At 34.8% G+C, this 141,425-nt stretch overlaps 19 protein-coding genes and 2 long non-coding RNA genes across 35 annotated transcripts; 7 read left to right on the plus strand and 14 right to left on the minus strand.

Annotated features, from left to right (window-relative positions):
• Nucleotides 1-414: 414 nt before the first annotated feature.
• Nucleotides 415-6,296, minus strand: LOC108202090 (sucrose synthase 2). The gene is made up of 15 exons (XM_017370472.2): nt 5,998-6,296; nt 5,711-5,846; nt 4,952-5,103; nt 4,609-4,801; nt 4,204-4,322; nt 3,917-4,133; nt 3,665-3,760; nt 3,030-3,203; nt 2,807-2,923; nt 2,550-2,716; nt 2,009-2,233; nt 1,488-1,809; nt 1,157-1,401; nt 925-1,063; nt 415-720 (listed from the first exon to the last, which is right to left on the minus strand). The coding sequence occupies exons 1-15, from the start codon at nt 6,093-6,095 to the stop codon at nt 667-669; spliced, it is 2,454 nt and encodes an 817-aa protein (XP_017225961.1). The 5' UTR covers nt 6,096-6,296; the 3' UTR covers nt 415-666.
• A 636-nt stretch (nt 6,297-6,932) lies between these two features.
• Nucleotides 6,933-22,002, minus strand: LOC108222408 (sucrose synthase 2). Its single transcript, XM_017396328.2, has 15 exons — nt 21,835-22,002; nt 21,186-21,318; nt 20,897-21,048; nt 20,607-20,799; nt 20,251-20,369; nt 19,958-20,174; nt 19,656-19,751; nt 19,300-19,473; nt 9,789-9,905; nt 9,527-9,693; nt 8,461-8,685; nt 7,911-8,232; nt 7,573-7,817; nt 7,357-7,495; nt 6,933-7,230 (listed from the first exon to the last, which is right to left on the minus strand). Exons 1-15 carry the CDS (start codon nt 21,921-21,923, stop codon nt 7,198-7,200), a joined length of 2,421 nt encoding a protein of 806 aa, XP_017251817.1. The 5' UTR covers nt 21,924-22,002; the 3' UTR covers nt 6,933-7,197.
• A 395-nt stretch (nt 22,003-22,397) lies between these two features.
• Nucleotides 22,398-23,652, minus strand: LOC108200540 (protein SEED AND ROOT HAIR PROTECTIVE PROTEIN). Its single transcript, XM_017368737.2, has 2 exons — nt 23,400-23,652; nt 22,398-22,938 (listed from the first exon to the last, which is right to left on the minus strand). Exons 1-2 carry the CDS (start codon nt 23,584-23,586, stop codon nt 22,592-22,594), a joined length of 534 nt encoding a protein of 177 aa, XP_017224226.1. The 5' UTR covers nt 23,587-23,652; the 3' UTR covers nt 22,398-22,591.
• Nucleotides 23,653-25,078: 1,426 nt separating this feature from the next.
• On the minus strand, nt 25,079-26,156 carry LOC108200382 (protein SEED AND ROOT HAIR PROTECTIVE PROTEIN). The gene is made up of 2 exons (XM_017368510.2): nt 25,875-26,156; nt 25,079-25,633 (listed from the first exon to the last, which is right to left on the minus strand). Exons 1-2 carry the CDS (start codon nt 26,077-26,079, stop codon nt 25,332-25,334), a joined length of 507 nt encoding a protein of 168 aa, XP_017223999.1. The 5' UTR covers nt 26,080-26,156; the 3' UTR covers nt 25,079-25,331.
• Nucleotides 26,157-28,053: 1,897 nt separating this feature from the next.
• Nucleotides 28,054-30,601, plus strand: LOC108213371 (subtilisin-like protease SBT1.5). The gene has a single exon (XM_017385163.2). It carries the CDS (start codon nt 28,147-28,149, stop codon nt 30,484-30,486), a length of 2,340 nt encoding a protein of 779 aa, XP_017240652.1. The 5' UTR covers nt 28,054-28,146; the 3' UTR covers nt 30,487-30,601.
• Nucleotides 30,602-32,420: 1,819 nt separating this feature from the next.
• On the plus strand, nt 32,421-34,941 carry LOC108212891 (large ribosomal subunit protein eL19x). Its single transcript, XM_017384638.2, has 5 exons — nt 32,421-32,706; nt 33,489-33,611; nt 34,129-34,442; nt 34,575-34,633; nt 34,733-34,941. Exons 1-5 carry the CDS (start codon nt 32,595-32,597, stop codon nt 34,755-34,757), a joined length of 633 nt encoding a protein of 210 aa, XP_017240127.1. The 5' UTR covers nt 32,421-32,594; the 3' UTR covers nt 34,758-34,941.
• A 946-nt stretch (nt 34,942-35,887) lies between these two features.
• On the minus strand, nt 35,888-42,588 carry LOC108204341 (ethylene response sensor 1). 3 transcript variants are annotated; one of them, XM_017373723.2, is made up of 6 exons: nt 42,291-42,588; nt 39,802-40,730; nt 37,507-37,875; nt 37,155-37,421; nt 36,754-36,881; nt 35,888-36,363 (listed from the first exon to the last, which is right to left on the minus strand). In XM_017373723.2, exons 2-6 carry the CDS (start codon nt 40,705-40,707, stop codon nt 36,126-36,128), a joined length of 1,908 nt encoding a protein of 635 aa, XP_017229212.1. In that variant the 5' UTR covers nt 40,708-40,730; nt 42,291-42,588; the 3' UTR covers nt 35,888-36,125. The 3 variants fall into 3 exon arrangements, with proteins under 3 accessions (XP_017229212.1, XP_017229213.1, XP_017229211.1); XM_017373724.2 differs by lacking the exon at nt 42,291-42,588 and adding an exon at nt 41,888-42,008; XM_017373722.2 differs by lacking the exon at nt 42,291-42,588 and adding an exon at nt 41,683-41,892.
• A 2,368-nt stretch (nt 42,589-44,956) lies between these two features.
• LOC108204633 (fumarate hydratase 1, mitochondrial) lies at nt 44,957-51,625 on the minus strand. The gene is made up of 18 exons (XM_017374171.2): nt 51,488-51,625; nt 51,237-51,397; nt 50,298-50,415; nt 49,891-50,040; nt 49,643-49,753; nt 49,453-49,536; nt 48,633-48,731; nt 48,487-48,537; nt 48,340-48,389; nt 48,152-48,233; nt 47,928-48,022; nt 47,782-47,848; nt 47,642-47,692; nt 47,370-47,465; nt 45,743-45,841; nt 45,604-45,633; nt 45,455-45,520; nt 44,957-45,328 (listed from the first exon to the last, which is right to left on the minus strand). The coding sequence occupies exons 2-18, from the start codon at nt 51,377-51,379 to the stop codon at nt 45,242-45,244; spliced, it is 1,479 nt and encodes a 492-aa protein (XP_017229660.1). The 5' UTR covers nt 51,380-51,397; nt 51,488-51,625; the 3' UTR covers nt 44,957-45,241.
• Nucleotides 51,626-54,473: 2,848 nt separating this feature from the next.
• Nucleotides 54,474-55,358, plus strand: LOC135150218 (uncharacterized). The gene is made up of 2 exons (XM_064086359.1): nt 54,474-54,814; nt 54,935-55,358. The coding sequence occupies exons 1-2, from the start codon at nt 54,474-54,476 to the stop codon at nt 55,356-55,358; spliced, it is 765 nt and encodes a 254-aa protein (XP_063942429.1).
• A 524-nt stretch (nt 55,359-55,882) lies between these two features.
• On the minus strand, nt 55,883-56,976 carry LOC135148369 (uncharacterized). The gene is made up of 2 exons (XR_010286506.1): nt 56,746-56,976; nt 55,883-56,556 (listed from the first exon to the last, which is right to left on the minus strand). It is a non-coding gene; the product is annotated as an uncharacterized LOC135148369 (long non-coding RNA).
• A 5,505-nt stretch (nt 56,977-62,481) lies between these two features.
• LOC108212924 (probable polygalacturonase) lies at nt 62,482-66,043 on the plus strand. The gene is made up of 6 exons (XM_017384639.2): nt 62,482-62,636; nt 63,809-64,126; nt 64,370-64,490; nt 64,593-64,767; nt 64,851-64,921; nt 65,034-66,043. The coding sequence occupies exons 1-6, from the start codon at nt 62,601-62,603 to the stop codon at nt 65,705-65,707; spliced, it is 1,395 nt and encodes a 464-aa protein (XP_017240128.1). The 5' UTR covers nt 62,482-62,600; the 3' UTR covers nt 65,708-66,043.
• Nucleotides 66,044-68,497: 2,454 nt separating this feature from the next.
• Nucleotides 68,498-75,813, minus strand: LOC108205297 (kinesin-like protein KIN-14I). 3 transcript variants are annotated; one of them, XM_064083337.1, is made up of 20 exons: nt 75,665-75,813; nt 75,401-75,565; nt 74,952-75,118; nt 74,711-74,854; nt 74,302-74,538; nt 74,141-74,209; nt 73,758-73,826; nt 73,494-73,577; nt 73,230-73,361; nt 73,055-73,136; nt 72,843-72,938; nt 72,589-72,762; nt 71,783-71,889; nt 71,521-71,701; nt 71,249-71,408; nt 70,920-71,173; nt 70,662-70,825; nt 70,373-70,549; nt 68,967-69,454; nt 68,498-68,880 (listed from the first exon to the last, which is right to left on the minus strand). In XM_064083337.1, the coding sequence occupies exons 2-20, from the start codon at nt 75,519-75,521 to the stop codon at nt 68,745-68,747; spliced, it is 3,042 nt and encodes a 1,013-aa protein (XP_063939407.1). In that variant the 5' UTR covers nt 75,522-75,565; nt 75,665-75,813; the 3' UTR covers nt 68,498-68,744. The 3 variants fall into 3 exon arrangements, with proteins under 3 accessions (XP_063939407.1, XP_063939411.1, XP_063939405.1); XM_064083341.1 differs by having other exon boundaries at nt 75,678-75,796; XM_064083335.1 differs by having other exon boundaries at nt 75,401-75,801.
• A 9,392-nt stretch (nt 75,814-85,205) lies between these two features.
• Nucleotides 85,206-91,630, minus strand: LOC108205413 (uncharacterized). 11 transcript variants are annotated; one of them, XR_001803966.2, is made up of 6 exons: nt 87,910-91,594; nt 86,597-87,056; nt 86,314-86,429; nt 86,154-86,204; nt 85,971-86,066; nt 85,206-85,401 (listed from the first exon to the last, which is right to left on the minus strand). It is a non-coding gene; the product is annotated as an uncharacterized LOC108205413 (long non-coding RNA). The 11 variants fall into 11 exon arrangements; XR_001803972.2 differs by lacking the exon at nt 85,206-85,401 and having other exon boundaries at nt 85,856-86,066; nt 87,910-88,360; nt 91,488-91,630; XR_001803974.2 differs by lacking the exon at nt 85,206-85,401 and having other exon boundaries at nt 85,856-86,066; nt 87,910-88,360; nt 90,886-91,594.
• Nucleotides 91,631-92,001: 371 nt separating this feature from the next.
• LOC108207401 (uncharacterized) lies at nt 92,002-98,976 on the plus strand. Its single transcript, XM_017377855.2, has 6 exons — nt 92,002-92,502; nt 92,745-92,956; nt 97,374-97,659; nt 97,748-97,833; nt 97,969-98,054; nt 98,143-98,976. Exons 1-6 carry the CDS (start codon nt 92,176-92,178, stop codon nt 98,403-98,405), a joined length of 1,260 nt encoding a protein of 419 aa, XP_017233344.1. The 5' UTR covers nt 92,002-92,175; the 3' UTR covers nt 98,406-98,976.
• A 10,660-nt stretch (nt 98,977-109,636) lies between these two features.
• On the minus strand, nt 109,637-110,460 carry LOC108194240 (uncharacterized). The gene has a single exon (XM_017361177.2). It carries the CDS (start codon nt 110,194-110,196, stop codon nt 109,747-109,749), a length of 450 nt encoding a protein of 149 aa, XP_017216666.1. The 5' UTR covers nt 110,197-110,460; the 3' UTR covers nt 109,637-109,746.
• A 7,205-nt stretch (nt 110,461-117,665) lies between these two features.
• LOC108196521 (uncharacterized) lies at nt 117,666-118,681 on the minus strand. Its single transcript, XM_017363844.2, has one exon. It carries the CDS (start codon nt 118,607-118,609, stop codon nt 117,884-117,886), a length of 726 nt encoding a protein of 241 aa, XP_017219333.1. The 5' UTR covers nt 118,610-118,681; the 3' UTR covers nt 117,666-117,883.
• A 626-nt stretch (nt 118,682-119,307) lies between these two features.
• On the minus strand, nt 119,308-124,527 carry LOC108205020 (importin subunit alpha). The gene is made up of 11 exons (XM_017374765.2): nt 124,150-124,527; nt 123,321-123,417; nt 123,143-123,234; nt 122,903-123,034; nt 122,506-122,691; nt 122,009-122,172; nt 121,832-121,910; nt 121,224-121,352; nt 120,963-121,090; nt 120,488-120,862; nt 119,308-119,545 (listed from the first exon to the last, which is right to left on the minus strand). Exons 1-10 carry the CDS (start codon nt 124,351-124,353, stop codon nt 120,490-120,492), a joined length of 1,584 nt encoding a protein of 527 aa, XP_017230254.1. The 5' UTR covers nt 124,354-124,527; the 3' UTR covers nt 119,308-119,545; nt 120,488-120,489.
• Nucleotides 124,528-127,241: 2,714 nt separating this feature from the next.
• On the minus strand, nt 127,242-132,334 carry LOC108222422 (uncharacterized). The gene is made up of 7 exons (XM_064083386.1): nt 132,226-132,334; nt 132,004-132,143; nt 131,844-131,879; nt 130,088-130,152; nt 128,318-128,879; nt 128,004-128,229; nt 127,242-127,905 (listed from the first exon to the last, which is right to left on the minus strand). The coding sequence occupies exons 5-7, from the start codon at nt 128,867-128,869 to the stop codon at nt 127,361-127,363; spliced, it is 1,323 nt and encodes a 440-aa protein (XP_063939456.1). The 5' UTR covers nt 128,870-128,879; nt 130,088-130,152; nt 131,844-131,879; nt 132,004-132,143; nt 132,226-132,334; the 3' UTR covers nt 127,242-127,360.
• LOC108222434 (uncharacterized protein At2g29880) lies at nt 130,570-132,010 on the minus strand. The gene is made up of 2 exons (XM_017396357.2): nt 131,363-132,010; nt 130,570-131,281 (listed from the first exon to the last, which is right to left on the minus strand). Exons 1-2 carry the CDS (start codon nt 131,714-131,716, stop codon nt 130,715-130,717), a joined length of 921 nt encoding a protein of 306 aa, XP_017251846.1. The 5' UTR covers nt 131,717-132,010; the 3' UTR covers nt 130,570-130,714.
• A 4,269-nt stretch (nt 132,335-136,603) lies between the features above and the next one.
• Nucleotides 136,604-137,101, plus strand: LOC108199290 (zinc finger protein 6). Its single transcript, XM_017367056.2, has one exon. The coding sequence runs from the start codon at nt 136,604-136,606 to the stop codon at nt 137,099-137,101; it is 498 nt and encodes a 165-aa protein (XP_017222545.2).
• Nucleotides 137,102-140,711: 3,610 nt separating this feature from the next.
• LOC108222445 (uncharacterized) lies at nt 140,712-141,032 on the plus strand. The gene has a single exon (XM_017396368.1). It carries the CDS (start codon nt 140,712-140,714, stop codon nt 141,030-141,032), a length of 321 nt encoding a protein of 106 aa, XP_017251857.1.
• Nucleotides 141,033-141,425: the final 393 nt, after the last annotated feature.

Genomic DNA, 141,425 nt, shown 5'->3' on the forward strand with positions numbered 1-141,425 from the left:
CCATTCCCACAAGTTACAAGCAAGCATGGTTGTAAGTTTGAAATCAAAACTAATAGGTTTCTTTATTGATTCAGAATTTATCGAAAATTTATTGGACATTTTATCGAGAAATGAGGGAAATTTAGTTAAATCAAGTGTAATCAATGAATTTAAGAATTAATCGGGAATTTTCGGAACATTAACTACAAGTAACACCCCCAGTCAATAAGATTCCTAAACTGAAGAAATATTGCTGGTGATTGCTTCAAGGGGCTGGTTTAAAAAGTAGACATTTCCCATCATATTTGAACAATCTAGTAAGGGATACAGTAACTTTTTTATTTGACCCCACGGATAGCAATTTACCCTACCCCTGTTTACCACAACAAACAGGTAAAAAGTGAAAAGGTAAATGAAATTGGCAAAAAGAAAAAGGAAACTAAAAAGGTACCGAACCATGCATTCCAATGTTAGAACTTATGAGTGATGACATACACCAGTAACAACAAAAGACCAAGGATTTCACCATGTGTACAAGATAATACCAACCTACTAAATTTACGTTTATTTCTTCAATACACACTGTAGAGATCATATTCAGCGTTCAAAGTATCGCCAGACTCTATTCTTAACAATAACAAGAAACTGATCACTTAAACATACTCACATTACTTCCGCACCAGTATATTAATGCTTACCGTCGGTAGCCTCCTCATCGATTGCCAGCGGAACAGACTTGACCTAACAGAATGAAGTGCAGCGATAATTAGAATAATCGCCAAAACATCATTTATCCAGAGTTAATAAAATGTTGACATGTAAACATATTTAGAGCAGCAGTAGTTCTTTAGACAATATTGCTCTTACACTTTATCCATAATTTGTGACACTACAATATCAAATGCATTGAAAACTCTAAGTTGGTAAGATAGACGAAGAGCTTACCAATTCTCGGAACTTTAGAATGTAAAACATCTCAAGATATCGTCTCGTTTCACGCCTCTCAAGTTTAGAAACATACTTCCAGAAACTGTAAACTCCAGCCAGTGTCATGAGCCTTTCAGAGTAGATCTTCCACGTATACCTGCAATTATATAAGCACATTGATTTGCCATTATCGTGTAAATGTAATGAGACTATAATAAAACACAAAATGAAATTATCATAAAACACAAACCTCTCATATATTCTCTGAAGACCCCCTTCAGATATTTTCTCCCAGTAGGCAGGATCCTTGGTGCACTTCTGAAAAAATTCTGCCATAAGATCAGCAGCCTTATCAGGGTGATATGGATCAATATGGAATCCTGAAACACCGTCCTCTATGATTTCCCTGGGACCACCATGGCGAGTAGCAAATGTTGGCAGGCCACAAGTCATGGCTTCCACTACTGTTAGTCCAAAGGCTTCATAAAATGCAGGCTGAAATAAAATATAGAAAGAAAATAGGAAATTTACATAGGGATTGAATTCCATTCCAATGAAAGCTTAGCACAAACAGATTATACCTGTACGAAGATACCCCTCTTGTCAGCTATGTATCGATAAAGCTCCCCATTGCGTGCTCTATTTGTTTGGCTTGATATCCATCGCAACTGGCCATCCAAGCTGTATTGCTTAATCAGATCATGCATCTTCTGAATTTCTACAACTTCTTCTCTGTCATTGGACTTCTTAACATCATTGTAACCAGCAACAATAACAAGGTTTGCCAGTTCCCTCAACTTAGTATTTTTTGCATAGCACTCTACTAGCCCTGTAATGTTTTTGACCCTATCAAGCCTAGCCATTGAAAAAATCATCGGTTTCGAGTGATCACTCAGCGAACCCCTGCATTGCAAACATATCATATTCATCATAATCTGAATAATTTCACATGCCAAATCAATTGCCTCTATCTATGTTGCTTTATCTATGCATCTTCCAACACTTATATTAGAAAACAGAGTCCAGACCCTAAGCTCAGAATAATACAAACAAGCAAAAGAATTGTTGAAAAGGCCGAAATAGACACTAAGAAGTAACTCACACATGCTCCTCATTCTGCTCTGGATCATATAGCAACTTCTCAATTGAACCATGTAGGGACGTAAGTCTTTTTTCCTTCTCGGAGTATGGGAAGTATATGCACATATCGGCCCCAGGGGAAACAATATTGAATTTGGGATCAAAAACATCTATGCCGTGGACAACTCTATACAGGCCTGGGAGAGTGAAAGATGAATGGCTCTCATACTGACCAACAGTATCCTTCCTGAAAATAGCAGATTGAAAAATTGTGATCTCTGCTAACAACCATGCAAATCAAAAAAGAGAAATGCTAGGAGACTAATAAAAGGACACATGCACTGCTTGGACGTAGAATCAAGCAGCGACATTTAGTGACGCATGCATGGAAGTAGAACCAGAGGTTAGATGCTGTTTACTATAATGTGTATGCTGAGTTGTTATCATCTAGTAGGGGATTATACACCATGAGCCCATACAGCCCAAAAGGGAATATTGTCTTGTTTTGAATTTTCATATTAAATCATACATCCAATAATAAATTACAGTGGATAAAGACTTACGTTCCAGCGATCTCCTGATATGTGCTTGTGATGATGAAATCAGCATTATTCATGGCTATTAGATCAGCAGTAAATTGACATGAGAAATGATATTTTTCATCAAATTTCTTCCAATATATGTCCGAATCAGGGTATTTCGTCTTTTCCAGTGCATGAGCGATGGTACACTGCAATGTTCGAAGCAATGAAATAATCTACACCAGTTTATTGCAAATTAATGAAATTGTAAGAACCAGATACCTTGACATTATTATTACCTGTGTAACTCCCATCTTATAAGATAACAGAGACGCAACAAGATTGCCATCACTGTAGTTGCCAATGATGAGGTCTGGATTGCCTTGTAATTCAGCACAAATTTCACTTGCCGCATCCTGATACATAACCAAGAGCAAACATATAGACATGTGGAATATTGACTCCTAAGTACACTTTTAAAAAGAGAAACAACTGGTTCAAAAGAAAATTTCTAATACTCGCCTCAGTAAAATTCTCCAGATAGGGCCATACATCAAACCTTGAGATCCACTTACGAAGGACTCCATGCTCTGTTCTAAATGGAACACGCAAAATATGTGTGTGATCAGTCCCACTAACTCTCTCCAGTCGCTGGTTGCATGTGGTACCCTTTGCATCAGGTATAAGTCGGGTGACCTTAAACAAAGATTTAGATGTATGTTAGATACATAAAAATGTATATAAAGCAAACATTTTATCACATATGATACCTAATACGAACAGGCAAACATGTATAAATGTAGATAATAAGAGCGTCAGCATATAAGCGACACTGTTGATTTAAAAATGTTTTGACCTATTAAAGTAACGGAGTAATGGGTTGCTAGATGCCTAGATCCACTAGATTTCCTAAATTAAAAGTCTCCCATAATCCTTTTTTAGTATGTTGAATAGTTGAATTACATACAAAATATACATTTTCTTAAAAAAAAAATGCCTTTTGCAAAAGTTAGCTGTAAGTAGCTCGCCAATAACTGTAAATGTTGTAGCGAGAGAACAATTGTTTCGCACGTTCCACACTTTCTGTATTTGCACTAATACAAAAAGTGCAGAATAATTGTTCTCTTTTAGTGCAAGCCTGAGATTATAACGCTTACAATTAGAATTCTGGGAGTAATATTCAGTCCTTGCTGCTTCAACTTGAGAAGCATTTCATTCTCCAAAGCCCGTACTTGATCAAGTATGTAAACAATCTGAACAGAAAACAATTTATTAACACTTTTACTACAAGCATCATTCACCTCTCCGCTGAGCCCTCAGAACTAGTCAGAAGCCCAACTAGAGGCTTTTGGCACACAAAATACTTTTAATTTGATTTTTGCAGTATTAAAAAACATGAAGACCACTACCTGACCACCAGTGTCGGGCAAACCCAGAACATTTGCCTGGCCAAAGAATCCATGTACAGATAAAATGACAACATTAAATACCATAGGAATTCTACCCAGGAATGTCTCTAAGCTGGCAGGATCAGGAGCTTGAAGGATGTCAGAAAGAAGATGCATCATTTCCAAAACACGTTCAGCAGTATCACCCCAGCCTTTCTCAAACCCCATTCCTTGCAAACTACAACATCGATAATTAATACCATATAACAAGAGTACGAACATTATGAGCATGGAAGAAAGAAGATTACTCGTATTCAAACTGGGAAAATGGTGCATCTGGTAGTTGCTTAGAAAGATAATCTTCTGCCTTTGTTAAAGCAGACTCAAGTCTCGATATGGAGCGTATCCGATCATTAATCATCATCACCTACAAAGGATACTGAAGGCTTTCATCCGGTATTTTTCCATTTTAAGAAAGTGCATATTAATTGGAGATTTCTACCTAGATGATTATTACAGAGATAAATTGGTAAGTACTTAAGCTACTGCTAAGAAAACAATAATAATTTGGACACACATATAACTTAATGAGCCACGCATCAATTTGTCGTGATTTAAAAATAAGAAGTCACATGCTGTAAGAATGGGACACACAGTTAGAGACTTAACATGGTGATCGCACAAGTAAACATAGGTTATAAGAACAAACTTACATGACCTTTATAATTGTGTGCTTGAAGAAAATTAAGCAAGGGCTCCAAACAATCTTTGTTGCGGAACATAATTGAAGAGAGGTGACGGTTGAGAAACTGAACCCCATTGCCAATGGATGAGGATCGAGTGGGGCGTGGGACAGTTGCATTAAATGGCTCAAAATCAAGCTCAAGCATGAACTTGTCATCAATCCTAGCACATTGTTAGCGGGCCAACTGTATAAGTATATGTGAAAACTCTATTTTTTCGAATCCAAAATACAGGAATAAAAAGTAGTCACGTATATAAAAACATAGCAAAGCAAGAGATGAGCGGAAGCAAGAAGTTGCTTAATATGCTTACTGCCCGTTAACAAGTTCTTCCTTGAAGTGAAGATATTGAGAGACGTCTAACTGCTCCACACTGAGCTCATACACATTTAAGCGCACATATTCCCAAACACCAGGCCTTGGTCGAACTGCTATTGCTACAAACGGGGGCAGAATTATTGCTTCCTGTCACCATAAAGAAAGAAAAGTAAGAAAGAACAGGGTTAAGAAATAGGAAACCTACATAAAAAGCGGATCGGAAAGCAGTATAGGTGATGATGATTCCAGAAACCTGCAATAGAATAGGAGATTCAATACCTATGTGCGTATGCAGAGGTTTAGTTAAATAGCTTCATATGTAATGTTTCAAATAAGATCCTTTTTGTTTATATGATTTTCTGTTGGTCTATTTAAGCATGAGAGAGGCTTTCTAATCTATATATAAGATCCAACCATCATTCCCACAGTTAACACCGTGTCGACTTTCACCAAATTATTTAAAATAGCAACAAAACGAAGATATTTCACGCTGATCTTTCTACTCCTTTCTTCTTTCTTCCTACTTTCCAAAGTTATTTACCATCAACCGCTTATTAAGAATTACGCAGAGGGTGAGCAAGTTCTATTCCATCAACATATATTCACTTCACTCAACAGATTCCAGCTTAGTAGTATATTACCAATCTCTCCATAAATTATCTAGTCATATTATCATATACATATACTACCGTAAAATAATTAAACTAGCAGGTGCTGATTGCATGGCGTGAATAATCAGAATCAAAACCCGAACCTGAGTGGATTGAAGGATTTGGCCAAAAAGACCATCTCTGAGGTGATGTTTTCCGGAATCTTCATCACCTATGCTGCTTTCCAACTCATCTATCAAATGATGTGGTTGCAATATCCCCTTCCCTTGTGCCACATATCTTCATTCCATAACACACATAAAAACATAAAGTCACTTAAACAAATCTTCATTTCAAAACACATAAACAGCCACTAAAATACACCAAACTTTTAAAAAATAAAACATCAAACTTATATTATTCATAAATATAAAAAACCCGAAGATTATACCTGGAGAGAAGAGAGACAAGTTCATTGCGGTGAGCAGAGAGGGTGTCTTCTACCCTATCTCTAATACTTGGTAATTTTTTTAGTTCACGAGTTGCCATTTATTTTGCTTTTTTTTTTTCCAAAGTTATATAAAGTTGTGATGGTTGTACAGAAGAGCTGCAAGTGCCACATAAAATAATTAATATGGATGGATTGTGACAGACTTATCTTCTAGAATGAAACCACGATAGAGATGAAAACCATGATAGAGATGAAAATAAGAAAGACAAATACAAATGAAAAAGCTTCACTTTCTTCTTGTTTCGCTGTCACTCTGTCAATACAATTTGTATACGTGTTAGTCTCTCTGTATCGCTTGTCCATGCATTTTGTATACGTGTTACTTGATATTTTTATTTCACTTATTTTCAAATGAAAATGAAATTAAAGGGGAAGTTCTTATAATTAAAATTTTGAGAAGTGAGCTAAAAATTATCAATATCGGGGTTAATATACACAAGGCTATTAATATGAAAACAAATCATAATTAAAATACTGAAGTATTTAATAATTTAATATTATCAATTTTAAAATCAAAATGTTGACAAAATTTACATGTTTTACTATCAATTTCACCAAATGTTGGTTAACTAAATTATATTATAATAAAATAATATATGGTGGGAGAAATTATTTTGCTTTTAGTATATTAGTTATTTTGAATAAAGACTTTGATATAAAGATAAAATTAATTTAGTCCATGATCGTGTTTTAAATATCTTGTTTTATTATAAGTATTATAATCAGATACTCCATGCCCTCGTTCAAACCATAACAAAATACACATGGACAATCTTAAATTCTGAATTCATAACTTTAATCATTTAACTTATTGTAATTTTTTAAATTAATGGGAGAAAATGTAAAGAAGGGGTATTATACCCAACCAAAACACAAAAGGCAACCATGTTCCTACATTAATAAGAGTGAACAATAAAAGAATGTGTTCTGTGTCTGACAAAAATAAATATGTGTTCATAGGCAAGTAAAGCCCAAGTAGTATTTGATCCACATCTGTGACATCTCCCACTGTGAGGCACACCTTTTGCATGCTCATATGTTTCTTGCTACAAATTTTTATTCTACACATATTGATCCAACTCTGTTTAAGTTAATCACATCAGAGTTATAAAAGAAAACGTTTCTCCAGCTCTGGCAAGGCTAACTGTCAGTTGACAAAGGGACGGACTTTACCTGATTCATCAAGATATAACAAGCTTAGAAAAGGTTTCGGAAATATTTGGTAACACGCAAGTTGCCCATTACGAGTGTATGGTACCAAGTTTAGTAGCATTTAACTCAAATAACTCAAGAGCTCACCAGATCACGAAACTTGAGAATGTAAAACATTTCAAGATATCGTCTTGTTTCACGCCTTTCTAGTTTCGAAACATACTTCCAGAAGCTGTAAACTCCGGCTAGTGTCATTAGCCTCTCAGAGTATATCTTCCATGTATACCTACAAAGTAGCCATAAGCATTTGAATTAGCCAAAATCATGTTTGAACATCAAACAAGTACTGTGAGAAAGTCATACTTTTCGTATATCCTTTGAAGCCCTCCATTCGAAATTTTACTCCAGTATTTTGAATCCTCTTTGCACCGCTGAAAAAATCCTACCATTATGTCAGCCGCTTTTTCAGGGTGATATGGATCAATATGGAATCCCGAAACACCATCTTCAATGATTTCCATAGGGCCACCGTGACAAGTGGCAAATGTGGGGAGTCCACAAGTCATTGCCTCCACCACTGTTAGCCCAAACGCTTCGTAAAATGCCGGCTGAAGTAAGATAATACGTGGATGGAAATTATAAACTTTGACATAATGAATAGTTAACAAAACGGGAACTACTTTGGAGCAAACCCTCTATACCTGTACGAAGATGCCCTTTCTGTCAGCTATGTAGCGATAGAGCTCGCCGTTGCGTGCTCTATTGGTTTGGCTTGATATCCAACGCAAGTTACCATTCAAGTTGTATTGCTTGATGAGTTCATGCATCTTCTGTATTTCTACAATCTCTTCTCTGTCATTGGACTTCTTTACATCATTGTAACCAGCTATTAGAACAAGGTTTGCCATTTCCCTTAATTTTTTATTTTTACTATAGCACTCTACCAGCCCTGTGATGTTTTTGACCTTGTCAAGCCTTGCCATTGAAAAAATTATAGGCTTTGATTTGTCGCTTAGCGAACCACTGCACAATATCAAAAGAAACATAAAAACTTATCTGCATTAACTAGAAACGTTAACAACAATTGACAGCTGACACCTGCTCACAAAATTTACGCATGCCGTGTGTATTATGACAATTTTATGATGAAAGTTTCACTTAGAATTAGGCACAATTTTCTTTTAAGTTTTGTGCAAGTTCTTTAAAACTACGGCCTACAGAAATATATAAAATGGCAAGGTACTAACTCACATATGGTCATCATTTTGAGCGGGATCATATAGCAACTCTTCAATCACAGAGTGTAAAGACGTTAGCCTCCTGTCCTTATCAGAGTATGTAAAGTAAATGCCCATGTCTGCTCCAGGGGAAACAATATTGAACTTGGGGTCAAAAACATCAATCCCATGAACAACTCGATACAGGCCTGGAAGAGTGAAAGCTGTATGGCTCTCATACTGACCAACAGTATTCTTCCTGAGAATAGTAAATATGTATGTTATCCTTGCATTACTGTTGTGCCGAAGTTAAAAAGTAGCCAATATTTAGTAACAGCAATAATTTAGTTATGTAATAGTATTCTTAAAAATCTAAGCAGTGAATGGCCTTCTTAAGAGTACAGGAAAGCAATATTAAAAGTAGAGAGAGACCCTTTCTTATTTCTGAAATTTCCATTGAGCTCTTAATAATTACTAATTACTGACGAAATTCTTCTGATATGGATCCAAGGGCAATGCCTCAGGCCCTCGGCACAGGTTTAGATTGCTAATCTGATCAGAGTAGGTTGCGAGGTTCATAAAACTTCTATGTATGGAAGCTTAGATGACTGAAGTTCTCATTTGTTGCTATGTCCATTTCAACTGTACATTTCAGCTTTATAGGTTGAACTTTCAAATTATCTTCTTAAGATTAGGTAACTTAATGATGAGTTTATTTGTTTCTTTTTGGAGCCTTGCACTAGCAGCTATATTTAATATGTATTAGTCCCTCGGACTCTTAATTGTCCAAAAAAAATTAATAATCTAGAACTCCACTAAAGCATATCAATATAGCTTTATTAGCTAATTTAAGTTTGACTAATACTATTAGGAGGCAGAACAAGGATGTGGAGTCCTCCACTGAGCAGAAACAATCATTTCAGTCTACCATTTTTTCTAATTTTACCTTATGTTTCTAAATCAATAAATCATTCACCAATTGGTAAGTTAAATGCAACATTCCAATTTTCAGGTCAGTAGTTGCAATGAAGAGATTATGTTATCTATCAACAATTATCATGGGCTGTTCCATAAGAATCAAAAGAGCACAAGAGACTTACGTTCCGGCAATCTCCTGATACGTACTAGTGATAATGAAATCTGCAGCATTCATGGCTAGCAGGTCAGCGGTAAATTGGCATGAGAAATGATATTTTTCATCAAACTTTTTCCAAAATATGTCTGACTCTGGATATTTTGTTTTCTCCAAGGCATGAGCAATTGTACACTTCAAAATTGATTGAAAGGTATAAGATACACGAACATTAACTCATATTGAAACAGTGGATATGTATGATAAGGAGATGTTGAGATCTTTACTACCTGCGTAACTCCTAATTTAGCAGCTAACAAAGTTGCGACAAGATTCCCATCACTGTAATTGCCAATTATAAGATCTGGATTGCCTTGTAACTCAGCAGAAATTTCACTTGCTGCATCCTGATAGATATCCACGAGCAAACAGAATGTTCACGGAAAATCTAATAGGGTCACTGACACTGAACCTAAAGTAATATCATTATTCTGATATGCTACATGAGCTCTTTTAAAACAGAAAACAAAACAGAGGCCCTCCAAGCACTCTAAGACAGATATATACTTGTAGCAGGAGCTTATTGTTTCAATTAACTAACAATCGTATACTTGTCACAGTATATTAATTTTATTTCAAAAAAAATGTAATAATGTATTTATGTAGTTATAGTTGCCTAATTAATTGCTAGCTTAGATAAATAAGTCTTTGTCACTTGTAAAACAATCAAAACCTATAAATTAACCATGTATATAGTGGTAATATTATTAAGTACTGTTGATAGAGGAATTTGGTAATCAACAAAGATGAGGTTCATGGCCGGAATCAAGATCTGTGACGGTGGTTTTGGTCGCCGGAGAGTGGTGGTTGTTTGTTTTAGGGGGTGGCTGAGATTAGGGTTTTGAGTTGGTCTCACGTGCTCTCAACTCATGATCCCCCAATGTGCCTACGTACCCCTATTTATAGGGGATCAAGCCATACGTAGTTCTATTGGACCAAGAGTCCTAGTTTGATCAGGACTAGGCCTCTTGGTGATAAGGCCGGAGATAGGCCGAAGGCCCATCTTGGAGAATCCTACTCCTGTTAGAATTAGTCTTGAGTATGACCACCTCAGACTCCTAATCCAAATTGATCACGGATTCAACGATATCTCCACTACGAGAGATAGCATCTACCACGATTCTTATGGAGAAGTTATCTGGGAGAGCCATGACTAACCCCTCGAGGTGCAGGGACATGTCCTCACCTCTCGGTGAGGTCTTCATCTTCAAACAAAGTAGACAAGGAGCCAAATTACACGATCGTCTCAATCCCCCGATGAGGGCTAACTCACCAGAATACAGGATCTAGACATATGATCGGCCTTCATATTACCCCGGAGGGCCTTCAAGAATCATGATCACCTCAAGCCCCCACACAAGGGTTAACTAGGCAGATTACAGGATTGAGGATTATAGATCATGCCCGGATGAGCCCGGGAACTATCAGATGAGCCTGACAACTACCAAATGAGCTTGGTAACTACCAAATGAGCTTGGTAACTAGTCTTCATATCCCCCGGAAGGGTCGTCACGGAGACTCACTCATCCTCCCTCGCACATCATTTATTCACATCGGTAGCTTTTCTAAGTCAGAGGACGCGTCCTGATAGAGAGGACACGCCCTCTCTCTCCTCGATCTTTTTCACCTTCATGTCGACGTCTTGGGACAGGAGGCCGCGTCTCCCGGAATATCTCCGGGAAGGGCGCGCCCTGCCCTTTATCTTCTCATCCAAAAACCAGCATAACAAGTACTCCCCAGATTCGATTGTCATTGAAGATGTCAAGGGAATCTTCATTCACTCCCTTCATCAAAGATGTCTTCTTTAATCTATGTCTTGAGTCGTCCTGCTTCCTAGATATCCGATCAGGCGCGCCTTCTCCCACAGGTGCGTCCTTTCTTGTTCAAGATTACCGGGTCCTGTCCTTTGCGATGACGCGGCAATTCAAATTTAAACTTAAAATCGAAATAGGCCGTTCATGAGAGGACAGCTGTCAGCGATCCACCCTCCTTGCTATAAATATCTCTCACCTTTTCTTCTTCACTTCATCTTTTCCCATCTTGCGTTTTTTTTTTCTCTTACCAGCAGGAACTTTTCCGACCACGATTGCCGGCGTATCACTGTTTCTGAGTACAAACTGACCGGGGAGGCCATTCACCACGTTCCTAGGTACGTTTCCCCATCCTTTTTATCGATTTTCACCGATTGCATTGTTAGATTTGTTCAAATGACCCCTTTACTTTCTTGCTCACTGCTTGTTATGTTCTTGACTGTTTGTGTATATACATATATGTGTATCTATACTCGTAAAACCTCACCGTACCTCCCTTTGATTCCCCAACTTCGCAAGACGTACCATCTGAACCTGTTTATGCGCTGTCAACCAAACAACCCTCTCCTTCCCTAAGCGCGCCCATTAGGAAGGACGCGTCCTTCCGAACGTCACCTGTCCTTCCCTTCCTCTTATCACCACCAGGGCGCGCCTTCATCTTAAGGCCCTTGTCCCTTTACAAAAATAACTCTTCATAAGGTAGACACATCCACACTGATATCTTTCATTTGTAGCACACGCATCTGCCCATATTTATGCTTTTCTCAAAGGGCGCGCCCTCACCACCTCTTTGTTTACAGCTGGCAGACGGGGGCGCGTTCTTTGCTTTCCACCCGTTCAGAGACTTCCTTGCCCTCCTGCTGAGATGAAATCTTCTTACTTAGCTGCTCCCCGGGCTACCAATCAGATTATTCACCCAATCGAAATCACTAGCTCTCCTGCTACTGGCGACCAGTCGATGGACTATGACACCCCATTCGAAGAATGGACTGATACCTCTGAGGGCGCGCCTGCTCGCAGAGGTAAAGGAAAGATATACCAACTGATCTCCTCTTCATCGGACCACAATGTGCCTTCTCCCCCAAGTGACAAAGACTCCGACTACGAGCCCCCGAAAGGCGCGTCGTTTCGTGAAGATGCCACAGAAGAGAATTTTTCTCAAGGCGCGCCCGTAGGGCGAACACCCACCATTCCACCTTCACCTGAATCCTCTCCTGAACCCTACGTCCATCCTCATATAGAAGAATGGGAAGAAGACGTGGACTGGTCCGACTATGGTGACATGGAGCTTTCTTCCACGATGGTCGAGGAGATAAAAAAAGAATAGGGGCAAGTTAAACTGTGTAGACCAACCCTCCACGCTTTCCTGGGAAGAACTGGAGTGGACGATGGATTACTACGAGCAGAAGGGAACAGCCGTGGTCCCTCTTGAAGAGATGAGGGCACATCGTTTCGACATAGGGAACTGCAGGATCCCTCGCATGGTTTTGACCCCCAGGCACGTAAGCCTTGGAGTGGGCGCGCCCCTCCATCCTTATTTTGAACAGATCTTAGAGTGGTTCGACATTGCTCCTATCCAGTTGTCGCCCAATTCATACAAACTAGCGGCAGGGCTATTCATCTTGTATAAGGAGGAAGGATATGGCGCGCCCTCTATGGAGGAACTGAGTTATTTCTTTAGACTTACTAAGAACTCCCCTGGCTACTTTTTTCTTACCATACGACCTCAGCACCGTCTCAAAGGTTTCGGCGAAGGGCGCGCCTTCCATGTGAAAAAGTGGAGAGAACCCTTTTTTTATGTTTACAACACCAAAAGAATGAGGACGCAATTTAACATCTCCCCTGGTAAGAATATTCTTTTCAAGGCGCACCCTTATTTATCCTTCCTTAACTAATTCGTTCCTCATCTTATTAGTGGAACGTGGCATGTCGTCTCTTGATAACGAAGCTCTCGAGAGAGCACAGCTCATCCTTCACTTACCTTCTCGAAGGAAGAATATAACCAACTTGGTGACCACCTCTGCTTTAATCGAGGCCGGGTTCCTTTCTCCCATGATTGGTACCAAAGTGGGTCCGATCATCTTTAGGAATGGAAGACCTCTTAAAAATAAAGGAAGCAGGGTTCTCAAGGCAGAACCTGAGGAGTACACGTCTGATACAGCTCCCCCGAGGGGAGGATGTGGGCGCGCCCAGACGACGCACCTTGAAGGCGCGCCCCTTTTTTCATATGTGCATTGTTCATTATTTGCATGCGTATACATCCCTCTTTCATAGCTATCTCTGTTGTACCCAGGATAACACATTCTTTACTATGTGCAGGTATGGCCGAGGTTCCTTCATTCTTCTCAAGGAAGAAGCCAAATCTGGGGGAGGACGCGTCTCTCTCACCCGGCTTGTCAAAGCGGGGCGCGTCTAACCGTGTTTTCCAGAAACCACCCTCCAAACTGGATACCGTTTCTATGGGGACACCGCGCTCCAAGAAGCCTCGAGTCAGCAAGAAACACAACCCTGCTCAACCTTCGAGCCTGGCTTCAAGGGTCCTAGGCGATATCGGCGACACCGTCCTCTCTGATAATGAGGTGCAGGCGTGGCGCGCCAAGTTAGACTCCGAGAAAGATGATTGGATTCTTAAGGCAAGCTGTGAGATGCTGATCCACAATATGGATCGTGATGATGCTAAAGCTGCCCAGGAGGCGCGCCTTTCTAACCTTGAGAAGGAAAACTCCCAACTCAAAAGGGAGGCTAAGCAGCATGACAAAGCTCTCAAGAAGGTCGAGGACGGCAAGTTAGCCGTCGAGAAGGAACTCGACATTGAAAAGGCGCGCTTTGAGAAAGAGGCGGCTAATCTCAAACTGGAGAATTCCTCTTTGGCTGATGACAACAAACAACTCTTGGAGGATAAGGAGAAGGCGGTCGAGACATCGTTCACAGAGGGACTATTCAGCTATGTTGCTACCTTCCTCTCCGGGGAACCGAACTACAATTGGCTCCCGAACTTTGGGAAGGCTGCGGCTGATTTCATGGCTGAATTTCCTTCTAAGAATCCAGAGTTGATGGCCGCCAAGAAGGCAGAGTTAGCTGAGACGCTGGCCAAAGAGGCCACAGCCGAGGGGGCGCGCCCAGGGGGCGACACTCAGGCTGGGGACATGTCCAAGGACGCGCCTTGAGTCTATTCCCTTGTCACGCTTAACTTTAATCTTTTGACGGTGCAGGCCCGTTCTAAGCCTTGCAAGTTGTATTATAAACTAATTTTCTGGATTCGTGACTGCATGCTCAACTTTAATCTTTTGTCAGCGCGCCTATGCTCTTTCGCATTTCTTAATTAATGGGGGAGTGCGCGCCCTTATGAACATTATGCTTTATTTTCAGTATCGCCGTCCCATCTTGCATTATTTACACGTATCTTTCATTATGCTGTCAGTTAGTATTACTAACACATGGCGCGCCTTGAGAGGGTCATGCCTCCCTTTTATTAATACTGGGGCGCGCCTTTTCATAATATACAAAAGTGAAGCCGTGTCTTGACTCTTTTCAAAAATCACATATGCAAAGGGCGCGGTCTCTCCTGAAATTCTTCTCTCTTTCGAAAGATAGCATAGGTAACGGGCGCGACTCTCGGCGCCCTGCCCTTTTTTCGTTTTAATTATTCAGTTAGTTATAACGATCCAGAGGTCACTCCCCAGTCTGTTCATCATCCTATACAGGGCATCACGTATAAACGTGGCATTACACAACTATGGCCGCTAAGGTCGCGTCCTGTCTCAGACATGGAGTTCAGTCTTCCTTCCTTTATCCGTCGAGAGTCGTACCTCTTGAGGGCGCGTCCTCTTCAGTGACTTCACTTCCACGACATGGGTGGACGGAGGGTCGGTTACGTCTCTCCATCAACATCCTCAAGAGTCGCGTCCCTCCTCGTGACTCGGAGGACACGTCTTCTCCACGCGACATCGGCGGATTAGTCACGCCACGGAGAGCTGCGCCCATTCCGTTCAGACTAGTCTCTTCAAGGGTCGGTCGCGTCCTCCCTTTATAAGCAGGGGGACGCGTCCTGATACTTCCTGATACTTCATATAGGATTCTTAGCCCAATTCATGTCTCACTTAGTTAAACTAAGTACCTACTCGGCCCAACATAGACCTAGCCAAATTTGGCTATAACAAGTAGTACTCCCCAAATTTTCTTGATATTGGAGATATCAGGGGAATTTTTACTCCATACCACACATCCTCTTCCGAGAGCGCGTCCACGCATAGAGGCGCGACGTAAGCCACTTCTATTCCTCGACATTCCAAGATGCAGGCTGTGCACAAGCCTTGCATGTACATAATGTCGGTGCCTTTGATCATTTAGCAAAGTTGCTAAGCATGAGGCTGTCGCGTCTTCTTGATGTGTTCGTAAGTAAAAAGCAATCTTTATGTAAAAGAAAACAGGGGGCGCGGCCTATCTGTCGTTGACAGTGGCGCAGCTTCGCTTATTCCTTCCAAAGGACACATTCAACCATAACATTTGCGCCAATGAACTTTAACAAAAGAAAGGCGCGCCTTCGCGATGCGAAGGTTGGTGGCTGTTTTTTAGTCTTAGTGTGTCCATGGTACCTGGGAATAGTAAATATAAGGCGCGACTTACAGAGTGGCGCTGCCTTGTTATAACATGACCCCTTTTAATTCTTTTTGTTAAAGAATTGCCTAAGCAGAGGGCGCGGCTGATGGCACTGCCTTGCAATATTTCTTTTCTTTCAAGGACTGTATAAGCAGAGAGCGCAGCCTTACTTGTAATGTGGGCTCTTTTGATCTTTTCCAAGGATTAAGTAGAGGGCGCGGCCTTTGGCGCATCTTTACTTTTTCACGCGTGAATCACTTGCTTAAGAAAATCAAGAGGACCACTCCCCAGTTCATACATCTTCTCATATGGGGCATCACGAATCTTATCGTGGTTTACATAACTCCGGTGCATCGCACAGGTCCCAGAGCTCATAGCTCAATGGGGAATGAATAGTGTAAAATGTTATCCAGAGCATATCATGGATATGTAAGATCCAGAGCGTATCATGGATGCGCAACTACAGTATCCAGAGCGTATCATGGATATGTAAATAATTATAGCATCCAGAGTAGATCGTGGATGACATCCAGAGCGTATCATGGATGGTTAAAATTCATAGTACCCAGAGTTGGTCATGGATAATTTGGTAACCTTTGAAAGGCCTTAAGTGTACCTTGATCAAAGACCTTGCAGGTATCATGCTACGTTCCTGTAGAACGGAGGGCGCGCCCTCATCAAGATGGACAGCTCCTTTAGCATGTTGGACTTGACCTGCACTTTATCATGTATACGACTTAATACTGATGGTCAGTGTTACCTCACGACGCGCCCTATTAGGGGAAGACGCGTCCTCCCAAATTATCAACCCTGGAAACATGACCTTGGAACTCGGGGTGCGTCCAACTAGGAGGAGGCGCGTATTTGAAGCATCTCCCTTCTCAACCTTATTATCCTGGGGGGGCGCCCTCATGTGCTTCCTCAAGTGATGAGTACTTCCGAGAGGACGCGCCCTAGGGAGGGACGTGACCTCTTCAAGACTAGTGAGCTCCTTCCTGACTATGTTTGTCTTCACAAAATATCATATGAAGCAATTAATGCATCAGACATACCAGAGGGCGCGCCCTGTCAGAGGGAGGCGCGCAATTCGTTCTCTGATAGAATACTGGTTGGATATGGCGTACCCCTTTAGGAGGGCGCGCCTTGTTGGAGGAAAGTGCGACTACTCCTCACGGCGAAGAGGTGTATTCCTCATAAAGGTAACACCATATTACCTGTGAATTTACACATGTAGTAGTCTTAGGGAACCAAATGCTGGGGGAGTTTAGTATTTACCTGAGGGCGCGCCCGGTCAGGGGAAGGCGCGCACCCTTACGAGTTTTCGAGCTAGGTTCCATCTCAATAGCTCGCCCTTCGTAACTTTCCCGTTCATATCATCACATGTGGTCAGGCCTTCAACATGCGCCTCTCGCGGACCTCAAATTACTTGCTCTGGGGAGGGCGCGCCCCTTCAGAAAACCGTTGAGGCTTCCAGGGAGGCGATCTGCTTCTCGTAAAGACTCAAACCACAACAGACTTGTTAGCAATAACATGCGAAAGCATTGTGAGAATCTTACCCGGAGGTGCGCCTTCTTCGGAGGTGTTAGGGAATTTGTTCCTCACGGTGGTAGTCGAGCACCACATCACTTGGAGGCGTACCCTGTCCAGGGGAGGTGTACTCTATCCGAGGGAGGTGTACTCTGTCCGGGGGAGGTGTACTCTGTCCGGGGGAGGCGTACCCTCTTCGTAGGTGTCAAGGGATGCATTCCTCACGGTGGTCGTCGGACATCACATCACCTGGAGGCGTACCCTGTCGGGGGGAGGTGTACCCTGTCCGGGGGGAGGCGTCAGGTCTCCGAAAATCGCATCCTTCGCTGACTCCCCGGTCCAGAAAACCCTGATCGCAAATTAGGTTACCTCCTAGAATTTCGTTGATGATCGTCCTCCTTCAAACTCCCGATGGAGATATCATCCTTTTCTGGAGAAGTAGATGAACGTCTCCTCTCCTTTTGTGCTCTAGCCATCGCCTTGCCGAAAGACGCTCCTCCTCTCCGTGCGAATCTCCGTCGTGTGACATCTCTTCCTCTTAAGATGAAGATCTTGAATAGCCCCTCCTTCTAGCGCCAATTTGTTGATAGAGGAATTTGGTAATCAACAAAGATGAGGTTCATGGCCGGAATCAAGATCTGTGACGGTGGTTTTGGTCGCCGGAGAGTGGTGGTTGTTTGTTTTAGGGGGTGGCTGAGATTAGGGTTTTGAGTTGGTCTCACGTGCTCTCAACTCATGATCCCCCAATGTGCCTACGTACCCCTATTTATAGGGGATCAAGCCATACGTAGTTCTATTGGACCAAGAGTCCTAGTTTGATCAGGACTAGGCCTCTTGGTGATAAGGCCGGAGATAGGCCGAAGGCCCATCTTGGAGAATCCTACTCCTGTTAGAATTAGTCTTGAGTATGACCACCTCAGACTCCTAATCCAAATTGATCACGGATTCAACGATATCTCCACTACGAGAGATAGCATCTACCACGATTCTTATGGAGAAGTTATCTGGGAGAGCCATGACTAACCCCTCGAGGTGCAGGGACATGTCCTCACCTCTCGGTGAGGTCTTCATCTTCAAACAAAGTAGACAAGGAGCCAAATTACACGATCGTCTCAATCCCCCGATGAGGGCTAACTCACCAGAATACAGGATCCAGACATATGATCGGCCTTCATATTACCCCGGAGGGCCTTCAAGAATCATGATCACCTCAAGCCCCCACACAAGGGTTAACTAGGCAGATTACAGGATTGAGGATTATAGATCATGCCCGGATGAGCCCGGGAACTATCAGATGAGCCTGACAACTACCAAATGAGCTTGGTAACTACCAAATGAGCTTGGTAACTAGTCTTCATATCCCCCGGAAGGGTCGTCACGAAGACTCACTCATCCTCCCTCGCACATCATTTATTCACATCGGTAGCTTTTCTAAGTCAGAGGACGCGTCCTGATAGAGAGGACACGCCCTCTCTCTCCTCGATCTTTTTCACCTTCATGTCGACGTCTTGGGACAGGAGGCCGCGTCTCCCGGAATATCTCCGGGAAGGGCGCGCCCTGCCCTTTATCTTCTCATCCAAAAACCAGCATAACAAGTACCATCGGGGATGGCTTTCTAACTTATAGACATAAGTTTGTGTCACCTGTATACTCAATATCAAAAACAATCAAACCCTATAAGGCTATAACTCGACCATGTATATTAGGGAAATTATTATTAAGTACCACTAGAAGCTAGTTATACTAACTTGGCTTTCATCAGAACACTTAAGTTTCTGTCTTTATTTTTAATTATTGACAGTACCTCGGTAAATTTCTCCAGATACGGCCATACATCAAACCTTGAGATCCATTTACGAAGAATACCATGCTCAGTTCTGAAAGGAACGCGTAATATATTTGTGTGTTCTGTTCCGCTAACTTTTTCTAGCCTTTGGTTGCATGTGGTACCTTTTGCATCTGGTAATAACCGGGTGACCTTACACAATGAGTTAGATGTATAGTAAGAAATATATCTAGAATAAACGAAATGAGGTGAATATAAAAAGCAGATGCTTGATTAGAACCGGTGTGTGACAATTTTCACGTTCTATATACATAAAACATTTGTTTTGTGTTGTGCATCCGTATAATTATATGCACAGCCTATGTAATACTTACAATTAGAATCTTGGGAGATATATCTAGTCCTTGTTGCTTTAGTTTCTGAAGCATTTCATTCTCTAGGGCACGCACTTGATCAAGTATGTAAACAATCTGTACATCAAAATTAATACCATACACTTTAGAGCAGTGTAATAACTACTAACAAGCATATCCCCACCTAAGGACAGATTTTTCATGAGAAAATATTATTACGTAATATACTGTCACCATATGCAAAGCAGCGGAGGGACACAAGCTCGAATGGAAAAGGTACCTTCAGTTTGAAATTTGTGGTAAAAAATAGGCATAATCAATACCTGGCCACCAGTGTCGGGCATGCCTAATACATTTGCTTGGCCAAAGTATCCATGCGGGGATAAAATGACAACATTGAATATCATTGGAATTCTACCAAGAAATGTCTCTAGGCTTGAGGGATCAGGAGCTTGAAGGATTTCAGAGAGAAGCTGCATCATCTCTAGAACACGTTCTGCAGTATCTCCCCAACCCTTTTCAAATCCCATTCCTTGCAAACTACAATATTGGCATATATAATATAGTAATAGTAAAAAAGAATTAGTAATCATGAAGCTTAAGATTAGAAGCTCACTCGTATTCAAACTCAGAAAAGGGTGCGTCTGACAGCAGCTTAGAAAGGTAATCTTCTGCTTTCGCCAGGGCAGACTCGAGTCTGGATACAGTTCGTATCCGATCATTCAACATCATAACCTACATAAAATTACAGATTAATTATTCTTTCTTCAGCAGCAAACTATATTCAGAAATGACATTAAAATTGCTAAATTTCATCTCAATTGGGGTGAATTATTTGTCAAAGCATATCCTGGGAGTAGATAATACTTTTCAAGCGTCTCCAGAAGAAATTTTAAGTACAATGCCTACTGAGCCAAACATAACCACATATACCATAGTAATCACTTGAGATGGCTACAAAGACAAACTCACATGGCCTCTATATTTGTGTCGTCGGAGGAAATCAAGTAATGGCTCTAAAGAATCTTTGTTGCGGAACATGATTGAAGAAAGGTGACGGTTGAGAAACTGAACCCCACAGCCAATGGATGAGGACCGGGTTGCACGTGGTAATGAAGCATTGAATGGCTCAAGATCAAGCTCAAGCATGTACGGAGTGTTGACCCTAACAATTTAATTAACATCTGATAAGAATCAGCAACTACAAAAGAAAATGCAATCTTAATGCATAGACTTATTAACACTTTTAGCAAGTTACATACTCCCCACTAGCGAGTTCCTCCTTAAAACGAAGATATTCAGCAACAGTTAATTGTTCGATGCTTAGTTCAGATACATTAACCCGAACGTATTCCCAAACGCCAGGCCTTGGCCGAACTGCCATTGCTACAAATGGAGGCAGAACTATAGCTTCCTAATACCAAATGAAAAAGGCACAAATGCTCAACTTCAATTAGGCTAAGGTAGCAGAGTTATCATACACATGCAACCAAACATCTAAAGCTTTGATAATTACAAAGAAATGATTAAAACAAATAATTAAGAATGCACCTGTGTGGATTTAATTACTTGACCAAAGGGTCCATCTCTCAGCTTGTGACATCCATTTTCATCACATACAACACCCTCCAACTCGCCGATCAGCTTGTGGGGTTGCATAATTCTATTCCCTTGAGCGACATACCTTTTTAACACAAAAACGCACATTAAAATTCACTAGACTAGATCACTGCCAAATTTTTTTAATACCGTCAATTTAAGTCCCACATCATTAAAAAAAAAAAAAAAAGTCTTGTCAAACAACTCCATTAGAAAGAGATTTTTTGGGAGTAACTAAAAATAAATCCTTGCGAATTTAATCATGGCCCAGTGGACATAATTAATCAAAAAACTTCATTAGCGCATGACGCTTTTTAGGAGAAGTGTAAAACCAAATTCGGGCGGGTTTGATCACCATCCAAAACAGACAATATCATGTTAATGTGGGTTAACTTGCACGGTTCAACAATTTTTTGTAAATTTTTTCTGTGTTGTTTTCATGTAAATTTTGTTAAAAACAGTTCTCGTGATTTTTTAGTTCTCTTTTGCACCTGATCTTATACATGTGATCATGCATGCATATGTATAATGAAAGTCACCCTTAAAATTGTTGCCTACAGACAAAAATTATTAGAAAACTAATTGACATATTAGAATAGACCTGGAGAGGAGAGAAACGAGTTGATTGCGATGAGCAGCAAGAGTGTCTTCCACCCTTTCACGAACACTGAGAGATCTTTCATTCGACATAGATTATTTACAAACTTTGTTGTATGTCGTTGTAAAGTATGAAGAAATATTCAGAAATGTAAAAAAAACTGAAAAGTATGAAACAGTGGAGTAAAAAGAGATCCACTCTATGTATTCGTGTCACGTTCTCCTTGTTTGTCGCCAATGTTGTGACTGTTTTGTCTAGGCCCCATACCCACACACATTTTAGCCTTGCTTTTTCCTTTTTTTTCTTTTGTGATTGAAAATTGCAACGTGACGTAGGTATTGTTAATGCAAAATGTAAGCTACTTAAAAATTTTATTCATTGATATAATAATTATAGAAAGAATTATTTTGGACGAGATTACAGATGTTTTTAAAATTATGACAAAAAAGTTGATATAATTATAGAGAAATTATATTTAATCAACAAATGTAATTATTTTTTATTTTCAAAAAAAACAAATATAATTATTTAATTAACAATTTTCTGCAATGCCATGAAATTAGAAATTATACCATTAAATAAGAAAAATTTTATATTAATACGCGGACGAAACATCAAATTGCTCATGATGAGCAGCATAACATAAATAAAATTACAGATTATAACATTCGAAACTCAGGAAAAAGGGACTGATTCAGAAGAAAAAACTCCATTGAAAAAAATGAATGATTGGTGAAGAAAAAAGTGCAGACCCATATCTCTAGTAGCCACGAGGAACAGGTGGGATGGCAGCAACAGCTGGAGCATCAGAAGTGTAAACGAAAGCTGGAATGGAGTACAAGTTCATTGTCTTAAGTAGCCTGGGAGAAGAAAGAGTTGCACCAGTCTTCCCATGGTTCACATCAGTTGGAACGTTGCAGCTCTTTAATGGCGATTTCTCGAGAAAAACCTTGCATTGCGTCAGCCTCCATCCTTTTTCAAGCTCTGCAGGTGACAATTTGGCGAAGTAGTAGCCTTTTGCATCAGCTGGCTTGCTCAATATGGAGAAAGGAGCTGTTTCGTATCCTTTTTTGTCCACTGCTAGACACGTTATTCTCGCTATGGCATCTGCAATGTCATATGATCAAAATTAGCATTGTTTTTTATATTTCAAATGTTAACGCTGCTCGCCTAATTGTCAAAAAAAATAATAGAGTATTTTATAAAAAAATTTATTGGCCAGTTGGAGATTCAAGTAAGGGCTTACGAGGATCATATTATATTCTAACATTCATGTCTCTCGAATATCAATCGAGAGTGGATCACGAGCATCCATCTTGTCTGAGCTCTGATATCATATTAAGTGATCAATTCTCTCAAAATCTCAAGGTATAGGTGGAGAGCTTACCAGGATCATATTATATTCTAACAAAAAAAAATCATTAATTTGAAGAGTGATTTTGATTTATTTTTTTTGGCCAGACGAACACTAATGTTCATAGTTACAAATAATGGGCAATAATAAGATCTAAGGCATTAGGCAAATGTGCTAGGACGAATAAGAATAAGATGAGGTGCAGAAACAGTACCTTTGATCGGGACTAGTTGAGAGGCTGTTTTACAATAAATAATCCCCTGAATGCCTATAACCTTTGTTAAAATCTCTTCGGAGCTTGATTTTTGGGAACTATACTCATTACCAGTAGCCGAGACGAGCACCATTGAGACGAGAAACACGGAAAATGCAAGTGACAAACTCCTGCTGGATGCACCCATTCTGAATTGTTAGACTTACTAGAATGTGTCTGGTGTTTTTGCTTTGAAATAAGTTGTGAGTTTCAGGCATGTTCAAGGACCTCTTTATAAGGAAATTCTTAAACCAAATGCAATGCTTTGAGGTATGTCTGTATTGGCGTTCGTATCTGGTACTGGTAATGGTTTGCCACTAATCAGATATCGGAGATTATGTGTGTGCATTACTTGTTTCCACGATGTGTATTGTACTATAGCAGATTAGCATCTTATAATATAAAATATCCATGAAATCATTTATTAAATGAGCTTAAACTCTGTCAACAAAAAAAATTGAGTTAAAAGCCTAAAATACATATTTTACTTTTTTAAATATGCTCTTTTTGTTTTGACTTATAGTATAAACATGTCAGAAATAAGTTTTGAATTTGAAGGTAACGCACTAGTGGTATCAAAAAACGCATCTTTAATACATTGGCTGTCTCTTAAATTTGGGGGTGGCGAACCCGACCCGACCCGAATCCGCAACCTGATTTACTGAGACAAAATCTGAAAGTGATTCGAAAATCACCCGATTGACATGAAATTAGAATTTCGTTTCTAATAATTTCAATTTTAAATTTTATTTTATTTTAAGTGATTTTGGTTTGATCCGAAATCGACCCGATTGCTGACACGAACACGACCCGTTACCCGAAATTGCCACCCCTACTCTTAATAGTGTTAAAAAAAATTATTTTACAAAAAATTAATTAATTTTAGAAAAGGACTTCCTCTTTTAAGAACGAAAATACATTTTTTTAAAATTATTTGTTTATCACTATTTCCATAATTTTTTTGGTGAAAAAATATAACAGGATTCTATTTGAGAAATTTTCGCGAAAATTGCTTTGATAACCGGGAAAGTGTTTTTTTCAGAGGAAATGTTTCACTAACTTTTTATATCATATAAATTCGTCTAGAAAAGCCTTTTGAGGAAAATTCCAAACATAAAAGTAACATCAAAGAAATTTTTCTAAAGAAAACTTTTCCCGGAAAAATTTCAAAAATAATCTTATGTAAATATTTTCCTCAAATTTTTCTCGAGAAAACTTAATATTATTTAAAAGTTATTTTATAATATATCATAGATTTAAGTTTATTAAAGTAATTACATAGAATTGCATGTCGTAAAAATGTTACCCATTATATGTATAGCAAATATATCATTAACAAAACAAATTTTTATGTATATTTAAATTATCACATAAAATATTATATATATTTTTTGTTTAATTAAATTTATTTTAAAATTTTATTATTAACTGACTTTTGACTAGTTTTATTAATTGATTGTTTGACCGATATTTCGAACTTTTTTTTAACTCATCAATATTTAATCAAGTTAAAATCCATTTGAACTCATCTAAATTCCTTCATTCCGATTAATCATCGATTATAATTAATTCCGAATAGAACATCATTCCATTGAAGCATGTTGTTATTGGACTGATAATTACAACTAGTGCACATGCACTAAGAAAGAACGAAACTAAAATATTAAAACAGCCAGCGCCCCCACAACAGACAACAGTGGACAAAAAAAGGCTCTCGGAAAATGATAATAATAAAGCCGGTGTTACAATGATGTTTAACAACATAAACCATGCGAACAACGAAATCAACCACAAATAAACTCAAAAGGAATCAGACAAAACCAAACAAAAAAAATGTTGCTCGATCGTGAGCTCAACATATATAACTAGTTACCAACGATTGGGTAGATTTGATTAGTGCATGGTGTAAAAGAAAGGGGCAACTGAATATAAGTTGATGCTCTTGAGGAGCCTAGGAGCCCGAAGAAGAGCACCGCTTGTTCCATTGTTGATGTTAGTAGGGACTTTGCATGTCTCCATTGAAGATTTTTCAAGAAATGCCTTGCACTCTTTTATCCTCTTTCCGTCCTTAACCAGTTTTGACAAGGTTATGAAAAAATAGCCCTTTGCATCTGTGGGACTACTTGAGATGGAGACTGGAGCTGCTTCGTATCCATTCGGTCTGGTTGTAAGACATGTAACTCTAGCCACGGCTCCTGCATTCAAATCAAAATAATATTAATTAAGCTTATGTAAAAATGTATAAGGTGTGAGAAGATTTTAGCCAACAGCTCCATGAGCGGGAGTCAGCTCCAACCTGATTCCGCCACTGTGTATGTGTGCGCGAGGGATGAGGGATCATATATATTCAAGCAATGTATGAAGTAAAAATGATTGCTAGAATATCCCCACATAATAAGAAAGGAAGAAGATGAAAGACAAGCTAGTAATCAATACCTTTGAGTGGAATGAGTTTAGAACCTGATTTACAATAAACAAGACCTTGAACAGCTACAAACCCCGGCAAAAACTTATGGGAGAAGTGGTTTTCCGGAAATGGCATAGGCTTAACACCATTATATTCATAACCAGTGGCTGAAACAACAATTGTAGATATTAAGAACACAAAAACTGCTAGTGCAAATTTGGTATAAACAGCCATTATACACTTGTTTGTGTGTTGTTGGTTTTGATTAGGAAGAGGTGAGTGTAAAATGTGGTTTTAACGTTTTGAATGTGTTGAAAGTCCTACAATTCTAAATCTATTTATAAGACCATTATATTAATTTTATATTGTGTTAGACTATTGTTTTATATGCGGTTGTCGCCACTAATTATATACCCATGACTTAAGAATCAAGTATATTTGTTGCACCTAATAATGTCAACTCTGTGTCTGTGAATTGTGAATAGAAGGTTACTTGTTTGCACGATTTTTATTAAGGGAGCAAGACTGGAAGAGCATCTCCTGCTCTCTAAAATCTTTAATTAAAAATACATAAATAATATTATAAATAAAAATTAAGAGAATAAAATTATTTGAAAATGTCTCAAATAAAACATTCAACATTCAATTCATAACTTATTTTTGATTCCATGATTTTTATGTTGTAAATTTTCTTTCATTTCAATGTGCTACTAAATTTTATCTTATAAAGTTTGATAGTTGTGTGCATAATTTTAATAATTTTATATTAATTATATATTAAAGTTAATACACCACCGTATACAACTATACAAGTGTGTGTATAAAGTTATATATATATATATATATATAAAGAAAATAATAAAAATTATTATCATAAAATGAGCACCGTCCAATGATAATAAAATAAATGGTGGGCTCCAATATTCCAATAAAAATATAAATTCCAATAAATTTGATTCTATAAATATGTATACGAATTTTGATTATCAAATTTTAGCGGGAAAGATAGTTGTTATGACGAATGGCAATGTTAATTACTCCAAATTATGTTTTTAAAAAACGTAAATAAGTGATGTGTCAATTTGGGATGATTATAGTGGTTTGAATGTGTGATTGATATAATTAGAGGGTCCATGTCTATTTAATAATTTTTTATCCAATAAAAGAATGACACATAAAATTTGAGAAACTTTTGTAAGAATAATTTAGGGTGCCTAACATTTTCTATGCCGAAACATTTAATAAACAATATAGTAAAATAGAAATAAATAAGATTATGATAATTAAATTTTGAGAAAGTGAACTTCACTTTTACTAAAAAAGAGTATAGACTATCCAATTAATTATTCAAAATATAAATCAAGATAAAACGTAATTATCATTGATAAAAATGAATATTGAACATAAAGCTTCTCCTACTAATCAATGAGATCAAGTCTACAGCAAACGTGAGCATTGAACGCAACAACCGTTACTTTGACGAAACTGCAGCAAAAATCCAAGAATTAAACAGCAGACATGATCTAAAAATAGGATGCATGTCATGATCCTCCAAGAAGCCAACTCAACTATGACTGGACACAACTGCTGTTGCACAATTCACAATTTTAAGGTCACACATATTCACAGTTTCACACACACAAGTTGTGTTGCTACCTAAGATTTCACTAAATTTGGCTTCTTTGGCCCCTTAGATTCCGAGAAATATTGCAGACCATGATGAACCATCAACGTGAAATTTGCACCTCCACTGCAATAAAATAAAATAAATAATATATATGCAATGTCATGTACATGCTGCCAAAGTTCAATCCCGAACTAATTCACACATAATTTCTCGAAAAATGCTACATATTCTAAAAAAATTCGATAAAATTTTTCGAATTGTCAGTATATAGATGGTAAATTTTTTAAAAATAGTACGAGATCCTGTGTGCATACATATACGTCCCAAATTAAAATTTGTCATGTATTATGTATGTATTTATATTACATCACTTGATAATAAGTGATAATTTAAGGGTACCGCATAAAACATGTTATACTAGAGAAAACCAGCTTTGAGTCCATCTTCCGTGAAATGAGTCGCCTCTTGCACGTACACAAAATACAATAGCCTCCAAGTTTTACCCTTCTGTTAGACTCATATAAGCCTCATTACTTTTGCCGTTTTCTTATGTACTCTCTGCATCCCAGTTGTCTTGCCATTTTGTCCTCTTCTTACAGAAATCACCACACAATCCATTATAAATCTTCCATCCTTCTCTGTTCTCAAAATCATCAGAAGAAGAAACACATAAAATGAGTCATTTCCTATGGTTTCTTCTCTCACTCTTCCTCCAACTCCCATCCTTTTTTGCTCAATCTCAAACTTACATAATCAGAGTCCAAAACGACTTAAAGCCCTCTGTGTTTTCTAATGTTGAGAATTGGTATAAATCCACTCTTCAAACTCTTGACACCTCTCAACTAATGAAGGACTCTGAAGAGCTTTCCAATACTCAAGAGTTTCTCCACATATATAAAACAATTTTCCATGGCTTTTCCACTACACTTACCTCCCAACAAGCTGAGCAGCTCAAAAACCAGCCTGGAATCCTCGCTGTCATGCCTGACCAACTCCGCCAAATCCAAACAACTCGCACTCCAATATTTCTTGGACTCGAAGGGAAAAATCCTTCGAGTTTAATCACTGAATCTGACTCCGGTTCAGACGCCATAATTGGGATCTTCGACACGGGTATCTCGCCAGAATGCCGTAGCTTCCATGACCAAGGCCTTCCTCCAATTCCCACACGTTGGAAAGGCGAGTGCGTTGAAGGGGGAAATTTTAAAAAATCACACTGTAACAAAAAATTAATCGGAGCAAAATATTTCAGAGCGGCTTATGAAGCGAGCATGAAAATGAAAGATGTGAATATTAGCGCGGAACTTAAGTCCCCTAGAGACACGCATGGTCATGGTACTCACACGGCCTCTACTGCAGCTGGCCGAAAAGTTAGTAACGCATCGCTGCTCACTCTCGCAGCTGGTGTAGCCATCGGTGTAGCACCGAAAGCCCGAATTGCAGCGTACAAAATATGCTGGAAAAAAGGCTGTTCTGACGCTGATATTCTCGCGGCGTTTGATGCAGCTGTTGAAGATGGTGTGGATGTGATTTCGTTGTCAGTAGGTGGGGGAACGCTCCCATACCATCTTGACCCGATTGCTATAGGATCGTACGGAGCAATGGAGAAAGGAATTATTGTATCTGCTTCTGCGGGTAACGAAGGCCCTGTTGCACAGTCGGTTGCAAATGTTGCCCCGTGGATCACAACTGTTGGAGCTGGCACGATTGATAGGAGATTTCCAGCTGATTTGAAGCTGGAGAACGATAAAATTATTACTGGCGCCGCGATTTATTCAGGTCAGGATGTGCCTTATACACCGATTGTTTATGCAGGGCATGCTTTTATTCGTGAACAAGGGTTTAGTAATTTTTCTGGAGGAGCTTGTATGCCGAAATCTTTAGATAGTGATTTGGTTAAGGGGAAAATCGTGATATGTGATAGAGGAGGAACGTCTCGTGCCACGAAAGGGGAGACTGTGAAAATTGCTGGTGGGATTGGAGTTGTGGTTGCGAATTTAGCAACAACCGGAGAAGGATTAGTCGCTGATGCTCATGTAATTCCTGGTTTATCCGTTACTGCATCGGCTGGTAAAAAGCTTCGAGCTTATGTTAAATTAAATAAAAATCCGAGGGCTAGTATCGTTTTTCGTGGTACTCAAGTGGGAGTGAAGCCAGCACCCGTGGTGGCGTCGTTTTCAGCTAGAGGGCCTAATGCTGAATCAATTTATGTTCTAAAACCTGATATAATCGCGCCAGGTGTTGACATCCTTGCAGCATGGCCTAATGAAGCACCGCCGACTGAATTAGCCATGGACACGAGACGCACTGATTTTAACATACTGTCAGGGACATCGATGTCGTGCCCTCACGTATCAGGCCTTGTCGCGTTACTCAAAGGAGCCCATCCTGATTGGTCACCAGCAATGGTGAAATCAGCGCTCATGACCACGGCCTACACAATGGACACTGAGGGCAGGCCTATTCGCGATGAGAAAGCATATAATGATTCAACAATATGGGACATGGGATCGGGACATGTGGATCCTGACAAGGCGGTTGATCCAGGATTAGTTTACGACTTGACAAGTATTGACTATTTAAATTTCTTATGCTCGTCAAATTACAGTCGCCAAGATATCCGATTAATTGCTAGACGGTCACTAAGGTGTAACAAAACGAAACAGAGGCCTTGGGATCTGAATTACCCAGCAATTGTAGTGGCTTTCGAAGAATCTGAAGCGTCAAGGTTTGAAGTTATTGTGAGAAGAACAGTGACACATGTTAGCGAGAATGCGTCTAGTTACACAGCAGAAGTTATTAGTCCGAAACATGTGAGTGTGAGTGTTGATCCGCCAAGGATGAGGTTTACTAAGAAAGGTGAGAAACAAAGTTATACGGTTCGGATTTCGGGCAAGAAGATGGGAGTGTCTGCCGGGAGTATGTTGTCTGAAGAGGGGAAATTGATATGGAGAGATGAGCATCATGTGGTGAATACACCTCTTGTTGTGGTTTATCAGAAGCCTTTGTTTTAGATTCTGTTGTAATGTTTGATCTAGTATATGTAGAAATCTATGACAAACTTTGACTTGTTCAAGTTTTTGGTGTAATGTTAGTTCATGTCTGAATGTAAGAGTTGCTTAACTGGAACCTAATACTGACGACTACCAGTTTGCTACATTACAGCGCTGAGGCATGACTTGAAACTCGATCCAACCCGCAATCCTATTTATCAAGATAAAATTCGAAAGTGATCTGAAAATCATCCCTTTGATCCGAAATGACCCGAAATTAGAATTTTATTTTTAATAACTTCAATTTTCAATTTTATTCAATTTTAAGTGATTTTATCTTTACCCGAAATTAACTCGCGGGCCCGTTATTTGACATTATCACCCCTGCATTCAGTTGAGTCATATATATTGAGATGTTTGCCTTCTCAGGCTCGAACTTATCAAGCTGAATTAAAATCGAATAATTTATTGACAAACAAATTTAAGTAAATATGGGTTATGCATTTGAGTAACAGTATGTTGAAGTAGTGATTCATGGGAGTAATGTTGACACTTGACAGTAACACGTGTTTTTGGCATGTTTGCAGTTCCATTTTTTTTAAACATCGAAAATATTTTCACAAAAACAAAATTCATTTCTCTTATTTCCTTCATTTTGAGACCTATCTTAAATTTCCTAAAAAATATAGTTTCATGCTTGTTTTTCAATTTTTTCCCTAGAATAAAATTTAATAAATGCCTGTTAAAAGTAAATTATGACTAGTTTACCATTTTCGCCCAGTATGTTTTTGAACTAAACTCACGAATTTAAAATTTGAAATCTTTTTTTTGAAACAAAAATTGAACTTTTAGGAATTTTTTAAAAAATCAGACTATAACAATTGTCGGAAATCGCAAAGAGGATGTTTTTATTCAGCCACTTGGGCTACTAGTAAATAATACTCCTGTAATTAGGGGTGAGCATAAAAATCCGAAATCCGGATTATCCGATTTTCCGGTCCGGTATCCGATTGAAAAAATCCGGAAATTTGGATATCCGGTCCGAATAATCCGGACCGGATATCCGATCCGGTTTTTTTCTATAAATTCGGATACGGATCCGGATTACATATATATAAGAAATCGGATATCCGGATCCGATCCGGTTTTATTATTTTTGATAAAATATTTTTTTATAAATAATATATTAATAATTTTTAGTTTTGTAAAGAATCTACATCTTGTAAATTTCACGTCATTTAAGCATGAGTACGTGATTTTTTTAGAAGCAGCCAATGTAATACTCCTATAACACATCACAATATCAATACACCCCACGCGGTATACCGATCACAGTTAAAAGAGTTAAAAGAGTTGAGTCTGATGCTTACATGTATTTAGCTAATATCGACCTCCAATTCTTGCTTTGATATGTCAGTGCTTTTTTATTTCAGTCTCGTTGCCAAGCAAATATGGAATACACACTTTATATTTTTAAGTATGGTACATGTATTTTTATAACTTTTTTGTGGACTTCCAAATTCAATCATCATTTACACATTTATTGCTCATGTTATGCTAGTTTATTATTATTATTATTATTATTATTATTATTATTATTATTATTATTATTATTATTATTAGCATATATTCACTTAGATCAGATGATACTTATTGCATTTTATTTATTATTTCACTTATCAAATATTAATATGAATCTATTTACGATTTTATAGGCAAAAGGTATCACATAGTAGGCTATAAAAGTGTTTTTTTTAATATTATTTGTCAAAAAAATAATAAGAAATGAGTATATATCAATCGGATCCGGATAATCCGGTTTCCGATCCGATTTAAGAGGATATCCGAATATTCGGATATCCGGTTAAACCGGAACCGGAATAAAATTTTAGTGATCCGAAAAACCGGATATCCGGTTTATATTTTATAACCGGACCGGATATCCGGTTATGCTCACCCCTACCTGTAATAGCCTCGCATTCGGGCTCGAGGACGTTACAAGAAACTAAAGCCCAAAACGAGATACTAAACCCTAGGCCCAGAGAACAATAAGAGGCGAAATATAAAAGTGAAACCCTAGCCTCTCGTTCATCTTGTTCAGTTTGTGAGCGCAGCTGCGGAGAAAAAAGATGGTGTCGCTCAAGTTGCAGAAGCGTCTGGCCTCCAGCGTCCTCAAGTGCGGAAAGGGAAAGGTGTGGCTTGATCCAAATGAAAGCAATGAGATCTCCATGGCCAATTCTCGTATGCCCCTCTCTCTCTCTCTCTCTCTCTCTCTCTATCTCTCTTTCTCCCTCCCTCTCCCTCTCCCTGACCCACTCCGTCTCTCTCTCTCTCTCTCTCTCTCTCTCTCTGTCTCCCCCTCTCTCCCTCACCCTCTCCGTCTCTCTCTCTCCCCCCTCACTCTCTTCGTTTCTCTCCCTCACTCTCTCTCTCTCTCTCTCTAACTCTGTACTATAATATTCTATTGTTGTAATTTGGTTGCGTTTCATTCGTTCCTGTAGTGTTGTAATGGTTAATTTGATTTGTATATGTCATTTCTGGTGCATATGTATTATATACTTTTATTAGCAAGATCTGTACATGGTTTGGGATTTGGTTTATTGGTGATGCAATGATTGTAATACGCTGTCCACTTTCTACTGGCTATACTACTGCGTTGGTATTGTAACTATTCATGTTATTGGTAGAAAGATAAATTGCTCCTTCGGTTGATTATTTTGTTGTTAGAATATACAAAATGAAGCATCTTCCTAGCTCTATGATGGTAGCAATAGTACAGTCTATTATGCTGCCTCTTTTGCCATTAATTATGATGATGGACGTGTGTCAGAAGTTGAATCAGAGTTTATGTTGTTGAATAAGTGTTACTCTTAAGTATGAAAATGGAAGCTGGCAACTTCGTTCTTGTTTAGGATGTCTTTGTTTGAATTATTGTTTCAGTCATTAGTTTTATCATCTGATGTGATGAAATGCTGGAGTTGATTTAGAATATTCTTTGATTGTTTTTACTTTCTGGTGAGCAGGTCAGAACATCCGCAAGCTAGTGAAGGATGGGTTTATCATTAGGAAGCCAACCAAGATTCACTCCCGTTCCCGTGCACGCAGGATGAAGGAAGCAAAGAGGAAGGGTCGTCATGCTGGATATGGTAAGGTTTTACTAATATGGGATACCTGGAATACACGTTCTCTGAAAATTATATGGAGTATAAAATTACAAATTAAATTGAATTACTGTAATAGTTTAATATTGTGCGTAGGCAACAATATAAGTCATATAATAAATTATAGTTTACATTCTAGCATTATTTTGGCATGATAGGATTTCTGCTTAATAATAATATTAGCGATTAGGTTATACAAAATACACAAGTTAAAGATAGTTGTCTTATGCATCTTATGTCAGATTCTGTTATCTCAAAGTCTTTTATCTACTTAAAGGAATTAGATGCAAAATCAAAGTCCATCACTAGCTAAACAAGAAAATATTGGGTATTCTGTGCACAAGTACCTTGGTTTTAGGAATGTCAGCATTCTCCATCAGTTTTTTTTCTTTTGTCAATGCATGTCAACATCTTAGGCAGATATGAAAATTGGGAAACTCTTCAGATTTTTTTGTTGATTTCTTTGCCCACTAATTGGTGAATGATCTTACACTGAATACAGGTAAGCGAAGGGGAACCAGGGAGGCTAGGTTGCCCACAAAAGTTCTATGGATGCGCAGGATGAGAGTGCTCAGGCGCCTTCTCCGCAAATACCGTGAAGCAAAGAAGATTGATAAGCACATGTACCATGATATGTACATGAAAGTGAAAGGTAATGTCTACAAGAATAAGAGAGTACTCATGGAGAGTATCCACAAATCCAAGGCTGAAAAGGCTCGTGAGAAGACCCTCTCTGACCAGTTTGAGGCTAAGAGAGCAAAGAATAAGGCAAGCAGGGAAAGGAAACATGCTAGGAGGGAGGAACGTCTTGCTCAGGTAAACTTCTTACTTAAGCAATTTTATGTAATTATTCACTGGATTTCTTTTATGCATACTGCATTACAGATAGAGATTTTCTGTACATTAATGAGATTCTGATCAAGTTTGTTCCTTGTTTGATATGTACAGGGACCTGGAGAGAAAGCACCACAAGAGCCTGCCGCAGCAGCTGCTCCAGCTCAATCTCAGTAAGTTTTATATTGAATTTTATACTGTTGGAAGGGTACTAATTTGGTGTTTCAAAGATCAAAAAAGGTATATGTAAACCAATTTTTGTTTGGGTGTAGGCCATCGAAGAAATCAAAGAAGTGAGGAACTTCCTGTTGCTGCTTGAAGGGGAATTCTGTATCAGTACTTGTTTAGCACTAGTGTTTTTGACCAGCATGGTTCTATGCTTTTGTTTACTGTTTAAAATGTTTGTTATTAAGAGATGGAATCTGAATTATAATCTTAATACTCTGTTTGAGACTCTTTCTATAGATTGTTTTATCTGCTATTCCTGCACATCTAGTTATGCTTGCTGTTAATTGTTCTTATACTGTTGAAAAATGGAAGCATAGATATTGAAAATGCATTTATATTTGCATTTGTTGAGAGTACAATGTTTAATTTTTTTGATTTCCTTGGCGGTATTTTGATTTACTGCATCTAGCACTTCTCAGCTCTGCCTGGGTGAATAGTTGTCCTCTTGTAGATGATGCTACAAGCTGCTTGCAAAATAGTCTGAAGCGGGGATACGTATAAACATTCATGATATGTAGTTGCCTATGGTAAATGATGAACCAATTTTATGAGCGTATGAGTGAACTGGCTACTGGCTTAAAAGCGTATGTCTGATTCAGTATGTTTTAAAAAGTACTCACTCCGTCCCAAAATATATGTCACTTTGATTTTTTGCACGTAATTTGAAAAATAATATATAGATATATGTTTTATTTGCACCTCAAATTACGTGAAAAAAGTCAAAGTGACATGTATTATGGGACGGGGGGAGTAATTCTATTTTGTGTTTGGATAATATTTTTGATATTCATAAATTTTCAGATATAAAAATTACTAATGTGATAATAAAATATTATAAATTATCTCATAAAGTGATCCTTTACATTTTGGTAAAATCAAATTTCAAACTTCTGCTCATAGGCGCAGCAACTCGGCTCACCTTAATATACAACTGAATAAATATTTATTGAAATCATATGTTGATATTCTTTGTTATGGCCGGAAGGTGAAGACGGTGTCAGAGAAATACTTTATTCAATTTTTGATATTGTATTTTTGGCGCAAGATGATTGCCAAATCACCAGGTCTAGTTCTGCGAGGTGAATCGGTTGTCAAAAACCCGTGCATCAGAGTCATTTTTCGACCCTTTCTGAGCATAGAACATGATCAATTTCAAATTTAGTGGATAAAAGAGCAGAAAATATTGCTACGCAACTGTGGAAATCAAATGAAGCAAATCCAAACTAATTGGTGTAAAACCAGAACTGGTGAAAGTGTCTCCGCAGGGTACACTGCATATTATTGTACAATTTAGTCAGTGATTTGAAGTTGTAATAACCCGCGACCTTAGAACAACAGCATGACTGCTAAATCCAATAATAATCGTTACCTAATAGAGAAAAGTGAGCCTGAAAACTTAAACCTACATAATCTTTTTCCTCGGAGCACCAGTTGCGACTAAAAACTTCTCTGATTACGTGGAATGTAAGTAGCTATATAATCGTCTCTTGAAAAAAGTCTGTGTCCAATGAGATCGCCGCTACCTCTGTGAGCTCTCCCTTGCATCACTGTTTGTTGTATTGTTGGCTCACTTGCGTTGTTACATAGTCCAAGTCTCACGATAAATGCAACTTTGCTGCCTTTGCCTGGGCCCTCACTCTCGATCCAAATATGACCTCCCATGAGATTCAAGAACCTAAAAATATACCAAGCCAGATTGAGAGGAAAGGATAGACAACTATTGAAGCAATTGTATATGAAGAAGAGGTTGGGCATTGCATTCTAATAAAATAAATCCTTTTGTGATACCAGTCAACCCTAAGTCTACATTTGATTTAATCTGAGGGATATTTGAGGACTGAACTATAATCATTTTATAATTTTAGACATCTGTTTTATACAAATCTACATAGGAATATAGTCCAGGAATTAGAAAGTGTAGAAATATGTTCTACAGGAGATTAGATGGTCTACCCGGCATGTTTAACAAAACAAACATGGGATTAGTATTTTAAAGACTATTGATCCAGTGATAAACTACAAAGTATGGATTATAATCTCTCCAAACAAAATAGCCTACTCCTACCTTCTGCAAATGGCAAGTCCAAGTCCAGTGCCAGAATTGCTTCGAGAAGAGGCATTTCCAGACTCTAAAAATTTGGTGAAAAGAAGTGGAAGATCTTGAGGACTAATTCCACAACCAGAATCCTTCACCTGCAGATAGAGAGAAAAATAAATTATTTAGTCAAATAATATGAAGCATCTTTGAGGGAAAACTAAATTTGATTATGTAAAATACCCAAAGGAGTAACAAAAAATCAAAACTTGCTACAACTATTGTTTTCAAGCCTCTCCTGATTTTTGCTCTTTCTTTTCTACCAGGGTGAGCTGGTGAGATGAAGAGGGGCGTTTGTCATTGAATAAACTATCGGTCCACTACTGAAGATCTCAACAAAGTAATCTACTAAAAAATTAAAAATCTCTGACCTGCACTAGTAAATAGAAGTGATTATCACTTGACATGGGAACGAATTCCGGATTCCCCAAGTATTTATAATACTCTGGTTTTGCTACTGAAGCTTCCACTGAAATATAACCTTCCTTTGTGAACTTTACAGCATTTCCCACAACATTTAAAATAGTTTGCATAAGCCATTTACCATCACCAACAGCATGGACCGGTAGATCAATACCCAGTGTCAAGTTTGTTGACAAGTTCTTTACAGAGGCAACAGGATTTATAAGGTTCATGCTCTGCACACAAATGAAATATAATAATTGTATCGTGAAGACATAGTACTAATATATATTAAGACTAAATAGCAGTTTTGAGTTTTACCTCTCTAAATACGTCATGAAGGTTAAAGATTTTATTATCTAATTCTAGGCTACCATCTTCAAGTCTAGAAAGATCTAGAACATCATTTATGAGTGCTGCCAGAAGATTCCCACTCTTAAGTACGGTCTCTATCATCATTCTCTGATCTGGGGTTAATTCTGTTTCTAGTAGAAGTGAAGATAAGGTGATAACTGCATGCATAGGTGTCCCCATCTCATGGTTCATCACGGCTAGAAAATCATTGCGAGCACGAATAGCCATCTCTGCCTCTTGTCGTGCTAAATCCAGAGCAACATTCTGCTCCATGAGCTGATCACGTGCCCGCATAGATTCTTCCAGAATTGCAGCATGTGAAAGAGCGACAGCGACCTGTAAAAACAATATGGCAGACTGAGCACGAGGGAGTTGCATAGAATCGTTGTTGTTTTCTGTGGATAACCTTTTGTCTTTATTTTTAACTTTTATGATCATCCCACTGGGAGGGGGAAATTCCATAAGATGTGAAAGACATAGCTTGGTCAAATTTAGTAAGCTCTAGAAACCAGATAAATCGACAATGTTTATCCAAGTCATAAAGGAACAAAATGGATTGTTTTGAAACAAAAATGAGGAAAAACTTGCATTATCATATTATGTATAGCTAACTTTGGAAATGTAATAGGATTTTCCTCATCCTTCCGAAAGGTCGAGGGTTCGAACTCAGCGGAGGCAATATGTGTGTCTGTATATTAATTTCCTTGTGATTGACCTACCCACATTAATAAAAAATTATTTTGCTTTCAGTGAGGAATATATCTGTTTACGAGCTGCTTCTTTTTTAAGCAAAAGTAGAAGGGACAATTTTATGGTTATGTTTCAATTATATGGTTATCTTTCTTAAAATCAGACAGAAATAATCCTAGTGGACGTTATATGCTTTCCAGGTTGTTTGGATCCTCTATTATTTCACCTGAGATATGGTTTTCTGTACTAATCCAAAAGACAGTGGATTTAAAAAAACACAAAAAGAAAATGTATGAATAACTAAAGAAAAAAAGATTGGAACTCGTAAAACTAAGTTCAGCTACTTGTGCCACAAAGAGCATAGCTTTCACTTGGAAATGCTACTTACCGCACCACCCAAAACTAGCGGTCATATTCTAACTTCAACATATTATTAGCACTTTAAGTTCTCCAAGTCCTTTGTAGAGTTTTTCTTGTTTATTCTGTTCTCCTTTACTTCAACACCATCCAAAACTTTCCTACTCCTCCATGAGAGAACCCAGGAAAAAATATGTATAAAATTTGACATCATAAGAAACTAAATCAATTCTTTTAAAACGAACAATAAGTATTATGTATATATGTTGACCTTACTTTATTTTCTTAATATATCTAACTATTTGGTAATTTGTATAACCAAGACAACTGCTTTCTTTCTGGATACTTTTAGTTAATATAAATTCTAAGTTATTGCCAATTGCTCTTGGTCGAAAGTGATTCTCCTGAATGAGTAGCTTTAGGTTCGATATGTATGGTCTTGTGTTCATATACAAACTAATCTAGCCTATACAAGCTGGTGAATAATATATATGTTAATTACAAAACTATATTTTATAATTTACACATGGCAAATCATAACGTACATTTTTAGTCAATTATCGAGGTGTTATCCTAACCCTAAACATTTATATAGTGCGTATACAACTTCTCCTTGGAATTAATAGGATTTTTCTTGAAATTCTATAAGAAGACTAGTTGCTGTTTGGTAAACAAACTTATTTAGTCTGTTTATCAAATAAAACTTACGACTTGCACCGACTTAAGCTGAATTTGGATAAAGTAAAAAAGGGTTTCTTATTTTATTATTATTATTTACTCATTTTGAGTTGTATATCTATGACTTAACAAAATCAATATTACCCTCAAGACATGTAACTTCTATCACTCTGCTGTTATTATCTGTAATTTTAAATTTTATAAGATAAGCATTATCAATTGAATTATAAAATTCACAAGATTTTAGTAAAAGAATTAGACTTTAAGTAATTAGTAGCTTTAAGCCAACAAGACCTGTGAAGAAGTATAATGATTATTGACTACAAGTTGTTTTCTCTTGTGTTGTAGAAATAAAGACTAGAAAAAACAGAACAATGTTCACAAGTCAAGTTCTACTTGAGATGTTGAGCAAAAAAGAACAAATTGATAGCTGAGATTAGTTGCTTTAAAGGAATAATCTTGAAACATAGTTTAGGTGATATGAAGAAGACATGTAAATCTAGCTGCAGTAAACAAAATAAAGTAGACAACACATACCTGATCAGCGACTACTTCAACCAGTTCCAATTCATGGTCACGCCACTTTCTTACTCCATTCAGAGGAAGAATCAAGACCATCACAGCATAACGTTTTGCAGGAATTTCTGGCCACTCATTTACTTCAAAATCTGAAAGATGTAAAAGAGGTACACGAACAGCAACAACCTCAGGAGGAACATATGTTCCGACATGTGTTTTAATTCCCACCAGTGGGCATGTATGTGGGATTCGTATTGCATCAGCACTATTGAAAACTTCATTTACTATAGGAAGATTAATTGGTAGAGTTGAGCCAAAGGGAATCAGATTGTTAAGAGAGTAAGAAAGTTGTAAACTGGAACCCCTTTGTGATGGCATCCACAGTGCACATTCCTCAAGATCTAGAGTCCTACCCAGCTCGACAAGGGTGGTCTTTAGTATAGTGTTTCTGTCAAGAGTGCTTCTGATCTCATGAGTTAGCATTCTGACATGTCTTCCAGTTTCTTCTTGCTTAATGATTAGGCCCCTCTCCCAGTCAAGCGCTTCAGCCTTCTTCCTCAAAAACATTTCACGCTTTTTGACACTCAACAAATCAGGAATAATGTGCACAAGAGTTAAAGCTGTTACACACGACACAAAAGCGGTGGACATTTTTGCAACAGTCATCACTATTACTACAGTTTTAGAATGCACTGAATATGTCCACAAACTTATAAAATGGGTTGCTCCACACAAAACAATGAATGCACCAAACAGCACTAGAACCCATCTATAAGGAAAGAATGCTGCTTTCTGGACGAAGTAAATGAGCTCCAAGGGGATAGAAAAATATGCAAAGGAAATAAAGAAGTCTGAAATATACTGATATTTCACTAGAAGGTCATCTGGAGGCCAGTGAGTCTCAAAACAATCGCAAGACTCCATTTCCCAGCAACAGCCAAATGAAGCTGCATAAAATACATGTCAGTGGTGTATAATCCTAACTTTTGCAATTTATGAAGAAGATAATCCTCTTCTTTGTCCAATTAAATAAACGCATCTGACATTTTTAATCAACGTAATTACTACTTCATTTATTTGGGTAGTGGGCAGTGGTTAACAGAAGTGATTAATTAAGAAATCAGTAGAAACTGCTTCAAGTAAAAACAAGCAAAACAAAAGATCATGACAGCAAATATTCTGGAAGAGGCAGAGTTCAACATTCCCTGGAGTCCCCCAAGAACTTGTTAACCTGATTGTATGATGTCATACGTTAAAAGATTGTAAACATTGCTCTAAGGGTTGAATATATAGGATCCACATGGATATTAGGTCATGCCTAATTATTTAGATAGATAAACACCACAAGTCTAAACAACATACTATCTTGTGAAAATGCCTACCCTGAACTTTAGCACCCTCTGACAAATTTGAAAGCTTCTAAAACTAAATTATAAGGTATTTATGTGATAGTGTAAGATTATAGACATGTCTAGATGAGCAATATGACACAGCCAAAGCAATTCGATTGTACTGGGAAATAGTACTCAAGGAAAACCACTTATGCATACAAAGTTCCTATAAGTCTATAACTATCTCAGAGTTATTCAGACTAAAAAGAACAAAAGATAGCAATCACCCAGCATGAAATCACTATTATTTCAACATATATGATGAGAACATATCAGAGTTTGATCTCAAGGAAATTCTTTCCCTTTTGTGACAACAATCTCATTGTGCCAATTTCCACAAAAAATCAGATTAAGAAATTTCCCCTTCCTTAACTAAAAAATATAGTGCAAAGCAATAACTCTTTTGATTTAATATGTCTAAAAATACTAGAGCTAATAATATTCAACCAGGCGAAAAAACTTTACAAATCAGCCCAAAGTCAAGATGCATATTACTAAATTTTCATACTTCTGATTTCTTCAAAATAAAATCCCAAGATTTTGTCTAAGATTAAGATCAAAGAATTCATCCAAGAATAGAGATTAATTGAACTCTTTTGACTTGATGCACAACTGAAAAGACATTACCCATCACTAGTGAGTAGTGAATACTATAGTAAGTGTGTGTGTGTGTGTGTGTGTGTGTGTGTGTGTGTGTTTTATATCCAACATACCTTAACTAATCACATTACTGCCCATAATATAAGTTATCCCCACAAAGTTTGACAACAGCATCACTAAATCTTCCCCCACATACTGCAGATGTCATATTCTCAACAAGCTCCTTGTCTATTCTTTATGCATCAAGAGTTCAAGACACCATTTTTTTTCATAGGATGGCAATTTCAGCAAAACTCAATTAAATTGCAAAGAAAACTTCAAACAATAAAAAAGTTGAAATCTTGCAACTAGGAGCTTGAAAAAGAAACAAACAAGAAGCACCCATTTTAATTTTCTGGTAGTTTGTTAGCCAAATTTTGGTGGGGGGTTGGCAATTAAACTGAAATGGTGATTAGAATAATAAGAATAATGCATATTTGAAGAAATAAGACAAAAGAGAGAAGGATTTGCACTTACCTCAATAAGAAATGATGCTTGATGTGAAATGATTTTGTTGCATTTGTTTAAGTGTAAATCTCTCTCTCCAAGTGTAAATCTCTCTCTCCCTACGTGTGTAATATCGAGAGTGATACTTCGAGAGAGAATAAAAGGAGAGAGGGGTGGGTATACACAATGGAGTAAAGTGGAGGGAAGCAAATTGAAGAAAATAAAAGGAAAAGTGGAGAGGGGCTGAGGCTCACGGACAAAAAAGGAAAAACTCGCACGTGTGATGTAAAGCTAAGTAAAGTCTGCTTCGGATCTACTAACGGATCTTGTCCCAACGCTCTCTCTATGTTTTACACTCCCTTTTAATGTGGTTTTTTTCTTTTAAAGAAGAAAAAATTAATAAATATCATGAAATTTCTAAAATACACAATAAAGAAAACAAACAACTGTACAAGCAGCCCATGATTTTTATTAAGCACTTTTGCGGTGTGCAAGATAAATTAGAAATCAGACCTAATCGATTAAGTTATCGATCTAGAATTAATCAAAAATTGGAGATTAATGAAAGGATTAATCAGAGTAGAATTCATTTAAATTATAATAATATAATATTATTTGCTATTTATTTATTGTTATATTAGTTATATATTAATAAATATATATTTACTATATCATAAGCTCTACAATCATTTATATCTAAAATAATATAATATTTTAATTTTAATAAATTATTTTAAATAATTCGATTAAAAAAATTATCAGAATTAATTGGATTTTAAAAACGAATGGTCGGTGAGTTAAAAAAATTTAGAACATTACTGCGGATTCAGGTGAATACAGTGAGCAGCAGTAGTTGCATACTCATTGTTCTAAAAAAAAGCTGTGGAGTTCGGAAAAAAAAAAGCTGTGGAGTAATAAAAATGTTGCGAAAAGGCCGAGTAGTTGAGGATTTTCGGTGGTCATCGGTGGCCAACAGTTTTGCTGCGTGGGTTGGTCTGTGCAAGAATGTGATCCGACTTATCTCTTGAAATAAATAATTTGTACATACAACTACAACTGTAGTTGCCAAAGATTAATCAAATCATGATACACAGATGGCAACTTTTTATTTCTCCAACTTTCTTATGTAGTTAGCTTCATCTGCCCTGAACATGTCACTGTCTCCGAGTCGCAAACATGAGTGAGTAAGCAGCAATTACCTCTTTCCTAGCCTGCTTTTTTTCACCTAACTAATCAATAAGTGTGTTTTCTATTTACTTTCCATTAATTTCTTAACTGGTTTGAATTATTAAACAGCAATTACCTCTTTCATTGGCCGCAATTATGTGTTTTGTATTTACTTTACATCATCAAAAAATTAAAATTATATATCTATAAACACATTCTTGAAAACATAATTTAGTGTTTTGGTAACAGATTTGTAATGTAAGACTTTATATTTGTCATTGAAAACTATCAATGAGATACTATTTTTTCAATGATGAGTAAATCCTTTGTCCATCAAATCCTGGATCCGCACTGATCTCACGTGACTGTTTAAACACAATTTTGTTTATTAGTAAAAAAAAAAAAGGATATGTTATATTTAAATATTTCCATAACATGATTGTCGCAAGACTGTAAGAAAATAATTTCATGAGTGCAGCTTTGACGAGTACGAGTAAAAAATATGAATGAAAATATTACTATATGCTAATGGAAATTTCAAAGTTGGTGTCTTCTATATAAGAATGTGATTCGTGGGATCAGAAAAACAAAAGCATGCCAACCAAAAGGCATTGAACAAGAGAAGACAGGTGCAACGAACTACGACCCAGCAATAAGACTACCTTCATAACATCACTTTATCGTCCCTACTGTTTTTCCATCCATTACCCCTAGTCCCGTCTCCCCCAACCCCATCACAATCATTCATATATATATAAACGGTCTTTCTAATGTGTGCCCAAGGGCACACAATAAGCACCAACTTTCATGAAAATAGCTTGTTTTAATTGATGGAATTGATGTGAATGCAGAGGGGCCGTTTACATTTATTATCCATCCACCAATCAAAAACTAGAATTATCATGAGAGTTAGTGACTATTGTGTGCCCTTGGGCACACCATAGAAAATTCGATATATAAAAAGCAACTAACTTTCTTATCTTTGTTGTTATCACTAAACAAATTATTTTATGTCAATGGGACTGGAGGCTAACGACTAATCAATCTTCATATTATAAAAGCTACGATACAGCGACATAACTTGTCTAGGCGCTGATAATGTGATGACAGTGATGGTATTCAAGCAGAATCAGATGCTAAATACGGGTGTTCTATACAATACAGCGACATGACTTGTCTAAGAGCAGATCATTAGATGACAGCATCCTAGTTGCTGAGCTAGATCAGATGCATCCATACAACAAATAATGTGAGCTACAACATTATCTATTCAACAGCAAAACTTTAATCATTCTGTCTACAAATATATAAACCTAGATATTACTATATAAATAACTAGCATCCACTTTGGTAATCAATATGCTCTATTATTTTCGGAGTCTGCAGTCCACTGTCCGACCACCAGCAATGTCCAAGAAATTTGACTGATTAGACACGCGGTGCTTTTCTGGTTGTTATATTACTATAATGAAAGACATGGGTATATGCATAGCATGGTACATGTAAACTGTATGTTAAGACCAGATGTGACCAAAAGTAAAATTAGCAAAAAAAACTTGGTTTGATCATCCGTTAATCATTCTCTATAAACTGCGTTTATCCGTAAACTGTTATGTTGCATTACGCAAAAAAATGCGGAGGTTCCCCCATTTCAAGTGTCACATCTGGAATCTCCAGAAAAAACAAAAATGAATTCTACACAGGAGAGAACCTCAAGAATAATATTGTTCCAGTAAAGGATAATCACATTTTGGATTTTATTTCTATGCTGTGTTGTGGGTGCGAATTCTTGAAACTTTTACACTCACTATGAATCAATCTGAGGGACCAATCATTTTTTCAGGCACTACAAGTTCGTCAAACTCCTCACTGGTGAGCACTTTTAAGTTTAAAGCAGCTTCCTGCAGTAGGAACTACCAGATTAGATGCCAAAACACTTCATTTTAAGGATACATTTTTGCTGAAAGGCTTAAACATGCAAGTTTGTGATATGTATAATCAGAAATGAATATAAATGTGAATGTGACCTTTAAAGTAGTTCCCTCCTTGTGAGCTTTCTTTGCAACTGCTGCGGCATTGTCATAGCCAATTTTCTAAAAAAGATGGCATATATACATTAACAATACAGAAAGCAACCAGGAATTTTGAAAATATAAAATCAACAGCAAAAACTTACAGGGTTCAAGGAGGTGACGAGCATGAGTGACTGCAAGAAAAGGATAATTTCTTAATTATAGAATAGAAAGGAACTAACAAATTATGCATCAAGCAATATATTGTAAAATATATATGTTTTCTTTTCCGCATCAGTCTACCTCGTGTAGCAATTTTGAGATTCTTCCCCTGTTGGCCTCAATTCCCCTCACACAATTCTTTTCAAAAGAAGCAGAAGCATCTGCTAGCAATCTCACGGACTGATCAATGTTCAAAACCATAAGATAAGATAAAAGCAACATTTTCTGCAAGCTCAAATGAGGATTCTATTTCATCTGAAAATTTTCATATAAATAGAGAATATTGAAAGAAGTCTATAACATGGTTATTAGGAATGGCATCGATACCAAAGTGTCTGCTGGGCAACACTCCACACAACACAAAACAAAAAAATGCAAGTAATAATATCCACAAAATTATGTGATATTCTTGAAACACCAGCCACTCTTTTTGCAACATTACTTCACGTATCTATTATACGACAGACTACAATTTAAGTTGGACACGCCTCTGTCTGATATTAATGCAATAACAAACATCAGCTCCAAAACCTATAGGATAAGGCAACCCTAACAGTCACCCTTGAAACTTATGGATGGTTCCCCTTCGATCTGGCAGGTATTCATCGCAGGAGAAGAAACCAGAGGATAAAGTGATAAACTACAAGAAAGGTTTATATGACACATCAAGCTAGGGGTGTCAAAATTTGACACGACCTAAAACCCGACACGAACTCGACTCGAAGTTTTTATATTTCAGGTTGGGGTCGGGTTGGGTAATTTTTTACCCGAATTACTTGGGTATACCCGACCCCGGCCCAGAATATTTTTATATACCGGGCTGACCCGGAATATTTTTATATATAATATAAATTATTATTAGACAATTACATACATTTGTCATATATTTATATATTATTTAAACATCTTTATCCACTTAAATTATTATTTATATTTTTTAAAAATATTATAATAAAATATAATTTTATATAATAAAAAGAATAATTTTAATTAAATTTCAGGTCAATTCAGGCCATTTTCGGATTGATCGGGTACTGAAACATGTCGGGCTCGGGCTCGGGCTGAATTTTCCAACCCTTTCAGGTTCAGGTTGACCCAAAAACTGGATCAGGTAAGACAACCGGACCCCTTAACCGAAATTGCCACCCTTGCATCAAGCACCTCTGTAGTTTAAAGTTCAAATCTGGTCTCAAAGTGATCCAGTAAAGGTTTGTATATCATTACCAGATTCCTAAGAAATCCCTAGGAAGATCTGGGATGTGAGGGTACCTTCTTGTGATTAACTGGCAATAACAGGATTAGTTAAGATACTAATCGAATGCTTTTCGATATTATTATTTATTTGGAAATTATATTATTACCACTTCCGCGTAGGCCTAGGCCAAAATTTTTCCCAACTAAACCAATTTTTGCTTGATTTTTTCCTGCATCCATATTTTCCCCAACCTTTTGGGGGAAACACCTAATGTTACTGCAGAAAATTGGGTATAATTAACTCCACTCCTAGCAACTAGGTGGCCCACCTGAACCAATAGTTAGACGCTTTTCCCAATATAAGCCCTCCTGACACGACTATGCCAGCATTTAGTGAAAGGATATACTCAAGGGGCTGAATCACAGCCCTTCTAGGTACATATATAAATGGAGACGCATATAAAGAAAAGAAAAGAGCACTTTCATTATTTAAACATAATGTCCAGCAACTTACATGTAGGAGACTACTAGCGATCATTGGCTTGTAAACATTGAGCTCAAAATGTCCATTTGCACCACCCACAGTAATTCCCACGTGATTTCCCATGACCTGCCAGTCAAATTATTAAGCCAATTAAATGACTTCAGAAAAGGGCATTTATTGAGCCAGGATAAGTTACAGGATTCACATACGGTTTCCATATAGTTTCGATTCTTTCCTGTATATGATTCTGATGTGGTTTATATGATTCAATTATGACTAAATTATAATGGACTGAATCTTACCTGAGCACAGACCATCGTGAGAGCCTCGCATTGAGTAGGATTTACCTTCCCCTGAAATGGAATAAGCTCTTGAGAACAAGATTTTAAAAGAAGAATAACTTTTGGCAATTTAAAGAGCTGAAATGACAGCAAGAATTTACAGGCATAATACTGCTGCCTGGTTCATTCTCAGGTAGTATAAGTTCACCAAGACCGCACCGTGGCCCACTGGAAAGTGAACATATATTAGCATCTAGGACAAAGGAGAGTACAAAAATACCGCAACAGCAAATTGTTCCACATATACCTTCCCAATAGCCGTATGTCATTTCCAATCTTCATAAGAGATGCAGCAACTGTATTTAAAGCCCCACTAGTTTCAACAAAAGCGTCATGAGCAGCCTAAGAGAAACAGACAACCATATAAATTTGCACAAAAAGCAGTACATTTAATTGTCAGAGTAAGCAAAGATCTCTTTGAGAAGCTTTGTAATCAAAAGAAACCAAATTATATAAAATTAAAAAAGCTACCAGCGCTTCAAACTTGTTTTCCGCTGTTATGAATGGTAGCTTAGTCTCCTCAGCTACTGCTGCAGCAATTTTAACATCAAACCTAAACAAGAAAATTATTTAATAAATGGACCTAAGAAAAGTAAAGTAAGGAAAATAAAGTTGTATATAGGCAATTTACTTCATATTAGACAAATAGAAAGGAGTACCCTTTCTTTGTGTTCAATCCAGTTCCCACAGCAGTGCCGCCCTGTGCAAGCTACAAGCAGGATTTAACCGGTTAGACCTATACAAAAAGGAGAAACAATATGGGGAAGAAGGGAAGTTTTAGGAATCATTTTTTTGTTTAAACATACCTGATACATGCGAGGGAGAGTGCACATCACTCTATCAATTCCATACTTCACCTGTAAGCATAGTTATTCACATGTTCATCCACATACTTTTTATAGGTATTAACCAAAAACAACTTATCATTATGATAGCAGTACGATGAGCTTACTTGGGTTGTATAACCACTGAACTCTTGCCCTAGTGTCAAAGGTGTTGCATCTTGTGTGTGAGTTCGTCCTATCTTAACAATATCTTTAAACTCAACCGACTGGCAAGCAACAAAACAAAATAGTATTAGAAAGATGGCAACTCCTTTATGTTTATAAGTAACCACAACTTAGTAAAAGCATATATGATGTTGGAAATATGTTACGAGAACCAATTGATTTGAAAAAACAATTAAAAAAAACTAAAATATAACAGTTTGGTAATTGATATGTCTTCATATAATAGATTACCGCACATGATGAAGGGAACACAACCTGTCAAAATATATATATGCTTAAGAGCTTGGTGGAAGTCTACAAGCTAGCCACAACAAAACTCAAGATATTCTAACCATAAAACTAAGCAACAGAGCACGGTTTCAAGAATAGACTACTAGTTAACTTTTAAACCCTGAACCGGTACGATATAGTGGCTTGGCCACCTGACTTCGGAGCAAAATATCATTCTTATATTATATGGGGCAGCATTCCCAAGCTCTATTTCTGAGTAACATGATTAATTTGAAGTTTATGATACAAGTATACTATTGCTTTTATTAAATTTTGAACACAGAATATATCCACGCACATACACACACAAAAATAACCCTACACAGTTGTGTGTGTTGGCATATAAAATTACAAGTTTAATGACTTTACATTAACAGTAAGGTGGAAAGTGTTAGAATTAGTTGAATTATAGAACTCATTAACAGCATGAAGATTAGCCATTAGCTGCGACTAATAACTCAAGTTAACATGAGCTAGAGTACAACACCAAACCTTCGAGTTTAGAGTAGTATGCAACTGTTTCAACTTCGGTATAAATCGTGAATTGATTTCCATTGCAGCTGCAATGTGCATTACCTAATAAAGGACGACAGAACCCATATAAGTTATAACTGACAGGAAGTTGATAATCAAAATTTCAAAATGACGACCTAATATAATGACACTTTTTATTAAGGCTTACAGTTGGAAATGTATCATTAGAAGATTGGGATCTGTTCACATGATCATTTGGGTGCACAAACTTTTCACCTCTTTGGTGACCAAGAATTTCTGCAGCTCTATTTGCAATTACCTGAGAAGTTTTATGAGAAGAACTAATATTATACTAAAGGGTTATGAAAACACACCACATATTACAGAATATGGAATTGCACGGGGGGGGTCAAAGTGAAGGTATTAACATATTATAACAAGTAACTTCTAAAGCACCTCATTGGCGTTCATGTTGCTTTGAGTTCCGCTGCCAGTCTGCCATATCACCAGGGGGAAGTGATCATTCAATTTCCCTTCAGCCACTTCCTGAGCAGCTTGCATTATTGCTTTACCTATGGATGGGTCAAGCCCATACTCAATGTTAACCTACAATATAAGCATGTCCCATATTAGCCAATAACACGCATCAGCTAAAAAAGACTTGAAAACATTTTGATGCATGCCTGTTCATTAACAAAATTAAAATGTATCACATACATCTAGGAAAGTGACATAAGTATTGAAGTAGTTGATATATTAGTAAATCAATCTCTACACTTTAATCGGTAGTAGCTGCCCTATAATAGGACAATATCAAAACAAAAACTAATATAGATTATAATATGAATGCACTGGCAAGGCACCTTGGCAGCACATTTTTTAAGGATGCCAAAAGCACGAACAATGGGCTCGGGCATTCTCTCACGCTCACCACCAATTTCAAAATTTTGTAGTGATCTTTGGGTTTGGGCACCCCATAACCTGCAAAATGGCAGTAACGGCATTAGCATAAATCGTGCATCAAATGAAGATTCGGAATATCACTACACTAATGTACTGTAATAAAAAGAACTAGGAATTCTGAACTCAAATACTGCCACATTCCCATAAATTCATAATTAAGTGGATCATAATAATATAAAACTTTATATAGTAAATGACTTTGTCATTTACAGAAAAGTTATATTACATGATTCTGTAGATGACAAAGAAATATATTGTTAAGGCGTATATCCATGCTGTCTACCAGAGGGATACATAACAACTTGTACTGATCTTGTGTCTTTGCTTGGCTATTTTCGAACATTTTCACAAGGGGTTAAACACTTAAACAACGAAGCCGGCTTAGGCAACAATCTGGCTACATCTAAACATCTTAGAATTGTTCGTCTAGTAACTTAATAATACAACCAAAACAATTCAAAAAGCAAAAACAGTTGCCTACACTCCTAAATGTAGCATGAAGTAGTTATGCTCTCGACATGTGTGCCCCTCCTGTAAATCAACTTATATATGCATTTTATTAATTTTATAAAAAAAATAAGATCAACTTCTCTAAACAGACGAGCATTCCAATTAAATTAGCAACAAAAATTAAACAAAACAATTAACAGCAAAAAATACACACACACAAACAGAGAGAGTAGGGAGAGGGAGAGGAAGAGAGAGAGAGAGGGAGAGGGAGAGGGAGAGAGAGAGGGAGGGAGGGAGAGAGAGAGAGAGAGAGAGAGAGAGAGAGAGAGAGAGAGAGAGAGAGAGAGAGAGAGAGAGAGAGAGAGAGAGAGAGAGAGAGAGAGAGAGACTTGTCAGAAGGAACTTGAATTGGACCAAAAGTATCTCGTTCCTCTCGAAAAGAAGAGAAAAATCTGAGAGTACTGGCGTTTGCAAGACCAGACGACGTGGATCCGCAGCTAGTTAATCGCCGATACGCTACAGAAATCGACATGTTGCGAGACTTCAACTCCTGCACTCACACTCAAAAAGATCAAAATCAAATTTGTACGAACGATCAAATGCGAGAAAATGGAAAGATCTAGAAAGTAAGGTAGCGTACCTCAAAGCCGCCAGGAATTGCCAAAAATGAGTACCGGGAAGTGTGTTTAGTTTCCGGTGGATTGGCTCCAATTTTGTTGGGCTGTCCAATAACATTATAATACTGTTAAAAGCCCATACTGTTGTTGACCCACTTTATATCTCTAGCACACCACTCGATGTTGCTAAATCCCCCTTCCAAAAATCCAAAATATGGTCATTCTTTTCTCTTTTCTTGAAAGTAGATTTTTTTTTTTTTTGCTTTTTATCACATTCGAATTTGATTTAATATTTGAGAGATGAAAATGGGTTCAATACTCCTTCAAGCTCGCCCTGTTTCTGAAAAAAAAATTAATAATACATCGATATTTCTCCTCCACTTGTTTGCACTCGGCATGGATACTTTTGATATAACCAATATATCATCAATTATTTTCTATTTGAAGTATCGTTTCTTTGTCTGACCCACGAAATTATTAGTTGTGCTATGACAAGATATTATGCACTTTAAGTCTTTAATGGATCAGCAAGCGTCGAAAACATCCGTCTGATGTTAACATGCATGATGTTTTGGAGGTGAAGAATGTTGTAGGTTTTTTTTTACAAAATGTTGCAGGGTATTTAATCGTTTTGTTCTGCACGTAGCAGTAGAATAGTTGGTATAAACCAAATTTTTATATGATTAAAGTCAAAAAATATTAATTTCTTATATGATTAAAGTCAAAAAATATTAATTGATCACTCGATTTCAAGTTAATTTACGAATAAACTCTGATTATTTTAATTAAAATATGTTATTAATTTTAGCAGAGAACATCCCTCCCTTAACCCTAATTCTCTCTAGCCTCTCTCTTGTCGTGGCCGCATGGCTTCCATCATATTTTCGACAAAAAAATATTTGTAGTTAGATTTTAAATAGAAAAATTACTCAAGACCTTTTCTATATATCTAAACTAGTCACAGTTTATTCCAGTCATATATTCTTTTATGCACTACACATAATTTATTTTCAATCATATATTTTTTTATACTAAAACGAGTTCTAGAACATAATTATTGAAGTGATAAGAAAGGTGTGCTTTTTTATAAATGAAAAAAATATGAAATAATTGTTTTGAAATGTGAAGGTCGATAATTTTTGGTTCTTAGACGACTTTTGGCTCTTGATTTTTCCTCACGATAAGATTTTTGACTTTTCACTTGATAGCCTGTAAAAAGTCACTAAGCTTGTAAAAGAGATGATATAAATAAGATAATAATATCTATTTTTTTTTCTCTGTTATCGGGTTCCTCTCAATTTCCTTTCTACCTATTTTATTACATAACAGAAATATACACATGCATTCACAAGGTACAAGAGTAGTAGTCGTATGGTTGATAGAGAAAATTAAGAATCTAGCACAAGTTTTTAACTCTTGAAAATCAAAATTCATGGACAATTAGCAGGCAAAATCAGTGGGAGGACCGGGTTGGAGCCAACCCTGGCCTAAACTTGGAGGATCCTCCCGTGGCCGGAGGACTTGGAGGATGGCTGACAACACTTCAAATGACAGATTTGAAATGATTTTTAATTTTATATAATAATAAGTTGATTTGTTTAATAAGTTAGTTAGCAATGTAAAATTAAAAAACAGCATAAAAATAGATGTTAGTTGGGTGTTTTAAAAAAAAACAAATTTGTTGTTATACATGTAATTTAAATTATTGTACATAATTTACAATAATTTATATATTAAATCATCTAAATAAATTATAATTTAAATTATTTACTTTTAGCGTATAGTATTAAGTTATTTTAAATTATACTTTTTATTTTAAACTCAACTAAAAACATTTTACTCATCATATTCTCTTCGCAGATGACTGTTATGTTTTCTGCAAAGCTAGTATTGAAAGCGCCAACCAAGTCATGACAATGCTTCAAGTCTTTGACCAGGCTTCGGGACAAAAGGTCAATGTTGACAAGTCATCGGTCTTTTTCAGTAGAAACACTGGTTCTGATCTCAAGCTGGAAATATGTAACAAGCTCCATTTCAACGAAGCGGACGAAAACAGCTCATACCTTGGTCTCCCAAGTCTAATCACAAGAAGCAAATCTGCAGTTTTTGGGTATGTCAAAGAAAAACTACAGGACAGAGTCCATAGTTGGGACAAAAAACAGATATCGAGAGGAGGGAAAGAAATTTTGATCAAATCTGTTGGTCAAACTCTCCCGAATTATACCATGAGTGTTTTCCTTTTGCCAGTAGAAACGTGCAAAGACTTAGAGCGAACTATGAGCAAATACTGGTGGAAATCTGATGGCAAGAAAGAGAAAGGCATACACTGGTTTTCTTGGGATAAAATGTGTTTGAGAAAAGCTAATGGAGGAATGGGATTTAGCAATGTAAGGGACTTTAATATAGCTCTTCTCGGAAAGCAGGCATGGAGAATCATTCAGTTCCCAGAAAAACTAGTAAGCCAAGTTTTCAAAGCTCGATATTTCCCAAATGGATCTTATCTGGAAACCCAACTCGGAAGCAACCCCAGCTACATATGGCGTAGCATTCTGGCAGCACAAGATATGATTAAACAAGGAGTCTCATGTCGGGTTGGATCTGGTAAAACTATAAGCATCTTAAACTCTCCTTGGTTACCATCAGAAACTGATCCATACATCCATACTCAGAGTCAGTCAATTGTAAATCAAAAGGTTGCAGCTCTAATGGTTAATGGCGAAAGAAAATGGGATGAAGAAGTGATTCCTGACATATTCTCTCAAAGAGATGCAGAGATGATTCTCAGCATTCCTCTTGAACATGACAATGTGGACAACTGGTATTGGAGACGTGACAAAATTCGGAATGTACACAGTTAAAGGAGGTTATCTCTTCCTTCAGGAGTTGAAGCAAGGTGCTCATCGAGATAATAATTCAGGGTTTTGGCGAAGTTTGTGGAACTTAAAAATTCCACCAAAAGTGAAAAACTTTTTATGGAGAGCTTCAAGTAACTGTTTGCCAACTAAAGACATGCTGCGTATCAAAAGAGTCCCAGTTGATAGTTGGTGTCCCACATGCAACGCATTTCCTGAAACCACAGTGCACTCTTTGCTTACTTGTTCTTTTGCACTTCAATGCTGGAATTTGACAGATTTCTCGACTACTTTAGACACTTTTGGTTCCTTTCAAGAATGGCTTCAAGCAATCTTTGATCAGAAAAGGAAATCGGACGTGGAGATCATAGCAATGATTAGTTGGATGCTCTGGAAAAACAGAAATGATGTGGTCTGGAAGCAAAAATGTATGGACGTTTCAAGTATTGTAACAGCGGCGTTATCTGTCCTTAATCAATGGAAATTTGTTCAAGACAGGTCCTTCAACATTTCATTGGGTTACATGACTTGAGACGATGGCTCAGAACAATGGTGTGCCCCTACAGTTGATAGAATTAAGGTTAACTCCGATGCAGCAATCTTTGAAAATCCAAACAGGTACAGCTATGCTTTCGTTGCCAGAAATCATAATGGTACTCTTATAGAAGCAAAATCCAGGTGTGCCCAAGGATCTATATCTCCTGTTTTGGCAGAAGCGATGGGAATTTGGGAAGCTCTTAGCTGGATAAAAACCAGGAAGCTGTCAAATGTGGACGTTGAAGCTGACAGCCTAGAACTAGTTCAGTGGATACGTAGCTCTTACACAAGTTTATCCTATGTTGGCCGCATGGTAGATAAGTGTAAAAACCTCTTGGCAGGAATGAGCAGTCAAAACGTGATGTTAAGATTTGTTAAACGATCTGCAAATAGAGTAGCTCACTATTTAGCGAGATACAGCTATTTACCAGCTGATCGTAGTTGGAGGGTGGAGAATGTTCACCCGGAATTTGATTATGTTTTATGTAATGATTTGAGGAAATAAAATCTTCATTTTCCGGCAAAAAAAAAAAACATTTTACTCATGAAAAGTTATTAGAAAAGTCACGGGAGAATGTGAAAAGTTAAAAAGAAATCTAGAACTATAACTACTTGTTTGCTGTTTCTGGGCTCGAATTTTGCTGGGCTCTCTACACCAGTTATAAGTAAATTAGTCGGCCCATATACTATTGGCCTTTTAATATATTTCTTTTAATGTTAAACGAGTAGGAATTTATTATCTAGATGATATGATTTTACATCAAAATAATATATTTTTTAAAATATTCTGGTGATATGAATTGTAATGATAGTGATCGCATTCTTTATTCTCATCGAGTCTACTTCTCATATATTATTTTTCAAATATTTATAAGATATTAAAACTAAAAATAAAATGCTTACGTTTTTCTTTTACACTTCTTTTACATTTAAAATACTATTAACACACCCCGTAAAGTGACATGTAGGGCTGAGCATTCGGTCGGTTCGGTTCGGTTCGCTTAGTTCGGTTCAAAACCGAACCGAAATAATCGAAAACCAAATTAGCCTCTTTTTTTTAAATCGAACCGAACCGAACCGAATTAGTAATCTGGACCGAACCGACCGAATTATTTCGATTCGGTTTTGGTTTCAAAAAACCGAAATTTTTAAACAACCTGCTTATTTCCTTGTACATTACAATTAATAATTAAAAATGTCATTCAACCAAACTTCCCTACACAACTTAAAACAGCAAATTAAAGTCTGGAAACTTAGGTTGTGTTCACTTGGAGTGAATAGAATGGAGGGAGAATGGAATGAATTTTGTACTTAAAAAGAGTGTTGATAAAAAAAAATGTATACAATTTTCATTCCTTCAATCATTCCATTCATATTATTTTAACTAGAATTCTATCCCACATGTTTTGGAAGGAATGCTCATTCCATCTCTACATCATATTTCTTTACAATCTTTAACACAAATAAATTGAACTCATTCATATTTAGTCACTATTAACTCATACTTTCTTCTTTCTCCATAAAAATTCTATATAGTTTTTCATTCCATTCTCCCCTCGTTCCATTCCATCCAAGTAAACACAGCATTGTTTACATCAAAACAAATTCAGAATGACTGATTCCTGCAGGCTGCATCTTTTCTTGTTTGAACTCAGATTAATAAATTAATAACAATCAGCAAGTAAAACACTATGATTCTCGACCTAAAAATCAAACCCAATATATTAGATTCGAAATCAAAATCTAAGATTCTCTACCTAAAGATCAAATTAAGAAAAACATTAAAGAGGTAATCATATAATCTCAAATCTTAATCCAAATTAGGTAAAATATTAGCTGAAATCGTAAGCTAATTATAGAAATAGAAGCTCGCCAAAGATGAGGAATATAACCTGGAATTGAAGATGACGACTCGTGTAATCGTGTTGCTGATGCTGGAGATAAAGATTAGAAGATGAGGAGGTGATTCGTGTTTGATAATCGGAGAGCCCGGTGAGAGCCTGAGAGGAGTGTCGCGCCGCTTCGTGTAATCGTGTCAGCCAGGAGGTGATTTGAACTTAAGATTCCAGGTTATCTACTTATCTGTGTTGTATGTATTATATAACTAGCTTATAACCCGCGTAACTAGCTTATAACCCGCGTAAGGCACAGGATCTTTTTAATTATTTATAAACTTTTTAAATATATTATAAATAGTGTGAAAAAATTTAATTTATAAATAATAAATTAAAATTGTATGTATCATGTCAAAGTATTAAATTCTTATCAATTTTTAAATTATTTTAAGTAAAATATGTGACACCAACTCTTATTAGATTATATTTATAAATGTATTTTATATTAGAATTATTATAATGTGGTTAAAATATTTTTTTAAAAATTTTTTATGGTTCGAGATTAAAATTGGTAAACACAATTTGTTTTGAATTAAGACGATGAATCATAAACATGCAATAAGATGGTAGAATTTGTTTTGGATTAAGAAAAAGTTTTTGCATTCGTTCCTCACATAAATCGGGCTTATTAATTTTATAATATATTAGATAAAAATAATTTTGTGACGGCGTGATTTATATGATTCTACAAATAAAATTGGTAGAAAATATTTAATTTCGATTTAAATAAATCATAAATAGGTGAAATATAGAATTTGTTTTGGATTCAGAAAAAGAATTATAAACATGCAAGTAGATATCAGTTGTTTTATGGAACGGAAGTTAATTTTGTTTTAATCTAACGGTGCTTATTTGTTCAATATACGATCCGATGGATAAATCTAATTTTGTGACGGTGCAATTTATACGATTCTATAACTAAAATTTGTAGGAAATATTTTTTTTGGATTAAAAAAAACCAAAAACACATGAAAGACATAATTTGTTTTGAATTCAGAAAAGGAATTATAAACATGCAGGTAGATGTCAGTTTCCTTATAGAACAGAATTTAATTTTGTTCTAATCTAACGGTGCTTATTTGTTCAATATACGATCCAACGGATGATAAGGTTTTGGACCATAAGACCATGCGACCAAATTATCTCCCTTATGCTTATTATATATACTAGCTTATAGCCCGCGCAAGGCGCGGGAGCTTTTGAATTATTTATAAATTTTTTAAATATATTGTAAGTGGTGTGAAAAAATTTGATTTATATTAAAATTTTTAAATAAAATATTTCAATAAAATAAAATTCGAAATTATGATTTGTTTGTAAATTAGAACTTTGGTAAATACATCATCACAGTCATTAATAGTTTCAAATAAATTATTTTAATCAAGCAATTGCTTTTCTCGTATGTATCATGCCAAAGTATTACTCCCTCCGTCCCTTTGAATTCTATACACTTTCCTTTTCGGGATATCCCATTCAATTCTATACACTTCAAAACTTCCCCAAAATAGTAAACTTTTATAATATAAAAATCCCATCCACCCACTAACTTCATCTACTTTTCTCAATCTATCACTTAAATATTAATAGGTCCCGCCACTTTATCTACTTTTCTTTCTCTTTCTTATTACTTTACATTACCTTATACACTTTTCTTAGTCTCCGTATCCAATACAAATGTATACATCTCAAAGGGACGGAGGGAGTAAATTTTATCTATTAAATTTTAATATATTTTGAGTGGAATACGTTATGCCAACTCCTATTAGATTATATTAATAAATTTATTTTATATTAAAATTATTATAATGTGATTTAAATATTTTTCAAAAAATTTATATGGTTCTAAATTAAAATTGATAAACATAATTTGTTTTGAATTAAGAAAAGGAATCATAAATATGCAATAAGAAGGTAGAATCTATTTTGGATTAAGAAAAAGTTTTTGTATCTGTTCCGCACATAAATCCGGCTTATTAATTTTAAAATATATTATAAAAAAATTGTGACGGTGAGATTTATATGATTCTACGAATAAAACTGGTAGGAAATATTTATTTAGGATTAAAAAAAATCATATACATGTGAAAGACAGAATTTGTTTTGGATTCAGAAAAGGAATTATAAACATGCAAGTAGATATCAGTTGCCTTCTAGAACAGAATTTAATTTTGTTCCAATCTAACGGTGCTTATTTGTTCAATATAAGATCCAACGGATGATAAGCTTTTGGACCAGAGGACCATGCGACCAAATTATCTCCCTTACGCTTATTATATATAAGTATATAATTCCTTATAGAACATGATTTAATTTTGTTCTAATCTAACAGTGCTTATTTGTTCAATATACGATCCAACGGATGATAAGCTTTTGGACCATAGGACTATGCGACCAAATTATCTCCCTTACGCTTATTATATATAAGTATATAACTAGCTTATAGCCCGTGCAAGGCACGGGAGCTTTTTAATTATTTATAAACTTTTTAAATATATTTTAAATGGTGTGAAAAAATTTAATTTATAAATAATAAATTAAAATTTTCAATAAAATAAAATTCGAAATTATGATTTGTTTGTAAGTTAGAACTTTGGTAAATACATCATCACAGCCATTAATAGTTTCAAATAAATTATTTTAATCAAGCAATTCCTTTTCTCGTATGTATCATGCCAAAGTATTAAATTCTATCTATCAAATTTTAATATATTTTGAGTGGAATACGTTATGCCAACTCCTATTAGATTATATTAATAAATGTATTTTATATTAAAATTATTATAATGTGATTTAAATATTTTTCAAAAAATTTATATGGTTTTAAATTAAAATTGATAAACATAATTTGTTTTGAATTAAGAAAAGGAATCATAAATATGCAATAAGAAAGTAGAATCTATTTTGGATTAAGAAAAAGTTTTTGTATTTGTTCCTCACATAAATCCGGCTTATTAATTTTAAAATATATTATAAAAAAATTGTGACGGTGAGATTTATATGATTCTACGAATAAAACTGGTAGGAAATATTTATTTAGGATTAGAAAAAATCATATACATGTGAAAAACAGAATTTGTTTTGAATTCAGAAAAGGAATTATAAACATGCAAGTAGATATCAGTTGCCTTCTTGAACAGAATTTAATTTTGTTCCAATCTAACGGTGCTTATTTATTCAATATAAGATCCAACGGATGATAAGCTTTTGGACCAGAGGACCATGCGACCAAATTATCTCCCTTACGCTTATTATATATAAGTATATAATAGCCTTTAACCCGTGCGAAGCACGAGCGGATATATAATTCGTAATTTATTATTTATAATTTAAATTTTGACATCATTTTATTAGTATATTAGTATTAATGGATTGAATTTTAATTAAATTATATTATTCAACTGACTATATTTTCACCCGATTACTTGCAAATGGACAAACCCTAACACACACACACATGATTTTAGTACATTTAATCCGAATTTAGTAACGTAGATTTATAAATCAGAAAATTCAAATATTTTCTAAACATAGCCGATCATGTAATACCTTTGAAAGATTTAGTAAATCAATCGAATTTAAACATAATTTTGTAATTTTGGTTTTTTGACAAAAATAACTTTTAAGATTAGAGTTGGAAAGTGTTATATAATGGTTCGTGTTTATATTGAGATAGAACACGTTAAAGTTAAAAAGAGTTATATGAAGGTTTTAAAAAGAGTTATATGAAGGTTCTTGTTAAAAGAAGATATTCAAAATTGTATATTTATAATTTTATATATAACATCATTATATTTTTTTAATGAAATATTATATGAATAATGGGCCTGTTTGGTTGAGAGAAGCAGAAGCTGCTGCTTCTCTTGACCCGTTTGTGTAAAGAAGTAGAAGCACTTTTAAGAAGCTGAAGATGCTAGCTTCTCTCTCACAGCTTCTGCTTCTTTTCCAAACACTTTATTAACTTATTTACTTCTCACTTCTACTCCACTTCTTTACAATAAGCAAGAAGTCACTTCTTTTAAGCTAACCCAAACGGCCTCAATGGATTGTTATGAGTGTTTTTAGGATTTGAAACTGTTTAACAATATAATACTAATAGACTCCACATTTGTAGACTTGTAGTACCAAAAGGAGAGTACCAAACCAAAAAATATAACTAAAACCTTGGACTACAAATTATAACCATGTTGGCTTATTATAGTATAGTATATATAAGTATGTAATATATTTATTTAATATTTAATAAATATTTCGGTTATTTCGGTTTCAACCGAATTACTATTTCAAAAACCGAACCGAACCGAAATTCTTTTCGGTTCAAACTGAAAAACCGAATTAACCGAATTTTTCAGAAAAATAAAACCGAACCAAACTAAAATTATACGGTTCGGTTCGATTTTTCGGTTTCGATTCGATTTTGCTCACCTCTAATGACATGGAAGACTGTCAATTTAGAAAGGAAGTATCCAGGTTGAACTTGGAAGGCTAGAGAACCTCCCTGGAGAAACATAAAATACAACGATTAAAAAACAACATAAAATAAAAGATAATAACATGAAATAAAAATTTGTTAAGCTTGAAAAGCAAATGTGGGTCCAATATGACGGCCCGAAGGGCCCAGGATGATCTGGCAAGAGAAGGGTCCACGCTGGCAATTCTAGTGTATCATTGGAGCATGGATCCCACATGCTGTGCCGAGCCACATGCGAGTCTTCGATGTCCATGCATACACATGATTCCAAAATTCCATCCTTAACTAGTTTCCCTGCTTAAGGGTTTTTTTTGACAAATATGATCTACATTTTCGGGGTGAGTCAGAGGGGGTGAGTCAGAGTCGAACTCAGACCTGAACGACAGAATATCTAGCTGCAAGCCTGCAATGGCCTTATTACTTTCTTAATTACTTTCTTGTGGCGGCAATGGCCGTTTGAAAATAGTCACTGATCAATGGGCTAATTCCACAATTTCCGAAATCAGTTACCATCTCTATATGATACACACAACACAACTAAGTAAATGATTCATGTTATTACAACAAAAATATAAGAATATAAAAATTATTTTCAATTTTAAGTTAATAAATATAACTAATTTATATGATTAAGTCAAAAAATATTAAATGATCGCTCAATTTCAAGTTAACAAGTTAATTTATGAATAAATTCCGATTATTTTAGTTAAAATATATTATTCAGATCTATTTTAAGTCTTCTGACTTGTTTGATAAATATACATTAACACAAACATATTTTTGATAATTTAAAATTTTATTTTAAATAAAATATATGTATTAATTACATATAAATTATATATATATATATATATATATATATTTTGAGAAATTGAAAAATACTTTTCAAAATCCGGTTGAAAATAAACTACCGGATACATTTATATTATACGTAGATTTAGTCATTTAGACTTATTTATTCAGTTTAACGTATAATTTAAAATTTTATTAACATATTATTCAGTTTAACGTATAATGTTGAGGTTTTTTGAATAATTTCACTTTAAAGTCTTTGACATATAATAAAAATAAATTCAAATATTACAAAATTAACATAAGATTTTCGACATATTTTATATGTGGAAATTAAAATATTAAGTATTAATTTTATTTTTGAAAAAATAATGAACAAAAAATAAATAATCGCCGCGGATCGCGAACATTAACAAACAACTAGTACTAGTAATAATATTGTACTCATCAAGAGTGAAAGAAGAGCTGTCTTTTTCTTTATTTTCTTTTTATTTTTTGAGCTGTAGCTTTCTCTTACCATCCGTTATTTTTGCTCTTTAATTCCATCATCACTGCACCAATTTCTCTCCTTCTTCTTCCTCCTCGGCTGCAAATGGCGAGAGGAGATAAAAGAATCATGAAGAGGCTAGTAAGTACGTTTCTTTATCATCAAGTTTGCATTTTTATCACAAACTTTGTTTTTCTCATCATCAAGTTTGCATTTTTATCTGCTATTCATGTCTAATTCTTGATTTTCTTGATCCCCATTTCGATTCTGCATAATGGGTGTTTGTTAAATTGCTTGATTGATGATGGATTTTTCTCATTGTGGTTGATCATTGAGTAAAGATCGTTTCTTTATGGATATTATGTGATTTTTGTTGATTTTTCTGTAATGTCTTGTTATGAGGTGTGTGTTTGTGTTTGAATCATTTGGGAGGGATGCTGGTGTTTGTGACTGTTGATTTGATGTTAATTGTTGTTCTAGTGTTTGTTTACTTGTCTACATTGTGTAAATTCCAAACAACCTGAATGGACTGGTATACAAATTTTTGGGTTTTTCCTAGAACTTTGATAATGTTTTGCTAATAATGGAATCAAATCTGCTTTGATTTCTGTGGTATTGGACTCTTGGGTCTAATTTGTGGCCTTGAATCAAATCCCTAGGATCCCTCTCTAGGTTGCTTGTATATGCCAGTCAGTATAACACTAGCTTTCCTATTTATTATACCCACATGAGTAATTGAGGAGTCTAGCTTTTGATTTTGGCTTTTATCCATCTTGTAGGATACAATTTTTCTTTTCTCTAGACTTATTTTTTGCTATATGTAAAAATACATCTGGTTTCAATATGATTATCTGTCCTTTTCCGGTTGTATTCAATCATGACAGCAAATTTAGGTCTTACAAATTTGTAGTACTTGGTTGATTTATTATTCTTTAGCAACTGCAGGTTAAGCTCTATAGTCAATTGTTGTCTATTTAGACAACTTGTCCTTCTCTGGACTTTCACTACATAATAGTTTATATACTTTATAAAGCGTTATTTCATTATGTTGGTCACATGGTTGATGATTCCCAGTTACCATTTTAGTATTGTTATTTTGTCATACTTGTTAGCCACTAATTAGTGACCTTGACAATATTGTTGGTAATATATAGGATTTGGTTTGTGTGGTGTTGCATTTCTAATATTTAAATGCAATTGTCTAAACGCCAGATTCAGATGTTCTAAAATAATTCCAGAAAAACAACATCAGGTGTTGAACAATGTTTTACATTTTTATTAATCATTTTTCTTTGTTTATCCGGTTTTTCCAGGTAACTCTCATATTAATTGTTTCATTGAGTCATGTTGTTCAACATTGCGCGGCTGATAATATTGGACAATGCAAATCTAATGGGCCTCTCAAACCCAGGCCTCACAGTGTATCTATCTTGGAATTTGGGGCAGTTGGTGACGGGAAAACACTAAACACGATTGCCTTTCAAAATGCCATTTTCTATCTCAAGTCCTTTGCAGACAAAGGTGGTGCCCAACTCTATGTTCCATCCGGTAAATGGCTTACTGGAAGTTTCAACCTTACAAGCCACCTTACTCTCTTCCTGGAAAAAGAAGCAACTATTCTTGGATCACAGGTGACAAATTCTACTCATTAATTGTGAAAATTGTATAATATATCATATAATTCAAATTACAAGCTCGTTCTGCATTCTAAGGTTACGATGCAGTCTTACTCTTTACTACTTATTTGTTTGCACCTTTCCCTTTCCTCTGTTATAGTTTGTACTAGTCTGCACTTTTTAAGGATGTGGAAATTATAGAAGTTGTTTATATATCTGCCAATATATATTATTTGCTAATATGTTTTCCTGTTGCAGGATATTGCCCACTGGGAGGTTGTTGATGCCTTACCATCGTATGGACTTGGTATTGAACTTTCAGGTGGTAGATATCGAAGCTTAATTACCGGAAATAATCTAGTTGATGTTGTAATTACAGGTAGGACCATCCTTTCATTTTCAGAGTTTATTGTATATTTCTTTTGAGCGTTGTTATCTGCTATATGTTTTTATATATGTACACTTTAAATATATTACTCAGGTGACAATGGAACTATTGATGGTCAGGGTTCTGTGTGGTGGGAGCAGTTTAGTTCCCATTCTTTAAATTATAGCCGACCACACCTGGTGGAATTCATAAGCTCCAAAGATGTGGTGGTTTCAAATCTAACATTCTTGAACTCCCCGTCCTACAACATACATCCTGTATATTGCAGGTAATTTTGTCACCTCTTTCAGATACGTGTTGCAGTTGCGAATTCGTTAAATTCATGTTGTATGACATGTATCTGTGTTGCAGTAATGTCTTGGTTCAAAATGTAACAGCTTATGCATTACCAGAATCACCTTCCACTAGTGGAATAGTGCCAGGTATGCTTATTCACTCTATGAACTTGAAAACATGTCTAGAAAGTATATTACTGTAAATTATGTTACAGATAATGCAAACATACTCTCAGCCAGGTCATATGTGAATTTGCAGATTCCTCAGAGTATGTATGCATTGAGAATAGCAACATTAGTGTGAGTTATGACGCTATTGTGCTAAAGAGTGGCTGGGATGAATATGGAATTGCTCTTGGGAAACCAACCACAGATGTCCACATTCGGGACGTTCGCCTTCAATCTACTACAGGCGCAGGTTTGGCTTTTGGAAGCGAGATGTCCGGTGGCATCTCCAGTGTTCTGGTAGAGAAGCTAGATCTACATGACTCGTTTATTGGGATTGAATTCAAGACATCAATTGGTAGAGGTGGTTTTATAGAAGACATATATATATCAGACGCAAAAATCAAGGATGTTAAGACGGCTATCCTGGCAACAGGTCAGTCCGAGTCACACCCAGATGATAGTTATGATCCTCATGCACTTCCCGTTGTCAAAGGCATAACCTTTAAAGACATAGTTGGCAAAAATGTTACCATCGCAGGCAATTTTTCTGGGATTCCTGAATCTCCTTTTACGTCAATTTGTCTATCAAATATTTCCTTCACCACTACTACATATGCATCTGCTTCATGGCTATGTTCAGATGTGTCGGGTGCTTCAGAAAATGTGAATCCCGATCCATGTCCTGCGCTCCAGAACTCGTATTCTTCTCCTTCCTCCGTCTGTTCTCTCCTATTCTACCCAAGCAGTCATGCTGCAGTCTTATGATGCCTATACCTGAAATCACATTATTTATCACAAACAAATCTGTACATTATGAAATTCTCATCACCACATCAATCCATTTTAGCTCTTAATCTCCAATAAGAAGCAGCACAGATTGCTTCATACCATACCCCCCACTTAAACATACGGTCCCAGTCGTTGTCTTGCTACATATTTCACCTAAATCAAATTGTCATTTGGCAGTCAGTTGCATGTGTACAGCCTTGCTTTCTTCATTCTGTGAGAAAAATTTTGGTAGTGCAATATGATTTAGATCAAATTGTAATTCATTTCTATATTAATTAATCCCACGTTCTTTCATTTTCTTTTCAGTTTAAATTTCTGTATTGGCACCACGATTCGTTAGTGATAAATCTGTGAATAGCATGTTTTCGCTGGTATAAATGTTTTTATGTTTGTTCTAGAGAAAATTTGCAATTACTTCATTCCGTATTTTCTCAAAAATACTGCAATTTATATCGTTTTTTCGGGGCCCTACTACACATTCTGCTTTCATGTAATGTGACGTTGGGAATTATATCATAATCTATAATGTATGCAATGTTCATGTCCTCATTCTGGGAACCAAATCATCATTCTCTCCTACATGTCTGTGAAATGAGAGGTCTAATGAGGTTATATTCTTGGTGAACATGATGAGAAGTTTGATATGGTTTAAATGCAAAGCATGTTTTCTATAGATTGCAATCTTTGTTCTCACAATACAGATATCAGAAAGACAATGAATACTTAATTGATGTTCTTCAAGATGAAGAGTAGGCGCCATAATGCTGTTCTAATGGACAAGAACAGGGACATCTCAGCTGTCTCTATTTTATTTATTCAATATCTTCATGTATCTACTCACCGTGTGATCAGAAATAGTAGAGAATAGAGATAGGAAAATCCCGTTATAAATTATCCAACTGTTGCAGGAGATTGAATAGGAAGCTGTGCACATGCAAGTCCTCTTTGTAGCCCATGGTTCACATGTATAATTCCTGTGACTATTTTACAAGACTCTGACCTTTGGACCTTCCTCTGACATCTTGTTTTAATTTTCGAGAAATTAAGTTTCAGTTATAAAATCATATGGGGGCATTCTTATGACATCTTGTGTTGGATGGACTGGTTACTTCACATAATAACAGTAGTTCCATAGCTCGGTTAAGGAGGGGTCTCGGATTTGAGTCTTTCGAAGAATTAAGATAACACTCCACACCTGAAGCTCAGAGCATTGAGGTCCATCACAGCAACTGCATTTAGGAATGACAGTGTTTGATGGCCGGAAACTTGAGATGGGCCATAAGGGTCTGCCCCTGGTATACACCTACAATAGCTTGTTTGTTTACTTAGACAAAAATGAATAATACACTGACAGCTTATAGGTATGTCAATTATAAGTGGAATAGTAGATGATTTCGACTTCGAATAGAGACCTGAGCAACCCCGACCACAATAATACTCATAACTTTGCCCGACAAAAGATAATACTAACAACAATAATGAACTAAATAATGTCCATATTTGCACTTTACACTTGTAACACTTTAAAATTTTAGATAGACCGATTATCAACACAAGGTAATGTCGATATTTGGAGTTTACACTTGTAAAGATGTCATAAAACTTTGGAGTTTATACTTGTAGTTTACACTTGTAAAGATGTCACGAAACGTTCGTACTAGAGCTGAGCAAAAACCGAAAAAGAATCGAAACCGAATCGAAACAGATAAAAACCGATCCGAAAAAACCCGAACCGAAATCGAAACCGAAAAATTAAAAACCGAACCGATGTTATGGGTTCGGTTCCGGTTATTGGTTAAAACCGAATCGAACTTCTATTTAAATGATTAAATAAATAACATATTTATATATATAATTTATATGAATTTTAAAATAATTATTTAAGAACCAAAGTGCACCCCTTATCTTTTACATTTACTTTGCCTCCAGGTGTTTTTGATTTAAGTAAGAGTTGCAGTTTTAACTTCATCTACAACTTTCCTTCATGTCCACTGACCGAACAAGACTCTACGTGTTTTGATATCTTTTTTAGTAAATAGGCTAGTGTAAGTTGAATAGTTGATTATTACGTATATATTGCGTGTGTTAATTAGTCTTCTTCGTATATTATTTTTAATCTATAAATTTGTCGGTTTTACAATCGAAACCGAACCGATTATAATCGAACTGGAGTTTTTTAAATCGAATCTGAACTGGCGGTTGTGGTTTTTGATTTAAAAAACCGAAGATACATGGTTGCGGTTCCGATTTTATCCCGGAACCAAACCGAATCGGCCATGCTCTCCCCTAGTTCATACCACCAACTTAAATTCGTGGTAACTGTAGTTAAATTACTTGACAGAAATCAGGAACAAACTCTGGACTTCAAAACGACTACTGAGCAGTGAGCAAGTGAACTGATTCCTTTGATCTACATGGCTTACTGTTGCCATTGCACCAGAAGTCCGGAACAACCATCGATTCAGATACCCTGAAGCCAGATTCATCCTGCTTAACAATCCTTGCTAATACATACTTACTAATTACTAGTTATAACTACTTACATATGAGTTTATAAATGTTTTTCCTGCCAAAACGAGATATGAGCAAAAGTGTGTTTCTTGTATAAATTATGCACAAAATCCATTTTTGTTCCTGGATCACTTGGCTTGATGTGCAATCCGCAATCGCATATTTTTCATATCAGTTAGTAAAGTAAAAATAATGCAAGTTGTGTAGAGGGGAAATGAACTGTGAAAAAAAAAAACCGAAGTTATTATACACAGGTTCATAAAATCAGAAGTTAATATCAGTACTTATATCAGTTGAGTTTAAAAAATGGGGTTCCAACTTCCAAGAGTACTGCAACACTGAAAACATACAAGCAACTGGAATTATTGCTGTATTTTGACATATACATTACAAACTGATAAAGGAAAAGAAGCCTGGAAGAAACTATATATATAAAAAACTCTCACTCACTTCTCAAATAAAATAATTAAAAAATATGGAAAAATATTTGTACCAACAATCCCTACTTCATATTTCCAGTCTTCCGTTTAGCTTCTGAAGCAATTGCCTGCCTCCCTGCTCGCACTGGAGTGGTTTTATTCCCACTTCCCATTTTCCGTGAAGGTGGTGAAGGCCTGACTTTAGGAATCATACTCTTGCTGCAAGAATTCAGAATCAAAGTGATTAGATTAACATGTCAATGATGCATGTTATATATGCAGATGCAAACATCAGTCCATTTTACCTTAATTCGGGGCTTTTCCCTGGATTCGGGCTAGGCTTTTGAATCTTTGACCCAATTCCACTTGCTAAATTGGATAGTTTGGAATGGTTGTATTGCCAAAGCAAATCTGGTTCAGACGAATCACTAGTAGCAGCATCAAGCTCATCTAAATCGTCTGCAGTAGCAATATCGAACTGGTTGTTTGAAGGGAACATGTTATATGACTGCTCCGGGTATGATTTTGAGGAATCTGACAAATACTTGTGGTAGAATACGTCACCAATGTTGCCATCTGCTTCCCAGCATCCCAAAGGCTTTTCAACTCTCCTTGCAGCATCTTGCTTGTTTACCATTACCTTGTCTACCCAGTCACCTGATCCGGCATCTTTATCTTCCTCTCCGTAATGCTGACCAGGACTACTGACTGGAGGCCATGGTGGGGAATTTCCTAATAGTTCGTCTAGATCAAAGCTTTGACTCTTTTGTCTAGTTGAAGAATTTTTCCGGATCTATACAAGAAACATCAAGTCTTAAATGACCTTTTCTTTTAGGTAAATATAAATGACCTTTTGTTTAAACCTAAAAAACATGTAATCCACAAAATGTAGTGCATATACTAACAGCAAATAGTACTTAATAGCAGTAAAAGAAAGAACAGAGGTTTAGACCAATACACCTGTGTATAAGACACCAAGGTTTGCCACTAATTAGCTATGTTTAAGCATGACTATATGAATGTTGAACGTTGATAGGTCAGAAGCTTTTAGGAAATATTAACCCATGCATACAGACTACCTGTGCTGCTGTGCACAGACATTGCATGACACAATCTGTATAATAGAATTGATGTTATGACAATAGATGTGAAGCATTTCTGAAGTTTAAACAGCAGCACTCATACTAGTAGAAATTACTATTTCACAACTTGAGTGAACTTCAGGTTAACACTCAATAGTCAATAGTACTTCACAACCTCATTTCATAAAGACAACACAATTGAAATCACTATCTCCATAAAAAAGCATAAATACAATAAAAACCCTATCTTAAAAATTGTCATATAAAAGAAAATACTGATGATTTAGTTCAATTATAATATGGTAGCATCTCACTTGTGCTGTCATTCTTTCTTTCTTTTTTTGGCAAGTACACATGCTGTCATTCTAAATGTTAAAAACAGTCTAGATTTTTCTATTCATAGATTATCTATATATCAACATACATGCAGTTGAAATGATTATCATTGACATTTGCATTTCAGAACATGTAAGGAAGATGGCTAGAATTTCAACTACCACTATTTGTCATCCCAGATTCCTTATCACATTGAGCACTTAAAGAGAGATCATATTTAGCAACATGTTGCAAGTAAATGAACTCAGGTTGTATGATCAATAAAAAGGACAACTACTTAAACTGAGATGTACCTCTATATTGCCTACTTCCTCCATTGGTTTTCTTTGGTTGTTTGAATTAGAGAACACGTCTCCCCGCTTGTTGGATTGGAAAGGGGATGACATGCTACACGGGCTTCCCGACATCACACTTTGAACATGTTCTGGTTCTCTCTCTTTCCGTGCCAAGGCTGCTTTAAGACTTGCAATCTATCACAATAATAAAATTCTTTATCCAACATCATGCATGACCAGTGAGAATGTAATCAACTTATGTGGTAACCCCCAAATTGGAAGTAAGGTAATTGAAAGAGGGCAATACCTGTTCTTTAAGTTCTTTAACATCTGAAGTATCTTTGTTCACTCGTGCAGCACCAAGTTCTACTGTGGCAACCCGCTCCGCAAATTTAAGAGTACTGATTGTTTCTCCAACAGCATCTAGTTCAGGGCTTATGTGAACAAACATAAGTGTCTTAGCTTGCCCACCTAAAATAAAGTTACAACAGTGAGAAATATGTAGAAGTAGGAAAAATGTGAGAACTAGGCTTGAATTTACGCAGCTATAAGCATAGTTCCTTACCAAGTGAATCTTGGAGCAATTGGGTTAGTTTGCTATTTCTGTAAGGAACATGTGAATTTTTTTGTGCAAGGGAAGCTATTACATCGCCTAATGCCGAAAGAGACTTATTAATATGTTGTGCTTCTTTCAATCTGTCTCCCGTCACTTCAGATTTGTCCACCCTCTCACTTCCAGCCAGATCAACCAGATGCATACATCCACGAAGAACAGCTCCAGATGTCAAATCTTTTCCTTGGACATGGACAGTTAAACAACTGCATCATAACGAATATATATGAACATATGTGGACTAAAGTAATACTTCAAAGACAATTCGAATAATACTATACCTATGAGAGCGACTGCTGCGATCATTGAGGGCTGTTGCACCAACTGCCCTATTTCTTTGTCCTACGTTCATAAGATCAATCACGTCCGAAGGTGTGGTGACATGAAGTAGGCTTGCATCAGGAACATTAAGACCAGTCTGGGAGCTGTTGCGAATTTCTAATGTTTTAAATAGTTAAGAAAGAACCTTGTCCAATATTTCAATTTGCTGAAGTTACACTTTGTGATATATAAAAATACTTTATAAAATCGAAAATTTAATGTAGTGTAGGATATCTTTTATTGAATCCATCTGCGACTAAGAGGTCTCTAACTTGTTCATTATAAATTTCGATCATCTGGACAGAAACATCATATTGGAAGGTGTCTCTTCTTTGCTCAGCAAGAAGAAACAAATCACTTAATGCGCGGTAATTAACCCCTAGAGTATCCTCAGTTAGATCCCTAGGTCCAGTCTGAAACAAGAAAAAGAAAGAAACTCAACAATAGCATTTATTAAGCATAAGAATCATTAAGGAATCATCTGGATATCTCACCATTGTATATGTTTTCCCTGAACCAGTCTGACCGTAGGCAAATATACAAACATTGTAACCATCAAGAACTGAACGTATTAATGGCCTAGTATCTGAGAATACCTCTCCTGCCATAAGGAAAATAAAGAAAGAAGACAACAATTAAGAAGTTAATCTGAAATTATAATGCGTATCTCTAACCAATATAGTTTAGAAGCCTAAAAAAATTATTTTATTGCAGATTGGTAGTAGGGCATTATCTTATTAAACACTTTAGTGGATGAATATTCAATGCAATTTGATGGCAAAGATTGCTTTTGGTGATTAGCCGAAAGAAGAAAGTGATATCCGGCCATCTAAATTGTGGAAATAAAAATCCGGCCACCAAAGTGATATAGTAGGTAAAGTTGAGCCAGGAGTTAGCAATTTACTATAGACAAATATAACCAGGGACGGAATGAAGGGGGCGCATGGGGTGGCCATGGTCCCCCCAAAACCTCCCCCAAGAGCTTAAATTAATTCTATTTTGAGTATAAAATATGATAATATGATCATTCCCCCCTCCCCCCTAAAAATCTCCCAAAAAGCTTGTATTTATTTAATTTTGAGTATAGAAATTGCTTTTAGAGTTCGTTTGGTCCCCCATAAATTAACAAAATCTTGATGGTCCCTTCAAACATATATAGAAATTTCATGTAAATATGGATTTTATGCATACAACTTCGTAAACTTGTCAATAAATCTAGATTGTCGGAATGTATTTTTTGTTTAAAATATTTTCACCCCTTCAAATTATTTTTCTGGTTCCGTCTCTGAATATAACTAACCTTGCGTTGCACGGGGTCCATATACTTTGTTGAAGTTGAAGGATCGATGTCCTTTTCCATGTCTTGACGGAGCACTAATGGTTATCACTCCTTCTTCAATCTGATCCACTGTACTTGTATAGTTTGCCTGATCTCCTAAGAAGGGTCTAACTCGACAATATACCCTAATATTTCCTAATTAAACATAAAAAAAAAAACAAAGATTAGATTTAATTTAGAAGCTAGACATTGACGTACCAGCATGACTTCAGTACCTTTAAGGTCTTGTACTTGATTATAAAGTTTGCGGTTTTCAAGGAGCACTTTATGATATCCGGAAGCAGCATGTGCCAGACCATGAATGTGCATACCTTCAAGAATATAGAACGTATTAGACACAATATTTCTATCATCCATACCGAAACCTTAATTAAGAGGCTTTTATATCTTTCTAAAAATGATCCACAAAAATAATTAAACAACTGACCAAGATTTTGCATCTCTTCATGAAACTTCATTTGCATATATTGCATGCCAGCTTTTGTAGTAGAAAGAGTTTGTTTAAGCTCCTGCAAGAATATTAATCAGCTTTATATAGGTTGCACAATCACAAAATATATTTGTCAAAAAGAGAAGTGACTGAAGGAACAGATATAGTTTACCTTTATGTCTCTATGTTGCTCGTCAACGATCATCACTTGTTTCATGGATCTTCTCTTTGATTCCTCATCAGAGACATAGTTGCTGGTAAAACACTGCTCTTTCTTTCGCTGAGCAGCATTTCTGTCTTCAATCTTAATTTGCGGCAGAAAAAGAAAGAAACATCAGTTTATTTCAATAATGCATCACGTTGTTTTCTTAGGCGATTACTATCTCACATATTCTGGTGATACTTTACTAAATCTAGTACCAGTGAAAATGTTTACCTTCAGTTTTGAGTCACCTGAATTCTGTTTCTGCAAAACCTTGTTTCCATGCAAACAAGCGGTATCCTTTGATGATGTTTTCTTCTGCAAGATAAATAAGAAAAATGTTTCAGCCATTTAAAGAAAACTAGCCTTGGATGGCATGTTAAAACTTACAGAAGTATTTGGTGGTCTTTTAAGCGTTTAAGTTTTTTAAGATTATGTCGCTATTTGAAATAAGCAGCTAATAAGATGATAAATACAGAAGATAGCAAGTAAGCATACCACTTCAAGTTGGTTTGCAATTCGATGTTCAAATTCCTCCATAACTTTAGTCAGCACAGATTCTACGAGCTGTTACAAGCATTCAAAGATAAAGTTTAGAGAAACCAAGATTGAGACAACAAAAGTCCAAACACCCATGAATTTAGAGCATATAGTACCCCCTTAAGTTTGGGCGTTAGTCATGTGGAAGTTTCCGAAGTTTCTTAAGATCTATATTCAATCTGTAATATGTAAACTTGAGATATTTTGTATTTCATATCCACACAAGTTTATCTTCTTCAAACTGCCTAACCGGGAACCTCAAAAACAGGTAAAATGTTTCACAAAGATTCACAAGGGAGTTCTTTTGTAAAAAGAATAGCACCGGACACGTTTATACTTACACTGGGAACTTCTTCAGCCTTTTTATCCAATAGAACTGCTCGAACAAGCATACTTAGGGGTGAAGAGTGCTGCATATGAGAATATAAACAAGAAATAACTATCCATGAACGCATTAAAGTATGGCCCAACTAGAGATGCAATATTTAGTCAGTTCACGAACCAATGTACTAGAGTCATTATCGGGACAGAGGTTACTCAAAGTCTTTTCATTCATCGATATATTCCTTGACAAAGAATTGGTAAATGGCTCCGAATTTTTGCGAACATGATTTCTCATGGGTGTAGTTAGCTTTACATTTCCACCAAATTTCCACACTCCGTTGCCACCAGCTTGTTTCCAGTCACTGTATGATTTGAGTGCCAACACGCAATTAACAATCCTTGCAGATTTTCCTCCCTGGAAATTCACACATGAAAAAAATCACTCCACTATAGTTTGGATAATAACTCTGGTCAGGTGGAACCAAGTTCCAAATATGCTCTTAGCAATCAAATGCCACAATTACAGGAGTTAGCCATTGAGTTTTAATTCGAATTTTGTATCTAATTGTTGTAAGTGCAGTTTTTACCTGTTCTAAATCAGAAGCTTCAAAGGTAGGAAGCCCCATATCTTGCACAGATACAAGAAAGTTCCTCACATTTTCAAAGTACTGATAGGCAGATAAAGCTGCCCCATCCGCTATTTGAGCAGAATCACACAGGCTCTCCACAACCTAAAAATTAATCGCATCCAGTCAAAACATCCTCAATCAACTCGAAAGCATTTCTGGTCCAATTAATTGCGTAAACAAATGACAGACGAACTTGTACCTTTGGGACGGCTCCTGGTTGAATCTTGTTTAGTACATTACAAAGAATGAGCCCGCTCCTCAAACCGATCCTAAACTCTTCCTCAGAAGGTTCTGCAGGCAAATCTCTAGCTCCAACAACTCCAACCATCTTTCTCAACCAAGCAGCTGCTTCATACCTTCTCATCGCTAAAAACACATAAAACAAAAAGACAAACAACATATATTCAACATTGCATTTGACACCTCCAACTAATTTCAAATCATCAACCAAAACTCTCAGCTATGCAATTTAATAGCAATAACAGAAAACAATCAAACATTAAAAACATCCTTAACAATCAAATTTGATCTAAAATCATATCGTTCCTTTAATTTCAAAATTTATCAACAACAAAAATTCGCAATCAAATCGAATTGAAGATATCACATTACAACACAAACACATAAAAATCAAGTAAATAAATTCACCAGCTTCCTCAGCTCTCCGAGAATCTAAATCGAGATCGCGAGAACGCACGCCGTGCTGTTGAAGAACACTCTCCACCACAGACGCCATTGAAAACGACAATTCTTCTCCTTCACTCGCCATCACAAATCAAACAACTCAATCGTGTCTCCCAAGCCACCGAGATTCTAGAGAGAGAAAGTGTAGAGAGAGAACGCTTCAACAAAAGAGGGAGGAGAATAAAATTTTACAGGCTAACACATTATGATGATGATGATGATACATACACACATTACATACACACAGTCTCCATGCCTTTGCTTTATCTCTCCTGTGCTTTATACTTATAGTGACTAGTATGTATACAACTTTTTTTGAATATAACAACTTAGCCGTTCTCTCTCTAACTCCGAGCCTCAACGTTTCATTTTTCAGAACCCCATTTGTTTAATTTGTTTTAACAGCTACGTAAGTTTAAAATTTTTTTAGCGCGTGGGGAGTAAGCTCTATTTGGTGACGTGCATTGTTTGTATCGGGTAAGGAAATTGATTTAGCGATTAGCTATTTTGGTTTATTAAATTATTTATTAGCAAATTAAGTAGGAGAGTCACATTGTGTAATAGATTTTTCCAATTTTAGGTAATTAATTTATTAAATTTTTTATTCTCTCGAGTGTACGAGAAGGGTCGAGTACATTATGATCAATTAAATTATTCCACTAACATTATTTGATTGAAATAATTTATTTCACCAAAATCTACTCTCCACGAGCCTAATAGCATGATTTAAACGATATAGTTTATTTCATTGAAACCTATTCCAACATATCCGATATAAATAGCTAGTATCTTTAAGATTTTCTAAAAATACCTCATTTATAATATATATTTCTTTCAAAAATAAAGTACAATAGGACATACAACCTCAGTTACAAAATAACTGTTTTCTAATCAGTGCTGCAGTCTCGTCTCATGTAATTTTGATCGCATTTGAAAATAATTTGTGATGAGAATATTTTTACAAATTCCTTTATTTTTTTACTATCTCAGTGTATCTCGATTATATATTTAAATGAACTTTTTTATTTTTAACTAAAATATAAATCAAATTTTGATTGAGAAAAGCATACAAAACAATGATTTATTGCATGATTGAAGAATATTGATATTTTTGAAAAAAAATATTAATTTTATATATTTTATGATCACCGTTATATCATATTTTTATCATTTTTTGTTGAAATCACTATGAAAATACAAACTACGAGGCCGTTTGGGTTAGCTTAAAAGAAGTGACTTCTTGCTTAAATTAAAGAAATGGGGTAGAAGTGAGAAGTAAATAAGTGAATAAAGTGTTTGGAAAAGAAGTAGAAACTCTGAGAGAAAAGCTAACAATCTCAACTTCTTAAAAGTGCTTCTACTTATTTATACAAACGGGTCACGAAAAGCAGAAGCCGGAAGCAGCTTCCGCCATCCAAACATGCCCTACAATCTTTCTTAGGGTCCGAAATGTCACGAAGTATAAAAGATTGAGAATCCTATAAAGTGTTTAAGCAGGAGTAAGAATAATACGGCGATTAAAAAAAAAAATATTCTGGTCAGTGATATCTGTTAATTAGGTGAATTATTACTCATATCTTTACAAATTTTTCAAAGTTTTCACAATTTACTATTTCGTTCTCAATTTTTATTCCCTACCTATAGGGTCCATTACATTGCATAATTGTTTGAAGTTTTAATTTTTGTATATACTATTTTCTTTTATGATGTGTTTAAACATTCATATTAGTTTACATTCTGAATTTGATCATTATATAAAATGAATTTAGATTTTATTTAATATCAACAATATTCAAATATCATTATAGATTTAAGATCTTGAAATGACAATTTAGTTATGTTATTTGACGTTCAACATAATACAACAAACACAATCTTATGAATTTTATGAACATTTTTATAAAATGACATAAAGTGAAGATAATCTAAAGCAAAATATGGGAGAAATCTATACATGATATCGGCTAGATTTTTAAATTTTCGGAAGTTACACAGTTTAGAGGTGTTGGTTAAAAATGTTTAGTTAAATTATATAAAATATATTGATTTTATAAAATTCGTTGAACGTGGATGCTCCGATGGGATCAATTTTATTTTAAAACTAATATATTATTATTTCAAATTATTATAAATAAAATTTATTAGTCTAATATAATAATAAATAACTCGGAAGAGGTTGGTCTACGATCAATATGAAATTATTAACTATATTTTACTTGGGGAAACTTCTTTTTAGAAAACCAAGAGTGAATTTTTTTTATATATCACCTAAATTTTCTATTCATGACATATCATAAATTTTTGGACTTTTTTCATAAACGACCAAGTTTAAAAGAGTTTTTGCAAAAATATTATAACTTTTAAAATCAAATTGTAAAAATATTATATTTAAAAAATATTTCCTAAAATACCGTGGTTGCATATGCAACCATATCTGCAACTGCTAGCAATCATGTATGCAACCAGAAATGCAATTTTGAATATTTTTTTTGAAAATTACATTTAGTTGCATAATAAGTTGCAACTGTTTGCAAAGGTAGAAAAATGAATACACATGTGGGGCCAATACTCTCAAAAGTAACTAAAACAACAAACTCGAAATCAACTAAAAGCAACCAACCTTCAACCTCGTCAGGAAATCACCACACACACCACCGCACTCATTAAAACCCACTGACTCTCTCGATTTCTCACACACTCCTCGACCAATTATAAAAACAAATTTAATGAATCTCTATTGCAACATGAAATGACTCAACATCAGCATCCTCTTCTTCGTCACTCTCCTCGTTGCTACACTCATCCTCTCCATCGACTGGCGATACAATCGCCGCCGCTGATGAAACTCCGATCCCGATTATTGTCGGACTCCTTCGCTTTCTTCAAGACAACACGAGACAGATCAAAAGAAGGAAAAGAGAGCAATGAGATTGAGAAAGGAGATCGAGGAGATGGAGATAGAGGAGAGAGGGAAAGAGAGGGATACGGAGAGTTGGTGGGAGAAGAAAGGCACAAAGAGTAAATGGGGGAGAGGGACGATGAGTTTAAACAATAGTTAGGAAGTACCGTATATATTAATGCAATTTACATATCTTTTTTTCTACTAAAAACATAAATCTGCAATCAGTTTAATGGAGTAGTAAGTTTGCAATAAAAAACTTCAAAAACGGTATATCGAATAATTTCCCTATTTTTTTTTTTTTTTGCAAAGAACATTGGAGATGTTCTTATAAACTATCTAATAGCCAGTAATATTCATTCAAATGAGAAACACATGACTTTGAAATTAGTGGACTAAAATAGAAAATTACAAAAAACTGATACTGCAATATTAATAAATCTACGAAATTCTTCCCCATCCCTCATTTTCAAGGCCGGCGTCAGAGATTTTGGTGCCCTTGACGAATTTTGAGAATGATGTCCTTATTTTTCAAGATCTTAAAGGAAAAATTTGCATACATTCGAATCAATATACAATGACATAATCAAAAATACTGTTCTAAGATTGACATCACAATCAATTCAAATACATGTAAATGTGTAAATTTATTATTATATACATACAGATTTTTTGATGCCTCTGGATAGTGGCGCCCTAAACCTTCAACTTGATCGTTTTACTCGAGGGTCGGCTCATTTTGATGGATACATGCAAATTTAGGTTATTTTACCTACTGATTTCTCCCTGAAATGTAAATTGGATTGCAGATAAACATATCCACAACCACATAACAGAATTATGCTGGGAATGTCTTGACATGATTCAATTTAAATTCGAAAATTCAAATTTCTAGTGGATGCAGGTGACTTTGTCCTCTTTCGTTCAATTTGTAAGATGCAGCCATCTTAATCCTACCAACCATCCATGGACTTTGAAGTATTTTCGTGTCTTATCGTTAAGTTGATTTTAAGCATTAGTTTTAAATTCAGCAGGCCGGGTCCATTTTGCCTGGAGTTTGTTCTGGCAACAATAGGTACTGCACATTTTTATTTCATGTTTCTAAGTAATATAGTATTTTTGGAATAATATAGTTTCAAAAATACTATATTATTCCACTTTTAGTGCTTATATCTTGATAAATATTATGATTTAATTAACTTGGCAGGCTTTGAATGATGAGAGAATGAGATAATTCTAGAGCTCGTTCGGTTAATATCAGAAATAAAGTACGAGTTTGTAATAAATAAATCATATTAGTATTTTTTTTTTGAAACAAAGGTGTTAATCTAATAATAAAAGGCCATACGTCATCTACACCAATGATCGAGTCGAACAAACAGTAAATTGCAATCGCCTGTTCTCACAAAGAGACAGTTAAACGATATTTTGAAGAAAATGTATTACAAATACAAGTACCCGCTTCATGCATTCTCGTTGAATTACTGGTACCCTCTTCATCATGCCCCGATAGAGCTATCGTTTGAGCTATCGACCAGAACTGCGATTCCATACAAACTTTCATCACCAAATCAAACCCCGCTTACAATTAAGAAGCGAAAAACAAAGCTCTCACCAGGGAGAGAAAACAACCTTAGATGAAACCACAGAAACAAGAGGAATCCGACTGAAAATCCACCCACTTGAAATAGAGGAGAAAGCCAGCGAAATCTCCGATGGTTTTAGATCTAAGAATCCCCCGAGAATAGATCTGGAGCAGAACCACAAAAACAAGAAAAATCGGACTGCAACTCACCCGCTTGGAAGAGAGACAACGAAATCTCCGATGGCTCTGGATCTAAGTTTCTCGAGAAAAAGTATTATTCAAAAACTAAGAATAAAATAAAGTAGTTAACTGATTCGGGGCTTTCCACCGGTGAAAACCGATGGAAGCCCCAGGCGGCTACGACAATAGAGAAGCTAGAGAGAATTAGGGTTTTTTGAAGAATGTGGTTATTTTATCCCGATCGAAATTGTTGTATTAATCATATTAGTATTAGTTTGATGTTTAAGTTTTCAGATATATACCTCAAAACTTGTATGGTATCAAATATTATTCAATTAGCATAAAACATTATCTTTTCACTTGAAAATTCGTTTGAACCGAAAATGACACAACTTGACCTTACATTCAACAAGAATATATTACCTTTGGTTTTAAGTTTTTGTATGTGAGGTCGCTAGCTAAAAAGGGGAAAATTTGATCTTAAAGCAACAAAAACGAAAGTTTATTAATATAGAAAGCGGTAATAAGAGAGTATAATATGTTTGCGTTTGGCGTAAATACGAGGTGCAGGCAAAGTGTCATTATCGATTAATATTACGGTAGTTGAAAACAGTTAGAGGCCCTAGCAGTGGAGTAATAATGGGTTAATATTAACAAACAGCACCTTCGAAAAGTTCGCCATTACACTTCGACTTTGGATACTCATTGTTTTTCTTTGAATCAAAGCATCATCCATGTGATGTACTAGTGATATAACGTTGTTACTAGTGGGAGAACTTCTGCAACTAAAGAGCTAAAGTCGACAGTTTAATAATCCTTCCACTACTTAATTATATTAAGGGGTGATTAGGATGGATAAATAAATAATCAAAATTTATTAGATAAGACGCCGTATAGAACTAATGAAATAATCACGATGACTAATTAAATTCTTAGTCAAAATTCTTTTATATATAATTATTAAATGTTTGTCGACATTATTTTGATGAGAGTTTCAGGTCATTCCTGATAGAAAATTGAAAAACGTCGTGAGTTAATTGTTTTAAAATATCGATCCTAAAAATATAATATAATATTAAATCATGGTAATATATTTCCAATATTTTTTTTTGAATAAAAAGATATTGAAGATATAATATCAACTTTCAACTATATCAATAATTAAAAAAAAACTAACATATTTGTGAGATATTGTGTGTGGCAATTTTTCTGCCGTATATACGAATTTTATTATTATGCACAAAATATATCAATATAAATTTTAAATTATAGATGTTATTCGAAAATTATTTTTCTAATACCATCTGCTTCCACTTCATTGGACGTTTGGAACAGAATACATCAAGAAAATAAATAGTACTTCTGCAAACAGATTAATGGAAGGGGTAGATTGGTCTATTAAACGAATTCTCATGTTACTGTGACATCTAACGTTCGAAATATTCAAAATGTTGGTCTGGAGACCGGACCAAATCTAGTTAGGTTTGGGGATAAGCGGTCCCTACAAGAGCGTCCCTACTGGAGGGAGACCACTTTCTTCTTGGAAGTCATGCTAAATTGACAATATTAACCTTCCAACTAAGTAGTGCCACCTTTATACTGGACAATATTTCACGAATATTCATATCGTCAGTGTTCTAAAAATCCCTGATTTAACCGATTAATCCCTGATTAATCCCCTGCAAAATCGGTCACCGATCCGATCTTTGAAATCCGATTAATCCTTATATATATTTCTTAATTGAATTATATGTGATAAATTATTAAAATTAAAATACTATATTACTTTAAATGTGAATAATTATAGAGTTTATGAATATAGTAAATATATTAGTTACTAAATAGATAATATAATAATAACTAAATATTAAATAATATTTTAATATTAAAATAAAACCGATTTTAACTCCGATTAATCCCCGATTTCCGATTAATCCTTGAATCGGTAGCTCAACCGATTAAGTCCGATTCCCGATTTCTGTAACACTGCATACAACCAGAAAAAAGAGGATAAAAATTAGCGGATATTGTGATATAGTACTGTACAATCTTATATAATAAAAATATTTTAAACATGGTAAAAGTTGAAAAAATATATTCAAAAAATAAACTATAAATATGTTATTCTTAACTATATATATAAGCAATATTTCTGACACGAATAAAATAACTTATAATAATATATTATATATTATTCTGATAACTATAACTATTTTCCAGTGCTTAGCATTGTACTTGCCCTTGGATCATGGAATTACACGCCTTGAATTTCTTCCACTTTCATTTGTTTCACCAACAATGGAATCATGTGGTGACTCACGAGTAACAAAAGCAATGAAAAGAAAAAATGTTGATGTAATCATATACCGAATTTCTGTTCACATAGAGTGAAGTATCTTCTCTGTGTTTATTGGCGAAAAATAAATTCTAATAACTTTGGCCTAAAACATGAAAAGTAGCTGGTCTGTATGCTGTATGCCTGCAAATAGTAAGTTCGAATTCGACACACATCAAATATTTTGCATGAAAAACTCTACTAATAAATACTACTGTATATATCAAGATATTAAGAAATAATTCTTAATTTTTCACTAATTAATCGGTGAAAAAGCTAAAAATATTTTCATTTTTTTCCTTAAATCTTCATTGACAATATTTGATTTGTTCGATTCATTTTAATAATAATGGAATCCCATATATATAAATAAATTACTCAAATAAAATCATCCAAATATTCTCCCTAGCACTCTGGAAAAAAAAAAAATTGAATCTACGTAATAGTACTCTCTATCCAAATTAAGACCCAAATTAAGACCCTGATATATGTTGTCATATTAATGGGAATAAAACAACCAAGTGAGAATAAGAATTGATTGATTTGATTAGGACTATAGAGTGGTCAGATTAGATGAATAAACATGGGACTAATCACACTTAAGTTGACTCCACTAGCTTGCCAAAAAACATGCAAGGTTATTGTTTTGAATCATTATATTTAGAAAACAATGACATCTAATCATCCTTCCCATTCTTGATTAGGCATTTTTAATCAACTTAATTATCGCGACCCCTGATTAGGACGTAGTGCATGAACATACGTTGTATCATGTATGCAAGTCCGAAACGAGTAGGTAAAACAACTTTTTTTAGCTAGAAAAATTGTGAGAGAAATTATAAAAGAAAAGGTGATATATTAGTAATTAAGTTCACATGATATCAATGAAATATTCATACGAACCGTAATAAAGCTACAAGCTTGCTACTTGCTACTCCATATCAAACATGTAATAAAATATAATAAAGTTTATAAAATATACAAGTCATTTTCATTTTTTTATACATTTCTTGATAAATTTATTATCACTTATATTGTGATTACTCGATCAACCTGAATATAAAAAGATTAAAAAAAAAGACTATAAAAGTAGGTACATTTTAACTTTGTGAAAAGTTTATAGTCCACCGCCGAGGGTGATAATCATTTTGACAACATATGACAGATTCTCGTTCTCCTATTTTGTAAAAGTAATAAAATTCAATTCTGCTATTGCTTAAAGGTCGTGGAATTATGGAACTAGTGTTTGTCGTTTAAGATGGCGAGTGTCGACACGCGCTCCTCTTCTTAGCGGAAAATCAGGGACCTGCTAAAAAAGTGACATATGGCACCTCTTTTCCCCTACTAAAATACTAGTATCATCCGATATTACAGGAATCGGGAATCGGGAATCGGACCTAATCGGTTGAGCTACCGATTCAAGGATTAATCAAAAATCGAGGATTAATCGGAAGGATTAATCCGAGTTAAAATCGAGTTTATTTTAATATTAAAATATTATTTAATATTTAGTTATTATTATATTAGCTATTTAGTAACTAATATATTTACTATATCCATAAACTCTATAATTATTCATATTTAAAATAATATAGTATTTTAATTTTAATAATGTATCACATATACTTCAATTATGAAATATATATAAGGATTAATCGGATTTCAAAAATCGGATCGGTGACCGATCTTGCAGAAGATTAATCAGGGATTTATCGGTTAAATCGGGGATTTTTAGAACACTGGTTGTATGATACGACTAAATTACAATATTAATTTTCATCTAAATATAAAATATATTAAAGCTGAGTATATACACATAGTCAATGTCATTAATCTAAAAATTCCTGGTTTATTATTATTTTTTGATTAAATTCTGATTAATCTTTAAAAATATACACTAATTTACCGATTACATTTTGATTCTAACAAAAGTTATTGCCAATTCGTAATTAGTTTCGACTTTCGAGTTCAATATAATTAAATATAGCAATGCGTCAGATGCTTCAGAAAAATGTTAATCTCCACGAATTGCCATCTTGTTCACCACCAACTTGTAAATGGTGACCACTCTAGAGCTACAAGTACGATTATACCCTTTAGCTTTTTCTAATGGGGAAATGAATCATTGTTTCGATGGTAAATCACATGGTAGAGGATTGCTATTCTTGAATATTATGATTGCTCAATTTAGTTCCTGCCACTGTTTACTGATTACTCATCAAAATTCTGAAGTTTGGTTCAAAAAGGTTAACCAACGGTTAGTGCTTAATTTTTACCATAAATTATTAATCATAAGAAAAGCAAATAGTTAAAGTCTCCAATTAATTAGAGCTGCGATTTTAGTAATAAGAAAAATGAAAAAGATAACTTTCAAGATGATCATATGATGTTCACTTTTTTATTTAGTAAAACAATTATTATTTATTATGACATATGAGGGCCATAGAGGCAACTGACCATTCATAGTGAATCATGAAAGTATAGCACTCCTTCAATATTTTTTATTTTGGTTGCTTTAGACTTTTTTTAAGACCGACCTAACAATGGTGAAGGATGAGAGACAGACCTCATTGCTCCTCCCATTCTCTACGCCCCCACTGATCCATCAAACCGCACACTAAGCAAATCATGTGCGGTTTAAGTCGGATAATATCAGTGATACCAGGAACAAACCCTTAACTATTGTTACTTAAGATTAGTGTCGTAAAAGTCGGGAGTCGGATTTTATCTGTGAGGGCGTGGAAAAAGGATTAATAAGAGATTAATTAGATTGATCGAAGATTAAACGGTTGAATAACTAAATAATCTCCGATTCGGCAACTGATTACTCAGAAATTCAGAATACCGACGGGTTACTGACTACAATAAAATAATTTAGAAATGATATTATTCGATCAACAATTACATTGGCAAAATTTGGAATTGATATCACCCGATAAACTATATCGTTTCCACATACGAATACCCTGTTAAAAAGCAGCAAAATGACGAAATTGAGCATGAAGCAATCGACATTCGACACCATGTTCCACAATATATCAAAGCACTGCAAAATTTACTTGATCAAGGGGACTAATAATGCTGTGAACTAAGCCGAAGGGCAGCATGATATATTGTTAGATTGATATGAGGGCCTAGTGGCTTAGTTAAAGGGTCTCCGAGTTGTCTAAGTTAAAGCAAGACATTGCATCCTTTTGTTATCTAAGATTATGAGTTGTTAAATTGTTCTGCAATGGGGTCGTATGTCCTCTGTCAGTTCACTTAATACTTGGCATTAGGATGTAAAGCTAACCATAAGTATTTGTTAATACATTACTAACCCCACCCCCACAGCTTTAAAGTTATGGACTCCTCGTTAAGGGGTATATTGTTTTGATTGATCCTATCTCATCCTCTAAAAATTATCTAGCATAGAAGGGCTTAACGCAAATAAATTATATTATATTTGTTGGACCAACTGGACCATGATTGTATTCTGTCATGAAAGCCCAGAAAACAAGCCGAAGGATGGGTATAGAGAGAAGAAAGCTCTCACATAAGCACATGCACAAAAGGAAAAAGTAGGTTCTTCGTCTCAGCAAATTAGCAATTCCTCCCAACTCGAGATATTTTTGCCGACGTGAGAGAGGGCCTGAAAATTATAAGGTAATGGTTAAATGTGAAGGTGTGCACAAATAAAACATCAGGAACTGCTGTGAACTTGGTGCTTATATCATACGGGAACTGAGTTAGCGGTTTGACATTCTCATGGAGAAAAAAGGCGATTCACCTGTTAAAAAAAATGAGATGGGACATAATTAACATTAATGTACAACCCAATACCGACTTAAAATGCAGACCTGTTGTATTTGTCAAAATGAACCAAGAGGACTACATACCTTAAATATTAGTGATGTCAGTCCAGAAACAATTGACATTCGAACACTATTATGTATCAGGCTTGAGCGACAAGGGAAAGAAAATGATATCCACAAAACAGAGCCAGTCAAAGACACTGTTCACAGAAATTGGTTTCATATAAGAAGCCTAGAGTGATGGATCAAATCCATGACAACGAAAGGATGTGTAACACTACAAGATGTTCTTAGGGAAATAATGGTATAATTGTGTAAACAATGAAGGATAACATACAAGCTGACCATTGAAAGTTACATGTCTAACCTGAACACTTTCTCAACATTGTCGTGTACTGTAACATAATCGCCATCTAACCATCTTTCAGGGTCACTCAACCCTACTGAAGGAAATGTAGGGATTGTACTGCTTTTTCGTGTTGAACAACCAAACAAAGGAGCTTTCCTGCGATACCAGACAAGCTGACAACATTGACTGGCTTGTTGCAAGAATGTGCAGTTACATAACTATGTTATCCACATTTGCATCTAGAGCAGGATTCACTAAGTTTGAGGTTGTAAATCAGGTAGGAATGTAGTAACTGAAAACTGCTCAAAGGGAGTTAAATTACATAAAGCGACTAGGGTAGTCCTGAGCACAGGTTGGCGGCATAACCATGATAAAACTAGTGATGCCTTCTTGTCAGAATACCTTTCTATTGCATTCAACTAAACCAAGGTAAACATCCTAGAATAGCTCCCTTGTTCCTGAGACTTGGACCCATGATCTGTGTATACATTTCAAAAACAATAAACTGGTAAACAGTGCTGCAGAAAAGTGACCATATCATATAAGTACTGGTAGTAAGCCCAGTATGTTCAGAATTATATTCTATCAAAGTTCTCATAAAATAAATAAAACGTTATCAAATTATTAAGGCAAAGGGAGTCAAGGAATGAACAAATCACGCTGACAGGATAATTGCTATTGAAAAATATGGACCAAGATGCATGGGAAGAAAATGCATGAAGGGGGAGAGGGATAAGTGCATCTATATGAAGGAAACCTTATATCATCCATCTAATGACAATGAGAGGATATTAATAACAAATACATTCGCCATGCTTTCGATTGAAAACTTTGTTACCACCATTAATTTTTCTAAATGCCCATAAAACACAAACCGCCCTCCCGCTCTTTCTCTCTGGAATTGCAATATAACACAGAAGTCCTCAATTATATTTCTGCTGTTTCCACTTTTTAACAATAAATAAGAGAAAAAACATTATTAGAGAGCATATACTCTTAGATCATATATATCAAGATGATCTTGAATCAACTTTGTTTTCTTGTCTTGATACCTTATGCGGACAAGTCAATCTTAATGTGATAATGCTTGAAAGTGATGAGGCAACATCCACATCGCTTGCACGAAGTTTGTCTATTGTAGTGATATCTTGTATTATAATTAGCAGTACCAAGAAAAGGTAAGTTTAAGTATTTGCACACTTTACTTTGTAAACGGGTTAACTTTCATATTCATCACTCAAGTCGATAAAAGATATCAACTGCATCACTCAGTGATGAAGTTGGTCTCAATTATCGATTTGAGTGTTTGAACAGCCAGGTGAAAGATATACCTTGTTCAGCAACATGACTATACCAGCCAATGCAGGGACGAGACACCATACTGTATAGCCTATTAAACACTGAAAATCATTAATTTTATAGATAACTATGTAGTCAATAAAAGCACAAACTGGCATAAAATCATTGATCAAACCGGAAAATTTGTTGAACAGCCTGTGTAGATCACAGATGACCTTTCATGAGTAATCCCTTTGTTATCTGGACTCAGCTAAAAGTGTCCACATGGATACCGTGTCAAACTGTTGGACTCCCAAAATTTTGTATATTTCACATATAAATAGCTTAAAATAAGTGTCCTAGTTGTCCATATCTATGTCTGGGTGCCAAATGTCCGATACAGGTAATCCATGCAAAATGAAGAGTCCAGGTAACATAGAGTAATCCTTCCTAAAGCAGAAAATGTAATTTTGAATGTCAAACACCCGTTTTCGTACCATGCGTCTGCAGAAGAAGATAGGAAACATCATTTTTCTTAGAATACAATGACGGTAGTATTGATAAAATATATTTGAGGGTTGTATTCTGTCATGTCCAGATTCCTTATGCATCATAATACATGGGTTATTTATGCATCTTATATTTATATTTTCAGTATAAATTCTTCGTATACTACTTGTAAGCTGTAAGCAATACTAGAGAAGAACCAGACTATCTAGAATGAATTATGATCATGAAATACAGAAACAGGCAGCAGAGGGCAAGCCTCACAACTTTGAGAGGATAGACATGCATAGTCACCTAGCCAGATAACCAATGCAAGTCTAAGATTTGGGTCATATATGTTCTTTAATGTTGTAAGCAAATACCATTTAGGTTAATAAATTGCTAACATTGGCTTGGCAAGCCACATTCCCCAGGTTTAGAATATGATTTCCTACACTAATACAATTGTTTTTTATATTATATTAAACATAAAACACGTTAGCAAAACCATTTTGCCAAGACATGATAAAGACAACAGTTCATGAGCATTCCACAACATAATTGCCGATTATATTCATATTATAAATATAGAATTTGATGACCTAAAAAAATAATTTTAGAATGTAAAATCACCTTTCAAAGATAATCACTACGGAATACAGGTTCGTGCTAGGACAAGCGACTCTTGCTTCTAAAACTTTGCTCATGGGCATTCGGTTTTAATATGACATAGGGTGCACTTATTATCCTAGCAGCCTAGACTTTCTATCGATTCAACTAAACAAGACCGTACCATGATATTTATCAAAAGGAAAAAAAATACTCATTCCGAGTTCTACTACCAGAAAACCACGCAGACACTCTTCCGGCATATGTTACTCCACTTCTCTTGGCTTTATCTCTTGAATTCCCTCATAAAAGAACATGAATTAAACCATTAAATGCTTGCCAAAATTCTTTTTACATAACGGCGTATTTTGACTAAAGTCAAAAGAGTACTGACTAGGCCCAACTTGTGGCTTGGTACCTTGAAGGCCCAACAACTAGAGTTTCATCCATAAATCCATAATTCTTAACTTGCAGTCACCCTATTAACCATGAAATAATACTGCCACAAACACCAAGAACCCAACTTAAGTACCTAGTCATTTTGTTATACAAGCAATTGATCGCCTAAATATATACTTATTACTACTAGCTTTAAAATTAAAACATGATATGTTGGCATATTATAGATACTAGTAATATATCCTGCCTATGCGCAACCGCATGTATATATCATAGAACTTAAGTGGAAATATTAAGTAAATTAATCAAGGTTCAATGAAATCAGACTATGCAACTTGAATAATAAAATTAATGATAATAAGCCAAATAATGCCTTCAAAACAAAAAGTTTTCAACTTAACAAGTCACTCAATTATACAAATCGAGGTATTACATTAAACGTAAGCAGTGTGATCATGCAGATTTGAGCGTCACCATGCACTATACCATAATCACATGCTTTTGCTTCCTAATTCAGCATGGTGATGCAGTCCACATCAGGGACTGATTTGTATATTTCTATAAACTTTGAGGCACCTAACTATAGTTTTACTAAATATATAATGAAACGGATTAGGGTTACCACATTTTTTTTTATGCAGCTACCACCACTCCCTCCTCTCTCTACATTATTCCTGACCTTTTTCTCTCTTTTAATCGCTCCCATTAACAGTACCTGTTCATGAACAGTACTGTTGATGAATAGCATCTGCATGAATTAGTAACTCTGGAAAAGGTAGTGTTTTCTCAGGTGTTTTTTGTTGAAAAACTAAGATCTCCGGAAGTTCTTAATACGATTTGATGCAGGACAATATGTAGAACAATGGATATATGAACATACAAAAGATAATTTTAGCTGAATTAACCATAGAAAACCTGCTACTTGAAGAAGGGAGAGTTACTATGGATTGCAACTCCTAAGGAGACCTGATTCAGTATTTCAATATATTCTGACGATCAAGTGTAAATAATTCGTGGGTATTATATATCTTATTGCTTATATATAGATTAGAAACCCTGAAACATAATCTAATGGACTTGTAAACAATTGAGATTCTTATCAATAATTACTTATATAATAATCTACTAGCCCCGCATATATAATCAAATAAATTACACTAATTTCCAAACCTAAATAGAAATAAACTACTCACTAGTAAATATAAAAGACCCCTTTTAATTTATTTCTCACTCCTTATCAATATTGACCTTCAGGATCTCATGATCATTATCTTGCCTCTTTTGCTATAAAAATGCCTCATTTGATTGATTATACATATACTGCTAGTGCTACATCTTGATAATATACTATCACTTCATCGACAAAATTTGTCTTTTGATTTTCTTTTTAAAAACCAATGATATATTAATATGTGATAACTCACTAGCTACAAGTGCTAAGCTAAAATTATAAGAACTTTTAAAATGCAGAAAAAGCATTCAATTAAAATGCGATAATTTAATTTTCTTTATGGTAAAGGTCAGTTACAAAATACCTGCACACACAATCCTTCTTTGAGGACCAAACCCCCCCTCTCTTCACAGGAGACAATATAACATGCATCCCCTAGATTGCAATACTAGTAACTATAGGCACAAGGATTCCTTCGCAGCAACCTCCACAGGCTTCACGAAGCTAGAACTCAACAATGAGTTTACGAAGGCTTCATTTCTTGAAAATGATTTAGCTAAGCAGATCCTCACATCACTTAATCAACTACTTGACTCAGCTACAGCACATGGATTTTATGATTGACTTTATACATCCCTGTTATATATTTAATTTGCTCTAAACAATCCCCCTTTGGCCCTTTTGCATTATTATTGCCGAAAACTCAGATTAATTTTATTGGGAAAATTTAGCTGCAATGACAGTACTCAGGTATTCTCCAATGCAAAAGACCAACATAAAATTTGACAAAACTAATCAAAGTCCATAAATTACACCCCAATTAAAATCATTTCAAGATTTTCTCATAGTGGATAAAGTTCTCACCTTTAGACCAAAAACTCCGTTCAACGAGTAATAACAGCAGCAATACATACACACAGTATATGATCAAGAAATACAAATTTAACAAGGTTTAGAAAATCTTACTAGCAAGAAGCACCAGCTTCAGAATGGAAGCCCTTGAGATTAGGGAGATGAGTAACTGCAGGAATAAAGGTTATTTTTCTTTTTGCAGAGCAATTAAATGAATAACTGCAATTTTGATTTTTTTATATAAAAAAATTGATGTTAAATATTTCTTTATTTGAATTTTCATTTTTTTTTACAATACAAGCTTATATATCTTTCAAAATAGTATTTGTTGCAATATTTTTCTGATGAGAAAGAATCGAATCCGAATCTCTTGGGACAACACAGAGAATAAAAGTAGGAAAATGCTAGAGACCCCAAAAAATTGTCCCAAAAAATTTTCCCAAATGATGTGTGTAAATCTGATTGGCTGAATTCACTCCCATAATAATGAGATCCCCTGCAGATTCATCAATCACCCAATCAGAACTAGCCACTTGTTTGCCACATCATTTGGTAAAGATTTTTGAGAATTTTTTTTGATGTCCAGCATTGCCCATAAAAGTAACTAATGAAGTTTGGTTTAAAATTTATTTTGTAATTTCGAAATAAATTAATTTGGGGAGCAAGTTTGTACAGAAATACTAGAAAAACCTCTCCAGAAGCGCCCATTGTTCACCTTAATCGATCTTGAATTATTTCGATTCACACTCATACTTCGTTGATTACACAGACAGAGATTGAGAGAGACAGCAGAGAGAGACAGATGGCCGGAACAGGAGGTTACGCCGTCTCGCGAAGCCACGGCGGCGACCGTTTCTACAATCCTCCGGCAATGCGTCGGCAACAGCAGTTACTTTTACAGCAGAAACAAGAAAAATTGCAGCATATGCAGCTTCATCGTCCGGAAAAGTCGCCGACGCCGGTGGTTGTTGAGCCGGAAAAACAAGCTTCTTCCGAAGATTCAACGGCTACATTGTTAAAGATTGAATCTTTATCCACTTGCTCTGATGTTTCTCCATCGCCACGCTCTAATTTAGACTGTTTAGTGGAAGCTGTTACTCCTTCAGTTCCTGCTCGTTACTCTTCCGAGGTATTTAAAATTAGGGCTTTTAATTATATATAGAATCGAACCTCGATAAATGAATAATCTTGCTATATTAAAAAAAAAAATCGATATAGTTATATTTCTAGCCTCAGATAAATGAAATATATTCTCACGTCCCGAAAATTTTTCAATTTAGGCAAACTGAAGGTTTTTTGTATCTGTATAAATATATATAGATTGTGTTATTATGTGGAGTGGTTCTTGATTAACATTCTTGGGGTTTTTAGGTGAATGTTAGGGGTCGGAGAAGTCGAGAAGCTGTGAAGCAACCATTTTATTGTCTTGGAGATTTATGGGAATCTTTGAAAGAGGGGAGTGCTTATGGAGCAGGAGTGCCATTGGTGTTGAATGAGAGTGACTCGATAATGCAGTACTATGTGCCGTACCTGTCTGGTATACAATTATATGTTGATCCTCGGAAGCTTCCATATAATGTTAGGTCAGTCTATTGGCATTCATTTCTATATGTTTGATTTTTGCTGTTTGTCTATCACATTTTTTTTATATTTCCGTATGTTTTTCATTTCGGTAAACATACAATTTCAATATTATCTATCACATTTCTGATTCTTTTGGTGTGAATATGTATGATTATACATAAGTTTAGGCATATGTTAAGAAGGAGAATAGTCAGCCATGTGGTGGTAATCCTCATGTATATATATGTTCCGTGAAGAAACTGTGGAAGATACTTAGTATATCATGTGACATATATGTTCTTTGGAAATTAATGTGTTTAGCCCTGAGCTTTTACTTTGCAAAGTATATATTAGAAATTTCTCATTTTCTGTTGCTACTGATTTATGTCCGTTGAGCATGAAAGCTTTCAGGGAGGTCTTGTAGTACTGACTTCAGATGTATAGAGAAGCAGGAAATGCTTATTGATATAATGAAACAAGCAAACTGGATCAGTGCTGCCAACTTATGATTGCTGAATAGATATATGACTAGGCAATTGAACGGCAACATTTAGAAAAGATGTAGCCTTGCATAGTCACATTATTTGTGCTTTATGAACACGGATCATATGTACGGTATTTTCTTGCACGAGAATATGAGATAATATGATGTGCAAAAATCACTTAGTTTAATTCGGGTTATTTACAGTGTCACACCTCTGTTATAATATTCTATACAATTTTATTAGGAACTACTTACAGAAAGCCTAAAATCTTTGAATTCATCCTTTAAGAACATCATGGTTCAAAATTTAAGTTCTACGAGATGATGGTATATTTAGTGTGTCTATGATGGATACATGTCAAACAGTGTCTTCTCTTCTGCTAAACATGACATCCTTATATATTATTAGCCTAAATCAGTTAATGTGGTATGGCATGACACGGTGTGGTGAGTCATGTGGGTCCTATATAGTTAAAAACATAGAAAATGATACTTTTGTAAATTAAATATAATTAGGATATAAAAATTTAGGGCTAAAACATTAGTAGTTTAGTACCATGTGAGTTTGATACTCTCTGGATCTGAACCCCCGTGTGGTAGGAACTACTTGGGTTATATATGGTGAACACATCCTTAATCAAGCTGTTTGGTTTATTAATAAGTCAACATTTCTACGTACAGGGGTGTGCATGGGTCGCTTCAGCTCGTTTTTTAGCTAAAAGCTAACCGTTACCAAACTGTATGTATCGGTTCAGTTTATAACTTTTTAATGTAACTGAACTGCTGTAAATGGTTATTTTCATTTTGGTTAACTGTGTGTCGATTACGGTAACTTTTATTAATTAATTTACAACATCACGCTAATAAAAATATATAAGTGCCATTTTACCATTGTGATAATATTATAAGTAACAAAAAAGTTTAAAATTTAAATGATAACCCCACAAATTAAACTTCCGTAATATGATAACAAAAGTATTAGGCTATATAGTTTTCACATATTGAAGAACAAAGATCAATAACAGTTTATTGTGTCTTCTAATTTGGTTGAGAAAAGTGGATGAATGAGCTCTGTTGAATAATAGAAACCTAAGATATGTTGATTCACAAGAAGGAGAAGCTGCAGCAGATAGTACCAAAAGCAAGTTCAGCATTTATCTTCCGGGTTCTCTAGGACCTAATACACCATTTATAGGTAAAACACAGAATGAAGTAATGAAGTAGAGGAAAAATATAGCTACTTCATTACTAGTTGCTAGCAGATAGAAACACTGCAGAATGGTACATGTAACCTTCTTACATCCATCTTTGGTAGTCTAAATGATTCAAACTTCACAATTTGATGACAAGAATTGGTAAACTTACCTGCCAAACAATTATTATTTAATCTTGTACGAAACCATTTCATCTAAAGTAGATTTGCGCATACACGTAGCAAACAAACTCTAACACATTTAGATTTGAAGCTAGAAGGCTGCTTCTAGAAAGGTTGACAACTATGAGTGATATATATTATAAAAAATAAAAATAATATATTTGGTTTGGTTACAGGGTCAATATCGGCTTGGTTTGATTATGGTTTTCTTTACCAATTTTTTGGTTTGAGCTCAACTCTTTGACAACATGAAAAAACCAAAAGCTCTGCCTCTCTATCTTTCCAACCAAAGGAGGGAAGTGCATCTACGTATAATACCAAAGAGTCTTATGATATTTTTCTTAGGGATAAAATACGAGATTCACCTCTTAATGCAAAGCGCACACACAAAAATATATGACGCAAAAAAACACGTCTCAACCTATATTATATATTAATCAAAGAAATAAAACAATCAATCAAACTAGGATACTCAAGTCAAGCATCCGTTCACAAGCGATACCTAAGCTCACATATTGAGGATACATAACAAAACAATATGACTATGTGTATATATAGTCATTTCAAACTTATCCACCAAGACTTATCATACTTGATATACAAGACTTACCATACTTGTTATACAAGACTTACCATTCTCGATAACTAATTACCTGAATTTATGACCAAGACATGCCTTTTATAATACTTGTCTAAGCATACAATTACTAATACTACCACATATATATTGAATCACCCAACGCATACCATTGTAATGGCTGACATTTCACAATCCTCCCTTTTAGCCCAATACAAGTTCATAAGGTAATCAACGGTCACCATCGAGACACTGTCCATTCGCCAGTCTTTCAGTCTCGTTCTTCCAAGCTTTGAGCTTTGCTAAATTCCACTTAATGACCTCTACACCATTGTTCTTCATCGTGATGGCATATCCATTTACAAATTCACATGCATCAACGTCCTTCCATCTGATGGGTCACTCGATTCTTGCTCTCTCAATCCTTCGGCTTTTAGAAGAAATCCATTGGTGTCATCCAAATAATTCACTAGGTTGATCGAGTCATTGAAATAATTGCGATGGTCCTTTCCATTTCGACACCAAACAAATCTTTCTTGAGAAAAAAACTTCTTAGGAATATCACGATTGATCCACGGTTCAAGGGCCAACCGCCACTTTCGTAGGTTTTTTGCTAGCAAATCTTTCATCATACTCGACCATATCAATTGAATCCCGAATTTTCCTTCAACCTCATTCATCACGAACTTTGGCTTTGATACCAATTTTTCGGAATAAAATATAAGATTATCCTTCTAATGCAAATCGCACACACAAAAGTATATAATGTGAAAAGCTTATGTCCTAACTTGTATTATTAATAAAAACCGTTATCAATAATACAATCACTCAAACTAGAATATTAAAGCCAAACAAAACTCGAGCATCCGGTCACAAGTGATACCTAAGTCTAAATCTTGAGGATACATAACAAAACAATATGACTGTATATATAGTCATCTTAAACTTAGCCACCAAGTCTTACCATACTTGATATACAAGACTTACCATACTTTTTACTGAAGCCTTACCCTTCTTGATAACTGATTACCTAACCCAAGACATACCTTTTATAATAATTATCTAAACATACAATTATTAGTTATTACCCATATATGTCTTGGATCACCCAAGGCATATCATTTTAATGGGCTAACACCTAAAAATGTTATCCTTGTGTTATGATAAATTGAGCTACTGAGTTGCTAGATTTTGATGAGGCTCACCAGAGTCATGTAGCTTGTGTTGATTTGTCATCAGGTCATAGCATACGGCTAATGGTCATAACATGTGCCTACTACTTGTTCCTTGATAACATTGCAAAAGTTTCCACTAGTGCTAGTATTTCAAAGTTTGTATGCATAAATGTTTCCAGTCACTTTGCACTCCCTACTTTGCCCTGATAGCCCCCATTTTGGTGCAATATTGTAATTGTTTTTTCATGTGTATTTTGCTTTTCTAACATATACCCATAAATGCCCTGGGACAAGTTTAAGATGATTGAACTTAAGAACATCAGGACAAAGCAGACATGAAAAATATTATACCTTTGCTTTATTTACTTATTAGCTGGACTTGCACAAAAAGCCTGAAAGCTTCTGTAGCTTGTTTAAGGAAACTGTAGTATATAAATTGTAATCAACTTGCTCGAGCGACTAGAGCAAGTTGGCACTTGAAAATATTCAAAAGAAGTTATTGGTTTTGCGTTCCTACTTTTTATGTGTCTGCTTATATTACAGTGGATAATTGGAGGAATCCACTTTTACCAAGTCTAAATACTTGGTGATGCAGATCTTTGACTTGGACACACTAAGAATTGTTTTTGTATTCGGTTGTCACTTGCCTGTAAAATGTAAATCCTGTGATCAACTTTTACTCCAGTGATTCATTGTGTTGGTTAAAGTAGACCACAGGGATATAATGTACAAGTCGCCTGTATTAAAAAGATTTTCTTGTTCATTACTTTTACATCTTTGCCTTTTGTCTGTTGAATAGTGAAACATTTTCTTTTATGTTTGGCAGGAGGCCTGATGAGGATACTGACACTGACTCTTCAAAAGAGACTAGTAGTTGTGCTTGTGGTGATTTTGAACCTGATAAACAAAGAAAATGTGCTAAACATGGCCTACAGAGTCCTCAAAACCCAGCAAACTTGAACTCTCGACAGCTGAATAGTCCTTCGCTGAGAGACAAATCTGTAATGAGCTCGCTGGGCAGTGAAGGTGAAACTAGCAATTCATCGGGCCTGCTTGTTTGTGAATTTTTCGAACAAGAACAACCATATATCCGCAAACCATTAACTGATAAGGTAAGTTCAGTGTTGTCACTAGAGTAATGTGTTACAATTTTTTTCCGCATTGAAACTGATGGTTGTTGCCACCTTTTCAACCCAACAGATAATAATTTTAGAATCCCAGTTTCCAAATCTGAGTATGTACCGGAGCTGTGATTTATTGCCCACAAGCTGGATATCTATAGCATGGTATGCTCTTCCCTACAAATGTGCATGGTACTCTGTATTTTGCTTTAGTTTTGCACTTCTAATTTTATCATTGTCCAAGTGATTTGATTAATAGTAATTAGCTAAATAAAAAGGAAAATGAATTAATTTTTGCAGGTATCCAATATATAGAATACCTATGGGTTCAACTTTGAAGGATTTGGATGCATCTTTCTTAACATTTTATTCCTTGTCAACTCAAAGTACATCTCTCTCCCTACTGTTTTTGTCTTTAAGATTTTGCCTTGTAATTTTTGATAAACTTTTGGCAATCTTTAATGGCTGGTACAGACAGCAGCCAACCTCAAGTTGGAAGTGGAGGCCCGAGCCCAAGGGTTAATAGTATGATTAAAGCTTCATCAAAAATTTCACTGCCACTCATTGGCCTTGCTTCTTACAAGTATAAAGGTTCGATTTTGAGTCCATGTGGCCCTCAGGAATGTGAGAAGGAAAAGGCACTGATGCAAGCTGCAGATGATTGGCTTCAGGGTTTAAAGGTTTATCTCCCCGATTTCAAGTTCTTCCAGTCTCATTACTCATCATGGAGACGATGATGCATGACAGATTCATGGTATGCATTTGATCTCTTCCCAATGGGCAAAATGTAAAGATGTCTGTATTTTGACAACATTTTGCAAGCTATATTGGCTATGTAGTCTTCGGCACAACCAAAGCCAACGTTTGAACGTTGTGCACTGTTGTTTGACCTTCAATTACATTGAGATCTAGCCGTCTAGGTGAATGCTTAATGCTTCAACCTTACTAAATGCTGATAGACCAAATGGTAGGCAGATCAAACAATGTATAGGTCATCTGAAATAGCAAATGTGACTGGTTTAATAGTGCCTCTCTGCAGTTGCATTGAAGCAAGTACCTTGAGAGTATCCCATTTTGTTCCATCATCCCGTCTGATTATTGATAACCTGGATATACAGGGAATGTACCTGCCCGTTATGTCAGTATAGGAGGATATTGATTATTGACTGATCAATTCCTGTGAGAGCGAAGATCAAGAAATAAAGATCTGTACAACCTTTGTTTGCATATAAACCTTGTACCATCACAATGTAGGTTATGTTCTAATATACAAGTTATGCTCTGTTTGAAGGAGCAGTTTAGTGTTTAGCATCTATCTTTTATTATACTGGTGTTGGTTTAAGCATTTGCAAATGATTGCAATGCCAGCATTGTTTTTTTATTATCCAAATCAGTATGTAACGGGAGTTGAAGCTCCTCTCAGTCATCTCTGCAGTTGCACATTTGAACTTGTAGGCAGATAGACATTGACGCAGCTCTCCAGAGAAAGGAATAAACATGCATCACTCGAGGATGAGTTAACTGAAAAGATCTCTCAAAAACAGCTTGACGAACTTAAATCAGTTCAAATAGTTCAGGCAAAAAGGTCATAGAAAAAGATTTTGGTATGACAAAGGGAGTTGCAAGTTTGGAGAAGCCTTGAAAATCAGACATTTAGAGTTCAATCCTGGTTCTGAAAAGTTAATGTAGCTGAAGTGGGGGAGAAAATGTACAGGAATTCTATTTACTGTCTGAGATCCGCAATATATCAAGTGGATGATTCAATGCATTCTGTTTACTGTATGAGATCTGCCATATATCAAGTGGATGATTCTACTACTGAGGATTTAAAGGAAATTAAGAGTCAAATTATAAGGGCCCTGGCTAACGTAGAGTTATCATAGGTTCTTTTTGCTTCTGAAAGATTCCTGCAAAACTCTTAGATTCTGACACTGTGAACTGTACATTTGTAAATATTTCGTGTATTCAGTTTTTCCATTCATACCGGATGAACATTTGTTCTGTAAAATTGACATCATCGTTAGAATTTACTCTCCTGTGACCCTGTCATTTAATGCACATATTTTTAGGTACTATTTACGTATGAGAGGAAGGGTTGTCCGGAGAATGAGAGAAGTTAGGCTACTGTATGGCTAACAAATAAGTTATGTGCCCGTTCCGTCGTCTGACTTGTATACGAAAGAATGCGGCACGCTTTAATGCTCCTCTTTTTATAACTGATTTTTAGGAGTTTTTCCGGAATAAAAATTTATATATTATATTCTTATTCAGAAAAAAATATTCTGAAAATAAGTTATATATAATTAATAAGAACATTATAATACGTGTCAAATAGAATGTATAGAACTAACTTGGACGGAGGGAGTAATTATTTTTTCTTACATATAAAAATATTACTTAGTTATTCGGCATAGTGGTCGTTTTGAGAAAGAAACATTCGGTTAAAACTTAAAACATTTGGCCACTCACTTAACATGTGATATACAACTTCCATCCCAAATTAGATGACCAACTTTAGGTAAATTGACCGTCTACTTCCGAAATTTATTTTTTTATTTTTTCTTTTGTAAATGAAAATTTTATATTATAATTTATATTTACAAAAATAAAATTTTAAAAATAAGTTATATAGCTATACGGTCAATGAATCTTAAATTGTGTGCCCAAAGTCAACGGAATCATCTAATCTGAGATGGAGGGAGTATTATCTGACAATTGTACAAACTGGTGCAGTTAGGTGAGATTAGATGGCATGGTCCAATATTATAAATGACGCATTCATTTGGATTTAATAAACATGATCAACTATCCAGCCCGATCAATCTTTTGAAGCCCAATGATATAAATTCGTCCTTTGTTTTATTTTTGTATTATTTTATACTTCTATTCTTGTTTTATGACAACGCACCGAACCAAACCGTATGTCGGTTAAGCTAATTTCGGTGAAGATTAAAGAGGCCATGTCTCAAATTAGTCCAGCCAAATATATAAAAAAATTAATATTCTAATAAATTCCTAGGGCTAGCGGCTCTTTCAAGAAATTCTTATTTCTACTCTTTTCGGAAGAGTAGTATGTGTTTGCTGTTAACTTACACATCCATGGACATTCTCCCTCCTTGTACAACCGCGATCCGATCCCCGCTTCAAACACGGGACGGGGATCACGTCAAATTTCAAAACGTATCCTGAAATTAATTTCAAGACGTATCATGAATTTAATGATTTTTTGTGGAAAAAAAGAATTTGATGATTTCTTGTCTCCAAACTACCCGAGTTATATATACGGGTTAATTATCAAACTCCTCACTGAACTCAACAAATGGTATTAACTTCATCACTGATATTCACGGGGTCTCAAGTGACTCATTAAACTCGCTTAATGGTATCAAACTCATTACCGTCGTTAAAAAAATAACAGAGATATAGACAGAATGACACATTGGCTGTTGGATTTGACATGTGGTAGGCCACGTAATTTTGAAATTTATATAAAAATAAAGTATGCAATTTTTTTATTAAATTAATTTTAAGATATAATTATCTGAAGAAATGCATGTAATAAATTTTAGGATATAATTAACTAAACAACCAAGATTAACTTTTATGTTTTTTATTAGATTATAATTATTTTTGAATAATATTGAAATGTTTTCTCTTTTAATAAATTTTATGTATGTGAATGTTATTGTTGGCAAAGAAATTTTTTATAAATTTTACGATAAAAGATCACTTCGAACTAGTAAACTATTATAGTAGTCCATTTGAGGTAAAAATTAGACTATGTTTAGTTGGAAAAAAGTCAATTTCTTTTAAGATCATTAACTTCTTTTAAATTTTAAGAAAAAATTAGAGATAAAACAGAAAGAAATTCTTTTCGATTTTTAACACTTCTATTTCTTTTAGAGTTTCTTATACCAAATAAAAACATGAAAATAAATATATGTAAATTTATTAAAAGATAAAAAATTTCAACATTATTCAAAATTAATTATAATTTAATAAAAAACATTAAAGTTAATCTTGGATGTTTAGTTAATTATATCTTAAAATGTAGTTTCATGCATTTATCTAGATAATTATATCTTAAAATTAATTTAATAAAAATTGCATACTTTATTTTCATATAAATTTCAAAATTACGTGGCCTGCCACGTGTCAAACACTATAGCCAATGTGTCATTCCGTCTATACCTTCGTTACTTTTTTTAACGGCAGTGATGAGTTTGATACCATTAAGCGAGTTTAATGAGTCACTTGAGACCACGTGAAGATCAGTGATGAAGTTGATACCATTTGTTGAGTTAAGTGATGAGTTTGATAATTAACACCATATATATATATATATATATATATATATATATATATATATATATATAGAGAGAGAGAGAGAGAGAGAGAGAGAGAGAGATATGAGTTGGAATCTGTGGGATATACTTTAAATTGGAGATATTGGAGTCCATAGTCTTTACCGTCCGATCGGTGAAAGATCCTGCGGCCCAGATTTAACAAAGACAAAGACAGTTTACTTTTAAAAAAAAACTGTGTAAACACACACGCTTGGAGAGAAGTTCTGTATATCCCTCATCCCGCATTCTACTCTCGAGCAAACTGAAGTACCGTTACGATTTGTGCAAGATTTACGGGAGAAAAAAAATCTTTTGTGCGAGACTTTTGAAATCAATTGACTTGAAGAGGAGGAGAATTGCGAAACACTATCAAGCTACTTTGGAGACGAGTGCAGGTTAGTATCGCCTTTTTGCTCCGGTTCTTCAATTGATTTGCATGTCACACTAGTGAGTGATAAGTTAATGGAAATTGTGTTTTTAAGGCGTTTTGCTTGAACGCATGTCCTACAAATGTATTTTAGTTGATAAATCGATATGTCCTCTAGTATGGGCATCGTTAGTCAAGGGTACAATTAGGAAAAAATTGAATACATGGGAGACATTGATTGTTTTGGAGATTGCAAAAAAAATTATTGAAAATATTTAGTATTGGGTGTGTCCACGGTGACCAAATGTGCTGTTCTGGTTTGTGATTGAGTTCTGCAAACCTTAATAATGGGTGTGTGTGTCTCTGTAAAGATGTAGTTGGAAAAATAGGGTATATGATTTGAGAGTTATGCAGTGTAGTTTTTTGTAGTATAAGTTTGACGTTGTACTGCAGAACAAAATGTTGAACTTTTTTATTAGGTGCAAGATTTGTGCCGAATAACAAAAATAGGTCTGAGGGTCTAATAATGTTTAGTTTTGTCCGTATGATTACTTTCATTCTATGTGTGAATGTGTTTGTAGGACGTTATAATTTGAAGAGGGGTGTTAATCGGGACGACGGTCAATAAATTTCTAGTGTTTCATCAAACTTTTAGTAGAGACTAGGCAACTCCAATATTGATTATAGGTTGTTTGCCTGAAACGCACATAAAAGGTAGTGTACTTTCATATATTCTGAAGAGGAAATAATGAAAATAAACATACAGTGAATAAAGAAATCGGAAAAAATGTATATGATATTTGAAATTAAGCAATACTAGTAACATGTTGACTTAAAATTCAGATGTGCGGCACGACTTGTGGCTAGGTTGGCTCTAACATGTGAAATTAAGTTATATTAAGTGGTGAAAGAGATTAATTTTAGAACGTAAGACATGTTCAGTAGTAGCAAGTCTGCCTGATAATATGAATCCCTTTTTCCTTCCTTAGGAGTACTAAGTATGTGCTGCATTTTTTTCGCATTATGCGGTTATCCGTAGTTCTTTTTTAAATCAAATCTTGATCCAGGACTTGTTTATTAGGATAAGCATTTAAGTGCAAAAGCATAACTTCTCGACACTCGGCGTATGATTATTCAACGTAATGCAGACTAGGTTGTGGAGTATATTTTCGATAGTATACTGCATGACATAACAATGACTGTTTGTGGTTGAAAGATTAGAGTCTATAAATGTTAGTTTTGCCCTTATCTTGTCTTCCCTATTATGTGCAGGTGTGTTTGTAGGACGACACGTAAAAGATTTATAGGTTAAGCATATTCAGTTAGTGATTTATAGGTTGTTTGATTGCAGCACATGTAAAAGGTTGTGTACTATCATATATTTTGAAAAGTAAATAATGAAAAGAGAATACATCATTGAGTTAGTCTATAATCGAAATTGGTACGCATCCCTCACTGTACTTGCAATATAAATTTACCATAAACGCACGCATGTCAAAAGAAGTTGCAAATGTTAATGTTATTTTTCTTCCAGTTATAACTGCATCAGAGGTGTCCTCCATCTGAAATAAGGCCATCTCGATTGCAGTTACGCCTAACCCGAGATAACCCGTGGAATTATAAATTTTGTTTGTTAGTGCGTGTTGTGTAAAGGAAATGTATTTTCTTTTGCGTATGTACTGCAGTGATAAACGAAACATTGTTAAATGTTGTGCGCAGGACAAAGAAGAAGCAATAGACTAATCGAAAGCCTGTGGCTATATAATTAGGCGAAGAAGCCTACTTTTGTAAATGTTGGCGATGATGTGGAAACCTGCAGCAATGTTGATAAAGTTGTATGAGAGAATACAACTCTTAGGAAAAAAGTGCGTGAAAAAGTGATTCATAAATATCCAGGTGAGGGGCCAACGCCAATGAACACCTTGGATATCCGTTCTGAATGGAGTGAAGCAAATTGAATAACAAAGAGTCCGGTGATGATGATGATTAGTTTATGACTCCTAGAGAAGATTTCGACAGCACGAGGAGGAAAGTTGCAAAAACTTCTAAGATAAAGGGACGATGGACTGTTTCGTTAGGGACAACACGCAACGGAATAAGGTTTAAGATGAAAACTAATGGTAAACAACGACTAGGCAACTATATTTTTTATAAACTTAAAATCCTGCAGATTACATTTTAGTATACTGTAAGGGAGTAATACTATTGCAGAACATAGTTGGACAAGAAACACCATTGTGAGCCACTGGTCACCAGGAAAGATGCGGTCACGCATCAATATTTTTAACCAAATTTCACATATGCAGTGCTAAAATCACACGAGGATACTTATTTCATATGCAACACAATACAAACACCGTGCCTCACATTCTGTGCACATCAATTTATTGGAAGACATCTTCATAACCTTTTATAATGTAACTGAAACAATGAATATAAATGCATAACTTACCTAAATCTCCATGATCAGACATTAAGTACTTCAGGAAGATTATATTAATGTTGATCTGGATCAAAGAAACAAGGTCGAAAAGAAATAAAATATAGTATGCAGAACATATATTGCTTCGTGGACTCCTAAAAATGCTCAAATAGTTGTAACTACCGCATAATTGAAGCACGCTTGACCAACTGACCCAACTCAACGCGTCAGTTTGTGTTTATTAAAAAAAAACAATATTTCTTTTAAAACAAACAAATATAATACAAGCCTTTGGATCAACTAAAAATGGAGGGCCAGGATTAGGACTCCAAGACTCCAAAAAATTAGTGGACTCCAAATAACTTTCCTCGATATATATATATAAAATAAATATTATATTTATATATTATAATATATTAATTTAAATAATCCCTATCATTTTATTATTTAAATATTTTCATATTATATTATTTAAACTTTACTATAAATAAATATTAATTTGAATTAATACTTACTGTAGAATGTTATATAAAAATAGAGAAATATCATATACAATGACTTGTTAATATAATTTTAATTAGAATTTATATAATTAAATATATTATAATATTTAATATATTATAATACTTATATCGCGTAGTTTATTATTTTATTATCCTCAGCACAACGCTAAAGTAGTGTTTGGGTTTTTTAATCTTTGTAAAATTTATAGTGTGTAGTGTTTTATTTTTTATATTCTAGCTAAACATTACAAGAAATTACAAGAAATAACGTTCTACGTTTATAACTTGACACTACGTAATATAATGTTAATAAATGATATTGAGAAACATTTTTTCAAAGATTCCTCACTTCTTTCTCTCATTCAAAACCGTGCATGAGACTTTCATCTCACACGGCTCCTAAGTGATCAAAAAAGAAAGAAGAACTCATCTTCTTTCTTTTTTGATTACCTTCCCTCGTGTATGTATAAGACCGAATCCATTCGATTTCTAAAAAAGATTACTAATCCTTAACTTTTCGAGGAATCCTTCATCAGTGGTTGTGAATGACTTGTTTTTCAATCTTTTCGGTCTTGGTTCCGTAGGAACAAATCAGAAAGATTGAGAAATAGAATCATCTGATTTGATTCGATGGCATTAATATTTCTTTTGATAACTATGTCGAATCTAGATGGACTACATTTGCCTTAAATGAATTGCCTTAAATGAAATTAGTCAAAAAGTGATATGAGTGAGTGCTTCTTCATGGTTGACAGGAAACCTAAGATAACATAAGCTCTACAAATTTAAGCATTAATTAATCAATCCAAGAACCCCACCTAGAACGATTACAAATGCAATTTCGCTGCTGCTAGTTACTGGAGTTTGTCAATTTGTCAAAGGTCCAGTTCAATCTGTTAGTGGGCCATCAAACGGTTGAAACTTTAAACTAATGAAATAATATGTTGGCAGGAATTGCTCTGATTCTAAAACATTTCGCATGCAATAATTATTCTAGCAAATTGCTACATTATTTTGTTTCTATTCCGAAATTCATTATATTTTTCTATATTAGTATAACAAGCTAAAAAGTTAAATATTAATATATTACTTCATGAATTCAATATACATATTTGAAATCTTTCATGGTGCTCCCAATTTTTGGTTGGGTTTTTGGATGTGCTGTATAGGATTTGTTATATGAAGGAGTGATATTTATCCAAGACAAGTAGGTTTGGAAAATTAATTTCTTAAAATTATGACAAAAAATCTAAAAAATGATCATTCCCAGGTTTTTGTAAAATGAATTGAAATTTCATAAGAGGAAATTTTCTTTACATCCTTTTTTTTCTTATCAAGGAACATGATTATGAAATAAAATTTTAAAACTTTGTGGTTTGTTTAACTTCAAACTGAAAAAGTAGTTAAAACATAAAACAATTTTTATAAAACATTTATGGTATTTGATCATATATCTAAAAGCAGTTTGGAACTGATTTAAAAATCAGAAAATGTTTGTTTCTAAAAACATTGACGTGTTTGAAGATTACAAGATCTCACGATCCTCACTCCTATTCTGATTTTAAATATAGGTCGTTTGACTTTTCAGCACATACTTCTAAGTTTTTTGACTGCATAGTTAAAATTATTATTTTTGAAATTTTATTTTTTTAAATAAAAATATGTGATTAATATTTTAATTCAAAAAAAGAAAATTTTAAAAATAATGATTTTAACTATATGGTCAAAAGACTTAGAAATATGTGTCAAAAAGTCAAACCACCTGTATTTCAAAATCGAGCGAGTAAGAGATGAGTGAAGGCATGAACGTACATGAATAACCAAATGCGAAACGGTATGCACCCATGAACCCCCACCTAAAAAGTGCCGGCCTTCAAGTATTCAACTCCAAAGTTCCAAGCTCTATTAATTCCCACCAACTCCTCTAAAGCTTTTTCTTAAATGTTCCTCCTTGCCATCACATATTTATCACATACAACTCCAAAATTGTTTCCATCCTTTTCATTTAAATCAACTCTATTTAATGTGGTAGCATGAAGACAAGACAAGTATGAAAAACAGCGAAAAAATATTTTCCTATAAACCGAAGGAGACAAAATGATGTTTTTAAAATTAGAAATCGAAATCAATCAATTAACCTATAGATTGAGGATTTACATAGGATTTATCACATATTTATTTAAATCCCATATTATAGTCAAATCTGAATCTGATCGACTTGGCTTTTTCTCCTGTCGCAGTGCCTCTAATTATATTTCTTTCTTTTTCTTTATCGTGGCTTGAAAGAAATACCCGATCAGTCCATTTTAATAGGTGAAATTTTTCGTAAGGATTGATTGAGAATTAATGAACAACTTCTAATAAATTGAAATTTTTTAAAACACCGTTTCGAAAAATAAAGTTTGTGAGAAGCTAGTTATCTTTTGACATTTAAAACTGATAAAAAAAATTTTTTTTGACATTTAAACATTTGAAAACGGGTACATGTGAGATTAATTGAAAATTGGAGTGACTGTGTAAAGTGATTCTGGGCGAGTGGCATATGGTTTGGTAACGGTGGGTCTAATTATTGGTAATCTGTTAAAATTCAATAAACGATAACACGCATTTTTTATAAAGTAGTAGAAAAATGTGATGACATGATTGTATTTTGTATCTTGGTTCTCTAAATCGTGCCTTATACTTCACTTAATTTTACTATGAGTATTAAATATACCGTGGGTACTATGGGTACTATGAGTATTAAATATACCGTGGGTACTGTTTAGTCGGTGTCGGAAGACATGCAAGTGCTCGGATTTTAGAACTACTGTATCAACAACGCATGGGGTTTAGTAGGTTTCAATTAAATTACTGGATTACCTTGTTTTATACTCTCTCCGTCCCCCTCAATTGTTTACATTGGAGGGGGATAAGGAGACCAATACAATGTACTCTATAAAAAAAGAGTAAAGTTAGATGAAAAATGGGTAAAATAGTGGACCTCATCAATATTTAATAATAAATTTGAGATAGTAGAGGAAAGTAGTGGGTGTAATAGTAGTTTTTATTGTTAGATACTTCTTCCGTTTCATAATACATGTCCACTTTTGAATAAATTACGCATATTAAGAAAAACTAACTTTCTTAGAAAACATCAATTTATTATTATATTTATTGCATTGTCCAAGTATAATACTCCTATATGGTAGATATTTTTCTTCAAAAAAATAAATATATGGTAGATATTTGATCTAAGAAAATTTGATAAGATGTGGTATAAACCTCATCTTGGAAATATAAATATTGACTACATTTCATTGAACATGGAAATGGACAAGTAATTTGAAACACTTTTTTGTCTTCAATAGGGGACATGTAATATGAAACTGAGGGAGTATGAGATAGTAGGGGAAGATAGTGGGTGTAATGATGGAAAAAAACTTACTATTTATAGTAATATAAAGAAATGAGAGGGACATCTCAAAATAGTAACGGTAAAAAAATGAGAGAGACATAGAGTATTTTAATAACGAAAAGAATTTATAAAATCTAATATAGATTAATATTTTCTTACAAGTTACAACCATCAAGACCCGGTCTTGTAGATTAACAATTTGCTTATAACAATAATCAGGTCTTGAGAGGATACTGTATTGTTCATAGCACGTCAAAGTGCATAGTACTCACTACTCAGTAGTGGAAGTTGCAAAAGTGGCAGAATCATAATTACATGATAACCCTCATCTGTGGAGTGCACGTCTAATGTGACATGTTACCAAACCTTTTTCTCTTTCGCTAATAAATTCCAAGATATATCCGCTTTCATTATTATGCTCAATTTTATTTTCACTTTCTTTTCTAAACACATTTGATTATTTTGAGTTTTTGACCTCGTATATCAGACGCGGGACGGATTTAAAAATTGGTGATAGTTAGATAAGAAAAGTTTAAGTACGTAGATGGTGAAATTTAAAATCAGTTTAAATATTATATCAAAAAAGTGAGGTATAAAATCAAGTGAAGTAATTTCTTGAAAAAGATACCGGAAAGAATCGAATTCTACTCTCGAATGTTAACTTTAGATAATTTATGGAGTGGGATCTCTTCTTCTTTTTAACCAAGCAATGTCTAAATCTATTTTCACTGATATCATAATAGCCATTACGTCTTCTCTATTCATTAGGACAAAAATATCAAAGATAATTAGAACGGGATCGCTTTCGAAGGAACACGTAAGTTGCAATGATCTTAACCTTAATAATTTATGGTAAATTGGTGATTATATACACTGTGATCTATTTGTTTTGCAGCAACTAATGTAAATCATGTTAAAAAAAAACGTTACAAATCTTAGAAACCTTTTCCAAATATAATAATCATTATTATTATCACCTGAAAAACAAAAACATACTATATATTATGAGATTGTCAACTTAATGACACTGTCAGTTTCTCAAGTTACCGTCGAAGAATTATCTCGGATCCAAACCGGGTTGCATCCCGTTGAACCAACTGATTCTGAGCCATCAAAATCGACTTGTACAACTCTACGATCATTTTCTCATCATACTCCTTAATGGGTCGGGTCGCAAAGCACGCTTGGCCTCCGAACCCGGACCCGTACCCGCTCACTCCCACAGCCCTCGAGTTAGCAAACCGCATCATCATCCTAACGTACCCATCACGCAACCCGCTGAAAAACTTCTTCGGCGCCGCAAAAAAACACTTGATCTTTATTTTCCGGTTGATCTTCACCTTCCAAAACCGTTTCCTCCGGGTCGACCCGCCGGAGCCCAGCTCCACCGCCGGAATATTCCGTCGCCGCCCGGAACCACTTATCCTCTCGTAACCCCGTCTTCTCCAATACCCTCTTAGCCCGTTGTACACTCTCGTCGAAACACCCTCCATTCTCGAATAAATTTAAAAAAATAAATATTTCGATACTCTCTCACTTGAACTGCGATCGGTTACAACATTACTAGAGAGATGAAGAGTGAGGAAATCTCCGTGACTATATTTATAGAAAAATAGAATTTAAAGATACTGTAGATAAATATATAGAGATGAAGCCATAAATGAGAGAGGCTGGTTTTGGTTGTTCGGGTGATTGCAGTTCGTACCTAAATATAGATAGAAGAAGGTGAGTAGAATATTATTTTCACGGGTGATGTATATTTATACTTCGTATTATCGATCATCAAATATTCAAATATTCATATGCATGTGCACGATCTTGATACAGGCAATCTTCACCGTTTGATTTTATAATCGCTTGTAACGTGGATTACTCATCTTCCCTCCGCTCTCTTTTCCTGCTTTCGACGCGATTTATTACTTTTTTATGGTGACTTGCCAGGGTTCGTAATGTACTTTTCTTATATTTTGTAGAGTAAATAGGCGTGCGTTATATTTATTTAGATCACTATTCTCTTGGATTTGTTTTAATATTGTAGGTCAACATACTTGGGGGTTTTTAGTGCGTTCGAATATTAACAATTATTTTTTATTTAGATGAAAGATTATTATTTAAAATTTTATGCATATAAATAAATAATATTATAATAAAATTAGAGTTCATAAAAGTCTGTCATCTAATTTAAATGATTATTAATCTGTCTTCATAACACATATTAAAAACTCCGAATTATATTCAACAAAAGTTATTCAATTTTTTTTTAGCGATATGAAAATTTAAGACTACTATCACCGGACATTCTACGTGTGTAAGCTTAAATGGAATTTAACTAAAAATACACGCAGAAATAAATGCAATGGTTTACTCCCTCTGTCCCAGTCAATTGTATACGTTTCTTTTTCACTGCTCGACACGCTTTTTAAGACTCTTATAAAACATAGTTCCACAACTTATTTTTAAGATTTTCTTTTTTTGTATAAAAATATAAATGTTATACTTTTATACAAAAAAAGAAAATCTTAAAAATAATTTACAGAACTATACTATATTGAAGCATTAAAGTCCGTGCCGCGCCCCCGTCCCCCAATGTATACTATTGACTGGGACGGAGGGAGTATTGGTTTTCTGTTGCCAGTGCCGCGGATGAGATTTAGTCCACAACAGTATTTTTAATTCTCTCATTTTTCTATGCTCAGTTGACTTCAATCCTGAATTTTAATTTCGTTTCCCACTATACTCTTAGCTGTAGTCAGGATCTTCAGGTGCATTAAATAAATTTGTAATATATATATATTTCAAATTTCAAATGAAAGAAAAAATGTTACTCCCTCCGTCCCATTTTAGTTGTCATATTTGGTTTTGTACCGGTCAAATTGACTAAAATTTGACTGAAATTTATTAATATTTTATTAATGGATAAAATTAAAGAAATATATCATCGGAAATAACTTTTAATCTACTTTAAGATGTAATTTTCGGTTTTTTAAAATATTGAATGAATGATTCATAATCTTTGATTAAAATTTAGTCAATTTTATCAACAAAAATAAAAATATGACAATTAAAATGAGACGAAAGAATAAAACTTTTGTAGAATAGACACTTGTCTCCTGTGTCTCCTCCTGCAGTCAAGAATTCACAAGTAACTCTAGCGCGAGTTGGGTGGTTTTCAAGCATAAAAATCCAAGAAATACAAATTTAGAAAAAATGTAAAATTTTATGTTTGTTTACTGCTTCGCTAACAAATTGTTGTTTCAAAATGCTAAGTGCAGCTATAAACAGTAAAGAGGTGTGCGTTATATTTTTATATTTTGTGTAGTAAACAGGTGTGCATTATATTTTTTTTAACCGGGTGGGTTGAGATATGCGATCACTATTCTCTTGTATTTATTTTAATATTGTAGGTCAACTTACAAATATATTTATATTTTTTTTTGCCGACAAATATATTCATATCAAGTTTTCAAGATGTTCATGAACATATATATATTTATTTTTATTTTAAAAAAATTGATAAAATTTTTATGTATGCATAAAAATAATCATTATCAATGAAATTGAAGACAATGAAAATATGTTATGGTCATTATTATTTTTTTTGAAATAAAAAATATGTTATGATTATTAATATGTGTTCTTGCTACACAACTCTGATTTGTATTAGCAAATATTATTCAATTATATTATTTTGTGTAATTCTCTCATTTTTTTTATTGCTCAGTTGTCAGTTGACTTCGATCCTCAGTAATTTCGTTCTCCACTTTACTCCGGACTAGGGGTGCACATGGGTTGACGAAACCGACTAATCCAATTCAAATCGATCATATTTCGTTCGATCCAAACCGAAATTTTTTAACCCGATTAATAATTAGATTAAAAATGTAGTAACCCGATTTAGTTGGGTTGGATATGGGTTTCGGGTTTTATAAATCGATCCAATCCAACCCGATTGAAAAAGATGAGAACATATTAAATTTATCGATCCCGTCACATATTAGCCTAGTTTATTTAGTTTTATTGTATTTGTGTGCTTCTTAAATTTAATATAGTAATTTTTGTTTGCTATTTAAATATATATGAGATTAAATTTATGAATGAGAATTTGAGATTTAATTCATTATTATGTTTGTCAAGGAGCACACAAACATGAATGAAAATATGAGATTAAATTCAAGAATATATTTGTTCATTATTTGTTACCACTTATTTTTTTAACTGAATTCGATTTTATGTTTTTGACAAAATTGTTAAAGTAATTTTTAGCGTAAAGAATTGGATGTTAAAAACTTATTTGACACCCGTGATTATAATATTTATTAACCCAACCAAACCAATCCAAACCGAAGTACTACACATTGGGTTGGGTTACGAATTTAGACAGTTCGGATTGAGTTGAAATTTTGAAAACCCGACTTAATTGGGTTGAGTCGATAAATTCCACCAACCCGCTCAACCTGAACCGCGTACATCCCTACTCCGAAGTCCAAATGACACGAAACTCACGCTTACCTGTAATAAGAAGTGGATGTAAAATTCACATTTTCTGGAATATAAGTAAATTTTTGACAAATATATATATATATTTCTAAATTTTATTAATATTTTTATAACTTTATAAAATGAAAAATGAAAACAAATATTAAATTATTTTATAAAAAGGACACTGGTCCCTTGTGCCTTTAATTAGATTACTGTTGTGAATACACAAATAACTCTAACACGAGTTGGGACGTTTTCAAGCCCAAGAATCTAAGTTTTACTCCGTTGTATATCAAATTCTTTTATCAATCATTATTAAATTGAACTGAACGTGGGAATACTATAGTTTATCAAGTGCAAATCCTCCAAATCCATGATCCAAATTTATAAATACGAGTGTACATACATGGCAGCTGTTACCAAGCTAGCGGCCATCCAGGATTCTAGATAGCCAGAATAATACAAGAAGAGACACTTATTTGGGAACAAGAATCAAATGTAACGTGGGAAATGGATTTTTTGATGAGCTTTAAGTCATTTATTAAGTGGTTTGGTGCCACATTTGGTTACATAATGGTCTCTTTTTTATTTGGCTTCATGTACTGCGATGATTAAAAACTTTTGTGTTACTAGGAACGAGAAGATACACTTCTATTCAAAGATAAATTTGTGAATATCAAAACATATAGTACTCCCAAGTCATAACTTACTGACAAGCCAGCCGTATAATCACAAACAGAAGTTCAAGTTACAACACATATTGGAAACTTGGAATTCGAATTTCGTGTGTGATTACCATACTTCCGAGTTCCGACAGGTTAAAAATAATTAACGAATTTATCAATAGTAGTAAGATATACCCTCTCTGTCCCATTTTAACTGATGTTTGACTTTCTGACACGTATATTGAGGTGTGAAAAAACAATATCTATACTCAATAAAAAAATTCAATTCTTATATCAAATAAAAGTTTAGATTCTAAACTTTTATTTGATATAAATTTTATAAAGAATAATTATGTCTAGATGTGATTTTTTTAACATCTTAAAATACGTGTAAAAAAGTCAAAAGCAGTTAAAATGGGACGGAGGAAGTAGTATTTAATTACATATGATCAGAAACAAAGACCTCTGTATTATTCCATTTCACTCTATTTTGTATGGTCAGTTGGGACTGTATTATGTTCTGATTAATGAAATTCCTTTTTTTTGTGTCAAAAAAAATCTAAGTCATTTGATTTTTTCTGTTCTTTGATCGTATCTTTACAAGTAATATTTTTTTTCTGAATAAAAAGTATGAATATTATAATTCAAAAATATTAATTTTAAAAATACGGTCAAAAAATTTGAAAATGTGTGACAAAAGTAAAATGCTTTATATTTTAAAGTGGACAAAGTGATTGTTTACGCGTTTAAATTTTACTACATATAACTCTATTCATTTTATAGAATAACGTAGTAATGCAATTTCATTTATTTCTTTCAGTACGCGACTAGGTTTTCATTTTCGAGGGATCTAAGTTACTCGGTTATCCCCGTGACTATTTTAAAAAGCAACAAATGTTTTTTGGGCCTTATGTTGCAGCTTTGTGTGCAAATAGAGCAAACGAAAAACCCGAATGGGCCTAATATCATGCGTATAAAGAATAAGACTGTACACAGTCACACGGAAAGAAGGTGATAAATTATGAATACAGTCCTCGGTTCTTTTAAGTAACTCTCATAAATCATTTATTTAGAATTTTAAATTAAAATTTAAAAAATATGAGGAAATCTATTTCAATAATATTCCAGTGGTTTCTTAAATTACTTGGATCTCTATGCCATTCATTATTTTCGGCTAATATCTCTCATCTTTTAACTTTTATTTCATGATATATTAGAAATAAACACTTATATCTCTTCACTTTTTATAATAATAACACTTTTTAATAATAAAATATTATATAGTGAATATCAATAATGTTGTTAGTTGAGAATAATTATTGATGTTTTAAATCACTGAAATTTAATATTTTATATAAATTTGAGAAATGAGCTATGATTCTGTTGGTTGGTTGGAGTTCCTCTTACTACTAATATGTTGTCACGTCTTTTTAGATTTTATTGTACTGTTAAAATATTTATTTGCAATTATAAAAAATCACAAATAAATTAATACAATAACTAATTGTCTCATTTGGACATGTAAATATATTATAATTAACAATTTTCAAGTGAATTCAGACCTCCAACTTGTATAATCCAATTAAAAATCAACTTAAACTAAAAATATTATATATATTGTTTTTAAGATTCAAAAAAAAAATTGTACACATATTTTGTTATATTTTGATGCACACACTTCCGTTATTTATTGTGGCTTTTTTTAAGCCAGCTAAACATTGAGATTATTCAGAGTCTTGTTTCCGTCCTTTAAACAAAAAATGAAGCCACTTATTTTATATATTATCTATTCATTTCAATATAGACATATTTTACAGCTATATTCCGAATTTCCCAGGTCAGGATACAAAACCACAACTAACTCAATTTTTTGTGTATCATTTGGCTGATAGATTTTGCTTGCAAATTGCAATAGACCCGGCATGAACATTTCACGAAGTTTTTTCCGAGAAACAACCATCCTCCATGATTTTCGAACTATTTCCTTACTATGTGTTACCTGCTTGCGATTAGTATATGTCCACTAAAAACATGCATCCAGTATTCAGATAGCTAGACAGCAGCAAGATTAAACATTTTCACGTCTGGATAGCTGTTAGGATATGCTCCGTGAATATGCGGCGGAGACTTTAGAATCACTCCAAAATTTTATGATTATGGTTTTCATGCTCAGCTCTACTCATAGACTTGCTTAATGCTTACTGGTAAGCAGATTAATCTCACCTTCTGTAAACACACTATTTTTAGTAATGGGTTTGTCCAGCGTGTACTCATAGGCACATGCTAAGCGCGTGATATTATATGTTTGGAATATTTTGATTGGTGTGGTGCAGTGGTGGTTATATATGCAGGGGTCCATCATTATTAAGATATGTGATATTATATGTTTGGAATATTTTGATTGGTGTGGTGCAGTGGTGGTTATATATGCAGGGGTCCATCATTATTAAGATATGAGAGCTAATAAAAATAATCAAACTTATAAAATTCTGCCCATAACATGAATGGAGACACACTAGTTATACGCTGTTGAAGGTCCCCAAGGACTCCAACTCAAAACGATGCTTAGCCCCCAATCAAAACACGATTTTAATCATACGCCACATTACTCGCTCAGCGGGAGGGGTGATGAAAGAGGAAAAGAAAATTAAGATTACATTCATACTTGAGTAGAATGAAATGATGTTAGAGTGATTAGGAAAAATGTCCATGACTTTTCATTCATTCCATCCTTCTAATTCCAACTATCCTGAAAAAAATCTAAGACACTTGTTTTGAAAGAATATGATTTTTCCACTACTTTGTTATATTCCTTGTAAGCTTTATCTCTAATTTTGGAATCATTCATTTAATCACTATTTTCTTCTGCATTTTTCTTTTTTTATATAATTGTCATGATATTCTTAATTCATTACATTCCATGTCGACTATACTAGTCAACGCAACCACAAGCTTTGAACTTGCACGATAAAAATATATCCTGCTAAATAAACATACACTCTCTGTCCTAAAATAAACGTAACTATTGAACATAATTTGAAATGACAAAAGTATATACTTCTAAATATTATTTTTCAAATTTTTAAAAAAAATTATAGATTTTAAATTTTATTCAAGAATTCTTTTTAAAAATATAATATATAAGAATATGTCTCTTTTACGTCGCAAATTATATATAAAAATTAAAAAACATTAAATTGGCAAAAATAAATCGTTTAATGAGAGAATTTTCCCAGGGGTAAAGTCTATGCAAGTCCTAAACCACAAGCTTTGATATAATTGTGATATTATCCAGGCGAGAAAGCAAGCCATTCCCGGAACCACAAGCTCGGACATTGTTATCCACCGCCGCCAAGACACTAGCTAGTTGAGCCTGCGCTTGTGATGTGTCATTTACAATAACAAAGCATACGCGTTACGTGATTATGTTCAATAAGGTTCTCCGTCTACACCTACGCTCTACAAAGTATCGGGGCTTATATATGTAATTCTCGCTTATTTACAATTCTGCGTATGTGTAATAAATCGTTGTATGCTGCTATTATTATTTCATATATGAATATGTTTCTTGTTTATATGCGTTCATACCGCTCTTTTTATTTAGAATTTTTTAATATAAATTCCTATCGAAGTTGAAATTAAATCAACTACGTTTTCACCAAAACCAACCTCAACTACTAGGTTGATGACTCCTCTAATTTCCTCCAAGTTCCATATTGCGCAATAAGCAACGACCTCTTACAATTGGAGACAAATATGGAAAAGGAGTCGTAAACTACAGTGCTACATTCCTCACTCACGGTCACGGTAAGCACAAATTTGATAAATTTGACTTGCATTCTTTATTAACGATAAAACTGTGCATTTATAATAATAACATCAAGCAAAACATCATATTCATAGATTTTAGTGCTTAACATGTGCGATGCCAGACAAACCCTACTTATAATTAGCACTACCAGCGAGAATGATTCATGTAAACACACAAAGTCTAATATACAAAACAAGTACGAAATCATATAAAAATATGCATGGATCACCAGTCCTCACCACGAAGACTCCTCAGAACCCTCCCATGAGGCGAGTAAGGATCCCCTCTCGCCGCCGTCTGCCGCCACATTTCAGTAGCTCTCCTCATCGTCTCTTCCGCTCCCACGCGCTGCTCCTCTCTGAACATAATCACACCCCCACCCGCACCATCATACCCTATCTCACTCCCGCCGGCAGTCCCGTCGGTGGCTTGCGTCACCGGCTTCCTCGTATCAGCCACCTCTATCTCCGACAGCGGGGACGCCTTGTGGTGACTAAAGTACTCCTTGTCATCCTCCTCTTGCTCTCTCCGCATCTCTCTCCTGTCCCTTTTCTCCTCGCTCTCTCCGGACCACGGATCAAACGCTTCACAGCTAGGTGCTGAGAGTGTTGAGTTGTTTCTCTTTTGCTGGGTGGTGGGTGGTTGCGCGTGTTGATCGGAAACGCTGGTTTTGAGCTGCGGGGATGATGAGATAGGCGCCTTGGAGGTGACAAAGGGGTCTTTATCTTTGACCGGGGTTGGGTCTCTTTGACCTTTGTTTTCCATGTCTTTGTAGGCTTCTTCTGGGGAGTGGATGGCGGAGGTGGGGCCCATGGGATCGTCGGTGGAGTGGACGGCGGGGTCGGCGGTGCGGCCGCCGGATGAGCAAAGCAGCCTGGTGAAGAAATGATTGTATTGAGCTGAAGGCTTGAGTTTCGCGAGGAAAGACGGGGCTATCACTCTTGCTTGCATCTTGCTTTTTATGTTTTAGCTTGACTTGTGTTTTGCTTGTTTCTGTTCGGTAATATCTCTCGAAGTATATAAAATGGATATGTTATGCAAGTGCGAGTAGATACTTGAGGAGATGACACGTTTCAGGTTTCTTTAAACGTGGCAGATGGTTCTAGACTCCTCGTGTTCTTACGTGTCATCTCCAGATGATCCTAGAATTTGTCTTTATAATTTTCCTGTAAGAATACATATCAAAATATTATATTAATTTATCGATTATTCTTCAATTTGACCACAGTTCTTTCATATACCTTAAACATCTGATTCTCGATTTTACAATCATACTCGCGGTCAGGATATAATTCATGTAAAAATATCAAGATTGATAAAAATAAATATATCTTAAGAGCGGTTAAATCTAAAAAGTGGTTAAGTGCATACATATGGTTTGATTGTTTACAGATGTATTGTTTTGATAAATGATTTTTTGACACAGTTTGATGTGCACGAAGTAATCACATTATTTGACGTTTAGATTTTATGTATATCGCTTCAAACAAATCCCACCCTCTGCAGTAACCCGGCAACCACGTAGTGAATTTCACCCATCTGAAAATGGCGTGAAGAGTTTACTAAATTTAAAATTCGACATATTTATTTCTTTCATTTTGAGTAAACCAATCATCATTTCATTAAATAAACGATCGGACCATGCAACATCCGCAAAAATAATTTACCAACATTTAAGATATTGATCACATTCATAGAAATTTGACGGCAAGTTGGCAACCCAGGTCGATAGCCTCACATTACAGGAACTACTATACCTCCTTAATTACATGTAAATTTTTGTAACAAAAAACTGATAGTAATAGGGACTATTCCAGGTCCAGCCAGAGAGGATAATACTTCATCGGACAAAAACTGATATTCACTTCACAAAAACAACACGAATTCCTGCCAACCACAAAAAACACTGGCATCAATAATAATTCAAGAAACCCCTCTCAGCAGAGAAACTAATTCAAAGGCATCGGTTTATTAATTATTGCAAGCATGGTTATCAAAAACAATTACAAATTTACCATACACAAGTTACCGTGAGAAATAAATATAGGTTTACTGATCTGATTCTTTTCAAGGGTAATTCTTACTCACAAGAATAGAGTATTAAAACACCTAATTAAGTGTTAGCAATTTTAAGCACTCCAAAACTTTCCACACACTCTATTCTCTTCTTCAGTATAAATGCCTGCTTACGAAGAGTAAAATGCTTAACTCTGAATGATATACTGAATGAAGAAAAAGCAGCAATATCATATGCACTTTCAAGACTAAAATCCTAAAAACAACACATATTTGGAATCATCCCGTCGGAGATCTGATGGATTACAAATCCATGTGCGAGGCCTTACTAGGGTCAACTCAGTATATCATATATATTGGTTATTCACTGGGCTGATCTAAGAGACCAAATTAAAGTTGTTTTGTTCACTCTGTTGACCCTTTTTCTCATCACAGTAAATCGGAGAGTAATCCTCACTCCAAACATTTCAAAGCTGATGCATCAAAAATCCCAAAACAACATTTTAAGAACCTGGTGAGTAGTTTTTCAGCATTAAGACAATCAGCAATAGATTTTATAAAAAAAAGACTGAATACAAAGTGGAAGTTGTCTTGAATTCAAAACTATACATGTAATCAATCAGTATGAATCTTTACCCAACAAGTCAGTATACTGGCAAATGGTCAAAAGTCTATTAATTTACATTTTTTACATAGTTGCCAACAATAGCCATCGATGAATATATAAGCATCAATTGTAACATTGAGTGAGTAAGTTATGTATATAAGAAGTCTCCACTGCATATCATAAGATAGTAAACTAGAAGTACATACCTTTAGCTGAAACTGAACCCACCAGATGGAACTGCAGGTGCATTTCCTGCAAAATCCAATCCAGATTGCGGAGTATCACCCACTGGTAACTGCTCATCGTCTTCCTCTAACCAATATGTTTCAAGAACCTTCACTGCTTTCTCATATATTTCGGTGTTGTCATGACTCTGAAGATTTTCAATCTTCTCTAGGCCCTCAGCTTCATCAATCAACTGGGCATACAAATTCACATCACCTGTGGTGCCCAAGTTCTTCTCAGCTTCACCAACCTTTAAAATATTTTCAAGGCCTTCCAAGCAGACAGTGATAATTCTTGCATCAGGACAAACTAATAGATCACACAATGGCTTTATACACCCTTGGTTGACCAAGAATCTAAAAAAAAAATTATTGTGTTAGATCATAAATGTCAAGTATACTGACGTAAGAAGACATTATAGAAGAGCAAAGCATAAATTATTTCAAGATGCTTTACTTGATTTGCTCGTTTGTTCCACCAGATGTAGCATTTGACACTGCCCAGGCCGCCTCTTTCTTTATTTCAAACTCAGCATTCTCAAGCAATTGGATGAGAGGAGCAGTTATACCCGACTCGATAACAGCCTGTGTATATCTTGGAAATTTGTGTTAAAAACGAGATAAACATGTACCAACTTAAAATTTAAAAGAAATGTAACCAGGTATATATCAAGCCAACTGCAACTGCATTTGCTTAGTACATGATCACATAACACACCTGTATCTGTTCTTTATTACCAGCTGTGATGTTTGAGATAGTCCAACAAGCTTCCTTCTTGATACTCTTCTTATGATTATTTGTTAACAAATTCAGAAGACATAGAAGAGCTTGGTGCTGTACGATAACCTGAAAGGGAATTGAAACAATAAACTAAAAGTTTATCTAACAAAAAAATGAACGTAGCATGTCTGGGTCAAGTTCCAAACAAACAAAAAAAAACCTACAGGTTAGCTGACTCAGCCCTTCTATAAAATGTTTTTTCCTTTTCTCTATTTACTATATTATGATGCATCCTAGTAAAGGCAATCTTAAATGAATGTTTTTGTGTGTTCAAATTATCCTTATTAGAAGATATGTGATACTAAACAAATCTTTTTCTTCTGCTCATCCAAAAAACACCCTCTTGCTTCTACAAGTATAAAAACGACAATGCCAATTATAAATAAAACTAGTCAAGCCGCATCTTTTCCTATGTATCTAACGTCTTCAACTGTGATGACTATGCATTTATGACTTGGAGTTACATATGGAAAAAGATCATGATATCAAAGGCCAACGCCAATAAAGCTGAATATTTATTAAAAACATGACACGGTGTCAAATACCTGGGTCTGCATATCATCTCCTGTAACAATATTACCCACTGTTCGCAAGGCAGGGATGAGAACAGAAGCTGACGGATGCCTAGTAACATAAATTAAACGTCAGGCTTTCACAACCAATCTGAGAAACAAATAACACCATCACAAAAGTTGATGAAAAAAGTTCAACAAGATACGCACAGTAAAAGCTCAACCAGTCGCGGGCAAACACCAGCATCTATGACAGCTTGGATTTTATCATTGGTACCATCAGAAAGATATGATAGAGCCCAGCAGGCATCAGTAAGGACTTCTTCATCATTTGAATGTATAAGCCGAGCTAGAGCAGGTAGAGCAGGCTTTGTCTGGTCATTAATTTAAAGACAACGAAAATATTAAATGCAGCCAAGGAGCAGACGTAATCAATAATGAAAAAAACCCAAAACTATAACAATGACACACTGATAGCATAAATTATTAACAATAACAGAAAGGTGAGGATCTACAAGAAACTAATTCTTTGATTGCATATAATCTGTAAAAAGTATTAACTATCGGCAGTAGAAATATAAATTTCAACGCTGAGGAAAATTTTCAAACACTTAAGTATACACCAACTCCCCTCTATTTGCCACATTAACTAAATGATTTATCCACATCCTGTGTGTGTGTGCGCGCGCGCGCGTGTGTGTGTTAACCTGTTCAAAATGAGGTTGCGGCTTTCCCCGACAGAAATTTGACAAAGTCCATGTTGCATTCCTTAACATAGAAAGCTTTGCATTTTCATTGAACTGCGCTAGCAATGGTATCAGAGCTCCCTGACTAAGAACAAGATCTCGACATTTGGGTGAGTCACCAGCAACGTTACCAAGCGCCCAGACAGCCTAACCAATTTGAACCATGCAATGAAGCTATAAGTAATAATAACTAAATTTTATTCATAAATAGCAGTAAACCATGCACACACACACACACACAGATATATATATATATATAGACACACACACACACACACACACACACACATATATATATATATATATTCTGATTACAGGTACTGTAAGCCAAAATAGCGACAAGCCTTTCGAACTATACCTGCTCCCGGACGTCATCACTTGGAGAAGCGAGAAGCCGAATAAAAATGGGTATAGCACCATGTTCAATCACAACTTTAGTATGTTCAGATGTTCCGGATGCAATATTTGTGAGAGCCCAGGCGGCCTCAAACTGAAGAAACCCCAACATAAAATAATCCAAAAGGCAAAACAAATAACCACATTAGAAAATGTGGAGGGGAACTCGTAATTGTTTAAAGTTCAAGCTTCAGATTCAAACCTGAAGTTGTGGGAATTCATCTAGGCCGAGAAAGTCAATAAAACGAGGAACAACTCCTGATTGAATAACCTCCTGAATAGGAGGATTGCGCTCTGAAATATGACAATTAGTCAGAACGTAATTTGGACATGTTTAGAAACATAAACCAATTATTGATGGGAAAAAAGGGAAATCAAACCTATTGAAAGTAGTTTCCGGAACTGCGTAGTGGCTTCAAGTCTCAAATTTCCATCATCAGACCAAACACCAGCTACCATTGCGGGAATACTTTCTAGCTGCAAACACATCTATACATCAGACCCTACCATCTCTAGCATAAACATTGCACCCATCCTCCCATCACTGTCAAAACTTCTCCTTCATATAACACAACACGTCAACATATAACATGCACACTTTCCACGCAATTAAAATTACTACCAACACATAGATAGTTTGCAGTATTACAAAACTACAAACTAAGGGAATAGTTTAAATATTCTACACACTCGATTGCTTTGCAACAACTGTTGTTTGGTTTCAACCTACAATCATAATCAACAATTTTTCAAATACGAGTCCGATACATAATAGATACAACCGATAACCAATTGAAACCTACTGTAAAAACCAAAACTAAAATAAAACTCTACCGAGTGCAACATTCTTAAATCAATTTTGACACTAACGAAAACGACAAACAGTTGATCATTACAACAAAACACCATAACAAAAGTATTCCTAAACCTGCAACAAAATCAACATCACTTAAAATGAACACATCCATTCCAGCATGCTTAAATCAGTTTTGAGGCTAACAAACACCTTATTATCCTCAACAAAACAATCAAATACACGAGTTAAGCCGTAATTCATCGCACTTCTTCAGATACAACTCTTACAACTTCGCTCCTGAAATCAACTAATTTCCGCGAAAATCATCAACATCAAACGACACACACACACAGCAGTAACAATAACAATTACAAAAACAGATTACAGAAAGTTAAAATTGACTAGAAATAGACCTTCTGTGCAAGTTGAGCAGCAGTGGCAGTGAATTGCTGAGCTTGAAGGCCTTCACGGCGCTTCTTAAGCAAGTTCTCTTCTCTTTTATTCTTCCTGATCTCCACCATATTATCCTCTCGCCGGCGCCGTCCTTCCTCGGCGTCGACGGCGACCTTGTACCTGCTCCGGCGAACCTCGGTTCTCGCATTAGGTCTCAACGACATGATTGAGACCTAGATCAAGTATAGATACAAGTGTTTGTGTGTATAGGTTTGTGATGAGTATCAGGAGATGCTGACAAGCACCTGATGGAAACCGAGAGGAGAAGAAGAAGAAGTGACCTGGAAAAGAAGTGGGGGGTTTTGAACAAGCAACTTGCCTGGGAATATGGTTGGGCCCGACCCAGATGAGTTGTTGGGCCAGCTTTAGTGTTGGGTATTGGTTGTGGGGTTTAGTGGTGACGGTGAGCCCGTTGGATCGTCTGTTTGTCGGTGTAGGTGTTTTTACTTGAGCATTCTATTATGCTGGGACTGATTTTAGTAGATTCTTTTTTGAAAAGCATTTTTTTTTTTGAAAAGCAGTAGATTTTATATATAATCAATATTAATCAATGAATTAGTAGACTACTGTTATATACTTATATACATGAAATTATATGATAATTAAGATGAGGAGTTTAAATTATTTCTATTTATGTGTATATAAGAGATATAATCAAAACTTAACGCATGTTATATATATATGGTGAAAGATTTTATAAATGATTTTAAGCATAGAAATTTTTTGAGAAAATGACTATCATATTATTTTTTTAGAATGTAGATGTCCAAAATACCAATCCTCGCTAACTGTGTCCAAAATAACCAGTAATATACGCATATAGATATATTCTATATACGTGTATGGTATACCTTCTTTGCTTTATTAATTGCCTTATCTTTACTGTCTTTTTAAGATATACAATTCACTCACTTCATCTTTGTATATTTACACGAGTAGGAGTTGAATAGCATCCAAAAGGTTTGGATCAAGTTTTGGGCTCAAAGTGATATGGGGTTAATGAAGAATGGGTGTGTGAGTTGGAAGTGATGTAGAATTAAAGGGCATACGCATTCTTAAGTTGCGTATACAGGGTTACGCAGTAAATCAATGCGTATTCTGACTCTAGTTTGGTTACATACGTATAATTATTATACGTGTAGTTGAGGAAGAATAGTCCACATGATTAGTTCTCGCAACTCCGGATGCGCATGCAGATTTGAAAGCAGAACCCTCACATTTATTGTATGCGGATGTGATACACGCAATTGACAATTTTTCCACAAACAGTTATTTTGGGCAAAGTTTAGAGGAAAAAAATCATATCGGGCTTTCACCCAAATTTTTCCTTATCCCATAATCAGTGTTTTAAAAATTTCTGATTTATTAAAATTTATCCAATTAATTCTTATAAAATATTTAACGATTTTTTGATTGTACTTTGTTTGATCGAAATTATTGATTTAACGAAATCTCCGAAAAACTTAATTACTTCCAATTTATGATTTTCAAAATAATAATAATTTATATGCGTTATTTATGATTTCTTAAGAAATTAATTGAAAGACAAGTCTTTAGATATGATTGTGATTCATTTCTCAAATTTAAATTTAAGAAAAAATAAATTAATTATTTAATTTAGAATTATATATATATATATAATATTGATCAATTTATTTTTACAACAAATCAAAGGATACAAAAATTATTCAAAAATTATTAATAATAAATTTATAATTTAGTTAAACAAAATAATGAACATAATTAGTACAAAATTCACTTTTGTCAATAAACATTTTTATTAAACTGCCAAGATAGTTTTGTCAACCATGTTTATTGAATTCCCACATAATTTTTATGGAAGGGAAGTATAAGTCTCCGCGGAAAGTTACTTAGTGTTTTTAAGAGTCTGTAAGAGTTTCTTGGAGTTTTATTTCTTTTCATGTTCTTTATTTTTGGAATAATGAACATAAATCATTGGAGATTTAATTGTCTTTCTTCTTTGTTTCAAGGAGGTGGTTTTCAGTCCATTTCTCTTGTTTTCGTAGTTGCGTGATTCAAGATTTATTTATTGTTTCTGTTTGGTGTAGTCTCCTTGGTGAGAGTTAGGTTGTTTCTCTCTTTGGTGAGTGTTATGGTTATTTCTTTCATTTGTTTGTGAAATCACTATGACTTTTGATTCAGTGATAAAAGTTGTTACGGGTTTGCAAATATGGTCGATAGCTCAAACAGAATTAACTTCAACTGCATGTGGAGAAGAGGGTACTGGTAAATATCTCATCATCAACAAAACGTGTGATTCCAGGAATAATGGATTAATCAGCGATTATTTCTGTTTTATGTTTATTCGATGCGATTGTTTTTTAGATGTTGTATGATTTTTATCATTGAATTACTCCCTCCGTCCCATTTTAATTTTTAACTGCTTTTGACTTTTTTACACGTATTTTAAGATGTTAAAAAAATTACATCTAAACATGATTATTTTTTATAAAATTTATATCAAATAAAAGTTTAGAGTCTAAACTTTTATTGGATATAAGAATTGAAATTTTTTATTGAGTGTAGATATTGTTTTTTTACACCTCAATATACGTGTTAAAAAGTCAAACATCAGTTAAAATGGGACAGAGGGAGTAATTTTTTATCAAAAAAAAAAAAAATGGAACGTTCAGGTACAAAATAGAAAGCTTGAACTCTAGTTAAAAATAACAGAAATGAATTTGATAAGAAAAATGAAGCTACTAAACAATTCAACTAAACTTTTATTTAAGGGGGGTGTATTGGATTAGGATTTTAATGGATTTTTTTGGATTCTTGATAGCACATGGATTCTATGGGATTTTTAAAATCCATGGATTCTTTTTCATTTTATATGGATTTCATGTGGATTCTTTTTCATTCTACGTGGATTCTGTTGGATTTTAATATGTGGATTCTATGAGATTCTATGAGATTTTCCTCCTTTTATTGAATTCTTTTTTTTAAATCTCAATTGAATACTTATTTATTTCAAAAATTCAAAATAATCTAATTGAATACACATGACATTCATATATGTACAGAATAATAATAATATAAAATATAATATTTTATTATAAAAAAGACATACTTGTCTTTTTAAAAAAACCATTTATATTAGAAAATGCTATTAAAAATAATATTTAATAAGAGAATAAATATCTAAGTTACTCATAAGTCCATGTGTTCTTCATCATTCTCTTCCTCATTATCCCCTTCCTCCTCATTATTCCCTTCCTCCTCCTCCTCGTTTGTAGTGGTGTTTCTTGGTCTATTATTCCACATCGCATTTGCAATGGTAGCTCTCCAGTTATTAGCTTCTTCCCGTTGTTGTTGTTGACTTAAAAGATTTGGTTCATAAACATGATCATCCATGTCTGAAAATTGGTCATCTGTACTTTCAACCGGAAATTCATCAGAGCGGCATTCTTTTCGAAGAAAGTTATGTAATCCGGCACAAGCTAATACCAACTCTGCTTGTGTTTGAAATGAAAATGGAGCTGCAACTTTAAATATCGTGAATCTTGACTTGAATACACCAAAAATTCTCTCAACCACATTTCTCAGAGATGAATGACGAAGATTAAAGAGCTCATTTGCATTTCTTGGATGACGGCCTTCGCCATCAAAATCTTTTAGATGATATCGGACACCACGCAGAGGAGCTAAAAACTGACGACGATTAGCAAATCCACAATCTACAAGAAAATATTTTCCTGAAAATAAAGTTTATAATAAATAAGCGTGAGATATATAATAATAAATTAAACATTATCTATATTAGACCAACGAATAATGATGTATATATATATACCTTGGGGAACTTCAAGCCCATTTCTTCTTGATAATGCATCATTTAACAATTTTGAATCGTGTGCGGAACCTTCCCACCCACTAAGCACGTATATGAATTCCAAATCAAAGTTGCAAGCAGCTAAAACATTTTGAGAATTAAAACCATGCCGATTACGGTAGCTACTTACTTCCCGACCTCGTACCATAGCTGGGATATGAGTTCCATCAACAGCACCAACACAGTCCTAAAAAAATATTTTTCAAAGAAAAAATTAGAGTTTCGAAATCAAATCAAATCATGGTTAGACTAATAGATGACAATTAAAATAATACCTTAAAATAAGGATAAAATCTTGTACTCTCTGAAATTTTAGGAGAAACACCTCCAGGCTTTACCATCAATTGTGGTGCTATAGTGTTCAAAGCCTTCAGAACTTTATTAAAATTTGTACTGGTTGCAAAGTGTGAGCGATTAAATCTTTGCCTAACATTACAATAGCGATCATTGTGTCCCACAATTAGTAGAAAGGTAGCTACCATTTCTTCAACAGATACAAATCTTGTATCTTCCAAAGAAGCTCCTTCTCTTATGATATTACACAGCTTGAGAAAGATATTAGGATACATTCTGTGTAATTCACGAAAATTATGTGGATCTTCCTTCATCAAATTATTAACAAAATGATACCCGAGTCTCGTTACTGGCCGTCTTGTAAGAGAACGGTGGATAGGTTCATGTATCATGCTTAAATAATCTCTCAAGACATTCAAAATTGCATCAATAATCATCAGTAAATACTTAACCGTCTCATAAAATTCATCGTCCATCTCTTCTTCCATCTCTTCTTCGTCAATTTTATTCTCCAGAATTTTCTCATTTTCCATTATCAAGAGCCTGCACCAAAAACAGACCAGATGTGAACTGTAGTTGCATTACCAGGTCAACAAAATGCAGACTCTAAAAGAAAACTGCAGATGCAGCACTTGGTCATCTCAGACAGTCTGCTCAGGCTGTATTTGAACAATCAGGAATGATATTATTCTGAATCCTTATTTTGCAGATGGATTAGATGTTAAAATATACAAAAACTAGAAGCACAATTGTATGGAATCTCATAATCTTGAACTAAAGGACGGTGGTTGAAGGCCTGCAGAATAATTAGCATAGGCTAACAGGTTGTACATGTTCATTATAATACAAGTTTAATACCAAAGACCTTTACATATACTTATTGAATTCATCCAAGAAGTGGATTAGGGGAACACCTCTAAGGCATCCAGATATTAGTCTAAGGCATCCTGTCTTGATTTAATTATTAATTAATGAATACAAGTTGACATACATAGTCTTTCTTTGCAAGCATTACCAGGTCTTAAACTCTACACTGCAAGCCTTGACAGCAAACAAGAATTTATTCATTTTTCATATTATCTACGCATAAATACAGGAAGTAATTTCTTTTACAATGGCTCTAGAACAACCACATTACGCCAAATAAAAGTTTCATCTGTATAACCTGATAGTATGACATGCTAATTGTTTCTTAAGGTCTAAACTAATAAAAGAACACATGGATTTGTGTTAACAGAACACATGGATACTTTTCATGTTCTCCCTCTATCTGCAAATCAATGACTCAGAGTCAAGAATTTCTGCATTATGCGAACATAAACTCTGACAATCATGTTCTGGCAAGTACATGCAAAAGGGTAAATTTTAACCAAACTTTAATAGGGGAGCCAGTGATATGAACCAGAAATAACAAAGTTCTGAAGTTTAAACTAGACTCCATTCGAATAATCTCTTTTACGTAGAAACTAGCCTAATACTATTGCAGGTACTGAACTGAAGATATATTTGGACTTAAGACATTGAACCCACATATATTTGCTGATCAACAGAAACAGCTTAGTTATATTAGTGCCAATATTAATTAAATTTATATTAGTGCACACAAGTGTTTGTCCAAATTATATGAGGAACTGCAGATTTTGAGTTGGAGATGAACTGCTGATTTTGAGTGTCTTAGACATTACTACATGAGGATACATTTTAGTACAGAATAAAGGATGGTAAAATGAGATTTTTAAGCTGATACTCACCTCGATTTTTAAGAGCAGAGAGCCTATTTGGTGAAAATCGAATTCTTTTCAAGTTCTCCCTCTATCTGCAAATCAATGACTCAGAGTCAAGAATTTCTGTATTATGGGAATCAAAACACTCAGAAATCATAGAACAAATCAAAGTTTCAGGTATTCTGCACATTAGAAAAGCAAATTATATACAGAGCAGAGACATAATAGGCAATTTTCACAATCATATTAATATAATTTTACTGATATATTAATATACAGAGCGAAGAACTGAACAGCAGTCGGTTCAGAGCTCAGACTTGGCACCTTAATCTAAACAGCCACACTCAGCCTATAAGACATATATCTATACACATCACTTTGTTTTTTCCAGTACAATCAGTACGATCAAAATGACACAGGACTCAGTTAACACAAACATAACTCAATCAGCACAACCAAAGCATCTAAAAATGATCAAAAATATTCCAGAATTATCAATAAAAAATGAATGAAAATAAACAAGACAGCCATCATAATTTTATTCAAACCAAACTCATATAATCATACACCCAAGCAAAGGGAACTTCCTCTAACTCAAATATCGCTGATTATTTAAAAGTATTCAATGATTGTAAAGTAAAATTCTAAAAATTATTATTTGCCCATCATGCGAAGTATCCAATTTGCTCTTTCTTCGGGAGTCATTCTCAAGAAACCATCCTTTTTCGTTTTGGTGTCAAGCAAGTTAAATGCCTCTAAACGAACATCTTCACTTAAATTTGGCACCTCCTTAATAGCATCCCAAGCTGTATACATCCTTTCATTTTCCCTTTTTTGCAATAAGCCATAAACCCCTTCAAAAGTTGTGGTGAGTTTAGCAAGATTTTCTAAAATATCGCTTTTAGGATTGTTGCTACTTGAGTTAGAACTTCCTTCGTTATCGCTTCTGGCTCTTTTAGTTGGAAGTTTTTTCTTGGGCAACTCAAAAACTTCAGGAGAACCCGTCAGTGGCGAATTGTTTTGTTCAAACTCCTCAAGATCATAAGTCAAGTCATCAATGCACGTGTCTTGCACTTCACTAGCTTGTAATGTCCTTGCATCCGTAGCATTACCCAATCCGATCGAATTTTTACCAATTGCGACACCGCCTCCAACAGCAATTTGTAAGTCCTCGTAATCATCAGATACCCCATCGCGCAAGCTTTTATCTTTTGGATGAGCCTGTCCAAAATAACAATGTTACTCAAAATTGTTGGCCTACTATCATGCTTATATAAATATAGATATGAGATGTGGATTCACCTTTAGGTAGTCATCCCATACTTCATTGGGAGCGGTAAACTTCTTTGAAATTGAGTCATAACCAAAACCAGAATTAAACTTCAAAAGAGTTGAATAAGCGATCCATCGGCCTTTAAACCATTTTAGTCGACTATAATAATGGTTATAAGTTTTATTACAGCCAAGTTTTGCGTTAAGCGCAGGAAGAATTCTATCTTCCACAATTTGTTTAGTAAAGACACCGCTATTGTCACGCCATCCTCGATTGGCGGCATCAACCATAATTTCTAGTAGCGCTTTGCTCTCTTCCTGAGTCCATTGACCATAACCTTTTCGTTTTTTAACAATTTGTACATCATCTTGTACATCATCCATAACACTAGTGCATTATCAACAATACCAAACAAATAGACAAACATGTATATGAGGGTTATTTATAACAAATATATACGAAAAGCATACAAAAATACACAATCATATGATATGATAGTAGGGTATGTACCTGTAGAGAAGAAAGCCAGTGAAGAGATAGTGAAAGCTGTTGAAAAGCCCGTAGTGAAAGTGATGAGAAGCTTACGATATATATAGTGATTCTTTACTTTGATTTTATTTTTTCTTTTGATTAGAAATCCCTCTAATTTGTCAATGCAACGAAATCTCACCTCCTGATGCCTGATTTGATGATGCAAATTATACATATAAAATCTTCTCCAAATGCTTCAAAATCAGCGATGCAATAAAATCCATGAATATTTGGATACCTCGAGATTTTGATTGATTTTTAAGAATCCCAATCGAATACCTGCAGATTTTAAAGCATTTTTTCAAATCCCAATCGAATACCTGTGGATTTTAAAGCATTTTTTCAAATCCCAATCGAATACCTGTAGATTTTAAAGCATTTTTTCAAATCCCAATCGAATACCCTCGGATTTCAGAAATCCAAAAAAATGTCATGAAATCCTAATCCAATACACCCCCCTAAGTTTCATTCCATACAGCAGTTCTTGAGTATCAATGCGTCCATATTCAGTATTCCATTGCATTCGGACTGTTCAAAACATCTTCTCTCGTCGCCTTTCGTCCAGTTAAAACAAAATTAACTGAAAATGAGAAACTAATACTCGATTTGAAATCGAATGAAGGGCTGATAAGTCATATAATAATTTTTATCATGTTCACGTGAAGTAAAGTTTGGATTTGATTATGGGCCAGCAGGCAGCAGCCAGCTCCAAGTTTTAAGATCTGAGTCGAGTCCGATCGATTTATAATGTCTAATCTTTCGTGTACACCTAACTAATTCTAAAATGTTGGATACAGTATTAAAATTTTATGAGACCCCAGTCGCATATCTTATCAATCTCATCAATAGGTTGTCAAATAATACTACCTAGCCAGGTTTATAAATAATCCAACTAAAACCTAACTGCAGAACCCATAAAACAACTCTGCACGCATGTATTTATAATGAGAGCCGTAAAAACAAGTGTTTGAAAACTAATACTCAAAACATCTTCTCTCGTCGCCCTTCAAATGAGAACGGTTTTTCTATGGTTGTTTTCATGTTCACATATTAAGCACTCAAATCTATGATTTGGATGATTGTGATTGGTTTACGCAAAATGACGGATTGTTATATTTAAATCATAACGCCCATTAAAATCATACAAATTAATAAATTTTGGTGTTTAGTACTCCCTCTGTTTTTTTTTATATGACACTTTTGACTTGGGCACGTAACTTTAGGTGAGTTGACCGGGTAGTAAAAATTATTATTTTTAATTGATTTTTTATGTGAATTAAAATTTTGATTTCATATTTTTATTCAGAAAAAGAAAATTTGGAAAAAAATGTTTTTAACTACCCGGTCAAAGCACTTAAAAATGTGTGCCAAAAAGTCAAACGTCATATATTAAAAAACAGAGGGAGTATGAATTTATGAGTACACAGACAAACTCAAATGAGAAATTAACTCGTAAGATCTTTTTCACCTTAAACTCAAAGAACATATACAGAAAGCGTCTCCTGTAAAGCTCTTTAATCGCCGTTTTAGACTAATTGCAGGAAGAGGAGTTAATGAAGAAAAAGAATCTACAGAGACAGGGAGATCTTTGGGGATGTGAATAAAGTTCGGGGATGTACAACTAAACGGGACCATGAAATAAAGGCAAAAAAACATGACAAGATAAGAATTTAAGTGCTGGCGCTTCAGCAGACAGATGTGACACTCACTGTCGCAGGCCTGATCCTAAGTCCACTTTTTCGAATCCTCAAGTTTTTATGTTTCTTTTAACCCTGCTGTGCCGTTGGCGTGTCGCTGACCTTACGTATGTTATCATCTTCGTTTTCACGTTCAGATATTTAACGCTACAACTACAGTAATATACTCCTTCCGTCCATTCAAGAAGGCAGGAAGTACTAGGTAGCATAGTTCTAAAACGTATTTTTAATTTTCTTTTATAAATTAAATTTATAAAATTTTTAAAATGCGTGTCAAAAAATAATATAAAGAATCTTGTGAGACGGACCGAGTAGTCATCTTTAGCTAAGCGGGTTGACAAACTGAGGTCGGGATAAATCTCCAACCGACTCTCTGATCAAATTAAAAATAAATAAATTTTTGAATCGCTTAATGTACAAGATACAAATATTTTTGTTCAAAATTGAAAATAAATTTTATAATTTCTAGCAATCCCAACTGCATCAACTTTCAATCTCTTCTTAAAATAACATCATGATTGACAATTGACTTTCATATTAAAAGACATGCACATATATTACGGAATTCAGTATAAATCCTAGTTTAATTACCTCCATGCATATAGAAACATATCCTGCACGTAACACGTACTATGTATAAGATAATTGTATTTATCTTTTTTCCAAAATTGCGATTACTGTCATTCTGATGCGAAGAGCATCTCCCATATGCGGTTTCTTAGTTTGGCTATATTTATTGATAAGGAGAATGTATAATTAAAGTTGGGGCTTTTCTTTATATAACTTATATTTTTATTTATAATATGTATTAATATGTATTAATGAGTTTTAGATAAGGTTTTTACATGAATGAAATTTCTTTGAGATTAATTGAGTCACTACAGGCTTATTTGGGTAAATAATTTAAGAGCTTATTAAAGACTTATTTTTTTTCTTAAAAAAATGTATATTTTTATTATTTTTTAGATATAAAGGTTAAGAAGATGTTTTATATTTATTATATAGAGAGAAAACAGAATTTCATGTAATTTTCTTCGAAAGAAAAATAAGTTCAGCCAAAACATGCAAGACCCTATTTCTTGTCATCTGTTAAAGCTCTTGTATATATATTAAACCAAAAATTTTCACATCCGCACACCCAAGTGGTAACAATCAAACAGATGTATAATGCTACAATTATTAGGACCATGCACACAACCTCATAATAACGTGTGATGTCGATCGTGTTTATAGCTTTGTATGTGTTTTCACACAACACCGAGACGAAGGGGGTCACTTGCCGGAATATTAAAGACAATACTCACTGTCATCATCGGAAGGTCCACGAGCTGGAACCTGTAATCGAGGGGGCCATATGTGCAAATACTCTGAGACCCTTGTAGTGGCAGACAGCCAAACTCATCAGGACTTGTTAACAAGCTTCTCATAGAGTTATAGTACGTAGGGCATCACACGACGACAATGATCTTCCTTTGTAAAAGCAAAGAGGACCATTCATTCTAGCTAGAGAATGGTTTGCATGCGATACTAAGGATGGGAGACTGGTCAATGTCACTTGCATGTTAGTTCCTCCTCTTGCATGTTTTTGCCAAAGTACAAAAGTTATCTTCTCATTCATGACCTGTGCATTATTGTACCTTTAGCTTGAATAGTGCCTTGAATGCTTTATTTCGTTTTCTGCCATATGATTGTACAGTGTTACTGGGGTGCTGGGGGCACAGCAAATGTACTTTTGCAGGTGCAGCCAGGTAAACATTATTCTCTTGTTTTGAGAACATGATGTACTTGCAATTTTTGATTCAGATTATGAAAGATGCAATTATCGCTTCTTTTTTTTTTTTTGAATAAATGCAATTATCGGATCTTAATTCTTAAAGAATAATATGCTGGGTCACCAATTTATTGGAAGTAAATAAACCAAACCATTCCACTTAGAATTGAGTTTTAGGATGATAAAATATACGCAAACCATAACTTAATTTGAAAGAGTAGAGACTGTTTATGTGAACACTCTCGGACTACCGTAAAACAAAGTTAGCTAATTACCCAGTTATATAGATCATACTATGATACTTAACTTACAAATTTCAAAAGTAAACAGACAAAGCACGTACAAAACCAAGATTTGCTATTTATGGTACGAAACACTTTTTGAACATGAAAAACAATGGAAAAGACAGTTCTGCGACAAAAGCGAAAAAGTTAACGAGGATGACTGAAAGAAATTAAAGAAAGACCAGGTACGTGATGATGCTCTTTACTCCCATCTAATTAGATATCTGGCTCCGACTTATCCGTTTTTCTGTCAACAATCATCCTTAGTTATTCTATGAGTCTGTATTGCTGTGAAATTAGGGTAGTTTATTCTGATTATGTACATATTCACTTGAGAAATTAAAGAAGGCATGTAGGTAGGGCGTGACTTTTTCTAAACTTTTCAAGCCTATATTATATTCTCAGTGTTACGGCATGAGTGCACTAAACCTTAGTTTTAATCAAATTGGTCATTTTTTTGACAAATATCAAATATGAATAGCTAGATTTTTGTTTTTGTATTTGTTAAAACAATATTCTAGTTGCTTATTTTTTTTAAAACAATTTTCAGATATCACTGCAAGAAAAGCGGCAAAATTTGATCGTTCTGAATATGACCGACGCTATTTTCTACCGTTTTATAAGACCAAGCGCTAAATCTATTTTTTAATTTATTTCTATAATAATGTTAAAAATTTTAACTAACTTTTTGACTACAAAGCCAACTATCTTTGAGTAACAGACTTTAAATAATGTATATTAGGTGAAAGATATTTATATATTATAATAAGATTTTCTTACAAAAAATGAACATGAAAAACAGATATATATGCTGGTAAAATGGCCTAAAAAGAACTCTTAACACAGAAAGACGCTCTTGATTAGTAGCAATGTAGCATTATGTCAAGTCATTTTGGCAGCCTAGCTAGTACAATTGAGAAGAGAGTGGTTATATATACATGCATGATCCCATGTATACAGTATACTAATATCCTTCTATTATTCCCTATGGCTGGGAACTCCACCACCACAAGTGACCGATCCACTCAGAAGCCTTCAGCTTTCAAGTTATTCGGCTTTCATGTCACAAATGTTCATCAAGAAGCCCTCCCAAGCAAGGAAGATGAGAACCAACAGCTGGAATGCATGAAATTCAGCTGTCAGTACTGTAAAAAACTGTTTGCAAACTCTCAAGCTCTAGGAGGGCATCAAAATGCACATAAGAGAGAGCGCCAAAGCTTGAAGCATCGCCATCAACTGCGCGGTAAGGGTCATCGCTTGATTGCTCCAGCTCCACCACTACCACCGTGCCTCGCGGCTGCACGGTGGCCTCAAAATGGCTACGGAGTGCGATCACCATGGCTGCAATGGTCCCCGGCTTTTCAACAATTTTGTGCTCGTTATGGTAATGACGGCACTAATGCAAATCGGACATTGGCTGTTAAAGGACAAGGGAGTGCAAATGTGGATTTAAATCTTAAACTCCGTCCTTCTAATTATAATTAGCAATAATTAATTAGCCACTATTATAAAGATCTTATTTGCATATGTATGTACTTGTATAGACGCTTAGGTCAGTGTCTACGTGCTGCTTTAATTAGTACCAGAAGCTGTCTGTAGCGTTTCGCATCAACAATTTCTCCTCGTAGGACATATATATCGTAGCTATATGCAGTATTAATGTATTGGTGAAGGCCACACAAAATAAGAAGCATGATCGATTCTACAATAATTTACTCCTAGCTAGATCGATAAACTTCACTAACAAATCCTAATATTCTAATCTGTAGTTTCTGTATAATATTCGAACAAAATCTGCTAACTTGACGTTCACTGATATTGCGCAAAATATATAGTTTATTTCTTTTTAAGTAGCAGAAATGTAATTGAATCTAGTGAGTTTTTCTGTAAGAAATTAAATAAAATAAGTTAAATGTAAAGTTTGTGCTGTAAGTAAAATTGATCTCACATCTGGTTGAAATATAACATAAAATTCATTTGGGGTTTTCTTCGAACACTAACATCTTGAGCTCTTAGATGGACGCGGAGTAATTTGGTGTTTTTTTAAAAGAAGAGTGCTAAATATAATGTGTGAGAATAAACATAAAAAAGATTATACTTCATTGTATGACAAGTTAGTATGTCGTTGGAGATACTCTAACACCTCCTTACTCTTAATCTCTTTCTACTCTTTTCTTAACAGCTTTCCCCCTTTTTTCTCAGCCTTCTATTGGTTTTAATGCCACCTTTGATTCCCCCCTCTCAATCGAAATATTTGATTTTTGTATGGCCCAATTCAATATGTATCCTTATCCCAGGATGTTGGATCTATCAACTTCTTGGTGAAGTCTTAGTTTGATCCGACAATTGTTTGAATCTGGCACACCAGTTAATGTTTAGTTCGTTAACAACAGCTAGCAGTGAGCAACAATAATAGTAAGCAGATTATTCAGTTTGTTTACGTTGTACTTCAGATGCTTAATCTGACTTGTCTGAATTATGCATCAACTAAATATTCAGTTCCTTGATTAACAATAGCAATGAACAGCCCGTTCAGTTGATTTATATTTTACTTGAAATAAGTTAAGCAATGGATTAAGCCAAGTAGTCGTTGGGTTGATATAGGAACGTAGTAACCGATTGTTAGGAGTTTTAGTTTCTATCATGTTTTATTTATTTATTTTATTATCAATGTACGTACCAGTTTTATCATCAACGAGAATAAAATAGAGTATCAGTTTAGTCGCACATTCAAATTTATATTCTACAAAATCGGTATCAAAGCTAGAGATATATTGGTGAAAGCATGGTGACGTCCAAAAAGACATCTCTTCCTCGGCTTTTTCACTTCTAGAATAGTACTTAGTTCTTGTCCGTGCTATACCATGTCGAGTTGAGTCTGATCATTGATAGGTGATCATAAGTATTTCCCATGGTCATTTGACTTTTTATTCATAGTATTAAAAATTTTGAGCACATATTTAATAAAATAGAATTCTGAAAATTTTCCTAAAAAGAATTATTTATATCATATTTTTATTAGAAATTAAAAATTTTAAAATACTAATTTTGCTATAGGATCAAAACAAAAATCAGGTGTGAATAGTCATATGACCTACAAAAAGGATCACATGAGTACTTTCATTTCAATTTTAATATTTAATATATATTATTTTGACAGGTATATTAAGTTATAAAAAGATAACTATACTAAATTCTTATATAAAGTAAAATTTTGCTTTAAATTTTATTTGATATAAATAATTATATTTATAAGAAATTCTTTTTACATCTTAAAATATATGTAAAGGTATAAAAACAATTAAAACGGAAAGAAAGGTGGGAGGTGAAAAGCGTAGTACTAAGAATTTTGTAAGATGATCTGCGAATCAGGCTGCACACCTCGGCTAGACGATGTCTGATCGTGGAGAGTGGGTTGACGTCCGTCCTTTCTAATGTGTTGGAACTGATCAGCATTTTAAAGGAAAAAAACCCGAATAATAACCATGAAAGTCATATATAGACCATCTCATTTATTTACTGTTTTTATTTTTGATCGTTACCCTATATTTCACATTATCTAAGACAGCAAATTTTAATATTATAAAAATGAGGTGTGTATCTTTGTGTCCCCACAAATTCTCCTACGAACAGGTTAAACACTCTTGACTTCTACACTTTGTATATCAAATATTCTTTGATCGAATTTTCTATGGTGTGTCCATGGGCACACAATAGTCACTGACTTCCATGAGAATACTAACTTTTTAATTGGTGGATGAATATTAAATGTTGATGGCCCCATGCATTCACACCAATTCCACCAATCAAATTAAGCCATTTTCATGAGAGTTTGTACTTAGCATGTGCCCATGGGCACACACTAGAAAAACCGTTCTTTGATTGTTTAAAGGTAAGGTATTGGTCTTCGTGTCCATGTGTAAAATCTTTCGAACAATTGGTTTTAAAATTTTTAAAATTCACTGGAAAAAAGGAGACTCAAAACTAAAAGAAGCGGTAATTTACGAGCTGTACTTGTACACATCTGTAGATCTACTTATGCGAAAAAAATATGGCGACACAAATTCGCGAGATGCAGGGAATGGCTAGCTGGCCCTTGCAGAAATCAAGGAACTAGGACTTGACCGTTGACTAAAACACCTATCCTTACAGGCTCGCACGTCTCCCACCGTAAAATGAACGCTGTAAAAACCAAAGTGAACACACGCCCTGTAAGTTCAGACCGTTAAAAACCGAGCATTTAACTAAAAAATTTGTTTTTTTTGATCAAACTAAAAAATTTGTGTTAGTCTGTGCTCATTTTAAATATAATATATTTTATTTATACATTGTATGCATACAACAGTAAGAAATTTTACGTTTAAATGTTAAAATTCGAATAATAGCTGTGAATCATGTGGATTAGTAAATCTCGACAAAAATGTTGTTACAAGGTTGGTCTGAGGTAAGAGCAGAAAAAATAATACTCCCTCCGTCCCTCTCATTTCTTATCAAATGGGTTGGGCACGGAGGTTAAGAAATATGTATAAAGCAGTGGAAAAAAGAAAAGAAAGTGGGTGAAGTGGTGAGATCCATTGATTTTTTATGTATAAAAAGAAGATAGTGGAGTAAAAGTAGTGTGAAAAGAGAAGAAAAAGTGGAGAAGTGATGGGATCCATTGACTATTTTTGATAAGTTTTGAAATGTAAAGAATTGGATGGGACATCTCAAAAAGGAAAGTGTAAAGAAATGGGTGGGACGGAGGGAGTACTAAAGAAAAGATTTGAAATGATAGTTGATCATCCCACGACAGAGACAATGAAAACTTCGAGGTTGTTGTCATCAAGCTCTGCACATCCTGAATTGAATATTTGTTCTTTCCCCTGAATAATGCTGCCTAATTCATTTGCATATAAATTTCAAAATCTACACTTAATTAAATATTCTTATTATCCTGTACGGAGACCACCACCCAACCAACCCTGTTACACATTCAGATTCAATAAAAAGATTTACAGCTAGCTAACTAGCTCATCTGCTCATTGTTTCTCTCCCATCTTGAATATATCTCAATCTTCAAACAATCACACACACAAAAACACACAGTGATTTAGTTATGGAGGAGTGCAGGCCGAGTTTTCGAAGCTCAGCGGGAGAGAGGAGGCTCGAGATTGTGAGCGGAAAGGTGCTCACGGGGAACCAGATGTATTCGGGGCCTGATATGAGTGCGATTTCCACCAGAGTGAACAGGCTGAGCCAGGTGGCTTCTTCGTCGCCTGCTAAGTCAAGCTGGGGGTTTAATGATCCTGAGATGAAGAGGAAAAAGAGGATTGCTAAGTATAAAGTTTACACTATTGAAGGCAGGTTCAAAGCTTCTGTGCGGAATGGGTTTCGTTGGATCAAGAACAAGTGCTCGGAGTTCATCCATGGCTATTGACTTGTATTCTACGTTACCCTCGACTCTTTATTCTGCTTCGACTACGCATGTCAGGCACTTTATACTCGAAAATGGCTATGGAAATTCCGAACTCAGACGTTTTGGATATTTACAGTCGAGTCCGGGTAACATAGTTTGTATTCTCAATCCATTTTTGTGTTTCTTATTTTTGACATTTTTTAGGAGTTACGACTTGTATGAGAATTTGCCCTGCATTAAGATTAAGAGGGTTTTCGATTTGTCGAATCTCATGTGCAATTTGTAACTTTCTTTTCTAGCAGTGGATTGGGTTTTTAATGTCTCATTCTTGATCCTATATGATTTCTTAAGATTTGCTTTATGTAATTATTTTTTTCTCTGGAAAAAGTAAGCACATTATTAACAGGAAGAAAT

Source organism: Daucus carota, chromosome 1, assembly GCF_001625215.2.
Source record: "Daucus carota subsp. sativus chromosome 1, DH1 v3.0, whole genome shotgun sequence".
Lineage (NCBI taxonomy): Eukaryota > Viridiplantae > Streptophyta > Magnoliopsida > Apiales > Apiaceae > Daucus > Daucus carota.

Coding starts and splice junctions, on each gene's coding strand:
- LOC108205297 (XM_064083337.1), bottom strand. CDS start 75,521: ATGGCGAGTGAAGGAGAAGAATTGTCGTTTTCAATGGCGTCTGTGGTG. Junction 74,539..74,710: donor AAGCTTCTGATTTAGAACAG/GTAAAAACTGCA, acceptor GTGAATTTCCAG/GGAGGAAAATCTGCAAGGAT. Junction 73,578..73,757: donor TTGCAAACCAACTTGAAGTG/GTATGCTTACTT, acceptor TTTATCTTGCAG/AAGAAAACATCATCAAAGGA.
- LOC108194240 (XM_017361177.2), bottom strand. CDS start 110,196: ATGGAGGGTGTTTCGACGAGAGTGTACAACGGGCTAAGAGGGTATTGG.
- LOC108212891 (XM_017384638.2), top strand. CDS start 32,595: ATGGTGTCGCTCAAGTTGCAGAAGCGTCTGGCCTCCAGCGTCCTCAAG. Junction 32,707..33,488: donor GATCTCCATGGCCAATTCTC/GTATGCCCCTCT, acceptor TCTGGTGAGCAG/GTCAGAACATCCGCAAGCTA. Junction 33,612..34,128: donor GGGTCGTCATGCTGGATATG/GTAAGGTTTTAC, acceptor CACTGAATACAG/GTAAGCGAAGGGGAACCAGG.
- LOC108207401 (XM_017377855.2), top strand. CDS start 92,176: ATGGCCGGAACAGGAGGTTACGCCGTCTCGCGAAGCCACGGCGGCGAC. Junction 92,503..92,744: donor CTGCTCGTTACTCTTCCGAG/GTATTTAAAATT, acceptor TGGGGTTTTTAG/GTGAATGTTAGGGGTCGGAG. Junction 97,834..97,968: donor AGCTGGATATCTATAGCATG/GTATGCTCTTCC, acceptor TAATTTTTGCAG/GTATCCAATATATAGAATAC.
- LOC108202090 (XM_017370472.2), bottom strand. CDS start 6,095: ATGGCAACTCGTGAACTAAAAAAATTACCAAGTATTAGAGATAGGGTA. Junction 2,924..3,029: donor ATCTGGAGAATTTTACTGAG/GCGAGTATTAGA, acceptor GTTATGTATCAG/GATGCGGCAAGTGAAATTTG. Junction 1,064..1,156: donor CTTCAGAGAATATATGAGAG/GTTTGTGTTTTA, acceptor ATATAATTGCAG/GTATACGTGGAAGATCTACT.
- LOC108205020 (XM_017374765.2), bottom strand. CDS start 124,353: ATGTCGTTGAGACCTAATGCGAGAACCGAGGTTCGCCGGAGCAGGTAC. Junction 123,418..124,149: donor CTGCTCAACTTGCACAGAAG/GTCTATTTCTAG, acceptor ATGTGTTTGCAG/CTAGAAAGTATTCCCGCAAT. Junction 123,035..123,142: donor ATGAATTCCCACAACTTCAG/GTTTGAATCTGA, acceptor GGGTTTCTTCAG/TTTGAGGCCGCCTGGGCTCT.
- LOC108200382 (XM_017368510.2), bottom strand. CDS start 26,079: ATGGCTGTTTATACCAAATTTGCACTAGCAGTTTTTGTGTTCTTAATA. Junction 25,634..25,874: donor TAAACTCATTCCACTCAAAG/GTATTGATTACT, acceptor ATTTGAATGCAG/GAGCCGTGGCTAGAGTTACA.
- LOC135150218 (XM_064086359.1), top strand. CDS start 54,474: ATGCTGCGTATCAAAAGAGTCCCAGTTGATAGTTGGTGTCCCACATGC. Junction 54,815..54,934: donor TGGAAATTTGTTCAAGACAG/GTCCTTCAACAT, acceptor AAATCCAAACAG/GTACAGCTATGCTTTCGTTG.
- LOC108204633 (XM_017374171.2), bottom strand. CDS start 51,379: ATGTCGATTTCTGTAGCGTATCGGCGATTAACTAGCTGCGGATCCACG. Junction 47,849..47,927: donor GACATACGGCTATTGGGAAG/GTATATGTGGAA, acceptor TTCACTTTCCAG/TGGGCCACGGTGCGGTCTTG. Junction 47,693..47,781: donor CAGGCAGCAGTATTATGCCT/GTAAATTCTTGC, acceptor ATTCCATTTCAG/GGGAAGGTAAATCCTACTCA.
- LOC108204341 (XM_017373722.2), bottom strand. CDS start 41,743: ATGAATTCTTTGATCTTAATCTTAGACAAAATCTTGGGATTTTATTTT. Junction 40,731..41,682: donor TTATTTTGAAGAAATCAGAA/GTATGAAAATTT, acceptor TATTTTATGCAG/CTTCATTTGGCTGTTGCTGG. Junction 36,882..37,154: donor ACTTCTATTTACTAGTGCAG/GTCAGAGATTTT, acceptor CTCTATCTGCAG/GTGAAGGATTCTGGTTGTGG.
- LOC108200540 (XM_017368737.2), bottom strand. CDS start 23,586: ATGGGTGCATCCAGCAGGAGTTTGTCACTTGCATTTTCCGTGTTTCTC. Junction 22,939..23,399: donor TCAACTAGTCCCGATCAAAG/GTACTGTTTCTG, acceptor ATGACATTGCAG/ATGCCATAGCGAGAATAACG.
- LOC108222422 (XM_064083386.1), bottom strand. CDS start 128,869: ATGGAAAATGAGAAAATTCTGGAGAATAAAATTGACGAAGAAGAGATG. Junction 128,230..128,317: donor GATTTTATCCTTATTTTAAG/GTATTATTTTAA, acceptor ATATTTTTTTAG/GACTGTGTTGGTGCTGTTGA. Junction 127,906..128,003: donor TGGGCTTGAAGTTCCCCAAG/GTATATATATAT, acceptor CTTTATTTTCAG/GAAAATATTTTCTTGTAGAT.
- LOC108199290 (XM_017367056.2), top strand. CDS start 136,604: ATGGCTGGGAACTCCACCACCACAAGTGACCGATCCACTCAGAAGCCT.
- LOC108196521 (XM_017363844.2), bottom strand. CDS start 118,609: ATGCAAGCAAGAGTGATAGCCCCGTCTTTCCTCGCGAAACTCAAGCCT.
- LOC108212924 (XM_017384639.2), top strand. CDS start 62,601: ATGGCGAGAGGAGATAAAAGAATCATGAAGAGGCTA. Junction 62,637..63,808: donor AAAGAATCATGAAGAGGCTA/GTAAGTACGTTT, acceptor CGGTTTTTCCAG/GTAACTCTCATATTAATTGT. Junction 64,922..65,033: donor CACTAGTGGAATAGTGCCAG/GTATGCTTATTC, acceptor GTGAATTTGCAG/ATTCCTCAGAGTATGTATGC.
- LOC108222445 (XM_017396368.1), top strand. CDS start 140,712: ATGGAGGAGTGCAGGCCGAGTTTTCGAAGCTCAGCGGGAGAGAGGAGG.
- LOC108222434 (XM_017396357.2), bottom strand. CDS start 131,716: ATGGATGATGTACAAGATGATGTACAAATTGTTAAAAAACGAAAAGGT. Junction 131,282..131,362: donor TATGGGATGACTACCTAAAG/GTGAATCCACAT, acceptor TATTTTGGACAG/GCTCATCCAAAAGATAAAAG.
- LOC108222408 (XM_017396328.2), bottom strand. CDS start 21,923: ATGTCGAATGAAAGATCTCTCAGTGTTCGTGAAAGGGTGGAAGACACT. Junction 20,370..20,606: donor GACACAAATATAGAGGCCAT/GTGAGTTTGTCT, acceptor AATTTTATGTAG/GTTATGATGTTGAATGATCG. Junction 19,752..19,957: donor TGCCCGACACTGGTGGCCAG/GTATTGATTATG, acceptor TTTGATGTACAG/ATTGTTTACATACTTGATCA.
- LOC108213371 (XM_017385163.2), top strand. CDS start 28,147: ATGAGTCATTTCCTATGGTTTCTTCTCTCACTCTTCCTCCAACTCCCA.